The sequence below is a fragment of the Sipha flava genome, unplaced genomic scaffold (assembly GCF_003268045.1).
Source record: "Sipha flava isolate LNK unplaced genomic scaffold, YSA_version1 258_pilon_pilon, whole genome shotgun sequence".
Taxonomy (NCBI): Eukaryota; Metazoa; Arthropoda; class Insecta; order Hemiptera; family Aphididae; genus Sipha; species Sipha flava.
In genome coordinates this window covers 1,322,659-1,466,837 of record NW_020272917.1, presented here as the reverse complement: position 1 = coordinate 1,466,837, position 144,179 = coordinate 1,322,659, and the positions used below count along the sequence as shown (strand labels likewise).

Below are 144,179 nucleotides of genomic sequence, written 5' to 3'. Positions count from 1 at the left end.
TAGCCTATGAAATAATTTTAACTAGAATAATTTGGCCATAAGTCTTAGTTTTTTAAATTCTTTGCATTTAAAAAAAAAAACGTGAATAATTTTAATTATATGCACTTAAATTGCAATTTATGTAATTTTATACATAAATTTATATGTAAAAAGATATACTTATTACATTTAATATCACAAAAATATATGAGTAAAATATTTCCACATTCAATGGAGAAATAACATTTTTCAATATACCGTAATTTACACAAATATAAATGCGTCATTCAAGAAGGTATCTGAGAATCGACCTTTCCAGTTGTAGATTGAGATTCTTGATAATAATGAAAGTCTTTAGGCCTATAGTAGCATTGCGTGGTTGATGGTAAAATAGTGTAAATAGGTCGAAATCGAGACATTAGTCACGAAACACAATGCCCTACTTAAAGGGGTTGAAAATTAGCATTTGTGCGTGTTTCAGTTGTTAACGTATTTTTAACGTAGGTGCCTATGAATAAAAGTATTGGCATTAATAAATTGGGTCAAAGTAAAAAAATTTAAATTAAATAAAACTGTGTTTATTTATTGTTTACTTTTTATTATGATATAACGCAGACGATATAAAATGTAACTACTTTGTGTAAGGTCCAAGTGGATCAATATAATTAGTTTTTTTTAACAGCCATTGAGTCATATAATGCATAATTTTAGGTGGATGGTAAATTACTATTGACCATGCTAGAATCTATATAAACGTGACAGGAAATCTATAAACACCGTTTTGATCAAAGGTGAATAACCTCAAAATGTATTACTAATATATTTTTTATGTATATTATTTGTAATTTTTACATTTAAAACCAATGATATTTATAAATTGTCCATATTTAATGTTGACACTATAATTATAAATTGTATTCTCAGACGGAATTTCGTCGTATTGGTAATAATTTTTATCACAAACAAACAATCAATCAAGTGCGTCCAAACACCTTACCACCATTGCGACAGCCAAGTATTTATGCTATAAGTTTTCACATTTTTACATGTGTTTATATTTATCTACAACTTTTCAGATTTCAAACAATTTTCAAGCGTTCAAATAGGGCCGTGTTTAGGCACATATTTTAGAAGTAAAGTGGTGGATAGGTATGTTTGGTGGACTTTTTAAATCTATTGTTTGTACTTTGTGGTTATACAAATTTTTTTTTTAGAATATCATTTAATAAGGGATTTTTTTCCCCACATGCTATACTTTGTACTGAGAGGACCAACGGTTCATTTGATGTTAGTATGCTACTTTTATTTTAATTAATTTGAAATATTTCTAATTTTATATTATCTGTCCATCATTTATATTTATAATTGGGATTTGTACTTATTCATTATATATAATAGGTAGGTATTCGTAATTCAAAAAAGCGCAATATTTTTCTTTGGGAGCAAATTTAAATGCAGATGGTAGATAGGATTTTGTTTTTGACTAAGAAATCGTTTTGAAAATTGAAAATCAAAGGATTGGGATTTCACCTGTAGCTAAATATTTACATGTTATTTAAGTTATATCGATGTAGGTAATGTGCATCGGACTGATTTTTTAATAATAGATTATTTTATTCTTAAACATTTCAAGTATACATGTAGGTAGGTTAGAAACCTTCACTTTTTAATGATAAATATATATTTTACCATAATAACGTAATTAAAATTAGGCTTGGATGGAAGGGGGAAAGAAATAATAAATATTTACAGAAATAATTCACTGAACAATACCAATTTTTGGTACATCATTTCAATTCTTTCCATCTATTTATACATCAAACACATGGCAGTATTGTAAGCTAATTTTTATATATTTAATATCTACATGTCACGGTCGGTAAAATTTAGGATAGAAACGTTGATGGCGGGATACATTTGAAATTTACATATTTATAAACCCCTACCTAATATTGTAAAAATTATACATAAATACATTTTTAACTCAAGCAAAGAAGATTTAATCTCCCCCCCCCCATAGTAAGAACTCAGTAATAATCCAAAATGACCTAAATACGAACACGATCTTAACTTTTTTAAAATCTAAAAATAATACTTTCTAGTTAGTTATTTAATATCTATTTTAAGTCTTATAGTAAAAATATTTAAGTTCTGGTATTTTAATACTTTTATACTTTTCATAGTATCAAATTTAAATAGGTACTAACTTAAGTTCTTGTATGTTAATAAAGTAAGTACCTAAGTAATTTTTTGAACATCAGAAATTTTATCAACATAATTGATTTTTATTTTTCAATATCTATTAATATTAATATTTTAAAATCTGAAACGGATCTGAAATTTATTGGTTTCACCATAACGTTTTTATATTTTCTTATACTTCTTATATCTGTTAACTAAATTAGGACCAGAAAGACTTTAAGAATATATAAGTGGATATAAATTTTAATATTTGTTTCTTTATTGGCTTATATTTTAAGTTCTAACAAACAGACGCAATTTCTTTTTTTTTTTTTTTAGTATTTTAAATACATTTCAAAAGTATATTTTACAACGCTGCACTCAGAACATATCTGAAAAGGTTAAAACCATCAGGTTGTTAGTGAAATATAGAAATCTTCAATTTCACCAATTACATTTTATCTGCACTTAGCTTAAATATTTTTATTACACACAAATAATTAAATGTAAGGTTTAATTAAAAAAATATTAAGTTAAAGTATTATATAATTAGTTTAATTATGAAATACATTTTTAAATATTATTTTTTTCTTACAATCTTCTTATAGTACTTATTTGAAATGTATGATTGTTTTTCATACTTTTAATTATAAATTTTTGTTGATTTTAGAGAAATTATAAGATAACAAAAAATAAGAAAATGGACAAATCAGATAAAGAGTAAGTACAATATGAAACATTCTTATTATTTTGAAAATTATAAAATATTTAAACATATTTTAGTAAAAATGAAATTGACAATAATGTTCAAGTCATAAATTCCAAAAGAATAAATTCACAAAATAAATTAAAAATTATTGATATGTAATAAGAAAAAAAAAGAAAAATAATAAGAATATTTATTTTTAGTCTATAGATAAAATAAAATGTATTATAATACATTTTATTCTTAAAATAGAATCACACATATTAACATTTTCATCTATTCTAAAATTTTATTAGCTATTATGCAAACATACATTTTATTAAAAATATATACATAAATAAAAATATTTATAATTTTGTTTTAAGTAAAAATTTAAGAAGACAATCCTTCATCAAGATATTTGACCCTCATTCCATATTTTTGTTTAAGTTCATACCATTGCACAATTATTAAATCTGCAAAGAAATACATTATTTTCCCAGTTAAAGATAAAGTATTTACCCGACAGATACTTTCTACAAATATAATTGATGTATCTACATAATGAAATAATTTCACTAAGAATGCAACAAAACATACTGGAACACAAGTGCCTGGACCATTGCATAGTACTAAATCGGGTTTGAATGATATAACTACAGGCACAGTCATAAAAATAGAATAAATAGTAGAAAAAATTGACGTTAAATATGATTGATTTACATATCTGGATCGTGGTATTTTGACTATAGACCAGTCTATGCCACATTCTTCATTTTCCACTCTGATTTGGCTTGTTGTATCTGTATTAGCTAATAAATACAAACGTGGTGTAAACTTTTTCTTGTTCATTTTATTCATTAAACGCAACATTTCAGCTGTATGTCCACCTGAACCAATGACAATTAGTGTACGAGCAGGATGTCTTAATGTTTTGAGTGAACGATTACCAATAAGACATTGCATAATCAAATATATAAGACGAGCAGAAAAGTAGGCTGAAAATATAGTTGGAATCAGCAACCACAAGATAAAAAACAACATATCAATTGATACAATTTTAAAATTACTGAAGTACACTTTAATTTTATGTACGATTGATTACACCATAAGAAGAAGCATTTGATATCAGTAAATAAATAAAAATTAAAATAACTAAAATAATATAAAACATGTACGAGCTTAGAAATATTTTTTTTAAACATATAGATGTTATCTTCAAGAAAATAATTTTCACATTTCACACTCCACGAGTATTTGATAAAATATATGATAATAAATTTTAACGATAATGTTTCTATGGTTACCGCATATCAATATTTTTATATAGTTATACAAAACAAAATTAAGATGTTTTAAATTTGAAGTAACGTTCATTTCTAGAAAACCAGATTTTAGTTACGATAGAAAGATTAAAAAAAAATGAGTCACTTATCATTGTTCGACTATAAAAGTATAGAGTTTTATATGAGGTATATTTTTAATATACATATAAAACTGTATAAGTTGTATGGTTGACACACTGATAAAGTAATTTTCAAATAATACTTTTCCCTTATTTTTTTTATTTTAAGCACACTTTTCAGCTGTACGCTAAAGATGTCAACTGTTAAACTATGATATTTTTGATATTTATGAGTGTGCTATGATTTTTCAAAAAATTTTAACCATTCATTTTATCTTTACATATAATTATGTAGGTAGCAATTTATTAACGACGTACCAACCTACTTATTAAAACTTGATAATATTTTTAAAGCGCGCCCATAGGATAAAATCCTACCCAAGGCAAGATTAAAATTCTAAAGCCAAATCAAAAAGGTTATTTTATATTTTAATATATTTCTGGTATCTTCGTTCTAAAATAGCATAACCTACATAGAAAAAAAACATTACGTTATCACATATGTGTAGGTTTACAATACAAGATTAATAGTTTTTTAATATATGTTAATGTAGATGTTACAAATTAATTATAGTTATATTAAATATAAAATAAAATTTCTATGCCTCTTGGTTGCATACAAAATAATTGTATAACATCTTCAATCATTTTTTTTTAAATTTTTTTTCATAACTACAGTAAATATTCTAAACTAATAAATATGTACAAGATTATCTAAAAATATAAAAAAAATTTACTTAACTTCATAAATGGATCTCAATAAAATTATGTTTTGATTAATATGCGTGGCATATAATTTATCAATAGTTTTGAAAAGTTCACAGTAGGAGAAAAGACCCCTTTGTCCCCCCTCCTGCGGGCACCCTTGATCTTATGATGCAAATTTATTACAATACCTATTTCTAATATTTAATTTCTAACTAAAAATTTCAAATTAGTAAATAGGTGTACCATAGGAGTACAGAATTATTTTTGTGAACACAAAATTAAATTATCAAAACGCAGTTAATAAATCATTATCATTGTATCAGACTAGTCTAACATTGGTGGTATACTGTTAATAGCTATGGTCTGCACTTTTTATAAATTAAATTATCAATTACACATGATTACAGTAATCATCAATCACCCACATTGGTGCACATACACAGAGGCGCATTTAAGAAGGGGGACGAAGGGGGCAATTGTTCCCGGCGCCAACATTTTAGAGACGCGTCAAAATTTGTTTTTGTTTTCATGCCTAGTTATATAGTAAAAACAGTACTTAAATTTAAATTGTTGAGTCAGTTCTGAGTTCTGATACACTTAATAGTACTTATGTTAATGGGGAAAAATAATATAGAACGACCAATTTTTCATTTGATATCCTTGATTTATTCTGCGTAGAATAATAATGACCTAGTCTGGTTGTTGAGCTGCGGACTCAATTCAAAATTTAAACTTGTAATCTGTCAGATTGTGATTTCGACTAAGTAATTAAAAATAAGTTATATTTTAATTTATTGTAATTGTTTATTGATTTATTTGGGGGGAGGGGGGGTCGCAAGTAATATATTTGCCCCTGAGCGACTAAAAGCTCTTTTTTATAGTTTGTACGAACTTTTTTTATTTTTGTTTTGATGTAATCAACTGACCAGAAAATTCAAAGCAAAGCGTATACTTTCATACGCTTTTTCTCGTGTTCATTGGTTTTTATAACTGTCACTACTTATATTCCATAAACACTCATGTTATCTATATTGATCCAAAAATAGTTCAGTATAATCATCACTAACCACTTAAAAACCATTTTAACAATTTACTTCGGTCATAGGCGCAAATAAGGGGGGGGCTTGGGTAGGCTTAGCCCACCCAGTTTTTGAACGTAATATCTAATTCCCGAATCCCATTAGTTATGTGTATTGTGTAACGGTTTATTGTCTTTAGAAGTTTAAATGTATCAATAATATGAATATTATCATTATATTATTATCAAACATTTTATTATTTACGGTTAATTATCAAAAATCCAGGTTCATTTTATGAACATTTTATCGCTAATCACGGACGAAGAGTATATAACTAGCCCGTGTCGTTAATATTGTACATAAACAATAAACGTATTGACGGTCTTAGAATAAGATAAGAAAAGTGAAAACCGTAGTCCGTGATATTTGTTTAGCAGGCTGCGTTGAGAGTTTTGATTATAATTAATTTTAGTTTATAAACTATAACGTGTTTTTAATTTGTATTATATCGTAGTAAAGTGTAAACGATTTCAATTTGAATGATGTAAAAGAAGTTGTTGAAAAACAAACATATCCGAACCTTTTTAAATTGTTACAAGTGGCTTTATCTATTCCCATAAGTTCAGCTACTTGTGAAAGATCATTTTCTTCAATGAGACGAATACAAAATTGGCTAAGATCCTCCATGGCACAAGATCGCTTTACATTTTTATCTATTTTGAATATAGAAAGAGATATAACTAACAAAGTAAATGTGGATGATATTTTAAACAAATTTGCAGAAAAGGACAGAAAAATAATTTTAATTTAATTTTGTAATAAATATTTAATAGCCAGAACTGTATATTTTATCAATTACATATTTTTATCCTTTTTTATTCAAATTCATTTAGGTAGCTAGTCTGTAAGTGAAAAAATTCTTCTTTGAAAGTAATTATTAACCATTACAGGTAAGGACTTCTCAGTAATATAAATATAAATATATTAGTGTTGATAATCAATAATGGGGGTATGGGGGTGAAGCCCCCACGAGTCGGTGATAGCATTAAAATGTAGCCCACCCAGAAATAGAGCTCTAGTTGCGCCTATGATTTTGGGTTGGTATAATAAAAACGTAATAATTTGAATAGGCACTGAAATTAAAAAATATTTAATTCAAAATCAAGTTCACATCTTACATGACGCGATACTGATCACTAGAAATGACGTAAAATAAAAACAGTTTCTGAATGACTGATAATCAATTTTGAAGATTCAGTCATGCTGAAACAAATGTTCACACGTTCATAATTTGTTCAGTTGGGTGTTCACCAATTGCGCTTGAAATGACCTTTTCATATAAGTATCAATTGTGCTCATAACATTTTACAATACACAAGGAAAACTTATTAGTTAGTTATAATTAGTGCGCGGATTTTTATGTAATTACATATATTTATTGAATGTGAATTTCTCAATTCTAATTAAAAATAAGCACGTTTCATAATACCCTGAATAATATGAGACCTTCTTTATTTTACATATTTTCACATATTTTGATGTAAATACATATTTTTAAATATTTCATCGATATTTACATATTTTGTAAATATTTCACATTTTCATATCATTTTAATAGTTTTAATTTAATTTACAATTATTATATTGGATTTAAAATGAAAGAAGATATTTCAAATCTTGATTCAGATATTACAATCGCTTTACTTCTGGTACTATATAAAATAATGACTTGCAAAATAATTTAGCATATATTTCCAAAATTATTTTTCTTGGTTAAAATAATAAAATATTAAAAACATTCAATCTAACAATAATTGAAAGTCTCGTGAAAGTGGAAAATGCAAAAATTCAATGAAATTAAGTTTAAGGAGAATCCGAAGTTATAATAAAAATTAATTAAATTACGTACTGGATAATAAACTGGTTTAAAAAAAAAAAATAATTTATTAGATATAATCTTATTAATACAAATGAAAATATGTCAAATTATATTGAAGTAACACCATCCGACATATGAAGTATGAAATATGCCCCATTAACCTCGGTCGACGTTGAATGCACCCTCAGTCGCTACGAGTTGACTTTGAAATTTAACTGCCGTACATAAAAATTAGAAAATCTTTAAATGTACGTCTTATTCAATTGTTATGCAGAAGACAATAATGAAGATGATTAAATAATTAATTATTAATTAATAATTAAAAATTAATGTAAAATACCGATTTTTTTTGTTAAATATTTTACGTTTTTTAATACATATTTTAGTAAAAATAATAACATAAATATTTACATATTTTTACTTTTTTATTACAAAAAAATCCACGCCCTAGTTATAAATATATAATAAATGAATAACCGATTTTTATTTGATTATAAATACATAATATAAATTAATTAATAATTTTTTTTCACATTTAACAAGTTATTTTTTGATCGTCAATTATTCAAAAATAATTATTATAAATATAATAAAAATAAATAATTCACTGACTGATTTCTTTTGCTACTATTTATACACAATATAATATAAATAAATAGATTCAAATTTAAAGTTATACCAGTTACATTATTGTTCACATTAAAATTTTTTACAATAATAAATCAACAACTTTTTCATATCTGAAGCAAATTTGAATAGCGCAATTGGTACATTGACCCTAAATAAAAAATTCTTTTTTAGTCACAATTTCATTGAACAATTTCAATTTTGATGAATCAGACATAGTGAACGTTTTAACTGACACGTGTGAACCGACGGCGCGGTGACACGGAAATTATTGTCGTGAATTCAGTTTCAATAGCCTCTATAATACGCAACTTATTCTCCCCGGCTCCCTCCGTCCAACAAGCCAAACCATTGTATTGGTAGTACACATTCGTCGAGACAGTCTCGGCATGACTTTCGATAAGAATTTAGATCAGGCGAGGAAGCGCGAGTGCACACAGTATATTCTCGCTTCTCGGCTTCGGCTAAAGTGACTAGTCACTTTGGTTATTGACTTGGAAATATCATTTGCACCGGCTCCTGATCTGAATGAAGCTTTTTTTTTTTAACGCAAATGACTTCTAAATGTAGCCATGAGCGAGTCTTATTTTTTTTTTTTTAATTCGGTTACTGAACATTTCAATTGTCCACTTAATCGAATCGATGTATCGTTGATTTGTTTCCTGTCTTTGCAGTACAAATTCATCGGGTTCTATATAACGGGTTCATTTTGGTTCAAAAACTTTAACGTAAATTCATTGAACCAGTCACACTTGATAAAAAGCACAACAAAAAAAAAAGCGACGAATATGCGATAACGCACGAGTATGAACTAGGTGCTCTTGTGTTCGCGTCTCGAATGGCCCGGGTCCTTTGACTCAGGCACAAAAAACCGCCTTCTGACTGAGCGCCGTCGAGGAGAGGCGAGACAAAGCGACAAAAGAGCACGTCTAGTTCACTCTCGCGCTCGATTGTTCTCGTGATACCTCGGCGAATGTGTACTGCCGGCATTACGATTGAGCTTGTCGGCGTCGGTTTCATTGAAACGGCGACCGTCGTCAAAATAAATAAAATAGTATTTCCATCGAAATAAGTATTTATAGGTCTTAGATTTTGCGGTCATCAATATATAATAATAAATAAAGAAAACGATATAATATATTTTTAATTTCAAGAAAAATATTTCTCTACTATTTTATTTTTAAATAATTATTATTTACAATTAGCTGTTTTTTTTTTTAAAGGAGACGCAGTCTCAAAGTCTCCCCTGCTGATTTGCATTTTATCAGTTGTAACTAAATTTAGGAGTATATTTTTTCCGATAAAGAGCCGGCATGGGTAGAGATTTCTCGGGCCGAATTTATATCTCAATCCGTCCATGATTACGAATAAAACCGTTAAAAATAAGTAGATTTCAAATTAACTTTACTGACCTCCTCACTTTATTAGGTCAAATCGTTGTGCGTGTGAAAACATCAACAAGTCAATAACTCGTAGTCATCCCTTCGACGTGTGTGTGTGTGTGTGTCGTTCCCTCGGTTGACCTTTATAAGTCTAATCAATCGCGTGTCCAGCTAAATGTCATACATCATGTATGTATGTTATATGTATTACGTATTTTATAATGCCCATTCCTTGCGTGACATACCTTCAATACTCGCACCTGACACTATGTGCAGTGCAGTACACATGACAATATATCATCACTGTTTATAGCTGTTCCATCCGCGTTCGACGATCATTAAACGCCGCACGTGAAACGCCCAATCGAACGGTAAAGACGTAAACGTGGCTAGTGCGATTTTTTTATTTTCGTTTAAAGTCATACGGAGACTGGACAGAAAATTAACCAAACTCCTATAATATTTAAAGCCTTATGTTTCGTTTCTGTTTCTGTTGCTGTCCCGCTTTCGCCCGTAGTTTCGCAAAAATATCGTCGTTTTCCGCGCGCCGGCGACAACACACATCGCCTTCACGCGAAGACACGAATGATATCGCACCGGCTGCCGACAACGGGCCTCCGACTAAACGCAATTATAGATTTCACAATTCCGTCTTACGGAACAAGTCGTGGGGCAAAAACCGTGGTAGGAAAATATCTTTGAGCCACACTATGTTCGTGGTGCCCAAAAACGTACCACCATCGTGTGCACCATCGATTATCAAGTAAGATAATGAACATGGAACCTATTCCATTTGTATTTTAGAACTTGACGGTGTCGCACATTAATTTGTACAAATATATATTACCAACTTTCCCACTCGTAATAACAATGCAACTTCTACCAAAAACCATAAAGCAAAACAATAAAAATCAAGAATACAGAGTCTCCCTCTATCCCATTTCCATAAAATTATAATTTTTAGTAACAGCACTTTTTTAATTAATGAAATTGCACATTATAATTAGGTTATTATTACTGTTATTATTACATATTATTATTATTTATTGTGTTCTTATGTCTAATATAAATCTGAAAACAATTTACAAATTATTTATTTTAATGTGGGATTTATAATTTAAATATACTAGATGTATTTAAGTCCTTATAAACTGGCTTCCTGAAAAATACCTTCATAGTAGTCTTATTTATTAGGTACACACTTCTCGAATCCGTAGTGTGCATTTCTAATTTTGGACTACATACTTTACGTCGCAATTTGCTAAAAATAGGGGCTGCAATGTTGCATCCACAACGCCAAAAAGCGATAATCTAATTATCTTTCCTTTCACTACTTTACACCCTTAGACTCAGTGACGGTGCTAGAGTTTGCGAGAGCTTGGGCAAAATAAATGTTGGGTCTTATAATTTCTATTAATAAAATATTTTAAGTTTAGTTAAATAAGAACCGCAGGGCCTTAATTATAATTTAAGGCGCGAGGCACTGGGATACTGCTCATATTGCCCCCTCCCTCGCGTCGTCCCTGCTTGGACTTTTTGGGATTAATCACTCAGATGCCTGTATCTGTTAAACATAGAATAATGTCCTTTACTACAATGTACACAGTTACGGATAAAAACTTTTTATATATAATGTCAATATCTGAGCGTTTTTCAACGCGCTTTGTCAAACCAGATGCTATTTCTTAATCTTGTCATTCACCATACCGAACGCTGGTAATTTACATAAAATATGTTGACAGACACTCGACACCATTGCAATTTTGAAACTATATTTTGGTAATTAAAAGTAACTTTCTTCTGTCTATAAGTAGTATAATTTAAGATAATTTTTTTTTCAATTTATTTCAACCGAAAAAATACCACCATAGATTATGATTAAGAAATGTTAATTATTAAATCATAACACTAAAGCATAATATTATAGATACCCAATAATAATTATCAAAACCTCCGTAGTCAAAATGTAATGTTACTGAGTATTATTATTTATTTTATACAGTTCTATAGAACAACATTAGTAAGTATAGTGACCTGTTGCGTGCCGTCGTTCAATCGTAACGATAGTTAAGTTTTTTAGGATAATACTCCAAATAAAAATACTCAAATATAATTTAACTGTTTATTTAAGAATTTTTCTAAGTACAAAAACATTAATTAAGAAATGATCTGGCGTGAAGGTGATTGCGACTGTACATGTAAACCACATCTGAATATTGGTCTATTCGGGACTCCCTTATATACCCCGTTTCTCTTAGTTGACCCGGACCTAGTGAATGCTAAATCACTTGTCCTATGCGATTCACCTTGGCATTTAGATTGATGCCGTTCTATAATATTTTAATTATTATGTACTAATTGTCTTCTGTACCATATAATTAGTAAGGACCCACATCTCCGTAATATATCATACTAATGTCTTTCTGTAATAGTTATTTTTAATGTCACACTTTGAAATGTAGCCACACGATTCATATATAATATGTGCTTGTGTCACCCTCTAATTAAATTAAAATTCCTTTCTATTCATACGAATACGAATATTATATTAATAATAATCATTTTCCGATTTCTATTATTTATGATCTACGTGGTCCTATCCATGTCTTATGAGTCGTAAGGACCTACATTTGTGTATGTCCGCAACAGACCTTAATTCCCTAAAATAGTATTAGTATTGAACAGTGGCAAAATTAGGAATTTGGTTTGGGGGGGATTATAGGTCTTAGTAAAATCTGTACACCTTATACAGTAACCCCCCGACAACACTAGAACAAAATTTTTAAAAATTTTAATTTTAATAATAATAATAATAATAATAATAATAGTAATCGTAATAATAATAATAATGATAATAATCATATTATCACAATATAATAAATAAAAAAAAAGTTTTGGTGGATCCATCCTCCTAATTACGCCCCTGATATTGAACATAGTATTTTATAGGTGGGAAGATGTAGCTGAAAGGTGGGAAGATGTAGCTGAAGCCTCAAAATTAATATTTCGGTGGCGGTGCATGAAATATAAATATGTGTCCACCCACTTTCAAATTTATAAGATGAATAATGACATAAATTTCATAAAAATGCATTCTTATATAGATGTCAGAGAAAATCGCTGATATTAATTTAAATTTTTTTTTTTTTGTATACTTCAGTGTATCTGTTGCGTAATTCGTATCCATTAGCGGGAAAATACTAAATTTTATTACCTAAATGTCCCAAGACCTGAGTGCCTTAATCTATGACGAAATACTAAAGTGGTGTATAAGTTACTGGGTATATGAGCATGTATTTTGGGCATATATTTTACAATGAAAGTTCTATTTAGGTAACACTGTAGGGGTAGTTATTTTATTTGGAATTCATCTCTCAATAAAAATGTAACTTAAAAATATTGTAGACTCAATATACTATAATTAGAATCTAAAATATCGTAAATAAAGATTAGATAAGTACATCATATCTACATAAAAAAAATTGAGGAGTTTAGATTTAAATTAACACAATTGATATCGAGATGATTAACTTTAAGATGGCAAGGTTTGTTTTTATTATTGCCGAGTCGTATTATATTTAATTATTTCACGCGGGTCTATATTTAGAGGGGGGGTAAGAACATACCAGGGGGCGTCAAGTCTCAGGGGCGGCAAAATATTTTAGCAAAATCAATTTTAAAAATGATGTACCTAATGAAAATAAAATAAAATGGTATGTTTTATTATGTTATAATTTGTTAATTAAAAAAAGTATTAAACAATTTTAATTTATAAGTTATATTTTAATATTAAAGAATCTTGATTATGGACGAAATAATAAGTGCTATATTATTATTATTTATTTTTTTTTTTTGGGGGGGGGGCATAAATTATATGTCCGGGGGTGCTAAATTTTTAAATATGGGCATGATTTCATGGCTAGATTTAAGGTTGGAAAAACCGAGGAAACCAATTTTAAGTCATCAGAAACGTTGTCAGAGATGGGCTCAGAGGCATTGAAGAGAATGATATTGCATTTACGGTGATCTCTTTCGAGTACTTCGTTGAAGAAATCTGTTTTATAATTAAAAACTTTTTCTTCAAGAATGGTAAATTTTTTTAAAATATTATTTTCCGACAACATTATTCAATAATTGTAGGATCTTATCTAGCTTTTTTGAGATATTAGATTCTTACTTAGAACATTTTTGTTCTAATAATTTTACTAACTTGATCAGTTTATCCAGTCTTGAATTACCAGATTTTTTTGAAGCAGACGAAGTCATGTTGTTAAGACAGTTTAAATACTTCCACACTATGAAATTAATTAACAGATTTATATAATTTTTAAAAACACAGTTTTTATCCCTTATCCCCTTCTAATTGTATTAGCGTTTTTTACATAATTTAATAAATAAATGTAGCTGTACTAGGTGCGTTTCTTATAATAGAAAGTACCAAAAAACATAGGTATATAAAATATAAAAAATAAATACAATTACTCCGAAAACATCAATTATTAACAATTTAAATATATACATATTAATGACAATCAATGGATAGTACCTACTCTATGTTTTAAACAAGGCCGTATATGAGGGGGTCCAGAGTGTCTGGATCCCCCCAAAATTTCTTCAATATTTTACGAATGTTTAAAATAATTATTTATTTTTAATACCAACATAAATATTTTCAAGTCAAAAATGTCTTAAGCTTCAATTAATCATTGATCGCTTTTAGTTTTATATCATAATATCATATAAAAATATGATATTAATTTTAATAAAAGAAGATTAAATCTTTTTCTGTCCTATTTTTAACCAAATATCAAAAGTTAAAATCTAAATTCAATAAAATTACAATATACATGCTTTGGACCCCTCCCAAAAAAAATTTCTAAATTTGGTTTTAAGTCTGGTAAGATATTAAATTATTACTAAGAAGCCCATACCTAGTTAATTTATAGAACTTTGTTAAGGAATTTATGAAATATAATAAAAATAATAAAAAATAAAAGTTAACAAAGAAAAATAAATAACAAAAATTAAAAAATCTATCTCTTGAAGCTTATTTTAGAATAACTATGCACTATAAAACATGTTTATGTTCTTTTAAAATTATAATTTTATTCTAATTCCGAACCTTAATAATAATTAATATAAATTCATATAGGAACAAAAGGCGATTGTAAACTCCGCTAAAATACCGGTTAAGATAAAAAGATGATAAAAGGTCTAATGTAAACGCCGCCAGTTTTTTTTTTTTGTGTTTTGCCTGTAAATCCTTTCATAGTCATCTGAGAAATTAATTTTATAAAAGTTAACCATATGTTCATATTTTTAGTAAAGTTCTTACCGAATTTCAAACCCATACTTACCTGTATATAAAACTAAATGGCATATCTCAAGTAAATAAGCTAAAAAATTCGAAATAAAAAAAAAATGATAATGTTACAGGGTGCTATAAATAGGTACGCTAATGGAGTAATAATACATGACTTAGAATATTTACAAATTGTATCAAATAATTTTAGTTTACATACATGACATAACTGTATATTTTTGGATTATAGGGTATAACCATTATTTATTATGGTTTTTTTACTATGATTTAAATATTTAATGTGAACGATATGATATATCATATTAATATTATACTTCTGCTTGATTTTCTTCACTGGCGGAGTTTACATGAACTCAAATTTACCTGATTTTTTTCAGTAACGGAGTTAACACGAACCCAATTTTTACCTGTTTTTTTTCTGGCAGAGTTTACAGTAAAAAAAGGTACTTGTGGCGGAGTTTACATGCACCCGAACAAAATGTCACTTAGACTCGCGTTTTAGATTTCACATATTATGAAGTGTCTTTTATATCCTAGATTTATGTTTTTGTTATAAAATGATCACACTGAAGTATCAGTTATATATTTTGATACACATAAATCTCCTCTAACTAATAATAACTAAAATTTTACTTAGCTCCTTTTGTTGTGGAGCAATCGATATTAAATATAGTAAAAAGTTGGTTATGATTGATAGTTAATGTACACCATATACATAAGACCATTACATTATAAATAAAAATCAATGTGTCGAATCAAAGACGTAGGTACTTGAACGAGACAATCGATAAGCACAGCCGATGCGTATGACGGCTACTACTATCTTAAATACATGGATAAATAATATAAAAAGACCAATATTTTCCCCAAAGTAGATCTTTTCATAATTTACCAAACCTTTGTAAAAACGTTAATGGGGTACTTATTTCTCTTGCAAAACACTAGATCGCATAAAGCATTCATTACGATGCTTTACGATACAATTTTAAACGAGTAATTAAATAATATTATAATTTTAGTATAGAATCATCAATAAGAACGACGTTGTCAATGACCGTGGTTCCAGAAATCAGACCAGAACAGAAGCTGAAGTCACCAATTGCCATCGAAGTAATAACTAAAGAACACTACGACTCGAATACATCTCAACAGTATTCAAACAGTTCAAATTCAAATAACAGTCACCATGATAGTTTATCCGAGTCTTCTTTAAATATTCCGTTAGAAAAATTGGACGGTTCTGCGATATTAGAAACGCTACATTTCGATCAGTCTAAAGGGAACGACAGTAATAAGTCTTCAGCTAACGGTATTATTAATCACAATAACAACGTCCCATTAAACTCTATAAATGGGATTTCATCTAAAAACGAGTAAGTTTATTACACCACATATAGCGGCCACCATAAGCAATAAATAACTTATATTTTTCGTCAACGCAGCAAACCTATAGCTCAAGTTAAACCCACGACATCTACTGTGCAGAAACTAAAGCCGCCCAAGGAAAGGAGAAAATCAATCAGTAGAAAGCATCAGAAAAAACAAGAAAAAAGATCCGATGAAATGGGACCGAATTTTACTCCATTCAACGAACCTCAAAAAGCTTTACAGTTGGCTGCCACTCAAATCAATTGCTCGGAATGGTAGGATGTTTTATTATATATTTGATTTGTAAATTGCATATATTACCGAGTTTATTGTAATCGATTTCGTTCAATTTATTAATCTCGTAGGGAAGCAGCAGTCACGGGTCTACAGAATATTTCAAGACTATCTATGTTTCACGGAAAAGAACTACGTCCTAACTCTTTGCAGCCATTCGTTCGAACTGTAGCTAAACACATAAAAAGTCTCAGATCTCAAGTTTCTCGAGCAGCGTGCACAGCTGTACAGAAAATGTTTACATACGTGCCTAAGTCGGTGGAGCCAGTATGTTACCACTGATGTTATTATTAAAATACTTAGATCACATTTTAAATTAAATGATTTCATTTAGGACATTGAAGTTATCGCATCAGCTTTGTTTCCACGTACAGCTGATACAAATAGATTTCTTCGAGTACAAAGCACAGATGCTCTCAACGCGATGGTCGATAATGTAAACCCTAATAAATGTGTGCATGTGATCACATCTAAAGGAATTAAGTAAATTGATTGTTGTTGAATAGGACACTAGGTATTATGATTACAATAATATTTTAAACAAATGTTTTTACTTTTTAAATTCTAAGGCACGGTAATCGTTTGGTTCGTGCAGAAGCATGTCGTCTTTTAGCCAGGGTAGTTGATAAGCTTGGAGTAGGTGGAACACTTCATTTACCGGTAGATGCTAGAGATTCTGTAATAACTGCTGCTACAAACATGGTATTAGACAATACGCCTACTTCTCGGTAAGTTAAAATATAAATCAATCGTGCATGAATGATATAAAATAATTGTTTATAGACAAGCTGCTCAACACATATTATCAAAATTGAGTGAAGATCCAAGAGGTATGGCACTTATATCATCAGCAGCTTCACCAAACGTGAAAGTTACATTAAATAAATCGTTGTCAAGAATATTTCTTAAATGAAATATTTTTTTGATCAATGAATTATTACTATTATTAATTTAACAATTAATAAAATATATAATATTTTATACAATATTTATTAGTTTTATTAAGAATAGATTATTTATGTTTTTTATTTACATATTATTAAACACTTAAATTTTTTTGTATGAATAATATTAAAACAACAAAGAATTAAGGAATATGGATGATATATAACTAAGCCATGATAACAAAAAGGTTATTCAATTAATCGAATAATAGGACAAAATTAACAAATTTAAAATAATAAGTATATAGTATTAACGAAACAATGAAAAAAAAATACTATACTTGGTTTACATTATGAAGCAAAAGTGACATAAACTACAGTATTGTTTAAGAACATTAATTTAAAGTGTTTATTGCAATTTTGAACGTTCAATAGCAGTATTATGATCATCCTGAAAGAATAAAATAAAATAATAATAATGGATCTAGATTTTATATTATAGCAATGAAAAATAAATTTAATATTACCTCACTATAATCCAAAATTGGTACAGTCCTAGATAATAGATTTCAGTAATACAGTTAATATTAATTTCATACAAAATTAATTGCAAAATTAAATGCTAACAACTTACGTTTCATATAAAGAACCGGGTATGTTTTCTTCTACCCATTTTAAATCATCATCCTAAAAAAAAAAAATTTATAACAATATTTTTTTAAAAATATTTTTGATAATATATACAAGTTGTGTTTGACTTTTTGTGCTACTATTTGAAGCAGGATAGTCTTTGTAGGGTGTCACATTGAAATTATTATTGGATGTATTAGTTGTAGTTCTCATCTTTACATCTACACAAAAAATAGTATTTCAATAATAAATAATTTTTTTAAGTTTCATAATTATGATTATATAACCATTATAAGTTTCTTTAATGAATAGTTCTGTTTCATCTCTATCATCATCAGGAGCATCCAGCAATGGAGTAAAAGCATATCTAAATAAATATATTATACAGATGATAAGTAAAATAAAAAATGGGGGAAACTTCTAGGTTCTGGGATAAAAGATTCTAAGTGAAAGAGGTTGAGAAAATCAGTTCATTGTTCTAATGATGGTAATCGATATAAAAATAGAACCAATTATCATAAGGTAGGTTGAAATTTAAATGTTCTTACTTTCAAAAAAAAAAAAAACCAAGAAAACATTATATACTTAAATATTTACAATAAGCTTAAAAAAAAAAGTCTAAATCTTTTATAGCAAATAGTGATTTAGTCATTTAATGAAATTTTAAACTTTAAACAGTTTTTTTTTTTTTGATCTGTAACAACGTTAAACATTGGTATGCTGTCAATTTTGCAATTTTTCTTGTAATTTTATGTCAGTTCTCACATTTACTAAGAAAACAATAGAAAAATTCATAAAAAATTAGATAATATTTTTTATCTGAAACCTCATATGCGTGTGAAGACTACAGCAATTTTTCTGTTGAATATATTCAATATAGCCCTATTCATGGTAAAACTAATACATTCCTCATTTCACTCTAATCTAAAAAAACTAAATTATTAAACATTATTGAGTTTAAGAAAAAAGGCTTATAAATATTAAAAAATACCTTTGGTTATTATTAGTTGGCCTCCAAAGTATCATAATAACAAGTAAAATTATGGAAAACTCGATATGCCAAAAGGCATCGTCTAACCATTGTTCTTTCCAGTTCTAGCAGTGATAAAAATATTGTTTTATTTATTATTTCATATAAAATAATAAAAATTGTTATTACTTACTCCACCACAATTTGATAAACGTTGAGTCTTTATAAAATATAACATAAATACAGATGAGGTCACAACAGTAAAACCAAGAACATTAGTAAAATGTGTATATAATTGAAGTTTTACTGCATTCCTAAAATAAAATAGTTCAAGTATGTAAAAAAAAAATTTACAATATTATATGTACATCATAGGCAAGCATAGACATTATTGACGGGGGGTGCATTTCTTATTTTTCAACATTTTTTCTTTACCTTTTAAAAAATAGAAAAAATTCGGTAATTATTTTTTAGGAGACTTACTTTCATACATTTTGTTTTCACAATTCAATACTTCCCACTTGCGCAACTAGTTTCAAAATAATCATTTATTGAGAGGACTGCAAAAGCTGGAGGGCTCTAATTATATTTTTCACAATAATAAATAGTTAGGCATGTTTTTGTAGAAAACAGTAATGGTGTTGATCATTATCGCAGTTCAACGGTGGACATGAATAACATGTCTTCAATAACTATAATGTATACACCTAATACTGTTTAATTTATATATTATGTCTTAAACAGAACAACTTCCATAATATAATATAGCGTAATATAAGAATATTATGAGATCAATATTAAATATTTTAAATCTACCGAGTGCTAACTATTTGTATCCTATTATTATGGAAGTATAAAACTAAGGGCTTTCAGGAGACCTCTAAAAATTGGACGCAGATATTTTGTATTATTTTCCAAAATAAACTTGAAGCCATAGGTGGTATGTGCATACTCTATACCACCCATGTGCATGCCTATGACACACATATAACATTATATTTTATATATACAACCTTCGAAGTCTTAAAGCTCTAGTAGTCTGAGTTAAGGCAGAAAATATCCAACAAACAATTCCGGAATCCAGAGCAGCCAATGGTAATTCAACTAATAATATCCCATTGTTCATAGTACTTGATAAACGAAAATAAGATTCCATTAATGACATTATTAGATATAAGGAACTAACTCCTAATACCTTAGGTAAGAGTGGACCTAATCTGGGTCTAATTAATAAAAAAAAAAAAAATTTAAGAATATTAATTATTGAATATCAATATTTTAAAGAATACATACTTGACAATACCAAATCCTAAGCTTACTATAATAACCAATATTCGTGCGAGAGTTCGTTTTAAACAATAAATCACTTCAGCTATCGTCATTACTCCATAAATATTATCTAACTGTCCAGTAAGATTCAATTCATAATATTCAGCATAAAAGGCTGCTTTTTCAATCATTCCTAGAATTGACAAATCAAAAAATATTTTTTTAAAAGTGTTCATAGTTTCAACTATTAATTATTTATTAAAATTATTATTTACCTAATAGAATGACAGCTCCAATCCAAAATTGGATTTGAAGTAAATCCCTCCATTGCATAAATAATAAGATCAACCATGTTAAGCCAAAACAAATGTACACAAAACACATAAACTCGTAGAACTAAAATCCAATAAATTATTAAAAATAATACCAATATAATAAATAAATAAATAAATAAATAAGTAAAATTAATTACATGCAATAATGGCCAATTCGCAGCAGATAAAAATCCATGTGGACCTTTCATTATAACTTCTAAAGTGCCAATAAATTTATTTTCATCATTATCAAATTCAGGGACATCATTGGCAATAGGTGTGATCGTAACAGTAAGAAAGTACACTCCATCTTTAAGAATAGTGAAAACTGGATGTTTAGAAGATCTCTGATAAAAAAAAATATTTATATGTTACCAGTGATATGGATAATCCAGTATTTTGTAAAATACATAATTATATAAAATGCCAAAAATCACTCAATAATATACATAACACGAGCTTTGCATAGGTATTATGTATAATACCAAATATGGAGAAGGCAATATGATGAAAATCAACAAAATTGAGCATATTACCAACAACTTAACTTATCATTTATCAAAAATGCGTAAATGTGCGTATCGTGTGTCTACATTTTGGTGCAATACAGATTAAGATTCTATCCTACTATAATAATAATTCTGAGGTACAATATTGTACATATATATTTATATATATATAATTTTAATGCATTATCATCATCATTGTGTCTTGTCGCGGTGTTGCATCTATGGATACAATTGAAGTCAAATTTATATAACTGCATAAAAATCATAAAAATTTGGCCAATAACACTAGTTTTTTTTTAATCTAATGAACGATATAATGTGTTGATAGAAATTATTTTAGAAGTTAAAGCTAGAAATAAGAAAAAACAACCTAAGGATTTCCGTTTAATCAAAAGGTAAGTAATTCATATTGGTTTAGGCCCTAAAGGTTCAGAAGTTATTCATTTGCATGTTTTTTTTATTGACTCTTCAACTGTAATGCTAAGCTATAAATGCATTTAATTAATTAACAAGCAAAATAAAATAAATTTATAATTATTAACTTGAATTTATTAAAGAAAAGAAAATTTATAAATGATTTTTGTAAAATTTTTATAAAAAATATTTTATTTAGATTTATATATATAATGTTATAAATATTTATAAAAAAAAACAAGCTGAATTTTAAGTTAGATTAACACTCCATGATTGGCTAAGATAAGGAATGGTTAGGTAAATAGTATCATCTTTTTGGTTTTTTCATTTTTTTTTAAACTTGAAACCAATGTACCAACACTCTTGAAAAAAAACTATTTTAAGTAAAAGAGGACTAGTGGATTAGTTTATATTTTTAAAAATAGTTGATATTGTAGTGGAACCAAACTTTTTATAAGGATGGTTGAATTAATGTTAATGACAAAAAAAAGTATCTAGGGGGAAAAGTAAATGAAATTAAAAAATTTCAATTGTATTATCAAACCATCAAATTATTACCAATTAAAATTTGGGAAATAATCAAACATTTCAAATACATATTAACAACACAAATTATACTAAAATATTTTTAAAATGCTTATACACATATTCAAAAACATTTTTGAATGAATACAATTAATATTTATGGAATAATAACTAAATAACTAATATCTTATAAAAATTTGTTAAAATATCCAATTTCATTTTCATAAATTTTTTTATGACATATAATATTATTATATATTTTTTTTTTGGGCTACAATGAAAATCTTTCCAAGCTTTAAATATTAAAAGTAAAAGTTTTATGAATTTTTAACTATAAAAATATGGAGGAATTTTGTGATTTTTATATTTTTTTCAAAATTTAATAATTTACAATTTTGTTTTTTTTTACAATCAAAAAAAAGTATCATGAACTATAAATTAGATTTTCAAGACTTTTTGTCAAACTTTATAATTTTATTGACATTTTATGAAATAATCAATATATATATTTTTATACATAATATTTAAGATATATTTTTTAAACATAAATAGAGATATTTTTAATTAAAACTTAAATTAATTATTATACATAAAACTTACTTGGTGCAATGGACCAATATTAGTTGTGTTAGTTTCATATGATGATAAATCATCCTGTGAGAAAAAATAAAAATTATACATACAAATCCAAGTGTATTACTACTTTCAATAAGTATACATACTAAATCTATCCCATAAGCACAAGAGTAAGTATGATCTTCAAATTTCATGTTATAATTTGTATATGAATTATTACTCTGGAAATCTCGACTTATTTCTTGTAGCTGAAGGTCTTTGATAAGCTATAAGAATGTTTTTTTAGTTTTTTTTTTCAGAATCATAAAAAAATATATTTTAAAAATCTTACACCACTGCCAAGTTGTAAATAGTAATAATTCCAACATTCTGGTTCTGTCAAAATCCAACTAACAGTGACATTGTATAAATGATTACAGTTTACTAGAACAAAATTCATAAAAAAAAAAATGTTTTTTAAATTATGATAAAAAAAAATGTATTTACTTTTAATATATATTTTTGATCCTTTAAATAGACTGTTGGGGAAACTATATGGTTTCTCGAATACCTGAAATATAACAATATTTAATTAATTAATTAATTTCGAGAGCAAATTCGTAATAAAATACTTACATTTTCAATATATGTTGACCACGATCCTTCTTCACGTCTGACGGCATGGCACTTAAATGCTAAAAAAGTACATAACAAAAAATAAATTGGGACATTTGAAAACATTTGAAGTAAATATAACCAATGTTTGTAACAATAATACGTAATATTTTGTTTAAAGATTTGTCAAGATTTGTATGCAATTAATCCATAAGTTAAGTAACTCTATTTATTGTTTACGTTTTCAACAGTCACCAATATTCCAACGATTAAAACAACATTTCCAACAATCCGTCGGCAATTGATAATAAACGGTGTTGATAATAAGTCCAGTGTGAACCTATAAAGAAACAAAAATTCTACCTGCGATTATAAGCAAAGTATAATTGCCACTGACATGTTACGTTACAGAATACTATCATTGCCAATCTTGGTACATTATTATTTTTTTAAAACAAAACCATATATCTTATACCTACTTGCAGTGGCGCCGAACTCTATATTAAGGTCGGGCCTTGGCCCGACATCTTTTGAAAATTTAGGATGGGGCCGCTTCATATTAGGCCGATGTTTGGCTGTCAGACCGTGTGAAAGTTCATTACAAAATTAAAGCCTACTCTTCTAACGTTTTTAACTACAGTATTTTGTTTATCTATTGTGTGCACTAAAATAGTTAATATAGGTACCTACAAGGTACTTAAAGACTTTTAACCAGCTATATCTACTTGAATGGTTATTGGTTAGTGCGTAAGAATAATTAGGTATTTATATTAATTAATACATATAAATATATAATAATAAATATTAATTAGTTTTTACACAGAAATAAGTTTTCATACCTAACCATCAAAAATATTACTATACTATTAAGTTTAATAATAATTATCCGAATCATCAAATACTACAGGTCAATCACTTTTTGAACTTTTTAAATCAGTTATGGAAGAAATTGGATTAGATTGGAGTCAAAATTTAATTGGACAGTCATATGATGGTGCAACAAACATGAGAAGATCATATAGTGGACTTCAATCATATATTTTCAAAGAAAACCCGAAAGCTCTTTATGTTTGGTGCCATGCACATAGATTCAATTTAATAGTGTTATCTGCTGTTAACTGCTGTAAAGAAGCAGTAGATTTATTTGGTAACATGGAAAAACTATATTCTTTTATTGTGGGTAGTAAAAATAGATCGAATATTTACAGAAAAAATCAAAGTGAATTGTATCTAAAGAAACAATTAAAGGCAATCAAAAGAGTCGGAACTACTAGATGGATGTCCAACTCATTTGCTCTATCTACTGTTCTTGAAATATTAGAAACAATTTTAGACATGCTTGAGCAAGTAAAAAATGTTGAAGGCCCAGTTGATTTTAAAACTGGTAGTGAGTGTAATGGGTTACAATCATATTTTCAGTCATCACGTTTTATATTAACTGCGTTTATATTTAAACATATATTTAAAGTCATGGAACCTTAAGTAAAATACTTCAATTCCGTGTTTGGACTTAATTGACAACAGTTGATTATTTAAAAAAGGTAGAACGAAAAATAACAATGGTGCGTACTGATGAATAATTTAATAATATTTTTGAAGCAAATCAGTTTTCTGAAGAACATTTTGGTGATTTTAATATGAATAATTTAACGTCATTTAGAAATCGAAAAAGAAATGTAGTTCGGCGTTCAAGTGAACTCTGCTTAGATGAATCCATTGGAAGTCCTAAACAATACTATAAGATATCAGTTTTTTTTTTTAGTAATTGATATTATTCTACAACAACTTAGCGATAGATTTGATAAAAATACCATATTTGTAATGAAAGATATAGGCATAGATATAGGATCTCTTTTCTATGGATATAGGTTTATTATCCCTAAAGTGTATAAATGAAGTTGGTCCTGTGCCCCAGTAAAATGTGTGATGTCTATGTAATTAATCAAGAGTCTGTAAGAAATGATTACATACTATTGAAAAGTGTTATCAAAGATTTAGATCTCAATTTATTGAAAAAATTACCAGCTAAATTACATGATGAATATGAAAAATATATAAACGGTTCAGATGAAAGTAATAAAGAAGATGAAGAAGAACGGCAAGATTTAAACAATTTTGGAAGCTTAAAAAATATTTTTGAAATAATTAATACTTTGAATATTATATTTGTACACAATAATTAAAATAAGTTTAATATTGCCTACTTCTAGTTGTACTGTAGAAAGAAGTTTTTCCAAATTAAAAATCATTAAATCAAGGCTGCGTTCCACTATGGATCAACACAGATTAGAAAATTTAATGATTATTTCTTGCGAACAGGATACAAATATAGATGTTTCAAAGGTAAATATGATAGAACATTTGTATTGTTCTTTACTCAATTATTAAGTATAACAATTAATAACACTATTAATAAATTATAAACCTATGACCTATCTACCTATATAATTTTGTTTATTTTAGGTTACAGATATATTTGCAAGAAAGACACCAGTATTGACTAAGTTATTAACATTTTAATGTTAATATTTGTGATTGTGTACCACCATGATTCTTTGCAAAAAAAAAAAAAATGTTTACCATACATTTTGTTATTTCATTTTTATATTTTATTTAAATAATTTCAAAGTATATGCATGTAGAATAATCGATTTCTTATGAATACTGATGTCACGTCGTGTTGTTTATCTGCTCAAGATCTTTTCAATTTATTACAAAAAACCACAGTATTTTTTTCTAATTCTTATAAAAGAACTGGTATTTGGAAAAATTTTCTTTCGAAAGATCAAACTGGAAATGATAAATTGAGAAAAATTCAAAAATTGGGTACTACTAGGTGGAATAGTAAGGACGCTGCATTGAAAAATATTTTTGGTCCTTGGTCAGAGTCTAGTGAAACTAGTGATCGATATGACGTTTTATTGGAATCTTTATATTTTCTTGGTTCAGATAAATCGATTGATTCAAATACATCATCTGATGCAAGGTTTTTAATAGAAAAATGGACATCTTTTGAAACTATCATAATTTCATTTATATTTCTTGAAATTTTTCATTACACTACTGCTGTTTCAAAATATCTTCAATCTAAAGAATTGGATTTCATTACTGTTATAAATCTAGTTAAGTCTTTACTAAGTGATATTAGAAAAGGATCATCGAATTATGACAAAGTTGAGGAAAAAGCTATTAATTTTATTTCGAGTAAAAACAATTCTGATAAAATTAAAAAACTTGAAAATATATTCATAGAACAAACATTTACTAATAAACGAAGGCCAAAAATTAAAAAAAATGTCCGGTGAGAAAGCTTCGGATGATAACAGAAATATTTCAAGATCAATACCCATCGAAGAATTTACGATGTTTTAATAAATGTGTTTGAAAAAAATGAAAAAATATATGAAGTATTAGGTACATTTAATACACAACGTTTTAAAGAATTCGCCAAAAATCCTCATTTAATTAATGACGATAATTTAAGATATGTTGCTTGAACTAGGATATATTATGTTGGACATTTTTGTAGAAAATTCTGGGGTTAATTCAGATAGAATTTCATCACTATTATTGGAAGACTTTTCAATAGCACGTGGAAGATTTGAAATTTCAGTTACATTTTCGTGTTGATTTTTTTTAAATGAAGTCACAGTAAAATTTAGCTTTCGTTGTTTACTATCCGACCCAGCTGCAGACAATAATGCCGCCTGCTTTTTTAATTTTTTTTCAAACCCACTTTTTTGTTTTTTATTCTTATTTTTATCTTCCATTTCCATTGTAAAACCAGAAACCACTATTTAAAAAAAAATATTATTGTGATTAATGTTGATAAAATTTAATATAGAGGGTGTAACAGAAAGAACCGAATACTTCCATGTATAGCTAAAAATGCCTAGTATAGTAATAACTACTTTTATTATAATTATAAATTTAAATTTCAAGCTTTTCGCCTTTACTTAAAAAGTTACGATTATGAACATAAAAAAAAAAAAAAATATAAAATATAAAATATAATAAATTTAGTATTTACCTGTATGTTTTTAAGTTTTAACTAGAGTATTAACTATAAACCATTGATTATAGATAATATAGATAGCTCACTGGATCAGTAGTGTAGATACAATTCTTTTCTGGGGGGGGGGGGGGGGTGTTTAAGAGTAAGTTTTTAAGTGTTCGTAGTATATCTTAAAACGAGATCATATATAATAATATTACATTTAAAATAGTGTTATTATGTCCCGTATTAATGAAAATTATTTTGTTATTCAATTTTTAATATATACCTAATCATAGTAAAATCAAAATATTTTACTATAATATATAAATATTAATAAATAATAATCAAATATCATTAAAAAAAAAATCTGTGGGGGGGTGGAAACCCCTTACACCCTCCCCGTAACTACACCACTGCACTGGATGGTTTTTCGATGGCGTAGAATATAATTGCCGGTAGATAGCGATAAAAGAAATAAATTTATTTAAATTGATATTTATAAAATAATCCCGTATAGCTCCGTATCGAACCAATGTTGGTGTGCGTCGGGTGGGAGAAACAGATAATTTTCTATTACTTATTAGATAAGAATATTATATCCCATGCGCGACGGGCGAAGACAACTAGGCCGAGCTGTTTCCGTACCATCGCATCGTAATCATTGTTTATTATATATTTTGTATTATAATTTATTTATTTTAATAGAAATAAGTAATTATAGTATTTATAAAGTATATGCTCGGTACTTACCTCCGTCTTATTGTAATACTTATTATTCTTTGTTATATTTAATTTAATTGATTACTGATAATTACAATTTTTAAAGTGAATTTTTTTTGTATTATTGTATTCTAAAATCTCTTATTAGTCAGTTTAAGAACATATTTTTTCGTAAACTTGAATTTCATATAATTTTACATCTTGTGTACATAAGTAAATGTGATCTAAATAAAAACAAATTAAGCATGACTTCAATTAACTTATTGTTATACAAAAATTATTGATTTACAATTTTTAAAATATTTTAGAAAATAATTATATTATTAAATCAATGTAGAAAATCAAAACATACAATATTGGTAATTTTAACATAGATATTTATTTACTGATGTTCAAATATTCTTAATTTTGGTATTCTTTTAGTTGAGTATTGTAAATGATTTTTTTGCCATTTGCATTCTTTAAACACGCGAATAGTTAATAAAAGATTTATCATGTAGACTAAATGCTGCTGACACTGATCATTTTTCATTTTAATTGTATTTTTGTCTAGTTTAGCCATAATTAATTTTGTCATTATTGACACAATTCCAATTTGACTACATATGGTTTGAAAATGTTTTTCAAATATTTTCGAACTGATATGACAAATATTTATTTGCCAATTAGATGGTTTTTTTTAAACCACCGGTGCTCGGTGGGTCAATATTTTCAAAAGTTTTGTAAAATATTAACATTTTATTTTATTCAGTTACACACTAAACACATTAATCGTATATAATCATATATATTCTAAATATAAAGGAAAGTGTACTTTTAAATATATGGCAAAACAACGTTTGCCGGGTCAGCTAGTATATAATACACAACAATATCCATAATCAATGCTATAAACAATAAGCTAATAAACCAAACAACTCGTCATGAATTGGAATTCCGAATAGTAATAATATATGTATATTTTATATTCATTATTTATATTGGTCCGTGGTCGAACTATTATAGAAATTTTGTCAATCAAACATAGATAAGAATAAGATTTCACGATACGTATATCGTTACTTAATTAATTCCAAAAATGAATCTAATAATAACTTTCATAGCCACTGCGGCAGCAGTCGGACTATCCCAGTTTTATTATTGTATATTGTATTGTTTTCTTCGTTTTCAGCCTTGATTATATAATATAATAATATATAATATCTATTATATAATCAATGGTTTTCAGCTATCGGTAATGATTACGGCGTGGCGTTAAAATAACAAAATATAGCTTGAGGCCCAAACACAACATTTTTAGAGGGCCTGGATGGGTATGGCCACCTACCCGCCCTGTCAGTCCGCCCCTGGGACGGACGCCCGTGGGGTGGGAAATATAAAGCTAATAATACTAATAATAAACATAATACAAAATGTATAAACAGAGGAGCCGTATCGGCAATAATACAATAATATTTTTTAATACAACAATAATAAAAAGGAAAAGAAACCTGTCCGCGACGGATACAACTGGACTGGAATCGGAAGCACGTCCAAAGCGACGATAAAGAAAAGAACGATGACGCCCACGCAGCTTGACTCGTCCAGCCGTGACAATACCCAGCAGTAACACGCACACCGGCAAGACAAAGATGCACGGTCTTCGATGGACATAACCAATGCGCTGGTACAACACACGAACGTGCGAGAGGTCCGTACCGCACGGGAGCACTCACACGACGGCAAAAACGGCCTTTTTGTACCGGTATTTGTCACACGAACTAGTCAAGAGCCGGGAGGGGGAAGAATATTCCCGCACAGGGCCTCGCGGTGGCTAAAGCCGCCACTGGATAATGGACTGTTTCCAAACGACAGGGAAAATTACAGCTTTAACATAGAATTAAACATAAAAATTAGCAATATAATTATTTCTTTGGGGAGATGTTTCAACATTTTGTTAGTTATTAAGTCGTGACCAGGAGATTTGTTGGGCTTTAATCTTTGAATCATATTTACAATTTCGTTTGGAGAGACATGTTTGATAGGAATAGACATAGCTAGGTAGAGGAGTAACAAGAAAGTTGTTAATTTTGACTAAGTATAAGGTACTAGGAATAATATCGAATTGAGGCGTGAAAATGTACGAGAGGTGTTCTTCAAAAATATTGACTTTATCTGACTTTATCTAGATCTGATAGGACGAGCGATCCGTCGGGTTTTTTAATGGGACAGGAAATTTTTTTTAATTTGAGCATGTTTTTAGTGGATTTTCATAATCATCCATCATGAACATTAATTATAAATAGTAGTATAGGTACTAGTATACTATTATAAATTTATTATAAATAGTATACTATTTATAATCAATGATCATGAGTATTTAGCAATTTAAATTTTGTATTAAAAAGAACATTTTTATACTTTTGAATTCATTTTTTGATGGTATTGGATGTATTATTGAAAGTTGATTTGTTGGAAGGTAGTCTTGATCTTTGTCAGCGGGAACGGGATTCTAATTGAAAGAAAATAGGCGCGTTTTGGGGGGGGACTTAGGTTTGCTTAGCACCACTATTTTCGAAATTAACACCCCGAAATGTGTTCATGTTAATTTACATTTAAATACTCATCATTTATTATGTATAGAAAAATAGAGTTTTTATTGTATAAATATATAAATTTATTACTTAAATAATGGTGGTGGAAGTTCGTCCTTCGTTTCTTCGGTCCTCAAACTGGATAATAGTAATAGGTAGGGTTGCCAGATTTTGAAATCCCTTAACCGAGACATCATATTGAATGACTCATTTTTTATTTTAATGTGAAAACAAAATAAATATATAATTTTATAATTTAAATATTTATTGGTTAATATAAAAATACATTATTATTGTATATAACCATACCGATTAAATTACTATAATATAATGATATAATGTACAATATTATTCTATATTTTATTAATAAATAATATAATATTAAATGTTATTTTTTCTCAGCTTCTATTAACCGGGATAAACTCCGGAACACCGGGACGAGTGGCAAGCCTAATAGTAAATATACTGAGTTTTAAAGAAATGATAAGTCATTTCTTTATTAAAACGGTTGTGAGCAAAGGTTCAGTATAAGAATCAACTGTTTATAAGTATATTTTACCATTTTTAGTCCAATTATCGATAGGTTCTTTTTTTTATTAACCTGTTCAACATTTTATTGTTTGACGAACATTTTTTTTTTTTAATCAAATATTTATCTGTATTCAAAATTTCACTGTGGACCAAATTTTTTTAATAAACATTTAATGTTAAAAATTGATGTAAAAACAGTAAATTCCGTAAAAATCGTAGGTTGGGGTTGCTATACATTTATAAGGCGAAACCGGGACAACACAAGCACATTATTGAGTAATATACTTTTTATATAACTTTTAATATATTGAGAGGATCAGTGGCGTATACAGGGGGGAATGTGAGTGTTAGATCCCCTTTAGGCCTTTTTTTAAATTTTATAAAATAATGTTCCTTGTGTGAGGGCGTTAGAAACGTAAAAAAAAAAATAATAATGATAAAATAAAAATAATGATTTGTTTGCAAATGATTTCTCCCAAACAAAAGTTATGTATACGCCACTGAAAAGGATCATTAATGGCCAACAATAAAATATTTAAAAATATTTTGTAAAACAAAATATATAATATAGGTGTAAACAATTATATATTGTTAATCAATTACGATTAAAAATTTACTTTGAGATAAAATGGTCGAAATTAAAAATTAAATAATACTACATTTCCTCTAAATGTCTAAGTCGGGACATATATACATCCCGAAAACATTTTTCGGGACACCGGGACACGAAGTCTAAAACTGGTAACAATCCCGGTTTTCCGGGATGTATGGCAACCCTAGTTTAACCTATTCTGTGGGTTAATCTCGGCATTGATATATAATATTCTAAATATATGATACACCGCTAGATGGCAGTGTCATGAATTTAATAGGTTATGTTATAAATATGATAAAAATTTATCAATTGTTTATTGTTTGGCTGTAACCCAATGAAAATTGTACTCAAATATTTAATATTATTTCATAATCTCAATCATGTTTTATATGTCTTAATTAACTTGCGTATATTATTAAAGGTTTATGCTTATTTTTCTCGTGAATTTTGAACTAAAATTATTGACGTTTTAATTTATTGGTAGATACTTAACCGAAATGGCCGCAGTTGAATCACTTGTTAAAGTCGAAGAAAAACCAGTAAACAGAGAAAAAGTTTGTAAATATGCATGATTGGAATAATATTGAATTAATATCATATGAATTTGTACATTACAGACTTGCCCATTATTATTAAGAGTTTTTTGTGCAATGGGACACCATAATAATCTGTCTGAGTACTACCGTGGTGCTGTACCTGGAAATGAACTCCAAATATATACATGGTAAGTCAAGAATACTCTGTTTTAAATATTTTTGGAAGTGGGTTACCAATAAACACTAATATAAATGTTACAATAAATATGTATTCAAAAATGTCTGGATAAATGTAAACATTTTTAATCTTACAAATATGCATACTAACTACAGAATAGAGATAGTATTTGTTTGTTATTATCTTGCCACAATTAGTACAAATCATAATTATGTATCTCTCCAATTTAAACCAATTTAAATATAATAAAATATACTTATAAGACGTTGATAAATATATATATATATCATTTGGTGAATCACAACTAATCTAAGAATCCTTACTCATAAACGTGGGCTCATACAAATCGATAATAATTGTAAGTTGTTTTTTCCTTTCATATTGTAGTCTTAGTACAATTTTTAGAATCATGTATGGCTGATAAAGTAACTATATAAATTAAAGCTTGCTGATTTATATAATAGTATTTATTTTGCATATTTAACTAAAGTATTTAAAATGTTAAAATTTATTAAATAAATTTATGATTAAAATTAATTTATATCTAACACATAAATTTTGTATTTAAGACAAGAGTATTATTATTGGTTATAATATATAATAAGTAGTTATAATCAATTATTTTACCTTATTACTAATATTAATTGTATGGTATATTATGAGTGATGGGATGATTAAGTTTGTACATTTATATATAGTTTAAATTAGTAAAAAATTTTTTTTTTTAGGATGGATGCAACATTGCGTGAGTTAACTGGTTTGATTAAAGAAGTAAACATTGAGTCCCGAGTTCGTGGAACAACATTTGATTTTGTTCTAGTTTCACCAGAATATAATTCTCCTAGATTTAATGCCTTTGAAATTGGCACTACTATTGCTGGAAATAGATCTCCTGATGACTCAAAAACATTAGGAAATACAAGGTATTTTGAAGCAAATTGATTACTTATGATTTGCATTCTTAATGCTTACAAATGTTTAAATACTCATTAACTATCAACTTTTTAAACACATTTCATAAAATTTTAAGTATTGCAATTATTTAAACATACATATAACAAAACTTATCTCTACATTTTAATCTTTTAACTTATCTTACAAGCAGTTATGTTTATAATGAACAAGCTACATTATTTTTAAATAATAATCATTTAAGTTGTAAGTATTATTTAACTTTTAAGAAATAATGGTTATAACATTGATTACATAATGTTGTATTTTTACTATAATTAATAGCTTTATCATGTTTTAATTTATAATGAAAATAATCATTTGCAGATTTTCAATTGGTGATTATCTAGATGTTTGCATTACTCCTCCAGATCGTTTTTTAAGAAGACCTGCTCCAATGCGTTACCGTAATTAATTAAACATTTTTGTAATATTTTAATGCACTATAAATAATAAAACATTTTTGGACTTTTGAATGAATTCATTAATTGTTACATATTTGGTTCTTAATTTTTAACATGATTTGCAATTTAATATTTCAATGAATTTTTTAAGTTATTGTTTTGTGGATGTACACATAAAAATACTTGTAAGTGTAACAAAATATTGTATTCTATAAGTATTGAAATATCATTAAATAAAATCTGTAAGATGAATTGTTGTTATTTTTATATTTTTAAATTGCACAATTTGTTGTTAATTTTATGTAATAAGTACCAACATGGAAATACATTCAGAATTTTTGGGGGAAATTCATGATTTATGTATATCATACTTATAGTACTATATTTAACTTATAGTGACATTTAAATATATTATTTTTTTTTTTTTAATAAATAATATTTAAATATTAAAAATAAATCACCTATTAGACCTAGTTTCAGTTTTCATCTTTCTGTAAAAACCTAATCAGAAAACTGATGATTCGATTTTAAATTGTATTGTTCTTAAAGTTCCTGGTAATAAATTACAATGTTTTCAGTAGACCAACCGTTTATGCACATGTAATTTAAAATTGAAAAATATAAAAGTTCTATTTCAATTAAAAACATAGATAATTTTAATGAAAATCTTTGTCTAGTATTTATTTCTACAGATACATCATTATTTATATTACAAAATCCAACTCATTAAACTTTTCTTGAAAGTTATACTAGTTTACACAGCAAATATAAGATGAGCAAATGGAAAAATCATCAAGGCAGTGACAACTTGAAATTGACAACTTTTATTCAAATATAAATTCAATACAGGTACATAATTTCAGGATTTTAATAATTGACACTATATGGTATATACTGTACAAAAATATATGGCCAAATAACATTGCCAGTATATTAAAAATATAATGAACAGGTCATATTCATTATTTAATTTTAGAGCCATTTCGTAAACCATACCATAGCATAATATAACTAACTAAAATTATGTGTCCTAGTATTTGAAAAATTAAGATTTTACTAGTCATAAGTGACACTGCTCCTCATAGGTTAAATGTAAACTTATTAAATTGTTTTATTTTAAATTAATTTCTGTTACAATGATTACACAGAAATGCAAAAGAAATTAATTTTAAATTTCCTAACATCCATGAACTTATTTCTAATTCTAAAAAAATTTTCTTTTAAGCATTATTACATAATATAAATTTTCACAATATTGTACCTAATGTAGTATTTCCATTATAATGTAATACTTATATTAATTATATTGAAGTGTAAATTTGTATGCAGATTTTCATTATTGTAACAATTTGAACTTCATTAGAGAAATATTTTTCAGTTTCTTAAAAGCTTAAGATTTGATAACTGATTCAAATTAAAAGGTTAATTAAATTTACATAAAATAAAATTTTTAAATTATAAACCAAAGACAATACAAATATTTGAAAAGATAGGTTGCATACTTATTAGAAATTTTGAAAAAATTAAGGATTGTATATCACAAAACCATATTAGAGTATTATAAATGGTAAACTTACCATAGAAGATACTAAAAAAAAATCTGGTTTCTAAATAAGGAGGACAGTTACAGTTTCAAAGATTTTGGATGAAGGAAAAGTGAACATCAACAAAAAACTCTTGAAAGAATTAATGCCAATGATACAGTAAATTCAGTATGAAACATTGCAGTGATATAACATTATATAATTCTTATTATTTTTTAAATTGTGGCTGGAGTAGAGAATGTATTAAATTTAAGTACAAAAGTTTTCCTTATTTCTTACCTATGTCTTAATTTTTTACTATACAATTAAGTTCAACCGATCCAATAATAAAATGATTGGGTAATTGTATTTAATTAGTAATGTAAACTATCTTTAGATATTAAACTGATCCACCTCTCCTTTTCTCAAAATTGTTTTTCAAAAACATTGGTAAATTATTATGATTCAGTTTATTTTTAATTTAATTTTCAATAATAGTTTTATCTAAATACTAACATATTAAGATGTAAATTGGTATTAAAAAAATTAAATGGCAAACACAGTTACTATTTATTTTTAATTTACATATATTTATATGAATTTGTAATAAATAAGATTACATGCTAAAGGGTATTTTAAAAATTATAGAAATGTATTTATACAATACAATATGGTTACTTATTTAAAATAAATTTACAGTTATACAATTTTCACTTCAATAATTAAATACAGCTAATGCAGAGTATTATTATTTGCTAATATAGCATTATTTATATAAATTGTGAGAAATAAAAAAAAATAATCATAAAATATCACTGATATAAAATGAATCTCTTAAATAGCAATAATTAAACATAAAAAATGAACAAATCTCATGTTTTAGTTATCATAGGACAAGTAAATATGACCAAAGAAAATTAAATTGTACTATTTTTATAAGTTTAATAGATACTATTAAAATGTTATTATTAAATTATTTGTTTATATGATTTCAATAATATAAAATACTCATTTATTTCAGTCTTCTTGTTTTAAAATGAGTAAATCTTATATTATTAATATTTCTCAAAGAAAATGTACTTTTGCATTAAAATTTTAATTTTGTTTAAACAATTTAAATGATAAAATGTAATAATATGTTTTATATAAACAAAATTAAATTAAATCAGTCAAAAGGAGAAAAACTATATAATTTGTCAATAGTGTAGAATATAATCAGTATAGAAATAAAATAGTAAAAAAATTTGGATCAATATTATTATAAAAAAAATCTATATTAAATACAACAAAATATAATATTTAAGAAGTAGCTAATTGAACTGTACCTTATTAATTTTTTTTTTGCAAATAAATAATTCAAGTTACATAAATAGTTAAAATTAATTAATGCAGTTATAAAACACTTGATCAAGAATATCAAATTAAAAATTGATATAAACTATAGAATGGTCACCAAAATATAAAATAATAAAATAGGACTTCATCAATAAAGAAAAATCATAATGAGATACCTTCACAAATTTTATATCTCACTGTTATTTTTCAATATATCTATGACCCAAGATAAAGTCTATGATAATCATTAGCTCCAAATGTTGCGTTACATTTTGGGCATTTTCTTTGTCTTGTTTCATAACGAGTACGTAAACAATCCCAACAAAAGACATGGAAACATTTAGTTAACACAGCATCTTTCCGTTTAACTTTGCATGATGGACATGTAAGTGTTTCCTTATACTCTCTAATTTCTTCCATCATTACTTCATCCAATGTTCCAGCTTGTTCAATTTTTTTCATGCGTTCAGTTTTTCGTCTTAATTGAACAATTTCTTCCTGTAATATTTTTTATTTTGTTAAAATATAAAAAAAAAAATAAGTTAACTGAATCTATTCAATTTTAAATAAAGTAGGAAAATAATACCAGTGAAAACTATCAAGAAAAGAATAATTATAGCTAAAATTACAACAAAAATTACAGAATATGCAAGTCCTTACATATTTTAAAATGTAAAAGGTGAAGTTTAAAATAAATATGAAGTATATAAAAATGAAGTAAAGTTTATATATTTTTAATATTAAATACTCATGTAAGAATCAATAAATTATCAAAATATTATGTAAAAATATAATCTTTATATTTGATTGTAATATCCAAAATTAATAGTCATTGCTAGAGTAAAAATTTTGAACATTGGAATTTACATTTTTTTTTAATCTGTTTAGAACAAAACTTTTGATGTTAAGAGATGATTTGTATGTATAATTGATACTTTGGAATTAGATAAAACTGGAACATTTTTACTAAACTCAAGGTATTAGAAAAAGCTTACCATTTCATTATAGGAAAATTGTTTGACAGATTTCTTATTAAATAATGGGCTGAAGCGGTTAACTTAAAGACCAGCACAAATACAAATGTTTTGGGGTTCAAACTCTAAACCAGACTAACTAATAAAATTACTTAAAAACAATTATAATTAATTTAACATGGATGCAATTTACCTGGAGCCTTTTGGTTTTGTATGCTTCAGCTTCAAGGGCACTGGTTTTCTCAGTTACTACTTGTTGTGCTTCTTTCATTTGTGCATGATATTTATCTATAAATAATAATATTAAATAAAGTATTGTTTTTCAATATATTAATATTTAAATGAAGTAATGTACTACCAAGATGTAGCTTTAAATCCGCAGCAGACTGAGCACTTTCAATTGCTTTTCGTTTATGCATTTCCATAGCTTGTTGTCTAATAGAACACTCTTTTTCAACTGTTGCTAATGAATTTTGCAGTATACGCTCTTTTTCTTCCAATTTACGAACCACTGAATTGGTCATTTCTACTTGATTAGTTAAAGTTTTAATCTAAAATATAAATTATAAAAGTAAAACACATATGTAAATAATATAGTACATTTTAACTAACTAATTCTTTAAGAGTATCAGTTTCTTCACGTGCTAACTTATGTAACTGATTAGATTTTATACGTTCAGTCATTAATTTAAAATTAGCATCATCTTTTTCACGTAATTGTTGAATTAATCTAGAGTTTTGTTCTTGCATATCTTCAAAAGCTTGACCAGTCACTTCCATTTCACTTAACATAGCTTCTTCTTCCTTTTGAAAAATAAACATACTTTAAAAAATGTGACAACACGATAAAAAAACTTTAACGTACTTGCTTATGAGTAGCAACTTGTTTTTGAAGTTGAACAATATGCTCTTCCAATTGTTTAATTTTTCGTAAGGCATCTTCATCAGCTAGCTTTTTGCGTTCTTCGCGTTTACCTTCCTGAAGTAAAAATTTAATTTGTTGTTACATTACAGTATCTTGCAATCAATTTCACTTAAATAAAGCAGTAATTTTTAAAGATTATGAGTAGGAGAAAATTTTGTGTTAATACATATTTTGTTGTCTATATACAAATTAAACGGTGATTAATGAATAATTATAATAAAAGGAACAATTATATAAGCACAGATTATTGATCAAATCATCAAAATTATTTTTGTAATAGTATCACCAGGGCAAGCAGATAATACTTAAATCAAACCCATACTATTAAAAACCATTTAAAGATAATAAAATAAATCTTGAATAAAATAATAATTTTTTTAGAGCAACAATCTAAAATAAAATGGAGTACTCAGTATTTTTTCGAGGCTTGTTTTATATATTTTAAGCAAAGCATGTATTTTTTTATTTAATTAAATTAAAATGGCTAAAATATAAATTGCATTTTTTTAAATACACAACAATAAATATATAATAAATAATAACTAATTTTTAAATTATAATTTAATAATAATAATAATAATAATAATCATACTGAATTTAAGAATTTTAAAACAATATATAGTTACAATTAAAATTAATTGTGCTATTTGTCTTCTCTATGTAATAAATATATATTATTCATTCCTTATTTTAACAATTTTGTGAAAAATTTGTTGCTTCTAATCCTATATCAATGAAATGGTTTGAATAATTACTTGTATTTTTTTTAATGCTTGTTTTGCTTCTTCAAGCTCTGCTCTAAGTTTTTTTTCTGCTGCCATTAATTGAACTTTATCTCTTTGGTCTTTACTTACTCCTTTATACATATCTAATAATAACTTCATTTCTTTTTGATCATTAACAGCTTTTCTATAATATAAAGAAAAACTTATTAAACAGTATATTGAAAGCAGATATACTTTTAAAAATGAATAATGAAGTAAAATGCATTTTTTAACTAGAAATGTAGAGATCAAATTTCTTAAAAATTAAAATACTATTAATGAAATTTTAGTTAACCAAAGTAAAATATGAAAATAATCACACATGGAAACTCTATCATGTGTTGTAATTTGTAAATATTACAGAGTTTTGTTAACCCTTTCAAAGAAGATCAGCATAGACCAGCGGTTCCCAAACCGTGCACCGCGAGCACTTCCTAAGGGCACCGTTGCCTACGGTTCATAACAAATAGTTTAAAATGTATAGAATATTTTTTCCTTATTATTTTCGTAAAAAACGTTATAGTGAATAATGTAATATTTTCTATTGTATATTCGGACATTTTCATTTCAACCTCATAATATTTTTATTTAATAATTATGATCTTAAAAATAATTTTTATTTATTTATTTTTTAAGTTTAAAAATCCATTCATTTATAATTTAGCTAAATTTTAATAAAATTAATAAAATTGGTTATCTGTGAGTATTTTTGTTTTGTTCTGTCTTTCACGTTATTCATAGCATTGCACCGTGGCTAAATTGGTCCAAAAAAAGGCATTGTGGAAAAAAAAGTTTGGGAACTGCTGGTGTGGACTATTAAGATTAATACATATTTGATAGGTAAAGCCAGTGTTTTTCAATGTCTGTATTATGTATTAATACTATTTCATATCTTACAAAACAGAACAAATATATATTGTAAAAAGTCAAACAAAAATCTTATATAATATAAATGTATATTAATATTTTTTTGAATTATAAATAAATAATAAAAATTGGGATTCTTAAATTTATAATATTAAACAACTTAATGTACTTTATTATATCAAATACTAATTTACATTTTGTGTAATTTCGTATATCTTACAATACTTTTGGACTTATACCACTATAACACAGTGCGAAGCGATAAAGCAGTTGAAAAACACTGGGTTGAGTACATGGTGATCAGGGCATATTTATGCAAGGACAAATGGGAAATTTGCACTGGGTCCATCAACTTCAGCCATATAAAATTAATTATATACCGTTTTATCATATTATGGGAAAACATAATTTTACTTGTATATTTTGGTGGGTATAAAGTAGAATGAGGATTTTGCGTAAAAATGACAGCTTTATTCAACATTGACAATAACAAAATCTATTTTTCGTTATTATTGTCGTAATATTATATAATAACAGACTTGGGTAAAATACTTTTAAAAAGTATTTAGAATAAATACTCGAATACTTACAAAAAATAGTATTTTGAATATGTATTCAAATACTTTATACAAATTGTATTCCGAATACTTTTAAAATACTTTTAGTTTTCATTCTATAAAAATAATAAATGTCCACTCAACAGAAATATTTGAAATTGTATACTAAATATATGTTATTTTATTGTATTTTTATATTACATAACTGTTATAGTTTATGGTTTACAATAATAATAAATACCTGATATTAGCTTATACAAGATACGATGGAGAAGTAATAAAATCATTTAAAAAATAAATGATTTGACGGTATACGAAATACAGTATTCAGGATACTCGTTATAAGTATTGAAAATACTTTATTGAATACTTTCAAAAAAAGTATTTAAAAAGTATTCAAAATACTTAAAAAGTATTCTGAATACAGTATTCCGAATATTGTATTTGGAACACTACCCCAGTCTGTATAATAATAATATATTATTAATATTTGTAGTATAAGTTATATATAATACTATAGACGTTGTCTTGCGTAGTTGCATGGTGCATTCAGTCTCGCGATTTACGTCAATCGTATTTATTGTATATTTATTAGTCATTTGTTAATTATTATTAATAATTTAAAATGGTCAAAAAAATATTTAAGTGGATTAACGAATAGAAAATTAAAGGATTACAAACACGGTATTCCGCAAATGTTGATGCAACTAAAACATTACGACAAAATTATGTTCATATTATAACTATTTTGTTAGAATTATCTCAAGATAAAAATGAAAACGGCAGTACTCGATTTGAAGCAACAAACATTTTGAAAAAATTAAAAAAAAAAAACGGAAACCGCTATATTAACTATTGTAAAGGATGTTATACTACAATGAATAAATATAACATCAAAATATCTTCAGAGTTCAACAGAAAATTTTTTTTCAATAGTAACCATATACAACTTAACTCCTTAATAGATTTCATACAGTATGTTCGTGAACACTTTGATGATTATGAAAGCAAATCTATAAGACTTTTAAATAAGGATATTGAATAACAGAGTTTAAGAAAAAAAAAAAGACACCAAAAAGTAAACATTTAGATGATACTGATTCTGAAGAAAGACAATTAGATTCAAGAGCAAAGTTTATGAGTGATATTCACTATATTATTTGTGATAAATTTATAGCTGAATTGAATAAACGAAAAATGGCTTACATTGAAGTAGAAAAAAAATTTGGATTTTTATTGAATACAAATCCTGATAGAATGAAATTAACAACCAAATAAATAATTTACAATCAATGTATACAAATGAACTAGATTTAGATCCTGATAATTTTGCAGATGAATGGCTGCAATTTCATAATTTAATTTCTTCTCATCAAATATCAAGAAATCCCGCTGCCCAACTTAAATTCATTAAAGGTATGCAAATATCACATGCATTTCAAAATGTGGAAACGTGTCTTCAAATTTTTCTTACAATGTCTGTTACAAATTACTCCAATGAACGATTATTTTCTTCATTAAAAATAATTAAAAATAAATTACGATCTACATTGAGTCAAGAAAATAAGACGCTCTGGGAATATTATCTATTGAAAGTGATATCACAGCAAACCTGAGTTTTGATGATGTTATTGACCACTTTTCAAAGAAGAAAGCAAGGAAATAGTTGAGAAAACTGAAATAAAATTAGATTTAAAACATTAAATGTAAAAATATTAATTTAAAAAAAGGTTTGTTTTTTTATGTGTTAATTGTTTTACTTGAATAAATATTAAACGTAATAATCATATTTATAACAATACAATTTTATTCTATGATCCAACTGCATATATACTAATTATATACAGTATTAATTTAAAAATATGTTATGTGTACATTTTTATTTTAGCATTGAAGAAAATAGAGATGGACAATTTGGAGCCCAAAATTGTAAATTATACTGGGCCCACAAATTGGTAAATCAGGATTTGATGGTGATAACTTACATAGATTGGGAAGTTATGAGGGAAGATCTCCTACAGTTAGGGGAATATGCTTATAAATTATTGGTATTAAATACCAGAAAAAGTACTTTCAAATTTTAATAACAATTTAAAAAAAAACCTGTACATAAAAAAATTGTTTTTAATTAATTAGGGCATTTATTATAATTAACTAAATATTCAATATGTACTGGGAATCAGATACAATTTGTAGAAAATAATTGATACAATTAGTAATGTAAATATAATATGTATTAGTTACCTATTATTATATAACTTATCATTTGAAAATCATCAGATTTTTATTGTGTAATTATTGTGACTGATATTTTTTTACAACAATCTTATACTTGACTACTGGGATGTAAGTAGGTTTTAAAGGTAATATTGTGTAACATGCCCAAATAAAAGAGCAGCAAATTAGATGAACTCTTATGCTAAAACAGCATATTTTTTGTCATAGAATAGATGACTCTAATACAGTCGAATCCGCTTATTAATAGGGATAAATAGGCATTGTCCCGAACAAATGTATTCGTTTTAAGCAATTTAACATCTTTTATTAGGGACAAAATATCTGTTATAAAGAACATATTATAATATTTATTATTATATATATTATTATAATCTATAAATACCTACTTTTTTATGGAAACTGTAATTGTTTAATTGTCTTTAACAGATTTAATATAATTTATCTTATGTTTAAATTATAATAATTATTTACATATTTTACTTTTACTAATCATTTCTTTATCTCCTACAACCACATATTCCATGAAGATAATTAAGTTGAATAGCATTCAAAATTAGTCAATAAGCAAAGTTTTAATAAATTACAACAAAAAGAATGAATAAAGGATAATTTTTTCAGCCCAACAAAGAATGAATTATGTATATATTTTTTTTATAAAAAATATTAGGTTAATCAATTAATTTAAAATAAATATGTACATATAATATAATTTACGATATCATAATATGTATTACAAATAATATTTGTTAAACAAAGCTCAAATTAAGTATGTATATTTTTTATAATAAAGTTATAATAATGCACTTTAATAGTTTTTTAATTTGTTTTTTTTAAAAAAAAAATTAGTTTATTGGGACAGATAGATAGCTCTGTGTGTCTCTATTAAGCGGATTCAACTGTATATAATAGAAAGCTATCTATTTCAAAGTGATAATAGAGTAACAATGATTGTAAAAAATGCATTATGATAGCTGAAAATGAATAATTATTGTACATAATATTTACTCACTTAAGTTGTGTTTTCAGATCTCTAAGAATTTCACTTTCCCAATTTCTAGCAACATCTTTTTGATTAACAGTTTTTTGGTCTGGAGTAGTTGTAGGCCCAGTTGTTGTTTTATTAGGAGTTTGTTGTCCATCTTTAATATGCTCTTTTTTTAAGTTTTTAATATCAATTTTTTCATCAACTTGGGTATTATCATCGACCAATTGAGAAATACCCTTAAAAAAAAAATAAAAAAAATATGATAGTTTAAATTATTAAACATAAATTTACCAATTTATTACTTCTAAATCATCTTCCTTTTTCATAATAACTTGAGAGAGTGAAAACTCTTCTTTAATAGTTTCATTTACCCCACATTCATCTTCCTTACATGATTCTATTAATCCTTCTTTTGAATCTTGGACAGAAGCTGTAATTTGTTGGCCCAACTTTAATTTAAAATCTTCTAATTCTTTTTTTAACTATAAAAATATATAAGAAAACCAATTCGTTTTTAAAATAGAATCAATATTAGTATATAACTTTAACTTAGGTACTTCTGCATTGGCATCTTTATATTTCCGTTTATATCTATGTAATTCGCCTTTAAGCTGATTATTGTGATTTTGTAAAGACGACAATAAATGTCTCATTTCTCGATTAATAGGTCCTGTTTGTTCATTAGCAGCCAAATTTTGTTCAAATTCGATTCGTAACATTTCATACTCTTTACGTAACTGAGCATTAACATCTTCAGAATTCATCAATTCTGACCTTAACTTTTTCTGAGCTGATAACTCATCGCTCTATAAACAATAACATTTATTTTATTTTGAAATACATGAAATAAATCAGAAATAAATTGAATAACTTATTTATAATTAGTTTAACAATGATTTTCATTTTATTAAGTTGAGAACATTTACCATCAAAATAAATCTTAATATACCATTGATTTGATTATTAGTTTTAAATTAAACTAAAATCATGAAGCTATAAAAGTTACAAATATTTTTCTAATTCAAAAAGTACTTTTAAAATATTAAATTTATGGATTAGTAGTTAAACTGAAATATAATATTTTCATAATATGTTAAAATTAAATTGAGAAATACAATGATATCAATAGTGATTTTGGGGAAGAGATAAGTAAAGAACCATATCTTAAAACATTTACAAAAATTTTATATTATATTTTCAAATAATGTATTGATTAGAAAAAGGTTACAATATTTGATGAATTAAATGTAATATTAAACATTAGACAATAATTGGGTACATAATAATATATAACTAACCTCCATTGCTTCCATTTGACGTAAATGAGTATTTTTACTACTTTGAAGCATTCCAGCTTGTTCAATTAGTTGACTTCTCATAACCATAAATTCATTATACAATACAGAAAAATGGGATTGTAAACATTTATACTCTGTTGTTTCAACAATTACACTATCAGGAAGTTGCCTTAGCTAAAATTTGAACAAAAATTAACTATAAGAAATTAAATATGAAGTATAGACATAAATACATACATCCATTTTAAGTTTTTCCACTTCCATTAAAGCTTCTCTATGTTGTTGATGTAATTTTTCAAGTTCTTGTAGACGATTATTATTTAACTCTCTAAGTTCTTCAATTTCTTTTTGTAATTCTTCAACCTAAATCAAAAGTAATAGTACTCTAAAATAAATTCACTTATTTTTAATAGTGTTATTACAATGATGAAAAATAATAAATTAATATTTGATGATACATAATATTTAAATTAAATTAATTTCTTAAATAAATATTATGATGTGTACTAATAACACGAGAATTAAAATGCTAGCTTTAAAATTCTAAGAATCCTTAAGTATTCCTACAAATATATTTCTGTGTATTCAAAATGTTTTTGGTAATGTAGCAATCCCAACATTTTAGAGCTCTGAGATGGTTGAAAAAAATAGTTGTATTAATCTTTTAAAATTGAATCCAGTGTACCATTGTTCTCCAAAAAAAAGATTCTGAGTGAAAGAGGTCAGGTAGATCAGTTTATAATTCTAAAGATGGTTAATATTATAGTGGAACCAAATTTTTTATAATAAGGGTGGTTAAACTTTAATGTTATTGCAAATAAAATAAAAAAATTATCCCGAAAGTAAGTAAATAACATTAAAATGATTTTTTGTCCCTATGGGTAATCAAACAAAAATCAAAAAAATTTGGGAAAATCGAAAATTATGAAATGCCTTTAAAATGTTAAAAATTAGTATTTGTTTCAAGTCCCAACTACCAACAATTTTAGAATAACAAGCGAATAATTAAAATATCCAACATTTGTTGAAATACCTTCATTAAAATTTAATTTAATTTAAATAATTAAGTATTAAATAATTAGAAACTTTCTGATAACAATTATTTTTGCTTAAAAAATTACTTATGAAAATCTTGTGTCCAATTTTCAAGCTTAAGTTTTAACCTTTTTATAAATTTAACTTTAAGTATGATGGATTTTTGTGATTTTTGTCCTTTTGTTAAAGTTCAATAATGTATCGCTCATAAATTTTTTTTTATTAACCTGTAAGAAAAATGTATGAGGACCTTTATAATAAATTTTCAAGACTTTTTGTCAAAAAAAAATAATTTTAAGGCATTTTACAGAAAAAATTATTAAAACATGAAATATTTTAATACCTATAAATAGTTAGAAAACTGTTCGGAAGCTTGTAAAATTATCACCCAAAAGTACCAACTAGATAACATTTCCTTCCTGAAATCTCCCAAATTTTTTTGACCAGAGTTATCTATTGGGTCAAAATTGTGTACAGGTGTACACACACATAAAATAAAAATACATCATCATAAAACCAGTAAATTCCTTGTTTCACTCGGAATCATAAACAAAATAAAATGTTATCTAACAAATATCAATTCAATTTAAATATTACTATAAACTGTAATAAAATTATGTAAATGTATGTAAATATTTATAACATATACCTTTTGTAGTGATAAACTTGATTGTGTAATGGATGTATCTTGTCTTGGAATAATTTTATCATCAATTTGTATTGCTTCTAATCCTTTCAATTTGTCCCTTGCTTCTGCTAGATGTGTTTCTAGTTTATAATTTCTATCCAAAATTTTTTGGTATTCATATTGTAACTCTTCAATTTGGTTTCGCATTTCAGCCACTTCTGTTTCTTTACAATTCACATTGTCTTGTAAGCCAGCCAACTAAGATAAAAATAATCAGGATATAAGAATGAATTATTTTTATAATTAAAGTTAATTTTTTTTACTCTATAAACATTATTTTTAAACAAATTTTTAAATAATAAAATTATAGAACTAAAATAATTACCTTCAATGACATTGTATGATATTTTTTATGTAATGAAGTGTTCAAGGATTGTAATTTTTGATTTTCAGTTTGAAGTTCACTGTTAGCTTGTCGGATTGTTTCGTCCATATTAGGAGCTTCATCTGTTCAAATTGGCATATAAAAGATATGAGTATATAGATTTATGTTTACATTTTAGATTTTGAGGGAAAATAAGAATTAATTTATTTAACTGTGTGTTATTTTTTTAACTGGATACACAATTTTGGTTAAGATTACTTCAATCACAATCATGAGAATTAAAAGATAGAAAATTATGTTTAATTGGTACTTTAAGGGGGTCGTCTATTATTTTCTCATAATTTTTTTAAATTATTGAGAAAAACTAAAAAAATTAACAAAAAACAACAACTAAGATTAAGATACAAATTTAACACCGTCTAGTAATTGTCACGCATTTTTTTTTTTTGTCTATGTATAAAATTTTGACCAGAAGGATTGCTTCAATCATCAATATTATGAGAGATATAGTTAGTATTACCATTGATTTTAAATACTAGTAATTATAATCAATGGTATTAAAAATTGGTAATTTTAAGTATAATGAACCAAAATATCATATAGCATTATAACACTTCATATTATTGAAATACATAATATATTAAAAGTCATATCATCATAAATTATAATTAATACTTACCACCTTCAAATTCGCCTTTAAGAGCAAGTGTAATTTTTTCATTTCTTTGCATTAGTCTATCAAAAGCCTGTATAACTTTTGCTACTGCTCGTTTAGACACTTGGACTCGATTAGCTAATTTCTCATCTAATTCTTCTTTATCCCATGTCGACAATTGTACTAAAAATGATGTTGTTACTTCACTCTCATCTAAAAAAAAAATATATATATATATATATATATATATAAAGTTAAGAAATATTTAAATAAACATTGAACATCATATGAATATATTTAGTATGAAAACTAAAAACACATAAATAATTACTTTTGCTTTCTAATTCATCAGCTGTTTCAGCATCAAATCTTTGTAATAATATTCGGATGTCTTCATTTAATTGATTCCAATAACGATTTACAACATTTAAAACAGAATCATCTTGTGTTTGTCGTTTTTCTAGCTGTTCAATTCTGTTTCTTAATTCCCCTTCTAATCGATTTCTTTGTTCTAACCTCTGAAAGATCAATAAATTATAAGAAACTCTATAATTTTATTTAAATATTGTATTTTATTGAATAATAAACCTGCGCTAATTTTTTGTTTTGATACTGTAGTACTTTCATATCTAAATCTTCCATTGTAGATATAGGGCCAAGTCTAACTGGTTCAAATTGTACTTTTTTTACAGGAGGTTCTTCAGAGCCTCCTTCCTCATTATTTCTTTTCGACATGATCAATTTTAAATTTTATTAATTAAAATAAAAAATTGTTTTGTGATCATTTCTGAAAAAAAAAAAAAATATATATATTACTAATAATACAGTATGGAGTATAGAGGAAAATATGTGAACCTGTCATTGATGAAACAACGGGAAATTGGCAGAGGAGATACAACAGAGAGCTATGCGCTAATTTGAAACTAGCACCAGTAACAAGCTTCATTAATAGCCTAAGAATATAATGGTTAGGTCACATAGTGAGAAGACGAGAGAACGAAGTAGTTAGAGTAGCATTGGAATGGAAACCACAAGGTAAAAGACCAAGAAAAAGATAGATTCACATGGTGGAAAAAGACTTAAAAATCTTTGGAGTTGAAGATTGGAGAGAGACAGCCCAAAATAGAGAGAGGTGGCAATAATTCTTAGAAAGTGGAAATGCCAGAAGAAGAATAATAATAAACAATTCAATACATAAATTAAATATAATTTAATATAAATTCATAATAGACCAATATATTCTCATATCAAATATTAATAATTTTAGTCAAAATAGTTGATAGAAATAATAATTTTTTAAAAACATTTTAGAAATTATTATAACATATTTTATATTATTATAATTAATTTTAATCTTGAGCTATAGTAAATATCCTATAGATTGAAAATTTACATCAAATATAATTTTTCACTATCTTTGCCAACTTATTAATGAAGAATACATTTTAAAAATATAATCTATTTGCAAAAAAAAAAATGCTATAGAACCTGTTACAAATAAATAAAAAGTTGGAAAGTTTGTAATTGTTGATTAAGAGTTTATTATTTAAATATAATTAAATACAACAATTTTTTCTAAATATCATATTTATTATTTTTACAACAAATTAAAAAAAAAAAAATGTTTTACGTATAAGGAATTTAAATGTTTTGTATAGTGTTTTATACATTTAATTTTTATTACACATTATAAACTATAAATATGTACCTAAAATTATCTAATATGTTTAAACACTATCTTTAATATTTTTTAAAAAGTATTTACCTAATGTCAGGTACATAATGAGAATAACATGGACTTCCATCTTACAACATTTTCTAAACTTTTCTTTATATTAAAAACAATAATTCAATGGTTTTTGAAGTTTAATCGTATATTACTTTTTTAGCAATATTTTATTTTATATTTTGTGCATTATTAAATCGACCAATTAATAAAATAAAAATGGCTTTATTAAACAATGTGAAACACAAAATGGTCACTCCAATTTAACATTGGGTAATATTTTCCATAATATAGTATTATTAGTAGTCACTAATAAGTCTATAAAGGAGTCAAATAAAAAAACTTCTAATGTGGTGTAGGAAGTAAATTACCATTTCATAAAAATGTCAATTTTTCATGAAATGTTGAATTTCATATATATATATATATACTAAATATATAATAACTAGGGAACGGATTTTTATGTAATAAAAATACATAAATATGTAGGAAAAAAATTTAGTTAAAAAAAAAAAAAAATTATAATTATTAAATATTAAATATCGCCTATTAGATCTGAAAATATTTTTAAAACGGCTAAATGATCGTTCCACATCAACCTACATCGGTTGATTTAAGCATATTTGAAGGGCATAATATTAGAAGGCGATAATTCCAAATTTTTAGAAGGGTGTCTGCCATTCTATGTCATTGATTGATTTAAAATCAATATGGCCTGAAATTTTTTTCTGTAACATGAATTTTCTTTTTTACAACTTCGCCTATTGGTCCGTTTACAAGTTTTCATTTTGCAATCGCTGATTCGACAATTTGCATACTTTCATTCAAGGACATATTTTTCTTTCTAATTTTGTAAATATATGTGCAATAAAACTAAAATTCACTGAGATGAAAATTAAATTAGTTTTCAATGTTTCATTTTGCATAATATTTTGAGCTTTTCTAATAGTGATAGAAGTTCTGGATCTAAATTTGAAATAATTTCTTGTATTTTTGTACGAAGAAGATGTATGAATGATGAAATAATAAAATATGTTTAAAAATATTTACAAATTAGTGAAATATGTAAAAATATGTAAAATAAAAGTAGCATCATATTAATAGGAATGATTTAAATCATGAACATTTCTTATCAAATTTTAAATATCTCGTTTTAATAAAAATATGTATTTACATATAAATCTGTTCCCTTAATAATAATTAAAGATCAATAAACCTCAAATTATTTTATTATTGTCTTTGACTTTTTTTTATAAGTAATTATACTAGTTATGTTTTTTTTATTACTTCAAATACTCAAATAAAGTAATTTTATACATAAGTAGAAATCAATGTAATGAAATACATTTTAAATTAAATTATATTGCATAAAATATTAATTATATCAAAATTATTAGAATAATTTACTGTATGAAAAAATTGCAAAGGAAAGTTGTAAATATTTGTAAATTAGATTTAATATAAACTAATGAGCTAAAATAGAATCCAAAAAATAATAAAAAAAATTATAATTTCGTTATGTATTAAGATTATATGCAGTATGTATCCCATCCTTCTTTAACCTAAATTCTCTCCATAGACTTAAATTTCTATTTGAAAACAGACTGGAAAATTTAGCAATTCAAATGGTTATCCCTTATGTTCTTAAAGTAACCAGGCCATTTAAAATATCCCTGATCATGGTTTTCTACTTTATTATTCACATTATAATATTGACGTTTATATAGTTAATATAGAATAATTCTAAATAATATATTCAATTATAATAATTGTGTAGTAAACGGTAAAGTGCCTTCAATTCGGGGATTTTCCATTCTTTCATTATTACCTCATATTACACCCACCATTATATGGAACCCAGTTCAACTTCAATAATTTTTTCTTTCACTGGCCTTCCTTTTATTTAATCAGATTTTCTTTATTTTCCTAACTTTGGTTTCTTTTTTATCATAAGTTATCAAATTATTTCTTAATTCTCTATTTTGTGAATATACCTGTTATATACTTCATTATTTTTACATCACTTGTGATGACATCTAGATAAAAATGTATGTAATTGGCCTCCCATCTCACCAACTCTATTATTAGTCAATAAGCAAAACAAGAAGGTAAAAGTACTGTTATACACTTAGAAAAGTATCATTGACTTTCTACCTAGATAAATTTCTGTTAAAAATGGTAAATTGAACGATGAGCATGTTCACAGAAATCCATATTTTTAATACAATATAAGTCTTATTAATTATACAATGTTCCAAAAACCAATCGAATATAGGAGTTTTCAATTATTAAATTTTTGTAATAAAACAGCATAAGATTTATATTAGTAGCTAATTTATGAGTTAAAAAATAATATCAGTTTAGCCAATTCAATTAAAGTTAAATAGTCTAAGCAGATATTAAAAATTGTATTCAAGGGACGCTGATAATAATATAAAAAGACAAAACAAAAATCCCTTAAAATATACTAACTAAATACTTACCAATATTCCATTACATTTTGTACAGGTAACAATTAAAAATATTTTATGAAAAACAGAGATAAATGTTGTTGATGTACTACGGTTTGTTTGTTAATAATGAAATTATTGGTGTTGTGATAAAATGTTAAATGTTTATTACTAGCTATTTAATACACTACAAGATAGCGCTAGATCGAGGTGCCGTGGAATTATGTTATCTACTTATCAATACAAACACACAATAAAAGAAATTTAAGATACAAGCCCTAAAAAATAGAATTGTAGAATATAATTTGTATTTGTAATTTTGTAATTTACTTCATAATTATTGTTTAGTGGATTACCAATTGTATTCAAATTAATTTCGTAGATAACTGAAAATGAAGGATGCATTTCTTCTATTGTGTGTAAGTTTTTATTCCATATTCATGTTTGTCATTTCAAATAAGTTTTTAAGTTATACAGTTTATTCAAAATAGCTATTCAACATCGGACCATCCTCTTTTACAGTTTTATATTGTAAAAATATTTGAGAAGTTTGAATTTTAATCCTCAATTAAATTATTAAATATGAAATATAAGTTATATATAAATATATATATATATATATATATATATGTATAATTGTATTTATAGAAAAAGTTTCATAAGTAATTTATAATCGTGTGTTTTTAGAAATCATCAGAACCTTCAACCTTAACTATTTTTTACTATGGAAAAAGATGATACGACCTGAAAAATGGCAAGATGTACTATTACCTGTCCGTGTTGTTTGCGTTTCAAGTTTAGCGCTGATGAAATGGAACAACGATATAAAAGTAAAGAGATTGATAAACTTATAGATAAAGATAAACATCTGTTACGTCGACAAGTCAAATTACTTCTGTTGGGAGCTGGTGAGAGTGGCAAATCAACATTTCTCAAGCAAATGCGCATTATACATGGTATACATTTTGAACCTGAACTTGTCATTGAATACCAACATATAATTTATCAAAATATATTAAGAGGTAAAGAAAATTTATTACACTAATTTAATATAAAATTTGAAATATATTTATTATTTAAAATAGGAATGAAAGTATTAGCAGATGCTAGACAAAAGTTGGATATACCATGGGAAAATCCAGATAATAATGAGCGTGCTGAATATATTTTGAATTTTGACAATCGTACTACTTTGGATACACGATTATTCCTAGCATATGCTCCATCAATGTACTGTTTATGGAAAGATTCAGCCATTAAAAGGGCATTTGAACGGAGGAGAGAGTTTCAACTTAGTGACTCCGTTCAATACTTTCTGGATAACATTGAAAATATTGCCAGAAGTGTAAGATATTTTATTAATTGACAATTTAAAAATTGTATTTGTATTAATTTAATGTTCAATTTAAAGAAGAAAAATTAGTTATATATATATATTAAATTTTAGGACTATTTACCTACGAATAAAGATATTTTACATGCTCGGAGAGCTACTAAAGGCATCTATGAATTTACTATTCCAATAAACAATATTCCATTTCGATTTGTTGATGTTGGCGGACAAAGATCCCAAAGGCAAAAATGGTTTCAGTGTTTTGACTCTGTAACATCGATATTATTTTTAGTATCTTCTTCAGAATTCGATCAAGTTCTTGTTGAAGACAGGTATGTTATTAATTTGAAATATTTTTATTTTTTTTATCAGTTCTTAAGTCTCAGTTATACACTTATTTATTTTTGAGTGTTTGTATTTAACAAAATGTTTACCATCTGTATATAATATAATAAATGGTGTATATATGTAATGATTAACAATGTATGATAGGATACAAAATCTGTTAACATCACTTTTATTAACAGAATAAATTAAAATTAAATATTTTTTTTATAATTTTAATAGCTTTAGTAGAAATTTATAATATAAAATATAATATTATTTTTATTAGCTTAATCTGAATATTTAGAATATAATAATATGAACATATGTGTTATATATTTACATAAAATATTAAAAATAATTAACAAATTCATCTTTAATTTGAATACAAAAATATTTTATCATTTTTACTATAAATAAAGTAATTTAAGTAATTTTATAATTTTTTATTATTTATTTTAATCTAATTAACATTAAAATCAAAATAGTAATAAACCTTTCTTATCCTACTCTGAATCAACCAATATGAAGAAATGTTTTATTTTGTAAGGATTATTTCTTCAATTTCTTTTTAATCTAAATATGTAAGTACATATATCATACAGTTTCTTAGTTAATAATAATTACCATAACAAGGTCACTTGTTCTCATCATTCAGTGTGCTTATTTTTATGATAAGAATATATCAAAGTTAAATTTATAAGATTACAGTTATTCAATGATTATGTGTCAACCTTTGGTGCATGTATAACGTTAGTATTTTTAAGATTATGTTAAATTAGACACATGCTTATTTACTGCCATTGTAATTGTAATTGCTTTTAGATAAATTGCATAATTAAGAAGGCGATTGCTGATATTTAGCACTGGTAAAAAGTGTTTTTGATAAAATATAACCATTCAAATATATTTATATATATTGTAAATTATAGTTATAAGTTGATTAAAATATTTAATATATTGTATTTAAATATAACTATAAAATGTTATTAATATATACTTAAACTAAGAATTTAATAATTTTGTATTATGTGAAAATTGTATATTTATTGCATTAACTTAGTAATGATAAAAAATATACCTGTGGCTTGTTATACTCGTATTTTAATTTTAGCACTGCCAATTTTTAGAGCTAATTCTTTCATGATTTTCATATTCAATTTTTAACAGAATATATAATTTATTTAATCTTATGAAGTACTTTTTTTTAATGATTTAATTTTTACTTTTTGTTTTTAATTTAATTTAATTTTAACTATTTAGGTTAATAATAAATATTTTTACTTATTGTTATAACAGGGGTCGGCAACCTATTCATCTATGTAATCCATATTTTTTTATTTTTCTTTGAAGGCCACATTAAAAATTAAAACATTATTGTAGATACGAATTGAATACCTAATATCCTAAAAATATAATAGCTATTAATTTAAAGTATAAAATTAATACTTAATAATAATTACAATTTGTAAAAAGTATGAAATTAGAGTTTTAAATACCATAATCAAAATTTGTAGGCTGAAATAAAAAGTTATGTGGGTCATCAATTGCTGGTGCCTGTATTATGATAAAAATAATATATTGTTTATAAAAAAATAACATTTAATTTTATTCAATCAGTGGCATAATTGCACATCACCTTCCGTGAAATAAATCTCCCATGTGAAAAATTACCAAATTGAGGTTTTTGGTATCATTAAATTTAGAAAAAAAATATATCTTCAATATGAACAAAACTCTTATGTAATATCTTTCTTCTATGTTTAATGAAATGTAAATTAAATAATCTCTCTTATGTAGGGCTAATCATAAACATTTCTGAAATACCTCCTGTGAATAAAAATATTAGCAATCACATTGGAGGTATCGTTGTTTGCGTTTAAGTAAGTGTCGTATAGGGATATATAGATAAGTAACTGTTTTGTTTCTACTGAAAAGTAGGGTTTTTTTTACATAGAAGATTTATTCTCGCTGACGATATGTAATTGATATATCATATATATTACTACTATATAAATTTAATCAAAATATATGTTTGATTATAATAACTTTTTTTTTTCAGAAAAACAAATAGATTAGAAGAATCAAAGAATATATTTGATTCTATTGTAAATAATGTAATATTCCGACGAGTTTCTATAATTCTTTTTATGAACAAAACTGACTTATTGGCTGACAAATTAGAAAGAAGAGAAACAAATATTAAGCACTATTTTTCAAATTTTACAGGTAATTAATTATACACATAAAAATTTAGGCTAGGTATTAGTCTAACTAATAATTTAAATAATTTAATAATACATGTAAATTTATATTTCAAGCTTGCCTAGTATTTGGTGTGAGTTGTGTATTACAATAATTGCTGAAATTATTTTTTATAATAAAAAATTATATCTTAATAATTGTCTTATGTTATAGGAGATCCTCATAGTTTACCTGATGTACAAGCATTTTTATTGGATTTTTTTCGCCAAGCAAAACGTGATCCCAGAAAATCTTTGTTTCATCATTTCACTACTGCTGTGGATACAGAAAATATTAAAGTTGTATTCAATGCAGTTAAAGATACAATTTTACATAGGAATTTAGAATCTTTAATGCTTCAGTAAAATTAATTATTTACAGGTATTTGTTAAATGTTCACTTGACCAAATTAGATGTAAACAAAATTTTATTTTGAAAATAGTCATATATCTTTCATTGTAATCTCATTTATTTTCAGTAATCTTCCTTTGCACAAGATATATTCTGATATCTATTCCTACATCTTCCTACATCAAATTTAAGAGTTTAGTAGTAAAACTATTTTTATTAAAAATGCTAGATGTCCAAAAATAAAAAATTAATATGCCATCATTTTTGTAAGATATAAATGTCAGATTTAAATTTCATACTATTATTTGTTTTTTCATTCCTAATTCTTTTACAAATAAAAAATTATCTCTGAATTGTTTACATGTTAAGCAAACTAATTCATATGCATTTATTTTTCAATTCTGTATAATATTATTGCTTATTGTTAAATGTTAAGTTAATATTTATAATTTATACATATTATATTTTTACTACTCCATTTATGTACAAAATTACTACTGATATATCAGTATACATTATATAGTTTATTATATTTATTTATTTCTTTTTTATTAGAATAGGTTGTATATTATATACTATATTGATTAGTTGTTTAGAATTTGTTTATTAATTAAACAAAAACAAAATTAATGATATTATGGTTTATGCACAATTTAATTTTTATTAAAATATGGATTTTTATTTATTAACTTTTTCCACTAAAATAAACTTAGTATTTATTAGATATATCATTTGTTTTTGTTAAACTTGAAAATTTTTAAAACCAATATTGAACAAGACTTGTGATTTTTTTACAATTTGTTTGTTTGTTTTTTTTTAAGTACAATTTTTAACTGTTTAAATTAGATTGATAATTTTTAAGATATCTAAAAAATAAATATATAATACAATTGTTATTAAAATACAAGTTTTATTTATATGTGTTGGTGCAATTAAAATAAAATAACCAATGTTATAAAAAAAAAAATAAAAAAAATACTGGTAATATAAAAATTATTAATAATCACATTTTAATACCTATGTTGTTTGTACATCATTTATCAATAATAGTGATTGATTATTGATTTGATGATGTATAACATACATTTTGTATGTTTAAATATTTTTAAAATACATTTTACATTTAACTTTTTTTAAATCTCTAGGTGAAATCATTAATCAGGATATATATTTTGGCAATTATCAAGATATATCTTCTGATGCAATCCAGTTATTATTATCACCAGTTACAACAACAAATAACTGATTATCATTTATATGTAGTTGGTATCTAAAGTAATTAAGAAGATCTTCTTCCTACAACAAAATACATATATCTTATTAAATTTACAATAAATTAAGAATTGAGTATGAACATACATTTCCTATTTGAGATGGACTAGGTAATTTGGAATCTAGATTATAATAAATTCCATTAATATTTTTGATAGAAATCCAATGTCTTCGTTTTAATGGTAGCCATACAAAACCTAAACGACATTCACTTGGTATGTTCATCACAAAACCAAATATTTGATCCAATCTTAACATTTTTGGGTCCCTATAATATTAAAATATTTTTTTTATACATTTAATATTTAAATAATAGTTATTTTATCCAAAATCATTATAAAATAATCAAATAACTAAATAAATTTATAAATTAAAAGTTATTTATGATATTAGGATACTAACTTTCTTTTATCAAACCAAAAGGCACTGTAGCCTTTATTTTGTAATGCAGCAATCAAAACATTAACATCATAGTTTCCAAGACCTAAAATTGATCTATGTGGATTTATATAATTGTTTGGTGATAGTGAGAAGCATATAGCATCAAGTTCAATTTGTTTGAATGCTTCTTTTGATTGAAACAAATTGTTAAGAGCGTGTAAGGCACATAATTCCTTTGACTAAATATTCATAAAAGCAAAATAAATATTGTAGACAAAATATAATTTTGGATCTTAAATAAATATGTCTTGTTATTACTTGTTTTTCATGATATATTGAAGAGCTTTCTGGTAACATGATTCATTTAAACGTTACTTATTACTCTTAACTCTTCCAATAGTTAAGATTTTACTATATAAAAAAAATTAAATACGTGACAAAACAGCATAACACAGTTTCATAGTATTGGTAAACATATTATTGAAATGTTTACCTACGTGTTGTCTAATAATAATATAGTAGTATAGCTAACAATACAATTGTAGTAGGAGTTGTAGTTAAATAATAATGATAAGATAAGATAAGTTATCACTTATGACATATGTGTTTATCTGATAAGTTATGTTTAATCACGGTTTAAGATATACTTAAGTATATCCATAGGCGCAATTAGAGTAAAAAAATAGGGCTGGCTTCAGCCCTTCACATAAATTTTTCAATCACTGGCTCTCAGAAGCTTTTTTTCCATCCTTTACCCTCTGTAAAAAATGTGCTCATTGGAAGGCAAGTATAATTTAAAAATAAACAATAAAACAATAATTCGCTTTTAAGTATAAATAACAGATTTAATATAGTTTTTTACATTTTATATTCTTATTTTTCTATATTTTTCAGCAAATGTATTTAAAATTATTTCTGTGTCAACAATAATATCTCTCTCATTATTAAGTATTGCAAATTTCGAAAACCGTTCCTGTAACATAGTTGACCTGAGATAATTATTAATTTTTCTTATTGTAGAAAATGACCGTTCGCAAGTAGCCGAACTAACTGAAAGAGTGATAGCCAATTAAATAATTTTAAAAAAATTTGGAAACGTATCTTTAAATATATTTTCTTTGATGGTTAAATAGTTAGGAACTCCTTTTATCATATTTTTCAAAGCATTATTATTTTCTGCTGTGCACTATATTAAGCACGGTCTAGACTCTAGAAATAATAGACATATTATTTAAGACCATGATTATAATATTGTTACTAAAAAAAGAATAACAAAAATGTATTTTATTCGTTTTTTCAGTAGTAATCACATATTTTTTTTTATTTATCAATATAATAATATAAAGTTCTGTATGGTTTTTAGGGGAGCTTTGGATGTTTTTGAAGGGACTTAGCCCCTCCATCCCTCCCTAATTTCGCCTATGAGTATATCTTAAATCGTGTTATAATATAACATGTAAACCTTAGATATAGGTTTAAGGATATCTTATATTTTTATGATGTAAACCCTCAGACTTGTATACTATCTAGATAAGTAACTTAGGACATTTATCATTGATAATGATGAAACCTGATGGGAGTGCTCTTATCATGCGTCCCTTATTTTCGATCAGCAAAAAACATATCAAATACTTGCTGGGTTCTATTCTTACTATTTCTTCAATAACACAAATTCAAATAAATTAGAAGACATAAAAGATAAATACAATAAAGGAAAAAAAATAATAAGAACATAAAGTACATATCACATATTATTAACCCATTTATTATCAGCTTTTCTTTTAGAGTTTTTTTTTTTTTTAAAAATCCTTAATAACTAAATTTAAATACCCTAAAGAAATCAAAAAATGCATTTATGACTTAAAAAACTAAAAAAATCCCCTCTCAAAAAATTAATTTAATCATAAATATACATTAAATAATTTTATTTTTGTACTAATTAAATTAATATTAAAATTCAGAAAAAAAATGTTTGTTTAACATGTGAAATTATTAAAATTTATATGAAATTATATGTAAAATATAAAAAATTTAATTTGACAAATCGTATATGTTGATGCTTTGTTAATGCTAATTAATGAATGTTAATACTATGTTTATATTTCAATGAAGTCAATTTGTTTAGTATATAATACGAGAAATAAGTTGAAGATGTCAAAAAATTAAAAAATGCATTTTAAACGTCAAAAATGTCCCAACAAGTATAAAATCCGTTTAAAATTCAAGAAATGCCCCCCCAAAAAAAAAAAAATGTAGTTACAACATGTAATACTTGAATCATATTTGTAGCTTGGAAAGCATCGTTTAAAACATTCCAAGAAAAATGCAAATTCATTGAAATCCGAGCTCAATTAATAACGATTAAAGAAGAATATTAAGGTTAGATATAAACTATTTTCGTTTATGTTTATGGGATAAATTATTACAAAACGATTTTAGTTCACCAGTGATTTTTTGTCTTATTATGTCGTAATTTTCAAAGTAAATAAACTAATTTATTTCTGTCCGTAATATGTATGAATTTCAATATAAAATGCTGATTAGTGTTTACCTAATATATTACATGTATCACAAAACACTTTAATTCCATAACTAAACTAGGAATATATAGGTTGTTAATTATTTTCAATTTTTAAAAATTTTTGAAAAACTAATTAGTTTATACTATTATTATTTATATAAGAAACCAACTGTATACGAAGTTTCTGCATTGTTGGAAGAAGGAGATATTTTAAACAGTGTAAAAGAAATATTTATGGAGCCACCTGAAAATGCAAATAATAAAATTACTGATTTAATGAAATTTTAGACTTTGGTCATAAATGGGTTAAGTAACATTTATTTGGTTAATTGACTTCGTTTACTAACAATATTTGAAGTTTTTGTTTTAGCAATATGATGTAGTCATATCTTAAAATATTTTTTACACATTACTGTAACTAAATCTAATCTCCGATTTTTTAAAAATGAATTATTGGAACACATCATAATTTGTAAAATATTGTAATAATAATCATAATTTTTGTTTAAAATTATTATTTTCCAGATAAACCAGATATAATAGAAGTAAAATAGAAAGTTAGTTTGAGTAACCAATTTTCAATATATTTAACTAATTTGATAACACTATTTGAGTTTTATTTTTTACATAATATATGGATAGGGTCATTTATAGGGAGTGAAATCTAGTCAAGACGAATTAAGGGGGGGGTCTGGCCGGGGTGGCTGCCTCGGGGCCCAAACAATTTTAAGCCGATACACATTTTTAATCATACTAAAATTAATAGTTTTGTAGACATACATTTTATATACCTACCTATTAATTTTATCATTTTATAATGCAATTGAAAATTTGTGAAATAGTTAAAAAAAATGTATATTTTTGCGAGCGGCTTTGTAAAGCATGTTTTATCAAAAGGCCCATATAAAATTTCAGCCTCAAGGCCCAATAGGTACTTAATCCGGCCTTGAATCTAGTAGTATAGGATGGAACTCGAAAAGAAATTGAAGTGAGTAGATCAGGATGGATCCAAAACTGAAGCGGGTGTAGGTGCATTTGTATACTCCACTAATATAATAAAAATGTTGAAATTACCTGACTTCTTCTCTATATACACAGCAGAAGCCTATGCGATCTCTCAAGCACTCAAAATAATTAAACAACTTAAAATAAACAAAGCACTTATACTAAGTGACTCTCTAAGTTCTATAAACAGCATCTGTAATATAAACCAACCCATCTTATCCAGAATAATACAAAATCAGATTTTTATACTAACAGTCATAATCAATATGTCAAGCTTGTATGGATTCCTAGCCATGTTGGAATCCATTGCAACGAGATAGCAGAAACCTATGCCAAAAGAGCCATAAACTCTTCCGAAGCAATTTAAACTCAAATTTGTTTTCTGAGTGCCATCAAGCGAGCCATACAATCTCTGATACTGTAACAGTGACAACACTGTTGGTCGTTGCCACAAACTAAACGAAATGAAACCTTCTATTAATCCTTGGACAACCCTCACAACTAAAAGGCACCTCGACGTCGTAATCAACAGACTTAGAATAGGCCATACTTGGTTTACCCATGGTTTCCTCATGAGACTCGAGAAACCAGACCAATGTATTAACTATGGGGAATCATTTACAGTTAAACATATCATCCTATACTCAGTGCTCTAATTGGGGGGGGAGTGCACAAGGGGAAGGAGCTCCACTACTATTTTTTTTTTTTTTTTGCGTACCCCAACTATATTTTTTCACTGGAACGGGGGGACGTCACGTTCATCCTAATTAATGTCCAAAATAATATTTATGTGAATTTCAATTTATGTCAATTGGAAAATGAATTTTACGATTTATAATAACAAAACTATTTTTATAATTTAAGATTATATGGTGGTTATGATAAGGGACATCGTCGTTATTTCTGGAAAAATATAAATAATAATTTCTGCGAATTTGGTGTATTATACTTTATATATTGTACGGTTTGTTATTAATATTGGCGATCGACAATATCGTCATTTCGGAAAAAAATAAATGCCCTCACCACGACTTTAGACTAATCTTCTAAGGCCGTGGCTCGCACTAAAGAGTAAAAATAGATAAAAACAAATATTAAATATGTGATTATATCATTCGATTCGTGAGACTGCCTGATCGCTTACAATTACTTATGTTAATTATTATTTTATTTTTATTTTCTATTGTCACATATAGGATATTGGTATTGCTATTAAAATATATTATATTTGGAATTTAAATATTTGTTTAGCTGAAAAATGGTATTCAAAATATATTTAAGGTTGGTGGAAGGAGGAAGAGGGACGAAGCCCCCCATGGGTCTGTGTCAAATAATTGCGCACGTGGAATGCAGTTTTCAAATCGTTGGACTGAGCTCCTTTACTTAATTTTTCCCAATTCGAGCACTGCCTATATTGTCACAATTATGCTGACACTAGAACAGCTCTGAATATACCGGCTCACCTATATAAAGCACTAGGACCTGATGAAGTTCAAACTTCAACAAAATCATCACGTTCTTAAAAATTATCAAACTGTACACCCTTATCTAATTTTATCTTATTCTATTTTGTTCTGTTTTCTCTTATTGTACCTTATAAATTATCTAAGCTAAATTTTTTGTTATAATTTTTAATTGTATATAATGTACAATGTATAATGTAATATTAATATGGTAAACAATGTAAGCCAATAACCTTTGTCGTTGAGGCTTTTTATTAATAAAAAAAAAAAATAATAACAATTATGTACTGATGTTTAAAGATATAATTAAGATACAATAATGGTACATTTTATGACATTTTACCATACTCAAATGAAGTCCATAAATTTGAAACACGATGTGGAGAAGTTTATATTTTCTCGTACACCTTCTCTACATCGTAAGTTGAAGATATACCTATTTTTATTTTTATTTTTTTTATTACCCTTTTATTATTCCGTAGATTGGTAACCTACATAATCATACATACAGTACTGATGAAGTACGTATGTAAGTACGTAAGTACGTATGTATATAGATACTATATTTCTTTACATACATTTCATTACCTTACTGAAGAATCGTTTTAACAGTGATTTACGAATTTCACAAGATTTCGCAATTCTTTGCTCTATCAATTATTATAATTATGTGCATAATGATTGTTAAATCGTTTTATCTTTAAACATATTATTGGTATATGAGTTAATTGAATGTTATGTTGAATAGCCAGCAGAAATGTAAAAACTACTTTAATTTAAAATAGGTATATGGTTTGATTAATAATTAATTAAATAATTTAAACAATTAATATAATGATTGCATTTGATAGTTTAATTTATGAATTATTTAATTAATCATGATTAAATGGATTATTTAATATAAAAATAACATTTTTTATATTTTATATTCAACAAGAAAAAACTATCAATTCATATATTTGGTGTCGTGCCATTTAGACGCGGAAATTTCGACGAAATACAATTTTATGTGTGTAATATTGTGTACGTAGATATCATTATTTTGACAAATGTTAATCTGACGCGTTTTATTATATTTATCTAATAACAATAAATAAACAAAGATATTAAAAACATTAGGTATTTTATTGTTAAAATAATTGAATTTTAAAATTGTTTGTAAAAATGTAAAAATTAATATTGAGTGAGAAAATTATTATTATTTATACCTACAATTTTAAATTGTAAGCAATACCTGTTTATATATTATATTTAATGTTTATAACCTAACCTGTTTATATTTAATCAGTGGAAAATTTTTCAAAATTATTGATCATTTTTAATATTCTTTTTAACGAATCTGTATACTACTTTTTTTTTTTTGTATCACATATCCGGCTAGTAATTCTTCGTTTAACATTTTAGTTAAGTTGTGAAGTCTTTTTAAAGTATCTATGAATTTCAGTGTGATCGGTTTTGTACTATTCATAAGGGTCGAAAATGAGGGGATCAGTACATTTTTCCGACATTCAATTGCCCGACACCATTTGCCCGAAACTACACTTGCCCGACAATCTCAAATTTAACATTTATTTTTAATTATAAATGAATATGTGTCAAAATATTTAAAGTGTTAAAAATTATTCAAAATATGAATAAAATATTATATTATATTATATTGCGTTATTTACAAATTATTGTTAAATTTAAAATTATACTAATAATAACACACTTGACCTTATTATAGGTATTACTTTATACTTTCACATAGAACGATAATATCTATGATAAAATATTCGTCTGATTTAGTTTTTTTTTGAATTATTGTATATTAATATTGCATATTTATAAATAATAATAATAAAATAATGGAATAGTAATAAAATATTGTATATCAGTATGACGTACAGTAAAAATATATAAAATATGGTGTCGGGCAAATTAAGTTGGGCAATTGAAGTGACATTCGAGTGTCGGGCAAACATATCAGATCCGAAAATGAGTTATGCCATCTCTTTATATTGTAGTTGGTCCTAGGAAATTATCTTAAATTCGATTAAAACTGTTTTAGACTTCAATTGAGAATAATGGAGCTCGACGTCTTCTTCTTCTAACTAAATTTCCTATCCGAAAACCAATTCGATATCCTCAATATGTTTTGTTGATAACCCATGATTTTGTATTTATTTCCAAATTCCCTGACTGAAGTGGAAAAAGCAATAATGTATTTCTGTTTGAAATATTCAATCGAAATAGCATTCGTCACTGTTTTTTCAAAGTAGGTTGTATATGTTTTACGGCATACATGGGAATTAAGAGATTTAATTATTTAAAATATTTTTATATAAGTTATTTTTATTTATTGGGAAACAACAAGTATACCATTGGTATTATTTCACATGAGTATACTACATGTATTGTATAAGAATATTATAATAAGTATTGTTATAATATTACAATAAGTATTATAATAAGTATTGACAAGATGAAAATTATTGAATTCGATTAAATTTCCAAATTTTTTTCTGTAGAAATATATAATAAAACGCGTCAAAACTGTCTTACATTGATTACATACAACTTTTATTGAAGTATTTTCTTATCGAGCGATGCTATGATTGTATCATAAAATGCATCGAATTGATCGTCGAAATGATGATACGTTGAAATTGAACACGTCGAAATGTATGCGTCCAAGTGTCATGGTGTTAAATTGACCGCGTCCATTTGACGCGCGTCCAAATTGCCGCATCGAAATGACGTACACTCCATATCTTTCACATTTCATACTTAATTGACAGTTTGACAAATAAACTATATAACTTTTAGTCACATTCTTCTTACAGAGTTGTAAATAAATTTGTAGGTGTTTTTTTTTTTTTTTTTTTTTTTTTTGTACACTTTCGTTCTCTCGATGAAAATCGAACAAATATAAATCTAAATATTTTGAAAAATTGAAATAAGTGTTGTATATAACCACATACACGAATTTATTTACATGAAATAACATCAAAATCTGATTTATTTAATGTGCTTTATTTAACTATGAACATGTATTAATTCTTCCGTATACACAAGTTTACTGCAAACGAGTGTCTTCAAAAATAAACATTTTGAAAACATAACTCAAGTCGTCTATCTGTCGAGAAAATCTTGAACTACTAATGTCATTATGTATAAAAAATAATTTAGTTAAATTTATAAAGAAAATATGAAATAATTGATTAATTAGCACCATCTAGTTCATAATTACGCAAATTATTAATTTAATTTATAACATAACGAACTTATATTATTTTAAGTAAATTTAATCAGTTTTATTGCTTTAAATTAGTTGATTGTTTATACAAATTACTTAAAAAAATTAATAAAGTTGACAAAAAAATATTATGTATTAATTAACATTTTGCTGAGATAGACTTGGTAAAATAATTTATTATGATAATATTTGTACATTTTAAACTAAATTGACTCGATGGATATGATTTAATTGAGGATGGGTGTAATTTACACCTCGTCCAGCATTTTATATTAAATAAACACATGATTAAAATATGTTTGGGTCCTCTACAGGACAAAATAACAAATACAAAACAATATAACCTATGAACGTATAAACAGAAATAATATTATTAAAATGTGTAGAAGAATTTGAGCGTAGTAACAATAAATTTTTTAGTAGATAGTTATTAAATCTTACCCCAATATGTATGTTTTCACCAAAAGGGACGTCATATGAAAGAAAAAAAACCCTAATATAATGTCTTTTAGGAGGCCATTAATTTTTAAGGGCCAATCATAAACCAGACGGAAATTGTCATATGAACAGCCATATAGGTGTTATTGAAACTCAAATAAAGAAATCATTCTAAAGTCCACATGGTTGAAACTTAAAATATGTTTTTTTCATATTCACTATTGAAACAAAACTCTTTACATTATTGTGTGTAGAGAGTAACCAATTTTTTTAAAAGTCTCATGTTTCATTTAGTTTTATAAATTAGTTTGAAATAATATTTATTTTTAAATTATTTCAACACAAGTAGCTCCGGTCAAAGTATCAAACGTTGGTTTAATTCATAGACATTATGTATTAAATTATTATGAAACAAACAATACATAATACTGAATTATTCACAGTCACAAATTATATCTCACTATACAATAAATTGGTAATACACTAACGAATATGATAAAACTGATAGTTGTTATAAATAAAGTCAATTATACTGTGTAATCTGAATACGCAAACCCAAAAAAAACATGGCCTCCATCGTCTTTTCAAATTAACATAAAAACAATGATATTTAAAATACACAAATACTTAACATAATAATTACCTATGATGATTATTTCATATTTATATTTATCGCTCAATATTTTAAATATTGAACTTTTTAAAAAATAAATGTTAAAATTTTAAATTACAGAACTATGCTCTTTCAGAGTTTTTTTTTTACATTTTTAACGTTTTTATAAAACTAAAAACCATTTTTTAATTTTTCATTGGAAAATTTTTTTTGAATAAACGTATATTGAATTCCTTAAATTAAAATTAATATTAATAAATAAAAAATGTAAATTTATATCTCTAAAATATACATTTTAAAAAATATTTTACACAAAAACAACTGAAGTTAAAATAAATGATTACAAAGCGGTTTTATTTTATGACTTGTAACTTTCTAGTGGTATATCTTTTTCTTTCGACAATTTTTTTGAACGACCAAAACATCCAGTTGAGAAACATGTGTCACCTTTTCCGAATTCTTCACCCTCTTCCATGGTTTGGGGCATTGTTGTATCAAGTGTCTCGGGAAGTAGAGTACTCAAAATACCACTTAAAAGTGTAACTAAAGCAAATGTTATTGTCGGAGCTTTTGAATCAAAGGAATCCTAAAAAAAAACAATAAACATTAATTTTATTTTAAATATGTTAAAGTGTTAATTTCAAAGGCTAGAATTTGAGTAATTAAATTTGCTGTTAGCATCCTTTATTTAAAATGATGTTCTTCTTTCATTTTGTTGAAAGAAGTATATTAATTTCAAAACTATTAAAAGTAAAATTCATTTATTTATAACTTCTTCAGGAAAATCTGCTTCAAGTTTTGCTATTGGTTATATGGTTTAAACGATATTCTTACTCTATATTATTTAACTTTAATCAAATACATATTCAGTTCTCCCACAAAATCAAGAGTTACCAGTTAAAACAATATATATAATCAGGGTCGTGCCTAGGGGGGTGCGAGAGGTGCGAGTACACCAAGCTCTATTAACACTGGTGCGCCAAAAGCTTTTTCGTAATCTAAGTAAAATGACTAAAAGTTAACCATATTATTTAATTCAAAATATTTAATACGTTTAAAGCCATGATCTTAACGCGTAGTCAACATCATTAACATTATCTTGATCGGCGGTGTTGCTAATTTATTTTTAGTATTGGTATATATTTTTGCCTCGAAATCGACGAGATGACAAATTAACAATAATATACCATTTATAAAACTATTAAAATAATAAAAGATTGTAAAGAGAAATCAGCCTCGTGAATGAAGAAAATAATTAGAATGAAAGCAGATTTTGAAATTTAGAATGCTGAAAGTATTGAATGGATTATAGAAAGACTAATTAGGATATTGAGCTTGGTAGGTAAGGAAGGGCAGTCAAAGAAAATATAAGATAGAATATAGATTTTTTTTTTTAAATGGAGTGTGCAAAGAAGGGAATAGTGGCGCATCTTGATGATAATTTATACTAGGCATGGTACTGTATATAATATATTGTATATATTTTGTTATAATTAATTTTTAAAATTATAAATTTATAATACAGAGATTTTTTGTAACTCTTAAGCAGTATAGTGTGGGATTATCGAATTAGAATATTATTTTTATAAACAATTATTTAGTTCATTTTTCTGAAAATTTTGATATATGATAGTCAACAGTTAAATCTGAACATTTGAAGTTATTCAAATGTTATAAATAAGAACTTATTATGTAAGAAAGATTGGGTAAAATTTCCTTTTTCTTAGAATCATTGATTATGAATATTAAATATACTAGTATTATTGTTATATACATATAGTATTTATAATTAATAGTACAATGTTCAAGAACTATTATCGTAATCACCGTAATTTTCACTATCATACATTTGATACACAAATTGAAGGTGTAATTCGCAATGTTTGGCGGGGGAATGAGAATAAGCAAAAACTAACCTATGACCGGTATTTATCAACACTATTTTTATCTATAACTTGTATCGATTTGTACCAAGTTACGCATAATATTATATTTGTGTAATCTTGGAGTTATAACGACAAAATAAAAACATTCTAATTATTGTACACTTTTCATAAACAACTATAAATTTGAATAATTCTGTAATAATCCAAATGTTGATTATGCTAACAATCATCAACAATTACAGAAAAGTTTGCTTAGTAATATTTTTGGATAAAAAATAAAATAATATTCTTTTTTGAAATTAAAGTTTTTATTGAAATATGATATTTCGTGAGAGATACGCTTAATTTATGTATAAGGATATATGATGTCTAGATATCTAAATATATAGTTTCTAAAATTAGAACTTAAAAATTTATAATTTAAGCACATAAATGGGAGATACTTAAAAATCACTCTGTATGGAGGATACATGACGTTTGTATACATCACAGAAATATAGTAAAATTGACAATTTTATGAAAAGGAGACCATTTCATGAAATGTAAACGTTTTTTCACACTTTGTGAAGTAAGAAAATATTTCACAATATCCAATATTTTTGGTCATTTTTTCATAAAATGGTCAATTCAATTAAACATTTCTTAATTTTTTAAGCTGTGATAATTTATATTATGGTCATTACTACATGCGCTACTTAAGACGTTTTATATTTATTTCAGTTAAATACTCTACTGAATTTTATTAGCAGCTATTAAGTAATACAATTAGATGTATACGATTACATGAAAATCTAACATTTTTTGATTTTTATAGTTTTGACATAATGTCATATCAGCATTTTTTTGATACATTATATTCAATAATTAAGTATAAAGTTGCTTTAAGAAACATTATATTGTAAACTTACACACACAATTTTCACATTAAATAAAACAGTCCAGTACTTTTTTATTGAAATAAATAAGTAGATGGAAGAGTAACTTAATATAAATAGCATATAAAACATCTTGTGTGGAACACGAATTGATGTATCACATTGTAAAAAAATTAGTTACACGGTGCAGAGTTGGAGTAACGATTTCATGAAATGATCAATTTTATTAAGTGGCTACAACAACATACAAAATAAATAATAATGAAAACAGGAAATCTTACACATTAATGGTATGTTTTAACCAGAGTTTAAAAATAAATACTTTGATTGGAATTGAAAAATTTATATTCTAATACTTCCATTTTTATGTATAAAAAAATTAATTAATTAATTAATTTTGTAATAATAATTGACATTTTTTTAAAACATACATTTTGTTATTTAATTGACCATTTTGTAGAAAAGTTAAAGTAACAAAAATTCCAATATTTTTTACATCTCACAAGACTAATTATTTCCACTTTGGTTGTACTTTCTTATTTCATAATTAATTTGATAATCAAGTGTCTACCATATAAATACACTTAGATACAATTTTAAGTTAATTTAAAATATATCTGTAATATAATATCGTTAATCTCCTTTAAATTGTTACTTATAAAATTTTTTACTCACCAATAGTGTAACCAAAGGAGTAAAACCTCCTGCTAAACGAGCAAACATGCTTCCTAGTCCAATGGCAGTATTTCGAACCACAGTAGGATAGAGTTCTACTGTATAATTATATATGATAGCAAATGCTCCGGCAATGCAAAACTTTCCAATAAACGCAGCACTAATAGATATTGATTCTGATACTATATATTAAATTGAAAGAAATTGTTAGTATTTAATATACACAAAGAAATTAATGAACTTTGTTTACTCATAGGAAGGAAAGCAGAAGCTAATAAAGCGGTTCCTCCAATAATCATCATAGAGCTGTTGAGAAATCGTCTTCCTAAACGATCCATTGCTAATGTTACAAATATATAACTTGGCATTTCAACTCCGGCCATCACAAATAACATCAAATATGGATCACCTTTTAATTTTCCAGTTTGGAATGAAATACCATAGTACCCAAAACTAGCAGCAAACCTAAAACGGATATTTAATAACGATAATAATAATATTGGTGCATGTAAGATGTAAATATAAATCATAATATTATATAATACAATTATAAAAAAAATAAATTAAATAAAAAATAAAAATTGGTAAATGATTAATATTCGTTAATTTTTTGATTTTTTCCAAGACAAAAATATTGAGTATTGAGGTATCAATTATAATAATAATTATAATAATAATAATTATAATTATAATTAACATAATAGTCGATATGAACTAGTATTGAACTATAATAAATTCCAAAACAAATATAAATCATCACTTTCAAGAATAATTCTGAGCAGAAATACAATTTATGTTTTATATAAATATTCTAAGAATCTAAATTCTCTCATATTGAAGCTAACCAAAACTTAATTAAGTTCTTTTTGAAAAAATCCCACGAATATTTGTTCTTCTTACATGTTTTAGAATTTATTTCCCTAGAAACTGCTAGTAATATTCAAATATTCAACTGTATACTCAAAGTTATGGTTATGTAAAAAATATGATAACATAAGAATAAAAATATCGATCTTATAAAGAGTTGAAATCGTTTCTAATTAATAATGGTTACTTGTATGGTTTTTACCAAAATAAGCAAATGTTCATTGTATTCTTTCTCAGGTTTGGAGTTTTGAACAAATCTAATATTGAAAACGATTGGACGTCTTGGTGATTTTTTATTTCGCTGCCATCCTTGTCTAGTACAACTTGTTCTTTTTCTAACGGTAATGCCAGTGTCTTATTATTAGTTTTCAGTGCTTTTTGTATTATATTAAATGCTTCTTCTTTTCTTCCTTGTCCCCACAACCATCGTGGAGACTCGTCGATTAACCTGTTTATAGTGTTTGAGTACATAATATAATAATATGTATCGTATCAGTATGATAACATTTTTCAACAAAATCAATTAAAATTACTTACCAGTAATGAGGAATTAATAATAAGCTATGTAAGCCGTATATAATTTGAAGTAAAAATATGTCTTTGATAAAATATCCCCATACGGATACGCCCATAATACCAAGAGCAAATGTCGCTTGGAATAAAATCCCACAAACAGAACGCTTTGAGGGTCCTACTAACTCCGTAGCTAAGAAATTAATATTAATAGGTACAGTTAAATAATAAGCTTCAACATATTTTTACCATAACATACTCAAAACAAATCCTGATATATAAGATCCAGACGAACCAAAAATCCCATACACAAATGTGGTTGCTATAAATATCCAATATTCATGAAGAAATGCAACCCCAATTCCAAGAATCAGTTGTGCTACAGCTGAAATGCAGAAAATTGTCTTACGGCCAAATCTGTTTAAATAAATAGCTTATGTTAATTCAACTCTACATAGAGACTAATTAATTTAAAAAGGAAATTATGTATAATAACTAAGAAGTCAAGTAAAACTTAATGTATAATTACAATAATATGATTCAATCTATTTCATATTGATTATATTTATAATTAATATACATTTTTAATTATTAAATATAAAAACATAAAATAGTAAAAACATTTATTGCCAATTCAGTCTTAATTTCTCAATATTTTGATTCTTTATATTTTTATGTTGACATAGGTATATCTTTTATAATAATGTATTTAATATTTTAAAACTGACTATATATTTATATATAATATGCTCATTAATTTGATAAAATAATTATTTAACTTATTTAAATGATCTTAATAATATTCAATGTACGTTTTTGAAAAAATATCTCAAGGTTCGGCAAGTTAATGATATTTTTTAACTTAGATAAATTGAGTTAATTGATTTCATGTTCAATTAAGTTAATAATTAAGTTAATGCACATGAGAATTACATCAGTAAAGTTAAAAATTAAGTAATTAAAAAATAATTTAACTTAATTTCAATTAATAAGTTAAGTTAATTACTAAAATAAAAAATAAAAATATTTACATTAAGCGCTGATATAAGTGATATATATATTAACAATTTACAACTAATCTTATTTAACATTAACGATAACGAAAATGCAAAAAAATCTTATTAGACTCTAACTAGAGTAGAAAAGTATACATTTCTTCATTGGGATTGTTTTTAAGCACTTAAATGTCAATTTTATGGTAATTTATGTATGGTTTGTTTTTATTAATTTTTCATACAATTCACATATGATAAATATAATTTAAAAAAAGTATTCTTTTTGATGTTCAATAACAGTATGAAAATTAAAAATAATTACTGCAGCTGAAAGTGTAACTATAAAATTATACAGGCAATAAATGTATGTATTAGATACAAAATATTAAAATAAATATATAATGTTATTTAATTGTATTAAAATTTAAACAAATAAAACAATACAATGGATAGGTTAATGAAAATACCTATTGAATCTCAGAACAATATTCGTCTCAAAATGTTAATCAGATATTAAATTTCTTCTCTAATTCAATAATATTTAATAATATTAATCTTATTTAATAATATCATAGATTATGAAATATTTCTAATAATAATTGAGTACAATAATTGTTTAGTCATTGATAATGGTAATGTAATTCATGGGTGACATGTCTATTTTTACTCAATAGTCTTAAGACGGGTGAGTACCCTTCCCGAGACCGGCGGGACCCCTATTAAAAGTTAATACCATAATAAATATTATAGTCTTATCTAAAAGTTCTTCAATTTTTTTATTTTTATAATTTTCTAAATTCTATAAACTTGCTATTGAATGTGGCATTTTACAAAAATATTTTTCTGGTCTTGAAAATGAAAATGAACTTAATTTAGATGAATGAAATAATACGTTAATTTCAAGTTAATTTGTAAGGAATTAGTTAAGTTAATAAATCAATTTAATTTATCAGTAATGAAATAAGTTCAATTAATAAGTTGAATTAACTTAACTTTTAACTTATTAACTCGTTAATGCCCAGGCTAGGTTATATAACTCATTGTCCTATTGCTAAAGACACTTTTTTTTTGCTTTATAATTTCATAGCCTATAAAATGATTCTCTTCCCATTATAATTTATCGGATATATTCCTAATATTCGATATTTTACATGGTTACATTCAAAGCTCAGAAATATTAAGTTTAATTGGATTCAGAATCCCTAGATATAATTATACTAAATTTCGAACAATATTTTTAGGGCCTGTTACATTTTATAAACAAAAGTAAAATTATAAATACTATGTATTTTTACAAAAAATATATAAATTTAATTTTCAGATTGAAACTTGATTATGTTTATTATTTGTGAAATAAATTGTGTTCAATATGTTTAATATGAAAATAGCACGTACAAATAAATACATACGTTTTACATTTATATTACGATTTATTATGCTCAAAAATATTTATTGATTTATGCAATAAAATTCAATTAAAAAAGTAGGATTGACAAGGCATAGAATGATGTGATATATTAATAAACCACGATCGTCTTTCGGTGATGTATTACATATAGAACATGTATCATATCTATCATTATTAGTTTTTGGATGGGTGACCCGAGAATTTAGCAATGAAACCATGTTATTTTGCACATGTGTTCCATCTCACCAATAAACTAGCAAAAAAAAAAAAACTATATTATTCTCAATACACCAAAACATGGTCAAAGAAACCACGATTCAAATTAAATCATAATTATTTATTCGTTCTAGTGTACAAATGAAGTATACCTATGTAATTAAAACACAAAGATTTAATTATTATTACTTGTATCGAAATTCAGTAAAAATAAATCTATATATTTATGTAAGGTTATCAAGAGTATGAACGATTATTTAAGGTTAATTAACTAAATTGTGCATATGAAATTTAATATTTTATTCATCTAACATCATAACGTATATATTGTTAAATATATCAGCATACTTATCAGCCAGACTGCCAAGTACAACTGAACCGGTAAACACTCCAAGCATATAACTCATCCGTGCAAGAGATCCCATCCATCGGTTATCGCAAATCATCATCCACTATATAAAATGCAAAAAACACTCATAATTTTTACATAAATAAATATTTTTATTTTTTATTTGTATAAAGTGAAACATAAAGAATAATAAATGCCTTACAAGTTTAAGAAAGCATCTAAAGTAGGGTTTTGCATAACGTACTTTTGTAAATCAATTTGTGTTACGATTGATTACATTTACGTTATTTGTTTAAATTAATTATTTCTATTAATTGTAGTCGATAATTCTATATTATATATAATTGCTTAAAATGAAATATTCTTAATTAATCGTATAGTTGATTTTACCTCTGTAGTTCTAGTATCTTCGTAGTATGTTCTATCAAATATCCATTTTTCACAAGCCACAGTTTCGTTGAAATCATTCATTACTTTACACGAATCATTAAATATCTCAGGTGTCGCAAACCAATTTGTCATATTTGATTCAGGCTGTATCGTATTAGCACAACTTTAAACATAAATATATTTAAGTTTAATTTTTGTTATTAATAAGTTATCTTAAAAAAAGATTACTTAAAAAATGTATTAGTCCTATTATACTGCTATAGTGCTTCAATTACAATAAAACTCTTATAATGTAATGTATATATATTATATTTTTTAATTACATATACACATGATTAGCATATCGATTTCATATGAAACACTAAATAGTTTTCATTGCAAATATTTATTTACGAAATTCTATTTTTTTTTTAAAAATTGCATTAGAAAATAATGAAATGTGTTTTAATAACTAAATACTGAGTATTATAAATGGACCAATTTTAAATCAAAATAAATTTTTTTAAAAGGAAATTAAATTTTTAAATATAAATATAGATATTATAATATTATGCAAATATTTATAAATTATATTTGTTACATATAGCCTTTATTATATTTAGAACTGTTAAATATAAATATTATTAAATAATATATAGTGAATATTTTTTATAAATACATATATTGAGGTTCTGCAGCAACGGTAGCTAAAGTCATCATGTGTAGTCCAGCAGTGAATGCTGACAGTAGATGTAGTAAAAATTGTCTACATTGATAGGTTCCGAAATCTCCTAAAATCATATACAAACACGTTTTAAAAGAATTCATTAACAAAAAAATATATATATATATATAAAACATATTTGGCATATTTTAAGTAGATATGTTCGGATATAATTATAAATTACACGTTGTACATGTATATTTATAGGTAGGTTCTATTATAACAAGACAAATATATCTTCTCATAACGGCTTTGAGGAAAAAAATATTCAATGAACAATAAGTTTTTAATAAATATATGTTAACATTTTTGATCAGAATAATAAAATGTTGGTAGCCATAAAAATAAGACGGTTTATAATCCCTAAAAGAATTTCTATTTATCTACTGTAAAGGTACATCATGTGTTTCCATTTTTTCTATAGTGTGATTTATTTTTATAATTCGAGTTTCATAGTTATATAATAGAATGAGAGCAAGGACCTTATTCTGGTTCTGTACAGGGAAAAGACAATCTAAAATTGATAAAAATAATATTTTATTTTTATTTTATTAAGAAAGATGTTCATTGGTTCAAAACATGTTCTAAACGTTTGTTTTGTACATGTCATTCTTTGAACAATTTTAAATAGGTATTCATTTAAGTATTTTTTGATAAATAATGAATTCTGACTAACTTATAGATAGTAGCTAAATGTAAATATATTTTGCTATAAATATTACGTTATTAAAATTATATTTTAACATAGATACAATTTATTTTATGTTATAATACTTAATAATATTTGTTTGTATATATCAATCTATAATAATATGTATAGATTATATTAAGTTCTAAACTTCTAATTATATTTTGAGATATAATAAGTACCTAATGATAATAACATAATCTTTTTAACAGTAAAAATTTAAATCATGATTATATTTATTTATTGATAAAATTATAGTAAACATTCAATAGTATTAGAAACTTCAAATAAAAACGTTAGATAATGAAAATCACATCATATTAATTAATATTTAATACATTTTAAATCCCAAATCCATGAATTATTATAATATTATTATTCTTTGTTTTATTAGATTTGTATTATTTCATCTTAATAATTATTTATAAAAATTATATAACTCATAAATGAAATACGTACTATAATTTCGTAGTTAATATATCAATATGTAAATCAACGAAATATTTTTCAATGTATTTCAGATATATAAATTTGAAAAATGTTCAATATATTCGATTTTTTCATTATTTTATATTATTTACTAAATTACGATTTTTAATTGTATGTTAAAAATATTTCTGTATTAAAAAAAAAAAAAAAAAAAAAAAAAAAACTACGGGTAAAAGTATTAATAGTAGGTATTAACACATATCTTGTACATTTTCGTATATACTTTTAACATTATTTTTCGTTGAATATAAATGCTTGTTCATAAATTTAAAATTAATAAATAAATATAAATTATTCATTAGTAACACAAAAAAGAATATATACATCTATTTTGCAAATGTACAAAATAACCAAATCAATTATTATTATTAAAAATTACAATTTTATAAGGCAATTTTTTATAAAATATTTCTTTTTATAATCTGAATGAAACGAGAAATTCATTGATTTTACCATAATGTTCTTTTATTTTAACTTTGTATACATATATTTACCAGTTTTTGACAAAAGTTAATTAATTTTTTCCTCGCAACTCAAAAAATAATTATTATAAAGTTAACATTTTGATTTAATGCTTATTTTAACGTTCGTATATGGTATATTTTCAAAAGATTTCAATTTGTTTTGAACAGTTTAGATTTTTTTGAAAATTTCATTTCATTGTATGAAATTTTAACAAAACGATAAAATCACAAAAATTCTTTACTTTTTTATAGTTAAAATTCATAAGACTTTCCATTTTTATGATAAAAGTTTAATATTGGATAAAAGATTTTTCATTAGATTTCACTTGTAGCAAAAAAATAAATAAATTACCAGAAAGTGTTAGAACCAACATAAACAATAATTATTATTGGAAATACAACCAGATCCATTTTAATTTTTTCATTCAGATTTTTTTTTTTCGAAAGCAATGGTATATTAGTTTCAAGATTACAAAATACCGAATATTGGAATATCATTTACCTATTTTTGTATTCAGTAGTGTATTTTCATATTTTTTTTTTTTTTGTTTTGAAGGAGGGTTCAACATTTTCTAAAAGTTGAATAATCTTTTAATTAAACATTGGTTTATTATAAAATAGTGGTAACACGTAAAATCCTATATGTAGCAAGTTATTGATAACTTATGAACCTAATATCTAAATATTTTTTTTACTAGAATCTAGTAAATGTAAATATTTTATTATTATAAATTATAATACATTTCAATTCCACCGTAAGTATAGATTTAATTTTTATTTTTTTGATCCTGTGGAAAGTTAGCTCGAATCCTTCCAAAATACACCACTGTTTTTATATGCATACATTTTTTTTTAACTATATTTTTTGATAATGAATAATTCACTTTTAAATTTAAATTACAACTCTATAAGTATGAATGAGTGGGCTGTTGTTGTTCATTAGTACAATTCATATTCCAAGTTTTTACTAATAATTTATGAAGAGTTATAATGTATCATACACACATAAATATATTTTTACTTCACGTTATGTTTATGTTAGATACTTAAATATATCATGTCACTAAAATTTTAAAGTGATTAACAAGTAGAGTAGTACGTCCCTGATCACTGTTATAAAAATAAATATACCTTCATTTTTCATAAATAAGTGGAAACAGCTTACTTATACATTAATATTTATATTGATTAAAATTATGATATCTTAGACTTATGTGCTTAAGTCCATGACTACTATATTGTAAATTTACTTGGCACTCAAACATTTATTTTTAAAAGCCTATTTTAAATATTATTATATTTTAAAATAATTTTTGATAACATTAACAATTAATCTCATGTAGTCAATATTATAATATTTTAGAAAAATATATTAAAAAGACGTCATCTATATTTTTGTCTTCTCCGTCTTATATTAGAGTTTGTAAATATAATAATTTTGCATTCAATAAAATAGAAAATTTTTTAACACGAATAAATAATGTTAATAAACATACCCAGAGTATTCCGAGATGCAGGCACGCGTCAGTATTTTGGCATGGGTATGTATACATGATTTACATATGTATATTACTCTCTTAGTGCCATTGACCTTCACAGAATAATATTTGTTTTATAAAATTTGCGAGAAAGTTTTTAATTTCCAAATGTTTTCATGATAACTATTACGAAATATTTAAAAGGATTGATGCATGACTTTTTCAAAAGAGTCGTCATTTCTAAAACGCCTTTATCATGTACCAACCATATAGCCGGGACAACCGATAATTATATTTATTTATGAGTATACGAGCCTCAAATCATCCATTACCTTTAACTATTACATTGATTCACAAATTTTTCTAACAAAGTTATAAATTATAATTTATATTTATATCTATAGACTAATAAATTAACTGTCTTTTGATTAAAAACACCGGTTATCTAGTAAAATTTAAGCAACTTCAAAGTGATTAAGTTTATGTCAAATATTTTAGCTTAAAGTAGCGAAAAACATATATTTAATAAATAAATAAATATATATATATAATATTATCTTGAAACTAATAATGGAAGAATAAAGAAATTTTAGTAATCGTTATAATTGTGTAAACGAGATTCAAAAAATATTTAAACAAATAGTTTATCAATGATATACTAAACTCAATAATATAGTTTTATATATCTATAATATGTTGTTATATTTAAATTAAAAAAAATTAAAAATTATAGGTAGGTGATTAACTAATCTTTGAACGTTTTAACTTATAACGGTAAACAAACCTTAATAAAGGGGCTTTCTCATAAGAAAACAGAACTAACCCAATACTTCGTAACAATGGTCTATTGCAAAACGTCAACAGATGTATTTCGAATTATTGTTTGTTGGGGCATATTTGGCTTCACACCATATATATGGGATGAATATATTATGCTATATTCAACGATCAGAAATACATTAAAATGTTAAAATTATTATTAGTTAAATTTAACTAAAAATAATAGAATACTATAATAAAATAAATTATTTGATTTCAATGAAAATAATATTTCAAGTAGATTCCAATTATAAATATTTACCTACATGATTTCCTTATACACTCAAATTAAACCAACAAAATTTAATTTAAAATTTATATTGATTTTTAAAAAAATTCTTTAAATTAAAACCTATATACAAGTATATTTTGGATTTTTATAAAATTGTAACAGCTTAATAACCTTCGATTCTGTTACGAAATCTAAATTTGCTTAAATCTATTTGTTATGTAGTAAAATTAATAAAAAAACTATGGATAACTATTATCATTTGATAATACTTTTACAAAGGTATCCAATGTAGATAAGGTTTCCTTTATACATATATTCAATATGGTATAGAAGCCATCAGTTTTTATTTGTAATCATTGGTCATATATTACAAAACAGGTTAAATTATAAATTGTTGTATATATATTATGTATATTTTATCATTTTACGATGTACCTAACACAATGTATACCATATGAAATAAATGTATCATTATAGTGGCGAAGCCTTACTACAAAATTAATTATTTTCTATTCTTCTTTAGATGTAACAAAACATTGATTTAAATTTGATTAATGTAATTTTTGTGTATTTATATTAAGAACACGTGTTCTAGCAATTAAAAATTAAATTTAAATATATTATGTAGATTATAAACAGAAATAACTTATCATTCAAATTAAGGTCATTAATACGTGTTATACATTATTTTTTTTATATTTAACACATAATTCGATTAATCATAAATGTATAAGGTACGTGTAAAGATTAAAATATAGTAATATTGTAAAATTCATACAAAATTAATCGAATAAAATGTGAAAGAATACATATGTATTATTAACCTACAAGACCTTAATAAATATTTTTAACACATTTAATGTTTTACATTAATAATTAATTAGGTTATTCCTACTTACTGGTTAATTTTTGAATTTCCTATTTGAAATTAATATTGAGTTTTCAATTTTTACAGCTACGTTTTATTGATCAGTTATTAGATTTTACAGCAATATATAAAATAAATAAAATCTTTTTAATCCAGCTACATGTTATAATAACTTAAATATCCAATTAAGTTTGAACAATTTATTTTATGACACGATAAGATTTAATAAAATAATTTATAAAAAAATAATATAAATATGAATTGCTTTAAAATAAAAAAAATTTGAATTAAAGATTTATACATGTTAATATTATAAAATGCGTATTATACATACATCTTTTTGGTAAATTTAAATATTAAAACTATTTAATTGTTATCGATATTTATAAACGTTCATTTAAATTAAACTGAAATTCTTAAAATGAAAAATTAAGAGTAAATCTTATTTTTTTTTTTATTTAATTTAATTTATAAACTATTAACATTTAAGTAGTTAGCCATTTTTTCTTACCTAATTTATCCATAAGCATATCAATGTTTACACTTTTTTCCATTTTTAATGCACTATTTTTACTACGTTTAAAAACTTAACCTTAACTAAATTAATAAAAAAATAACAATATAAAATAATTAGAAATCATAAACACACAAAAAAATTCATTTTTAAATATTACAGGGGAGAGCGCGTTAAGGGAAGTTGTTTTGAGCGTAACAATAAAATAGAAACTAAAATAAAGCGCGAAATACTAAGTCTGCACTGCTGCCATGCCGTACTACTTAAGAGAACACATGGTCTTGAAATATTTACCACCATACATTAAGCCAACTGTGAACTGATACATACAGTATGATAACAGTTTGTATATACAGAGTGATTCATATAAACCAAGGCAGTGACAATATTGGAATATCAGTTTAATTTTTTTTTTATACAAACTGCTTTAGGTTATGATTTAAAAAATAATTTTACACTCCATTTTGTTTCTAATTAATTAGTTAATTATTTAGTTAAGTACATTATTTCCTTATTGATTCTAATTTTTAATTTAAAATACTTAAATAAATAATTATCTACATAAGTACTATTATTTGTAATATTGTATATAAATGTAACATCGGACTATTAGGTTTACTGATTAGTAATTACATAATAAGTCTTGATTAGAGGAATAAGGAGGGAAATAAAAATATTATCTATTTATACTTTTCAGAAAACTCAGCTTCTATACTCCATTAATTTAAATTTTAAATTATTTATTAATTTATAAAACATTAAGCCAATACCCATTATTAATATTAATAACATATATCAATATTTTTTGAGGAATATTGTATTTTAGAATATACAATTATTGTTGTATTCTGTATTTTCGAAAGAGTTATTATGGCTTTAACTCAAATATGGTTTGACATTTTTAACATTATTTTTGCAAATAAGAATAAAAAATAATTTAGCCACATTTAAATTAGATAGAATTAATATTAAATATCTTCTAAAATAATCAATTTCATGTAGTCAGTGATTATTCATTATTTTTTCTTATGTATATCGTATATATATATATATATATATATATATTAGACAAACGTAAGAATCTTAAAATTAATATTTTTATTTACTAAGACATTATATCTCTAGTGAACTTAAATCTGCGTTAAATCATTTTTTGAAAGTAATCTAATAATAATTTATCATGGTATTTAAAATTTCGTAAAATGTTTACTTCAGTGATCCAGCCTAGTTATATTAAACGATTTCCCATGTCTTATATTTCTTAAATGAATTATAATAATTTTATATCATTAAAATTTCAATAATTTAACTCATTTAATATTTTATAAAGTATTTAGTAATGAAAAAGCTTAAAAATTAACTTTAGGTATCTGATACAATTAGGATGTTTACTAAACAATATTACTTGTAGCTCAAAAGATTTGATTCACATATACATTTTTTTTTTTTATTTTATTTAATTTTTTTTTAATGTTTCAGTATTATATGTTATTACAATTTTATAATTATAATTGTATAATTATAATAATTAATTAAATATGAGACCATTGAAAGAACCAATAAAGGCCCACCACTAGCCGGCTTGGGAAGCTAGAATAGTGGAAGGGACCTAACCCCGGGTTGACCCATCGACGTCAACTAAAAACCCAGTCGGTACCACGGGAGAGGGAGCCCCACCGCACGCCGGACCGGCCTAGCCGCTCCGGACCCGGTGCCCCCAAGGTTGAGAAGCCTAACTCGGCTGAAACGTGGTGGCAGTGGCACAGCGCAAGATAGTAACAAAACCACAACACCCAGTGTAAATCGCGGGTCCCAACACGGTTCTCGTGTCCGCGGTTTGAAAGGGTACGGGCGAAAGCTCGGTGCTGGTGGTCCTTGCGACGACCCGGGCTCCTTGGTCATACCTCGGGGTTCGTTCGACCGCGCTTCTTGAGTAACGCCTCGCGTTAATAGAAGGTGTGCGGGCGAAAAGGATCTTGCGAAAGAACCAATAGCATAATAATCATAACAATAGTATTATTGTTTGTAACTATATTTTTTTAAACATACAATATGTAAGTGTAAGCTGGTATAAACGTATTGAAATGATTAATAAAAGAAGCCATCTACTAAGCGGCACGTTTTACAGATCATTTTAAGTTTGATTTTTTGAATAATTATATATAATATAATTTTATGAATAATTATCTAAAAAGTTAATTATTTAAATCTCTACAGTATTTTCACTTATTTTAAGAGCCTGGAATGCGAATATTTTAAGTCAAAGGATTTTAATGATTTAATAGTTTAAAGTGAAAATATTTGTACATTATTTAAAATTTTTATAATGATCAAAAAGTCTTATTTTACTTTTTATTTGAAGTAATTTTTATATTAATATTTGAGAAAAGCATATAACGTATCGTTTTAATATAACCAAGATTTCAAATATTTAGTTTTGAAATCGGATTCATTATTTATATATTAGGCAGTACGCGCTAACGAAAATTTAATGTTTCTTAAAAAAGTTGTATCTTGCGAATTTGGGTTTGATACTTTAATTCAGTCAGATAGTATGGGTGTAAACCTAATATTCAGTATTAGTTTTAAAAAATTAATTATTTTTGGTTATAATTTGATTATTTTGCTTAAAAATTATAATCACAGTAGTTGTATCATAAATGAAAATAACTTTATTAAAAATAAATAAATGAAGCTGATGAAATAAAATTATATATACTCATAATAATATAATACATATTTAATTTATTTGTATGTACGTATTTAATTACTTTATGATCTGAAACTCTTAGAAACGGAGAACAATAGTATACACAATTTCTTTTTTTGTATTGTACAAAATTAAAAGTTATGGTTTTTTAAAAGTACTTAAAATGTTATTTTAACTATATAAGATAAAATAATTAGCTGTTGAAAACGTAGTGCTAATAATAATTTAAATACGTGATGATATACGAATAACTACAGTAGTTTCTTTGTTTTTAAGAAATGTATTTTTAATTTTTAATAATCTGTAAAACATGAAATACAAATATTTGTGATAACTTACGAACGTACCATGCGTATCTAAGGCTATTTGAATATCATAAAATATTTACAAGTCAATAAATTATAATCATGTACGTCTTCTTTCAGTTTCAATTTTTAATTTCACCTTTAGATCTTTCAACCTGATTTTGCTTTATTCATAACTATTCAGCTACTCAAAAAAATACGTTTACATTCTTATTTATAAGGTCTAGAAGATTAATTTATAAATTTAAATATTTATTTATTTAGTGATTAAAAATATAATTTAGTATGATATTTATTACAAGTGGCATATATAATAAACAATTGAACAACTATAAATTAACAATAAGTTAATCTGAAAAATTATAACTATGAACTATTACTTCGTATGAGTATTAAATAGTAATTTACTGTTTAAGCTATTTTTCAATTCTTTCATTACGTTACTTTACAATACAATATTTTTTATAAATGTAAACTATACGAGTAGATGCAGTGTTCAGAAGGTTTACTAGGAAATTAAATTGATTCACGTTCAGTGCGTAAAAAGAGAACTCATTCTCGTTTATATTCATTTTTTTTAAAGTGAACACGTTCACGTTCATGTTTTATTTGAAAAAAGTGAGTGACGTTCGCGTTTCGTTCTCAAAATATAAAAGTGGACGCGTGAACGACGATCTTTCCAAACACAGTATAGATATATAATAAACGAAGCAGAATGGACTGCCGCATTCTGTAGCCATAAGAGTATTTAAAAATTAAAATCTAATTAATTAATTAATTAATCTTTATTTTAATTAATCTAATTAAAGATATTTTAACTGTAAATATAAGTGTATAAGATATAGTTCAATAATAGTAATTTCAGAAGTGCTAAAAGATGCAATTGGACCCTTTTGCGTAAGTATTGATGGAAACACAAAAGTAAATATAAGATTTTTCTAAAATTGCAAAAAATTTGTACATATTCGATTAATTTTAATACCGTTGGAAAATGGTTGTATCAATGTTATTGTATCTGAATTTATTATGGATTTATGTCTGTGCCATGAGAGTCTAAACTCATGTTCATGACAGATAAGATTAGCCAATAAAATTAATTTAATATAAATTAATTTTCATAATATGTTATGTATAAATGTATTATAGACACGGAAAAGCTGGGAGGACATGTCCTTCCTTTGTCTTCCCCTCAACCTATGGACTCCCTTATATTGATTATAACATACGAGTAACTTCAATATATATTCAATTGATTAATATACAATTATTGTTAAATTTTAATCTTAAATTTATTTTGCATAACTTATAATTATTATATTGCATATCTTCTTAATTTTCTAATTTTTATGAAGTTACAAATAATACATCTTTTTTTGTTCTTTCTTAGCGTTGTTTCTTTTCTTTAATACAATTTAAAAATAAATATATGGTACACAGTATGTATTTCCTGGTTTATTTAAATAATATTTTTACATTTTACATGTAAATTTAATTTTAAAATTCTCTTTTAGCATTCAAATGCTCCATATTAATTAAATAATAAAAGTCCGTTTCCTTTAAAGTAAACTAAAATAAAATAAAATGTAATCAATTCTAATAATAACCAATAATTGTAGATCTATACAGTAACTATACATTTGAATATCAAATACCAAGGTACGAGTATCGTTTTACTAAATTGCTGTGATGAATTTATATGAAAATTATTAAAATCTAAACATTTCAGATAGCTAGGTAGTATTGCGTGAATACAATTTTCTTATTTTACAGTCCATAGAGGAGTTGACTAAAATAAGTATTAAGTATCTTGTTTGGTACACGAATTGAATAACCATTTTGTGAAATATTTTTGTAATTCACCAAGTGTGAAAAATCCTATTCCTTTTCATAAAATGTTCATTTTCAATAAGTAGCTACGATATTTAAATATATGTACAATATTCAACCTATAGTGTGTCGCTTGATAGATTTTTTTGATGAATTCAGGTTTAAATACTAGCTATAATATCAATAGAAAATTTAACACTAATGTTAAATAGAATAAGTATAATAATATTCGTTGCACGCACCATATAAATTAGTAGGTAACAATGAATTCTGATAATAAAAATGAAGAATGCCTGAAAATTCACATATAGGCAATTCAGTAATATGATATGCATAGATTTAGTTTATAATATATTTAAAGAATTATATGATTTTTCTTCCAAATTATCTAATAATTTTCTTTTCTTTTACACTTCTTCTGGTACATACGAGCTAAAACTCGTATGAAGCTGCCTTTATGTAGATATCATAATATAAAGGTTATAATGGTTTAACTTACATTACGTGTCCGGAGGTAGCAGGATTAAAAAAAAAATATATTCTGTATGACGTACCATTTAACTATTTTAAGACTTATTCATTATTTGATAGTTTTCTACCTTAAATTACATTTTTGCTGGGCTGCGAGTTTCTTTATAATTTACTTCATTTTTAAAAATATCATGATAAAGCAGTGAATATTTCATGGAATTTTCTCTGGACGAAAAAAAAAATGACCAATCATATAATCGAAATCGATAAAATCAACATTACAAAAATTTGAGAAACCTATAAAAAAAAAAAAAACCAGTGTTAGAAACCAGTGTTAAAAAGTTTTTCAAATCTTAGAAACTAATAATATTATTCAAACTCGTAATACTATATATAATATAATGGTTTTTATCAGTTTTCCATTGAATATATTCAGATAATATAAATAATTTTAATAATAATATTCAATAATAATAATATGATAATATTAATATTCAATAATAATAATATTAACATAATAAATTTAAATCGTCAAACGAAATAATAAACATATAACAAAATTAAGTATAATAAATTACTATTCAATAAAATTATATATAAAATTACTTGTCCTAAGTGATTCATTATCACCTAGCCGGAATTGCTGAAGCTATGAGGATAAAATTTAATCAGTGAGTTAATTTTATGTTGCAAAAAACACCTAAGAAAGGATATTTCAAAATTCAACTTCTACAGAGTTAAAAGGGGAAAAAATGAAAAAAATCCTTATATTTATAAAAGAATAGGTCTTTTTTATGTTCCAATTTAACATTTTTCTAATTTATTTTTCAAAAAATTGTTCCATATACATTCTCGAGTGTCATCACGTGACTCAATTTTTCATTTTTTTTGTTGGAAGGGAAAGAGCGAGAGGGATTGTATTTAAGGGTTACGGTTGTTTAGTGTATTATTTAAATAATTCAACGGTTTTTTTGTCACATGGTTGTACTAAATACTTCTACAGTGATCTATTATTCACAATTTAATTGTCTTCCTCATTTCAATAATTATCATGATGAATTACTTTTCAGTGTATACAGTTATTGATAGTAAAGAGTTGGTACATTTTCCAACAGAGTTCTTAAATTTACGAACATTTTGGTGTGTTTCTTCATAATATATCACTGAAGGTGAGAGCAGGCGTGGATCTAAAAATGAAAAATGCGGGCTAGTAAAGTGAGTTACTGCTCATGTCGATTTGTACAAAGTCTTTTTAACGTATAATTTTTTAAATATTTTATGTACTTACGTTCGATATGGTTCTACCTAATGTCTAAGAGGGAGCTTCAGCCCCCATAGCCACCCTTGTATCCACTGGTAGGAGTTCCAATCATATTATGAGAATTTTGAATTCTCTTAAATTGTTATAGGTCTAGGTTAGGATCACCCCTTTAAAAAAAAATGTAATTAATTAACATAACAATTGAAATTGATATTTTTATTGGATGTGCTAAGGGAAAAAAAATATTTTTACTGAAATTACCATCATACCACAACGATTTTCCAGTTTTGTAAAGAAGAGTTCCGTTTCCAATAAAAGTTTGTTTTACAATGATAATAAACAATGCGCAAGAATAAATTATTGTAGTGTATATATGGAAAACAACTGTTTCTCACATTGAAAATTTTATGTAGAATTTTCCAGACTTAGGAGACTTGCCGATATATACGTTTATACACTTTAAAAAAAAACACTAAATGTGGTATACTCGTACTAAGAGGTTTTAATTTAAATCATTTTAGAAATGAATAATTCGGAATAGAATCAGTTGTAAATATTCATAAATAAAGTTAAATTATACAAATTATAATCATAGAATCATTTATAAATATTATTATTATTATTATTATTTGTAATTCATATTTTAGCTACTACTACTGTTTAGCACATGATCAAATTAAGTAAATTAAAACAATTAAAAATTTAATTTAGTGAAAGCAAAAACTACACACGGTAATTCAGCTAGTACAATTATAAAATAATTACAACTATCTTCATTTTTGCCAAAACATCATTGTCGCCCAGTAATTAAAGATATCATCTTCTAGACGACAAAAAATATTTACTATAGTAAATACTTATAAGTGACAATTATGTCGCCCAGTATATTAATTAAAATATGCACTGTGATAAAGTCATTCATTTTTGTAATTTGTAGTTTAGTTATGCAAACGAAAAACCAAATGTTAATGTTGTACAAAATGAGGTATCTAAGTAACGGACATATAAAATATACATACAATCAAATACGATTTGTAATATTATTATTAAACTATGTTAATATTTTGAAAAACAATAATAATAATCATATAATATGGATGTAGAGGTTGTTGGATGTATATTATCCAAATCATTTCATACAGCTAAATTTATATTACTGGTAAGTTCCTTTTTTAATGTTTAAAATTGAACCATTAAAATAGTTGTGATCATTTTAGAACTCAGTAAAACACCGGCCCGATATAATAAATAAATATATTATTAAAGGCGTTATGGATATTGAATGGGCAAGATGTTTATCAAAATTAAATCAAGTATGTATATATATATATATATAAATAAATAATAAATTAAATATCAATTTGGACATTTTTTAAGGAAGTGATATTATTTAATGAACTTGTGTAGAGCTTCAGTGGTAGAAAGAAACAAGATATGGTAGCAATATTTGTCAATAAAAAGTATATAGGAACTTACGTGGAGTTCCAAGAATATTTAATCACTCATTACGATTTCACCATTGACTTTTGTTTCTTGAATTATAAGCAACTTATAGTGACTGATGTTCAAAATTATTATACAAATGAGAAAGTAAATTTCAAAAAAAAATGTCCTAATGTATTTCATATATATGTATGTATAATATATGTTATATTTATATCGTTAACATAACAATTTGCTAAATTGTGCATAATGTTAAGATACTTGTATCCATCAGTTATCACAGTTTTAAAGTTTTAAATATGTACTTTTAAATATACCACTTTCGTATAGTTTTCTTATATAAATTATGATTTGTGATTTACACATTTTTGTCGGCAAATGATGACATGAGACATATTTCTCATCAAAATGTATTAAGAGGGCGTGATATATCAGTAATTTAAGCGTAAAATATGTAGGTATGTCTTACGCAGAACAAAACCATTTAGTATAAATTCGTTGTAGAGGTTCAATTTTTTGTTTCTTTGTTTCTTCTTTTTCTTTCTTTTGTTTCTCGGGGTACACTTTTAAGTATCGCGATCTCAAATCTTAACAATGATTGTACCTTAAGTATCTTATACTTGAAACTACCGGTGATAAACCATGTAAATTATAATATACAACTATTTAATAATAGTAGTTGGATTGGTTAATTACGTAGTAATGCAGTTAACATGCTACTATAAGTAATAATAAATTGAGTCCTCTACAGTTTATTAAATAATAATAATTTTATAATCTATTATTGGCCTTATTATTATCTATAAAATATGAAAAACAGGTGTGCGTACGGGGGGGGGGGGGGTGTTGGTTGTGCCCGGCACCCCTGAAATGTTATAAGTGGAGCCCTATAATTAAAGTCTAAGTGCAAAGAGCCCGTATTTTAACTGATGCTACCTAAATTAAATGTAATTTATTCTAAAATATTTGGTAAAAAAAAAATAATGATTCGTAAGAGAAAAATTAAATCTAAATTTTGTAAATTTTTGTGTAAACATTTTTTATGTTAATACAACAGCTAAAATTGACTAAAAATGTACAAATCATAACCAAATCATAAGAACCCCCGAAATACAGGTCTACTCACACCGATGATTACTACATAGAAATGTATTTTATACTAATATTAAAATAACTTAAATTTACTCACTATGACTTGGTCGCTGACAACCTGTTCTTGTCCACAAAAGACTGAAAATCCATAAGCATTTACTATGTACGAACAATTTTCATGTATAGTCCATAATACATTTCAAACTTTTTCTAGATGACGTTTGTGCGTATAGTCTTAAACGTTAACAACTGGAAAATTGGTCATATTGTTATAGCGGTTAGTATATTTTTGCAATTATAAATACCAATATTACTTGAAACTTAATATTGAAACATAATGTTCATGACATATATTATTATATCGTATATTTTATAATACTTTTAAATAACTATTGAATATATATAAAATAAATTTTGATTATAAATATTATTGTATCTAGTTAATAAATATTTAAAGTTAATCTTATAAAAAATGTATTAATCCGTCGATAATATTAGTAATTAAAACTTATATAAATTAAGCACTGTAGTATAATATTTATATTATTAAATTTTAATTGAAACAATATGAATAATACTTCAACTTCTATATTTTGATTATTAAATACATTTTTGTATCTTAGGCGTAAGCGATATGATGTATATATAAAATGAAATACTAAATTGTTAAACAATAAGCTAAAATAGCTAATATATGAATATAGGATTTGTATTTTTATTTGAAAAATTTCTTAAATATGAAATATACCAATTTAGAAATCAAAACTTTAATATTCTTATAGGTACTCGAAGAAAAACATTTTTTATGTATACGATCCACTAAACAAAATTTGTTTCGCTAGATTCAAACAAAAAATAGTTATGTATTATGAGTAGTCTACACTATGTAGAACATTGAAAACGTATTAAAAAAAGTGTAATGTTTAAAACTTTTTTTTCTTTGCATTTTCACTATCAAATTCTGATTATGTTTTAGTTTATTTCTGTTTTTGATTTACCTATTTAAAAATTATGTACACTATTATCATTACCTTAAGTATTTAACTTAAATAATTCACGATTATTAATTAAAATATAAAATACTATAACAGTTTATTTTTTTGAAGACTACGAAGATCACGTTTGTGATATATCAATCATCCAATTGTTTATCTATACACTCTTAAAAAATTCGAAATTCGTGTATTTTATATTATTACAAATTTTAATTTTAATTATACATGAATACTATATTGTATTAAAACTGTATTTTTACATATAAAATAAAACCTATACTGTATGTACTTGTATCATAATTTTTAAGTTAATGACATTTTAAAATATGATAAAATTACTAAGTAATAAATTATAATTATTAAATTTTAGCTATTAGAAAAGTTGGCTCCGAAAACTTGTGAATATTTTAAAAAATTATGCCTGGATAAATCCGAAGGATATTCTAACAGTACTATTCACAGAATAGATACAAATAATGGTTTTATTCAAGCTGGACGTCAGTACTCACATTATTAAAATTGTTATATTGATTTTTAAGAATATATAGTCAGTTTATTTAATATAATTTGTTTTAAGGTATTTTAAATCAAAAGCAATATTTAAAAAAAGAAAATTACTTAGTAAGCCATGACAGAAGAGGAGTGCTGTCATTAAGTAGTCGACATACACATTTTAATGGTCCAAATTTTATCATAAGTTTAAGAGCTAATTCCTGGATGAATAATAAATATGTAGCGTTTGGGTAAGTGGAATTAAATAATTTATAAAACAAATACACAATTAAATTTTTTTTTGACAGACACGTAGTTGAAGGCGAAAGAACTTTAAAACTGATTGAAACATTTTCTAATTCACATAGAATATTTGACCAAAATATACGTATAATTTCATGTGACATATTTCCTAATTATACCGTTCCGATAACTAAAACAAAATTAGAGACAGCTTTACATTCTATTATCCACAAAAGCGTTTTGAAAACGTTGTACATAGATACATACGGTAAACTCGGACCACTACAAATATCTCTTATCACAGATTTTCAGTACATGAAATCAATCGTAAGGACTATAGTAAGTAAAGTTTTGTACAAAATCAAGTACATAAATCAAGACACAAAAAAACAAGAAAATGATCCTGAAAACCTAAAACATAGTGATTCATTATCAATTTCTAAAATGCTAACTAGTTGGGATGCAACAAAAAATAAATTTATGGCATCAAAGTTAAAACTATATTCTAATGTAGAATTAAACAATGGTCTTAGTAAAACTACGAGTCCGATTCTCAGAGCTGACCGAACAATAATACTAAAATCAAAAAATTCGGATACCTATAAAACGTCAAGCAAAGCTTATGGTATTCACTTACCAATAAATCACAAGGACTATTGGAAGTATAAACAAATATATGAAAGTATTAATAAATAATAAAAATAAAATACAGTGCGATTCCTTTTAAAGACAACACTAAATAATTCTGTACAGTGACATTGGATTGAAATGGGGTGTTTTCAAATAGTAAGGAACTATTGCAGTATGCAATTTTCAATTTTTTTTATTCTTTTATTGTGCGCTTCACAAAACAACTTGAATTTTTCTAAATAGCAGCAGCTTTACATAAATTATTCAAAATTTAGCCCGTCATTTACCATGCATTATTAAAATCAATATATTACTTTTATTTGAATGGCTGCTAATATCGGTTTTTTTTAAGTTCTATACAATAAGGGCGTATTTGAGTTAAGGCCGAGGAGGGGGGAGAAACTAATTTTTCTTCAATACAAACTTAAAAATAATTTACAGTTCATTGCAATCAAAATGTAATGGCGTGAGATCTGGAGATCTTGGTGGCCAAGCTACTGCTCCATATAAATTTTAGTTTGTCAGTCCAACAAATAAATCGTAAAAAATCGAGTTCATCATGTAATTGAACCATAAACCGTGCAATAAATATAAGTCTTAAATTAAAATCATCTGGTACCAACTTTTATACTAAATTAAGCTTATACGGGTATAATTATTTTTTTTTTAAAAATTGTATTAATTTAATAATTATATTGGTTGTTGAAATTGGTTGTGATATTGGCGATGTGTGGACGAACGTTATCCTGATGCAAATGTACTCCTCTCGTCAACATTCCTTCCTCTTGTCTTGGATCGCATGGTGAAGCTTCCGTTACTTCTGATAATTACGGTTGCCATTGATAAATACCGATAGGCGAGAATACAAAGTCCAAGAATCATTAGTAGTATTATCGTACTATTCACATATTGATACGACCCAAACGTACAAAATACAAATTTATATCAGATTATGATTCCAGAATTATATTATATTGCCGCATTGATCTCGAACCCCCTCCCCTCTGGATGAAAAAAAGTTCAAAAATCATAAATGACTTGCTACAAAGTTACAGAGACAGAAAACACTAATTTATATCGTGTGGATTGTATAAAAAGATTTGTATAATAATATAATTTATTCATACCTTATAGTTTTATATTAATATTTTAAAACTCCCTTCTCTACAAAAAAATTGAAAATTCGCCACTGATTATGATCACTCTACTCCCGCTTGGATTAAGCATCGATGAAAACATTAAAGATGATAAACACCCTCTATTTCTTGTAACTGAAATAAGTTAGTTCATCAAAGGAAAAAATACGTAACTTTTCGCTCCAGTCAGAAGTCAATGTCGAGGTTTGCGAAGCTTTATTTACTCTAGAAAATAATTATAATAAAAATACAAATTTTTTTCCATTACTTAGTATTTCGAATTTTTTTTGCTCTCTTGATATTTCAAACTGTATAGCAATTTAAACTTTCGGTAATTCGAAATTATTTTTCAATAAGTTCTACCAAATTCAAACTATTGAAAAATTTACTGTAATAATTGAAATACTATATAAATAACTTCGCACTGAATATAATAATTAGGGACTTAGAGTTTATGCGAGGCACAGATAGTGACAATACGCTACGTGTGATGTAAGACGCTCAAAGAGGCAGTTCACACGACGCGAAACAAATGTGCGAATTTCCTTTCACGCGCGTCCTTCAAATACCGAAAAACCGTTCGCCACGAGGCATCCTCACTTGACTCGCTTATTACCCGAGGCAAGTTCAGACGGGGTGAAACATGTCGAATCTTAACTCGCGCATCAAGCCTCGCGCATTAGATTCGCGTCGTGTAAACCCGGCTTAACAGTTTAATCGCTATATACTCAAAATCCAACCAACGTCACAAGCTTATTAAAGGAGAAACCTTCAGAGCCGGTATAAAAGTAAAACAAATTCGTTAAGACTCCCAGGAATACCAGGAAACAAAAAATCAACTAAGAAGAATTAAATTTCATCTACAACTATAAATATATCCACATACCTACTCAAGACGTTAAAAACAAAATTAATTTCAACATAAATAATAAATGGAACTTCCACTGGCTAAATTTTAATACCAAACCACAAAATAAAAACAATAGGTACCAGCCAATGAAAAAATCTCGAACTTAATAGAAAAGAAAAAAGCTTGATTAACAGACTCCGATTGTGTGACGGACATACTCAAATAACATACAGTTTTTAATGACTCAAAATGAACATCATCATGTGACACCTGTGACATTCATCAACTTCATGATCAACTGTATCCAATACTGGCGCTATGATTATTCTGTGTAAATTTTAAACGCGAGACCCTGGATCCAGGCACGTAACCAGACATATTTCTATAAGGGGTCCAACATTTTTCGACCCCTTTCTGTAGTTGTGTTTATCAAATGTGCGTTCGATATCCGTATTTGGAATTTTTAGTTTTCAATCTATTAATACACGTACTATTGTCTTATCTCAAATTGTCACATGACGAATATTTATAAAATAGAATCTCAGAATTTAATTTTTGTTATACGATCGTTAATTATATGGTATATTAACTCCGCCACAAGTATTTTTTTTTACTGTTAATTCCGCCAGAAAAATAAACCGGTAAAATTGGGTTCATGTAAATTCCGCCATTAAAAAAAATCAAGTAAAATTAAATACATGTAAACCCCACCATTAAAGTAAATCTAGTAGTAGTATAAAATTAATATGATACATTATTAAATGTAATACGCAATAAGTAATAATAAGTGAATATTATTATTATAGTATTATATAATATCATACCTCCATTTTATTTTATTAGACGCATATTTTATATTTTGGCTATACAGTACGTGACAAAAAGATAAAAGCACCCGAATATATTTAGTTATAATATACTATATACCACAAAAGTGTGTACAAATTATGTTATTATTATGGTAATTATAATTAAATGATTTAATCAGTACTTTCTCATATATTATTTTAATTTTATTATACATTTTAAAGTTCTATGTCACTATAATAATATTAATAAAAAAATTTTAATAGGATATTTTCGCGACAAAATTATAAAAGCAAATATATATATATTAACAAACTAATCGATAAAACAACATTTATTATATTTATTAATATTTATATGTATAATTTTAATATATTAATATTTAGTGAAACCTCCATTAGCACGAATAGTGTCAAAAATTCTATTTGGAATTGTGTCATACAGCTTTTTTATAACATCATGGGAAATTAGTGTCCAAGCTTCTAAAATTGATTTTTTTAAACTCACAGACTGAAGAATATTGTTTGGCATCTTTATAAACTTCTTTGTTAAGTAATCCCCAAACATTTTCAATGATATTTAGATCTGAAGATCGTGCAGGCTAATCTAATATTGGTATAGAATTTGTTTCAAAGCATAATTTTATGATTCGAGCCATATGAATTAGCGCATTATCCTGTTGAAATATACAATTTCTTCCTAATACTCGTATTTTCCTAAAACATGACTTTTGGGTGTTAAGGAGATCTTTATACTTCATAGCATTTATTCTACCAGCTAAAAAAAAATTAACTTCGTCCTTTATAATCAATTGCACACCAAATCATTACAGATCCTCCTCCCATTTGACGTCTTGACGTCATTATACGTTCATCTTTTCTTAAATCATGATAGTAATACAAAACTCCATCAGGTCCATCCAAACTAAATTTTTTTTCATCTGAAAAAATTACTTGTCTCCATTTTTTTGACCAATTAATTTTGTTTCTTGAAAAGTTCAATCTTACATTTTTATTAAGTTTGTTTAATGGTGTTTTTCGTAATAATTTTTTTCGAATGAGTGTAGGTGTGCGTTTTATTAGTCTATGTACGTTACGAATATCAGTTTTCACACTACATTGATCAAGAATACCACGTGCAGATAAAGCAGAATTTGATGCAACTCTTAAAATTGCTCTTTTCTTACGATTAGTTAATACTTGAGGTCGACCTGTAGACTTCTTGGAATTATAATTTTGACCAAGTTTTACAAAATTATCTATAACCGTGGAACTCCTATTTAGTCTACGCGATATTTTACAATTTGAAAGACCGCATTCCTTAAATGCTGTAATTTTTCCTCGTTCTTCATTTGATAATGGTTTTGCTCTTCCCATGGTAAATTATTTAATAATTAATTACAATACTATACAAATTATGCTAATACAGTATATAATGTTAGCAGAATAAGTATAGCAGAAGTATAAAATAAGGATAATTTGATCATATAATTGCTAAATACGTAACGAAACTAACTGCCTTTATAATTTTGTCGCAACAAAATCTAATGAATTCATCAATAAATTTTTTTTTATTAGCTTATAATTAAAAAAATAAGATTAAATTACTATCATTTTGGTTTTTTTCGAAATTTATCAGTACATAGAATATATTAATTATCTTTGTATAATAATAACTAGTTTCACTCCATAATGTATACAATTCTATTTGGTTAAATGTTGTGCCTTTATCTTTTTGTCGCGCACTGTATTTGTAGTTGTTAAATATTACCAATAAATTGCCTCGTTGACCAGTAATTAATTTTATATTATTACTATGTTGTGACATATTTCATTCAATATAAAATATACACGGAGACACGCACAGGGTTGGACTAACTTTATAGCTCGATCCGGGCAAAATAATTTCGAGTGGCCTCAATGGAACTTTATAAGTAGGTAGGTACCTAATCAAATTATTGTTTTACCGAAAATGTATTTTCGTAACTCAAAAAACAATATTCACACAAGTACATTTGAATATTTTCAGATTTAATGTTATACCTTAAATAAACCTAGTTTACACATAATATATCTTATCTATAATATTGATATAATGATCTACCTATTAAGATACATTTTACACCATAAAAAATGATTTGATTTAAATATGTTTATACATTTAATTTTAATTGAGTTAGAACAGTGGGGTCGGCAACTAATGTCTCTTTTATGCGGCCCACAGTAAATTTCAAAACTAGCAAATGTCATTGAATATCATATACATTTTTTATATTGTCTGGCTCTAGAACCATTTTTAATTTGTGAATGTGGCCTAAAGGTCCATTAAGGTTGGAAACTAGCAACAGACTTGTTATTGACTGAACGTCAAAACTATTAAAATGTTTTTAAATAAAAGTCTAATAAATCTTATAAAAATGATTATTATCGAAAAACAATTTCGTTATTGCATATCTTGCACGACAATGTCTACCCATACCATGGTCTTAGAAAATTAATCTTCTAAGACCGTAACCCATACCAACATTTTTTTTTTAATAAAATGCGAACGGTACTTCGTATGATTAATATATTGTACACACCTTTTGTCTTCAAATTTCCTACAATTTTTTTATTTATAAATATTCTGATGAAATCATTGTTATCAATTGGCCTATCGCGACATTAAATATGTTAAATTTTCAAACTCCGAGTTACTTAATCCTGTGTCACCACATCCATTAGTAATGTCATGTTACAAGACGATATTTTTTATTTTATTTTAAGAATAGAAGATAGACGCATTAAATTAAAAACAAAAAAATCTAAGTAATTTTATTTAACCAAAATTACAGCAGCCCACTGAGGCATGCCCCGGTGGCCTAGTCCAACCCTGGACACGCAGACTACGAATTATTATGTTCGTCAAAGTATACTTTACGTATACCTCACCTACTGCCGATATTATCATTGGAAATATTAATTTCAGATAATATGAAGATAAAATTATTAATAAACGAATCAATGTGGATATATATTCACCATGAAATGAATCGAACCATGACAATAGTTTTATCAATTTCGACATACATCATCGCAATATATGTCAACGTATTTAATATGAGAAGGCACGTGGAAATATGAGCACTGAGCAGGTAAACAAAAGAAAAAAGACTAGCAGAGAGTTTACACTAGACCTTTTATTATAATTTTAACTAACCGATATTATTGCCCATATAGAATATACATTCAGGATTTAGCCGGTTTGGGACAACTAAACACCATAATATATAAAAATCAAAATCAAGGGAGCCAGTTCGGGGCCATTGATTTTTCTTAGGAGGCCAGGCCTCCTAAGGCCCCCCCCTTGACGACGTGCCTGCCCGGATCTGAATATACTACAAAATAGAAATGGGAGGCCCAATAACCGATCCAAAAGTGCGAGGCCCTGTGCGATTACACTTTCTGCACACCCCTCGAGCCAACACTGACTACATCAACACTGAATGTCAAAAATTCAAACATTACCGCCATAAATTTCACTTCTCAAAACAAATTTGTCAAGCCCTAGAACCAAACTCATAAGATATAAGGAACTTAATTTTATTTCTTAAAAATCTGAACTATTTAATTTAGTATAAGGTAATGTAAATAATATAAATAAATAAATGGGGCACCTTTTCCTTTGTGCTCACCACTATTTAAATAAAATTTTAAGCACTTCGATTTTAAAATAATGAAAACCAATCAAGTAAAATGATATTAAGCTTGATGGACATTTCAATTTCATAAGTTATTCATTTAATTTAGAAGTGTAAAAAAATACGGCTGGTGCAAAATAATAGTTTCTAACGAAAACGATAAAATGTATGTCCATTTCGTAGAAGCTACGATTATATTATGCAATAGAATGCGGAGAGAATTAGCAATAGCAATATAGATAAAATCTACGTCGTTGACGGGATGGCAAGTCGACATATCTTGTTTGTTGTGGGATACAGACATTACGCACCTACAACTGATGCTAAACATACATGAGAACAATACGGAATAGCGGCGTTTAGCACTGCGAATGCGATTTCATCAGTAAAACCTCGATAACACTGGTCAAATTTACATGTTGCGTGGGAGCGACCAAAATCGTGCGTGTGTCGACCTCTGTCCGGTTGATTACATAGAGCGATCAAAATCGCTCGCTCGCTTAGTCGCGCACACACATTCATCATAGTTATTACATGAGACAAGAAGTTGTTATTGATACGTAAATAGTTAAATCATTCAATAATTTAATTATTAATGTTAATAATTAATTTTTTTTTTTTAAATTTTAAATTTTAAAATTATGAAGTGGAATTGCAATAATATTGATTATTTGTTAATATACAAACAATATCCATTACTTAAGAATATAAAACATAAGGATTATTTGAACATAAAATTAAAAAATTAAATGTTAGAAACGTTATACGCAGACTTCGAGAATGAAGGATTAATGCAAATTGATAAAAAGAAACTCAAGGCAAAAATTAAAAATTTAAAGTTTGTTTATAGAAACGAACTTTCAAAAATCGTAAGAAAAAAAATTTCCAACACCCGCGCGACAGGAGCGCCACTTCAATTTTTTTTAAAGGGATGCAAGTAATTAGAGAGGTCAATTTTTTCCCACCACCAGGCCAACATTTATGATTAGCAATGATTACTGATTAGCCACAGAGCATGCATAACATTAAAGATTGGAAAATTGAAGGCCAAAGTGGCAAGGCCATGTATCAGTGACGCCTATGCCAATAATTGAAGATGAAAAAAAATCAAGGTGTGCGATCGCATAGCCTGCTCCCCCCAAATGACGCCCCTGCCGCGTGAACTACAGCTTCCGACATCTTGACCAGTCATTACAACCGATTTTGCCAACTAGGGCGATTACATAAAGCGATTTTACTCACTGGAGAGTAAAATAGTCAGCCAGTAGCAAATTAAGTAGCCCTAAAATAGTCTTCTACTTGATTCGTTAGCAAACAGTGTGTTCAACACGCGGCGATTAAGCGAGTAGGTCTATTAAACCCCTATTACACGAGGCGACTACTGCCAGCGAATAATTTTGCTCCGCCTTACAGCATATTCGCAGCGAGTAGCTAGTCGCAGCTAGAAATGGTCGTGGCGATTAAAATTGAACATGTTCAATTCTAGTCGCTAGAAACGTGCGAATACGGTGGTCACGTAACCTACTCGCTGGTCGCTACTAGCTACCTACCCAAGGCCGCAACTGGAAAAAAATTTCGGGGGGGGGGGGGGTCCGGACCCCTGGACCCCACAGTTACGGCCTTATACCTGCTTATTGTTTATCAATTTTAATTTTATTATCAACCTTATTATTTTTATTTTATTAATATTACTTTATTTCATTAATCAATACACTTCATGAGTAAACTTTTTTATATTTGTCAATTTTTCGTCGACTTATTTTTTTGTTTATCATGAATAACAATCAAGAACTGACCTTAAAATGGTCATCTGATGATATGAGTAGATAGTAGTTAAAAGTAGTTTTACTTATAATGTAGATAGTAGTTAAAAATAGTTTTACTTATAAACAGAAAATAAGCAGAAGGAACCTCTTCAACCAATTTTTTCAAAAGTAAGACGGATGCTTCAAATTATTCTCTCTTACGAATCTAATTACGAACCAACTTCCTATTTCGAATATTTTGTATATCAAAAATTAATCATTCTGCTAATTATCGATTGACGACATTTTACGACTGACTACTACTCACTACCTCGTATAACCCTGTGTGTGACCACCTAGTCATAGAGACTTGATGTAGCGAGAAGTCGCTGCAAATAGACGTGGCGAGTAAATTTGCCCAGTACAATAGAAGCTTAAACAGGAACATGTATAAAGGGGGAGGGTCGAAAACCTTCCCCGAAATTTTGATGTAATTTTACGTTTTTGTATAGGTATATACTTCACATTCAATACCTAATTATTTGTTGTCCACGTTACATAGGTAGTCCTAACCAGGGGCGTATTTAGGGGGGGGGTGATATGGGTGTTAGAACACCCCCCCCCCCATCGACCATATTCTATGGTATTTCATCAAATTGCAAACTTACAGTATAATTTGAATAAACGTTGTATACAACTTGTCGATTTTACATAAAGTGTCTTAATATAATCATTTTCATTAGTATAATTTATATAAATACATGGTATTTATTTATGTAATATAGCAGGGAGCAGAGCATCCCACTTACCCTAAGTCTATTAAATTTTAAAACAACCCCATTAAATGAATCCTGGATACGCCACTGGTCCTAACGAATCTAATTAAGTGATATTTAAAAGTTGTAAATAGGACCCAAAAAAGTGTATAGTAAAACACCAGTTTTTCGTTTTACATTTATTGTAATAATTATCACCTTTTGGTCCTCACCGGACAATTATTTTAGTTCACACCAATCTACATAGGAATGAGTATAAATTTAGTATATTACACTTATAACCCACAACAATTTAAAGGTATTTATATTTAATTTTAAATTAAACACTAATATTTTAACTTACCTTAAACAAGATTGACGTTTCTGTTGGACTATGCTTGACTTGCAATATTTTGAATTTGTATTTTATATCTAACGTGCACGCATTAAAAGTAATATACGTTAGTTAAAGTCGTAACGATATAGTATTATAATTTTTAATAATATTAATTTATTTATTTATGTTTTTATATTTTATAATAAAACATAATATGCATTATTTATTATATACCTAATTATTAAAATAAACAATACATAGATATAGAAAAATACAAAGGTATTAATTAAAAATTAAAAAGGAAAATAACAAATGAAACAAAGGGATGTAATTTTTAGAATAAAATTATTATACGAGTTCCTAAATATTTTTTTTAAATTATATTTATTTTCCAATATTTAAGCTTGTTTTTATGCCCCGAGATTATCAACATTTTATAGTAAAAAATATTTAATGAATATTAAGAAAGTAGGAAATAGTTGTTCAGAATTTCAGAAATATCAGATGAAGTTTTATAAATTGAAGGATTATAAAACCGGTTGTCAGACTCGTCAAATGGTGGCGACTTTTCATAATTCCTTAAAGTTGGTTACACGCCCTCACGCTGTTTGGCAATAGCATAGATATCGAAAAATATAGATTGCTATTAGTATCTTAACCCTCAGGTGCGTGCTCTTGGATATTCATTCTACAAAACCACATACATTTATTACTCGCACGTGCCTTATACTTTCTAATATCTCCCACGCACAATACATCGTTTAAAAGCAGCTTCTTATGTCCCACTTTTACTTTTTACTGTTTAAATAATATGTTTTTCACCTTCATATTATTACTTACAGATTGCATTACGCAAATTAGGACAAGGCCTAGCTAATGAATAAAATAATACAAAATTACATATACATTTATATATTTTTTATCTCCTCTTCATCAATATTTAAAATTCTACTTAGGACAGAATATAAAAAAAAGTATTTACAAAATACAAATACAATATATAATTATATATATTTAAAAATACTATGTATATAAGTACACTAATTTGGATGATCACAATAAGTAAATAACAACATGATAAAGGTCGACTATACATACATATATATATATTTTTTTAGTAAACATTCCTATTAATATTATTCTATTAATGAAATTTAATTTTGTCTGCAAACTCAGAGAAATTTTTTAATTTTTCAACTCAAAGGAACATGATTTAAATGCAAATTGAAACTAGGGCAAGAAGCAATTATATTAAATAATGTCATACAATCCGAATAATAATTGATACTCAAGTTTATTTGAACAATTGAAATAAAATGAACAAAAGAAAAATGAACAGGTATTAATTAATATGATGATTATGTTACAGAATATTAATACATTTTATTCAATTAAAAATTTTAATTTTTAATTAAAATATAATTGAAGACAATGATTATATTAATCGTTAATCACATTAAGTAGAACTAATGAGTTATTTAGTGTCTTAACAAGTTAGTAAATATTTTAAACCATATCAAAATTGTCTAAACCTTTCAAAAATCTTACAACTATTAATACAGTTTATAATTTGACTCATTTATAGATCATCAAAAATTCATAACAAGAGTACCAATACATGTTTATTCATGAAGTATAATTAATCCGGGGGACGGATATCATTGTGTTTGACAATAATAAATAATTTTAAAAATATGAATGTTATAAAACTGTCATTAAATAGATATAGACATTTTGTAAGTACCTATAAAAAAAAAAAAAAATGGCACAGACATGTTAGTAAAAAAATAAAGAAGCAAGACTATTTTTTTTAGGATTAAATAACCATGTTAAGTATAGGCCAAATGTGTTGTCCAATTTAGATTTCATTATGTTTAGAACTTATGTTAAGAGTGTCAACTCTAAACAATAATCCATAAAATATCATACTTTTGGCCCCTAAGAAATAAAGCAGTCTTTGAAAAAAAAAATATAATAGGTAATAAGAAACGAAAATGTTATACAATGGAATGTTGTTTAAGCTAAAGGAACACATTAAATTTAAACAGAAAAAATATTACATAAATATTCTATGTACAAAAATAAAAAAATTAAAAATAATAGTCAACTTATTTAGGGTCTATTAATTAAGTACAACAGTTGTCCCTGTGATGATGAATTTTGATCGGATACATGTGATCTTCTGGATTACGTTCATCGGCTAGTGATCGAAATCTAACAAATCCATTCTCAGCGACTAACATGGACGGTGAAGGTTGTATGGCTGCTCTTTCAGCATATGCGTACATACTTCTTGAGTCATCATCCATTCGTTTCAATGATCTCCTTTCAGTAGTGTGAGCAAAAAGCTGATGGTTTGCCAATGGTGGACCGCCCATTGAATATGTGTCATCATATATATGTTTACCTGTACGCAATGTATAATTGTGTACAGCTTGATTGGCACTACAGATGGCTGGATAAATGTCATCTGATGGTGGATCATTCCGGGAAACAGTACCACGGCAAGGAAACAATGTTAAGCCAGATTGATTTTGAGCTTCTTTTTCACTGGTATATCTCAAAGGCTGAATTGATGCCCAAAATATCAAAAAGCACGATGATATCTCAATCACACGTACAGAAAACTGATAACCCCACCATAACCATGGATTTGGTTGATCTTTCCCCAACATTTCATAACCACCAACCATTCCATATAGTTGAACTGAAGCCATCAGAAGACTCAGCATACTAGTGGCTAATGTCACACGTACTGAATGAGCCAAAGTTGGGCGATGTTCATGGAAACTAGCTCCAAATATAGTTCCTTGTTTTCTTAAGGAAGCATTAGTCATAGATCTATACAGGCATACATATGTTATTCCAAGTATCACACATAACAAAATGTAAATGCATTTAGATATCAATGAAAGAATATGAGCTTCAGAATAAAACAATACAATGATACAAAAACCCATATAACAGCCAATGAATATAGCTAACAATGATGATTTTTGTAGATTATAAAAAATAGTTTTTACATCAGTGGCTCGTAACAGAAACAAAAATAAAATTGAATATACAGTTAACAAAAGTGGGAATACTATATTCAGAGCCAAGCCAGACATCTCATTTGATAATACTTTATTTACATTATATGGATCATATAACAAATAAGCACTCCTGACACAGCCTATAATTATTAATAACCCATGTATAGTCACAAAATAGCCACATGTTAATAATTTTTTAAATGCTCTTATCCTTGCTATACTAATCACTGAACAGAATACTAATATCAGGAAAAGTGTGGCAATTAGATAAACATGAACATCCCAAAAAACTCCAAGAAGGTATCTTGCTCTGAGTTCAGGACGATCTGGCACAGAAACTATTTCTGGTCGTGATTCAGGTATAATATCATTTTTTGAATCTGTTACTTGTTGCTCCTTAAATATTGTTGGTTCATTTTCAGTTATTTCTTCTGATGATGTTTCAAATATTTGTGATGAAGATGTAGTTTCAATTGGCTGAGAAGTTCGTGGTATGGGTTTAAGAACTTCTTGTTTAAAAGTTCGAGATGGCTTAAGATCTTGATCAAAATTCGGCTTGATATTACTTAATAATCCATCCATCTTCTTACCAGTATCATCAGATAAAATTCGAAAAACAATTGGACTTGATAAATTTTGAACTTGCTGTACCACAATACTATAAGTATCATTAAGTCCCTTAAATCCATTAGCTGCTGTAGTACTAGTTGGTTCAGAATATGTAGATTCTGGTACTCTTGACTTATTTAAACTAGGTGTGTTAATAGTCTTCTTTTTGGTATCAGCAACTGGTACATCTACAGGTCTAATAGGAATGAATTCTTTTTCAAATTTTGTCTGTACAATTCCGGGTCTTCGAGGTGGCAATGACTTTTCCGAATTACTACCCCTTAATGTAGGTTTATCAGCAAATGGATTAAATCGTTCTGGAGGTAATGGAGGAGTAAAGGTATGCCTATCAGGTGGATTATATGCAGGTATCAAACGGTTTGTTGGACTCGTTACATGTTGCTGTTGTTGCGATGAATTTGTTCGAGAACCACGAGAACCGGATCCTGGTTTTGACGCTAGGGTTTTGTTAAATACCTCATAGTCCACACCATCGGTTAATACCCGTCGGTCTAATACACCCATGTCATGATCGAACTTTTGCGCATTGCTGTCAGACACCAGGAGCCAAAGCATTGCCGTAAGCAATACTTGTAGCATGACTGGTCGCATTTGCGCGATATCAGATACGGAATCCTTTCATTATAATATTGTTGTTCTGGTTTTATTTTTCAATAAACACTAACTAGGCCGTGGACTTAGATATAACATATCAACTTACGATAATACCCTGATCATTATAAGACGGCCGAGTTCACAGGTGTCGGCGGCGCACAGGATACCAATGCAATCCTTTGTCATGATACGACCACGGTACCACTAAGTATGTCAGCACATTTTCACATTACAACTCACACACACTATTTCGCACACTACCCGAACGGTCACGGCGAATGAGTGTTTACATACGGATTAATCGAAAAACAAAAAAACTGCACTTACGAACAGCAAAAATACGCCCGGAAACAATAAACATTCCCTAATAAACCATTACGTCTGGTGCGCCAGCCATTTGCATTTTGTTATAATGAATTTCCCAAAGACTATATAACAATCATATGATTCATGGACCTTGTAAACAGACATGTCACCAAAATAATTTAAATATTTCCACTATTAAAAAAGTAAAAAATATTCTTATTAACAAAAAATAGTTTATTTGATATTTTTTATATAGTAGGTTAGTATTAATAATTATTAACACAAATTTATTTATTTATTAATATATTTTTATTTAGGTTAGTTCAATATGATAATTGAATTAATAAATTGATAAAACCCATGACCAAGTTAAATATTAAAAAAGTGATTGCTGATAAGTAATATCAATTTTAAACATTTATTTGTTCAAATTATGTACTGTTTGAAATATGTATATTTTTGTTTATATTTAAAAAAAAAAAAAAAATTAATCAAAAATATTCTTAAAAAATTATGAGTAAAAGGCCTAGAACAGAACCACCTCACGGCCCAGAAGACATTTGGGGTGACGATTTTACTTGCGATGAAGTTAACTCTATTGTTAATATTGAAACATTAGCGTCTCAATCATATTTTCCTGGTGAGTAACCTGTTTAATATACTGGGTCCATCTATAAATTAAAAAATTTAAACTTTGTATTTTTCGAAAAAATCAAAACATTTTTAAAACAATTGTGTTTTATCCAATAAATTGTTCTTGTTTTTTATAAATAAAGTTGTAACTGTAAACTACAAAAGGTTTTTGTTTTTTTGTTATTTTGCTGAACAATGTCGAACGTATATGTACAATGTATTGAAAATAACTAAAATGCAATAGTTTTCTGGATTTCACGAGTAGTACCTACCAAGATAATAATTTAAAAAAATATTTTTATTTATAAATAAATAATCTAATACCTAATTTATTTAAATAAATAAATAAATACTTTGCCTGTAATATTATTATATCTGTAAAGTACAACTAGTTTCGAATTAAAAATTCATCATCAAATATGTACAAAGTCAATAAAATTGCTACTTGAGTATTAACCATTTATTAATTTTAATTTATTTTTTGTTATTGCAAATTTGTTGTCTGCCATTTAATACCCGTTGGTCAGATTTTTATTCTATACTGTTGATGTACATAACATGTGTTTGTTTGATTTAAATTTTTAAAGTTAAAGAATTTATTTTTATTTAAATTTAATTTTGCTAATTAAAGAAAAAATTTCAACAAAATGTTTGAATTTTGATAATTTTTTTATATACTTTTTACCCAATTCAATATGGTCAAATTGTGTAAAAAAAAAAAACCATGTTGTGTTTTATTTTATTTCTATGTAGACTCTGTGTGGTTCCAGCATTATGTTATATTTGTAATTTATATAAGTTAAACCAATTGGTTAATGCTGTTTGAGTTTTTGTAGATAGTTCTGTTTAATAAATGTTTTAATAAAAATATAATTTAACATTTTTTTTTTATCTTATATCATTTTTTTTACTGAATACATTTTTATTTTTATGATTGTATCATGAAAATCTTTTGAATAATTTTAATTCCTATTTTATCTAAATGTCACTGAATACTTACAAAACATAAATTATAATGAATTAGGTTGGAGTATAATATTTTATTTTAAATTATTTGAATATCTCAATAAATGATAAACTATTTTTAATATTAAACTTATCAAACATCTTCACATTTTAGTTCAACCTGCAGATCAAGTGAAGCAAACGAATAATCAAATTAGAGAAGGTGAAATAAAAAATTTGAAAATGAAAATAAATCAATTAGAAATTCAATTAAGTAATACAAAACAAGAAAAAGATGATAAATTTAAAACCATGAAAAAAATGATCGATTGTAAAGACACTGAACTTAAATTCCAGGTAAGTAATGAATAATAACTAATTATTATTTGAAACCCTTATTAATTTATTATTTTTAATAGAAACAAGAATTGACAGCTCTTAAAAATAAAATAAAAGAAATGAATATTAATGTGAGCAAAATTATTCCTCAAAAAAATGTATCATTTAGTTGTATGAAAACTGGAAGCAATTCTAAATTATTGTAAGTTAAATATTTAAAACACTATAAAAAAAGTCTTCATTTAAAAAATATTTAGACATAATGCTTCAGAACACAACATAAAAAGAAATGTATCGACTCAAACTTTACAAACTATTAATAATGAATATCATACAATTCTAAGAAGTAACTATCCAGAAGTAAATAAACCATATGAAAAATTGAAAAAATGTTTGTACCCAGACTTATTTGATGACCAACAAAATGTAAAAGGTTGTACAAATATATATGTTTTAATGTAAAATAATATATTTATCATGTTACTAATAAATAATAATTATTATATTCTAGGTTTAAAAAATGTAAGTACAATACAAGAATGTCATTTAATTTTAGCCAAATTGATGGTATTAGAAACTATTGATGAATGTCAATCTTATTCATTAATTAAACTGGTAAATCAATATCAACATTTATAACAAATTTTATTGATTTGTTAATCTCTATTAATTTATTTACTCAATTTTTTCAGTTATTTGAAAATTGTAAATTTATTATAGAATCTACAATTCAAACAATTCAGAATACAATAGATAATACCGATTTTGTTAAAAGGGAAAAATTACTAGTTTACAGCTATTTAAATTTAAATAAGCAATGTCCTTCAACGTAAGATAACATTTAGTTACAGTTATTATAATTATTAGTTTTATTTATACATCATTGGTACATTTTTCTAGGTTTGATTTACAATTTTCCCATTTATTGGAATGTATATCAGAACTAACTACTATTTCTAACATTGTTCCAAAAATTGTTCTGGACGAAATTAACATATTTCAAACATTTGTACAATTTTTACAAATAATTGGTTCACAAGTAATTTGTATTTTTAAAATTATTGATATTTATTTATTATTGATATTTATTTTATTTTTTAGAGCCGAACTCTAGAATATGTTTCTGTAATTAAAACATTAATAAAATTTTTAACAAATATTTGTAATTGTAATTGGGAAATACCTAAACAAAGGTAAGTTATAATAGTTTTAAATTCTTAATGTTTGATTCAGAATTTTTTTATGTTATTATTATTATTAACTGCTTTAGGCAATTAGAAATTTTTGATACTATAAAAGAAGTAGTATTCAGTCGCCCTTGTATTGAAATTGTACAAGAACTAATAAATTTGTTAAGTAAAGTTTCAATATACCCTATGATAACAGACAGCTTATGTCAAGTATCTTGTAAGTAAAAATAAAATTATAAGATTTAAGTTTAAATCAAAAATTATATAACTATATTATATTATACTAAATAATTTATTTACAAATACTTAAATTTCCATGTTAAGTTATAGCTTCAAAATAAAATACTAATAAGTACTTAAAATGTATTTTTTATTTTTCTCAAATATTAATGTATTACCATAAAAAATTATCTGGTTTGTATATAACACCATCAAATTGTTTATAGGTCCAAAGACATTTATTTTATCAGAAAGAGTTGGTACATTTACAACAGGTAGACATTTTTCATATATCATTATTTATTTTAAAAATAATTTTAATTTTACTTTAGATACATGTGTTTTACGAATCTTATGTCTTCAACTAGAACTCCTTAATAAACACAGCTATCATCTTATTACAAACTATTTATACTTTGTGAATACACTTTTAAACAGTACACATATACCCAGATGGATGTGTAAAATGCCAAATAAAACATGTGACTGTACTTCATCTTTTATAGAGTTGACAATAGATTTTTTATACGTGGTATTCAATATTTATGAAAAAGGTAAATTTTACTATGCTTAAATACATAAATACATAAAATATAGTTTAAATATTATGTATTAGAAAAAGAATCTTTCAATACTGATCTTTTGAGGTCAACTGAAGAAATCATTAAAAATAGTTACTCTATATTATATCGTTTGGGAAAGTTGGATGAAGAATTTCGTAGTCACATTAGTAAATGTAAAGGACGTTATGATGTCATTGTTTGGAAAATTCAAAAACTTGAATTTGACAAATCCAACAGTTAAGAATATTAATATTTTACTATTAAATTGTTTTTATTTATTTAATTATTATTTCTATAGAATTTTTAATGAAAGAATTGAAGAAATTTGAATTCAAGTCATTAACTCATAGTCAATATTGTTCTTCCACAAATTATGAAGTATTTCCAATTGATGTACCAATGTTCACAGAAAAATCACAATGCCAATTTGACGAACCTAATAAACAAATTTGTGAAATTAGTCATACTAAATGATTTATAAGATCATAAAGAACTGTACATTATGTGAGGTGTGTAAAAAAAATACATTTAACTAAATTATTATGTTAAGAATTACATTTTTAAGTTATTAATCCGTGAGTTCCTCTTCATCACTGAAATATGAATTTTTACGATATATTTTTTTATGCTGAACATGAACTTTTTGAACATCAACATTTTTTTCTTGCTAAAATAGAAAAAATAATTACCAACATGTACATTATATGTTTATACCTAGTTCATATTGTTTACTTCTTCTTGTATTACTGCACTTAATGTTTCTATTTCAGATATACTGGATTTTTCTTCATCACTGTATAATTGCATAAGATTTTTTTCTTTCTTGTTATAAAATATTGTATCTTCATCTGAACTTAGATATGATTCTTGATTCTATGTAATTAAAAAAATTAGTATTAAATTTATAATATATAATAAAATGTAACTACTCTTACTTTGCTTTCTAAACTTTTCTTTTTTTTCTTTTTAGGTGGTGGTTGTCGTTCACCCAAACAATTTTCTGGACATTTATAGCTAAGATGGCCTTCTTTGCCACATTCATAACAAGAAGTTTTGTCAATATATTGACGTTTTCGAATAAATTCCGTACTACGACCATTATCTATAGCAATAGAACTTTTTATTGTTCGTCCAAACATCTAAATCATAAATTTTTTTAATTGTTTTTTCAAAAAAAAGACTGAATATTTTACATTACTTGTACTTTATTTGTCGATTTTACGCAAAAATTAGCTTCATCTCGATTAAGAAACAATACAAATGCCACTCCTTTACTTTGACGAGATATTTTATCCTTTACTATAGTAACTCTAATATAATAAAATTATACTAAATTTAAATAGTGCAACATTTTTAACAAATGTTCTAAGATTGTTGTTTTTATTCATTATTGTATTTTGTATATTATAGTTTATATTTTTAAAGTTTTATCTTATGTTGTATAATTTGTTGATTTTTTTATAAATAAAACAAGTATGTGTATATAAATATGAGTATCAATGTATGATTCATTTGTATTGATATGAGAAAAACTTGCTTATTCGAGCAAAAGGTTGGAAATCTTATTATGTGGCGGTGGCTAACCTCATTTAGTTTTGAGTTAGAAGCAAGAAGTGGTTTGTTTTGAAGAAGATGCAATTTATTAAATATAATTTTAATTTCTGTTATTATTTTTTATTAAAAAAGAGTTATTCAAATATATATAATTTTAAAAATAATGAAGAGTTTACAAAAGAAAAAAAAAATTGTAATTAGTTTTGCTTAGAACTTAACATAGTGTATTGTTAACCTAAAATATATATGTATATATATCATACATCATACATATGATAGTGAACATCTGTTAATAACTTACAAATTATTTATAATAGATGTATCCTTAATTCTTAGTATACCTAGTAATTATAAGACGGTTCTTTTATCATTGGTCAAAAAAAGTAAACTGTTATTCAAGGAATGTTCACTTAAGATTTTGGATAACATTTAATTTTATTATATTATTAATACACCAAATAAAAGATAAAACATTTTTTTCATTTATTATTTGGTGAAAAAAATATACAAAACTTTTAAATATTACAACTGTATAAAAGTTATCTTTTTCATTATCATAAACCTGAACATTACTGGACACCTTGTTATTGCATTTAACTTCGTGTTTATGTGTTTCTAAATTCTTCATTTATGTCATAATTAGAGAATTAAATTAAATAATTATTACATCTAAATTAAGAAAAAAAAATTTTATTTATCAAGACTTATATATATAAAAAAAAAAGGAATGCACCACATTGTTATTATAAATATCCAAATTACCAAATTAATATCACTAATTTTATAATAGATCAGTATTATATTTTCTTCTATTAATATACATTTATTGAAAGTCAAATTATTATAATTTTCTTAATAAAATATAATACTGTAATAACTCAAATGGCCAAATATAAATAATAATGACTGATTTTAATATTAATATAACTTAAGTGGATAAAGAATTTATTTTTTTAAAGTCAACTTACACAAAATAATATGAACTTCTCAGATTAGAAACTTATTATTTACATAATAATTGTTTTTTATGTTTATATTATATGTTCATTACATTATAGTTTATAATTAATGAAATAAAACTATTATTCTCATAACAAATACAATAACAAAAAAGATATAAACATATTATGAAATTAATACCTACTTAACAACTTTTCCATATTTTTCAAATATTTTATGTAAATCATTATTTGTCAAATTAAAGGGAAGATTTGAAACATAAACTGTACACTTGCTCGGGGCTAATTTACTCATATTAGATTTTAATGTTGATAAATTAAAAATGTATTAACAAGTCAATAAACCATTAACTACTAAATAATAGATTTTTTGATCACATTTGATTAATGTATTTTTATCATATAAATAAAAGATGTATATATTTGCATTGATAAGAATCAAATGATAAGTTTTATCATTATATTGTTTTGTGTCATTCGGATTTTCATTGAAGTTTTACTTATATTAATATAGGTATTTGTGCTTTGTTATTTTCGGGTATTTTCATTTATAACTCTCAATTTTATTTATCTTTCAAAAGTGGTTTACTTTACAACGTTATAATTAAAATTAAAATTTTATTAATATTTTTTTTAATTTTAGTAATGATTTCTAAACTATGATCATCAATTGAAATTACTATGTTATACACTATGTTTGAAAAATGTGAAGACGTGGCTATTAAAAAACTAAAAACCATGTCCCAGTGTGTTAAAAATAATGTATGATTTAAAAATTATGATATTCTTATTCATTTGTATAATCTATCTTTATTTTAGACATAAAATATGTCTCATAAAATGAGCCATACCCGTTTAGTGGTACTATGTTCCATTGCCAATTTTATAAATGCTGCAGACAGAGTTATTATGCCTATTGCAATAATACCAATGACTAGTTATTTCAAATGGACTATGCATTGGCAAGGATGGATATTGTCAGCATTTGCATTTGGTTATTTAAGTAGTCAAGTAATTAAAAATAAATAAATATACTGTCTATTTATAAAGTAAATGAAGTTAAAAAACAAATAATAAACAGTATCCTTGTTATTATTCATTCAGATAATAGGAGCTTGTGCTGCTCAAAAATTTGGTGGCAAAGTGATTTTATTATTGTCCGTCTTTTTATGGTCAATATCAACTGTTGCAACACCCTGGGTTTCCCATAATACATTTGCTCTAATGCTATGTCGAGTATTATCTGGATTCGGTGAAGGATTAGGTTTGATATTTTACCAATTAAATGTTAAATATATTTGTAAAATCATTCAAAGTTGAATAAATTTTTTGTATTTAGGTTTACCAACAATATTTCATATTTTTGCCAACAATATAGCAATTACTGAGCGTTCAAGTGCATTTGGTTACTTAGTGGCTGCAGGTTCTGTTGGCCAAACAGTGGCATCTGTGGTAAATAGTATTAGTTTAATAAGCAATATAGATTTTAAATATTTCTATAAATAAAAAAACTATTGTCTAGATATGTCCACATTTAATGTGGCAAACTAGCTTCTATTTATTTGGTTCAATTGGAATTTTTTGGTCACTTATTTGGATTTCATTATATTCAGAAAAAGATTATGGAAAAAATGATGAACTTCCATTAATTGTTATTCCACAAGTAAGTTTATTATTTTAAATAATTAAGTAGGTAATTTAAACTAAATTTTATAAATTATATTATCTTATGTGAAATATTGTTTTTAATTTAGAGTTCCAGTATAAGATTACACTGGAGAAAATTCTTTATACATTGGCCCTTATGGGCAATATATATAGCTCATTTTGCAATGAATTGGTCTAATTACATAATAATGCATTGGCTACCTACTTATTTGCGTTATCTAGATGTTAATTTACAAAGTATTAGTTTAACAGCTGTACCATATTTATTCAACTCAGTATTTGGAATTGGTGAGTTAAAATTATTATGATAATAAGAAATTCTGGAGAATGTAAAGTAACATTCAAGATTTCTATATTGATTGCATATAAATTGGTAATAAAGAATTCAATAAAAACTAACAAACTATTATTTAAATTAGTTGCAGGAAATTATGCTGACAAATTAATTGATAACAGATGGTCAGTATTGTCTGTTCGGCGACTTATGACTACTATAGGTTTAGTGGGACCAGCTGTATTTTTACTTTTGTTTTGTACAGTTAATAGTTTAGCTCCAGCAATAATGTATGACATCAATATTTACAAAAAACTCACTTTAGAAACTATATTTAAATATAGTAATAATATTTTTATGTAATAGATTCATATCAATATCAATGGGATTATGTGCATGTAATTCAGCTGGACATTTAAGTAATCATGCAGAAGTAGCTCCTAATCATGCTGGCATTACATTCTCAATATCAAATACTCTGGTAAATTATATTTATAAATAAATTTGACTCTAAAAAAGTTTCAAATGATTGTGATTGTTAATTTTTATTTTTTTATTTTATGTTTTGTATTAATATAATATGCAAATCATACATTTTTTAATAATATTATATTAAAAAAAATAAATATTGTTAATCATTTCAGTGGATTAATACATTTGTGAAATATTACCAATAGGTAACTATTGGTAACTCTATTAAGTGGTTTATGCTATGAATTGTATACTAATAATTGTTATCCTAATGACTTATGGTACAAAGTTGTGTGATTATTTCTTCTGTAAATAATAATTAAAAAAATTAAATAATAATAATATGTTTAACCATAAATTTATAGTACAATAAATTGTATATGATAGACTAGTTCTAGGCTCTAAAATGTATTAAGCTTTGATATCACATAATTCTAAAATATGTACATTTTAGGGATACTTCCAAGTATATTTTGTAGGACTGATTTCGATGACTGACAATTTGATTTAAAAATTTAAAATATGTATCCTTTGTTTATACAATTTATGTTAAATGTTATTTTATTTAACTAAAATTTATTTTTAGGCTACTATACCAGGAATACTCTCTGGTCCTTTGACTGCAGAACTTGTGACCACATCACATGGCCGCTGGTTTCCAGTCTTCATTTTAGCAGCTGCTTTAAATTTCACTGGCTCAATTATTTACTGTAGTCAAAGTTCAACGTCACAAATTTTATAATTAACAAATTTGTAAAAAGAATGCAGAGTAATTATTTTTGTTAACTAATTTTAGAGTTACCAATCATTATATTTGTTGTTTATATATTATATATATAAAATCTATACATTTTTATTTTTACTGATATTTTATTTAAATTATATTTGTAATAATAGATAATATTTAATCATTGATATATATTGAGACTTCTAAATTTTTTATAAAAAATTTTAATTAATATTATTTTTAAATTTGATAGCAATAATAAATTATAATTTTCAATAATCAAAACAATCATGTTAACAACATTTGTAAGTGGTTAAGGCTTGTCCTTGGAAAATAGCTTAGGTATAATTAAAATGTATTTAAATTTAAAGCGAAAATAAAATGTATTTCTATTTTAAGTTTCATATTTTTTCAATATTTAATTTTTTTAAGAAACCAGAAAAAAAACATTTAAATTTAAATTTGTAAAAAACTAATCAAATGAAGGAGTATAATATAGTAATTATTAAATTAAATAATTAAAAGTAAACATATTTATTACTTTACTTAAAATCTAATAATTATATTATTATAAATTTATATTAAGAAATAACAGTAAACAGTTAACTTAATTTTACTTACTTTAATTTAATAATTTTAAAATTTATAAATTTGTAAAGAACTTTCTATTTTCCAATACAGATATTAATTAATTTTTAGAGATGGGTCCTATAACAATTAGTTTAAGTTACATTAAAATTCTACGTTGTATGTACTTAATTAAAATAAAAATTCTTCTCATTAACAAAGTTTGCTCTTTTGGATATGAAAATAATTGATAATAATCATATTGTAAATGTGGTTACTAAGGAAACAAACAAATAATTACTATCAGTTATGAATGGTGTTTTGTAATTTTTTTAAGAAAAACGAATAAGTAACTTAATTTTAAATTGGTTGATTTTGGAGTTCAAATTGTTTTAAACAACTATTTAATGACTTTTAAGGTAATATTTTAATAAATTATTGTTTTGATATTTAATTAATATTAAATATGTAAGTGGTTTTTTAAGGTTATTTTTTTTAATATTTATTAAATTATTTGTATTCTTTAGGTCAGCGTTTTTCACTTTTTTCTGCTGGACCCCTTAGTGATAATAAAACTTAAAAAACAATAATAAATAAAAATATATATATATTAATACTTAATACTTAATAATACTTTGTATAATTTAAATTTACGTGCTGACCACAGTTTTGGAAATGCTGCTTTAGGTAAAATATAGATACTTAATAAACTTAAATTTGCAAATCTTAATAATTAATAATTCATGTTTAAGATTTAGAAATAAAGAGTATTTACAATAATAGGAAATAATAGGACAAAAATATACGATAATAATTAAAATTTGTTGGTTTCTTATTTTTTTTTTCAGAAATAGAAAATAATACTACCAATATTTTGTTAAATTATTTTTTAATAAAATTTAAATATTTCTATCCAATTTGTTTAGCTGATATGATTTTATATTTATAGTTAATTTTGGAAATATCAAATGTTGATCGTAATTCAGCTCAATTAGAATGGAACAAGCCAGAAGAAAACATAGATCCTTTGTTCGAATTGAATATGAATGAAAATGATCAACAATGGGTCGTTATTTATAGGTATAAATCAGTAATATTAAAATATAATTTATATTTAGTTCAAAACCATACAGTAAATAAACTTCTACAACTATAAACCTGAACCAGGTGTCTTGATCAAAATTATTTTAAGGTTAAGTCACAAAGTAGATGTAAATATATTTTCTATTAAAAATCATATTAAAGTAAATAACACTTATTCAATAAATGATTTTTATAACATCTGTGTAATTATGTGTTTTCACATTTCAAATATGCACTAAATGCTTCAAGGAAACAATAAAATGTTTGAGATATTAAGTTTTATTTACTATACAGTGCATGGGCGGCTCGCCGAGTGTGCCTTGGCACACCCTAATGTGAATAATGTAAATAAAAAAATTTAATAATATCAATTGAGAATATATGTGCATACACATTAATTAAATTTTAGTTTTTTGTAAGTAATACTTCAAGTGTTCAGAATAAGTCTGAAATAATAATTACGTGTATTTTTACCAATCGTTATTTTACATCATTAACGAAGCCTTTATTTTTAGAATTTAAATCATAACACAGTCTACATGTACGTGTTTATAGCCTCCCCTTTATATTTTGAAAAAATAATCAAAAAATGACAGGGCACACTCAAATGTAAAACTCTGGGTCCGCCTATGATACAGTGTAAGAAGAGTTTCAATAATAAATCTTATACTTGTTGAAATATTATTGGATTGTATATTTAAAATGCTGAACATTACTGAACAATTGATGAAATAAAAAATAAAGGCCTAAATATTTTGTTTGTATATTTTCTAAAATTTCGATATAAATTAAAGTTACAAATTGCCTTTAAAAAAAAATATAATTTTTAGGTATAAGTATTTAAAATGTTGTCACGAAAACTATGAGAAATGGATGTAGCTGTAATGTTTTATTCTTACATACAGAATGAATCAATTATTTTCTCGTTATTTTGTGTTTCTTAACACAAAATAATGAAAGTTTGGATTTCAAAATATTGAAACACGACAGGATTAAATGTTTAGAAATATATAAATAATACCTACGTATTTATAATATGTTTTTAATTTTAGAGGGTATCGTAAATATTACCGTGTTAAAAATTTGTCTGATGGCCGTTTCTATAAATTTAAACTGCAAATGGAATTAAATGATATTACGAAAAAAATTGATGGGTCAATGTCTAATACAGCAATCGCTAGTTTTACTACAAAAAGTAAGATATATTAATTATGACTAAAATAAAAAATGTATGGAAATCAAGTTTTTCATACAACTTTATTCTATAAATTTTTAATCATTATGGTTTTATGCAGTAACTTATTGAACTTATTTTAAGTGAGAAGTAGATATATATATCCGCGATGTACCCACCCATCCACCAACCATCCTAATGGCATTTCCACCATAATAAAATGTTTTACATTTTTAGTAGGGCTAGCTACTCTCCCCGTTAGCCCGTATTATATATAATTTTTTTTTTTTTTGGGGGTTTATTAGATTGTCTCACAATATTTCTATTCTTGCTCTGTCAAACACTAGATTTTTCTTATCGGAATACCATACTTCCTACCTGTTCCACATATTTTTTATGACAATATATACACTACATTAGTAGAAAAAATTAAAAAATTTTCAATAAAAGCTATTAATTTATTTTTAAAGTGCAAAAGGAAATAAATATTTAATTTTTAGTATGATTTTTGTGGTTTGAAATTTTCACGCTTAATCGTTTATATCCGTTTTCATATTGGTCGTTGATATTTATGAAACCTGCATTGAAGTGTTCGTCGTTTAATTGCGAAGAATATTTATTTTTTCAAAATATAATTATTGAAAATGTTTGCTCACAAATATAAAAACTACCGGGAGCAGTAATCATTTTTTTAGTAAAAGTTTTAATACGTCTAAAATTTATTTCAGAAATACGAATAAAATATCTAGTTTATTACTTTCTTTAAAAGCAATTTTAAGAACGTCATTGTTTTGTAATACTATGGCTTCTTTCTTTCCAGTAGCGTACTGTAAAATGAGGTAAAGTGGATTAGTTTTTGGTATATTTCTTAAGATTCCGAAGAATCTATTTGATCAAAATTATTGAAACTTGGAATATATAATACAATAAATTCCCGTTACAACGAACTCCAAGGGACAGCATTTTTTTTTTTCGTTATAACGGAAATTTCGTTGTAGCGAAATTTTGAAAATTCGAATAAAAACAAATTTAAAAACATTATATGATTCAAATACAAATATGTAAATATGTAACAAATAAATAATTCAAATGTAAATAATTCGCGGAAAAAATGAATAACTTTATTATCTATAAATAATTGACAGTTTTAATAAAAGTAAATAATTTGTGAAAGTAAATCACTTTATTATAGATAATCAACAATTTTCTTTTAAACAAGGTTTGCTGTTAGAAAGTAAATAATTTTATAGTTGATGAATGTTTATAAAGATGAAGTTTGGTACATCACTCTGTGATGTATTGAATGTTCATATTACTTCTAAACTTGATAAGGCTTCTGATGAAGTGAAATTGCGCACAGCTTCTTCGTCTTTGTCTCCACTACTTTTATCGGTGGTCTCTTCTTTGCTGTCTTTAATGGATTGCATGATGTCTACGTCGGTTAGTTCATAAAATGTTGAAACGTTGTCATTTGCACAAGTGCTTGAATTGGGGGGGGGGACGCGGGCGGACGGAGTTCGCTTTAATTTTTCCATAGATTTCAGCGTCCCCTTTCATTTAATTAAGCGAGGAACGCTAAAAACGAGTCCCCCTAAGGATGTTTACTTTTGAACGGTGTATTTGGATTTTGTTTTCGTTTATTTCAATTTTCTATAGCTAACTGCAAAGTAATGGTTATTTTTCCCAGAAAACAGTTACCGTTGACGATAATCACGGACTAGGATAATAATCATGGCTGAATAACTATATAATTTTGAAGTGATTTCGGTTGTATAGTCGTATAGGTTATTTCTAATTTTGATAACCTTTTAAGAACTTTTTGTTTAATTTTCCACCAATTGACAAGATGGACCAACACAACAAAATGGATTGAATCGTGGGCTAAGAAAGGCAAACGAACAGGAGAGGAAGAAAATTGCCCTAAAAAGATAAAAATAACTGAAGAAAATGCATACAAGTCATTGTGGAATTTAATTAAAGAATAATATTTATTTCTGTAATTAATATTATTATTTCGTTATAAAATAATAGTAATAAGCAAATAAATATTATATAATAATACTACCTTTATAATGCGATATTATATTTTCAGGGGCGCAGGGGACGAAGTCCACAACGAGTTACTTTACAATTTATCAGCTATGGAACGGTGTTTTTTGAACTAAAACCAGCGTCAGTCCTCGATTTTTTTCCAATTCGAGCACTGATTTGTACCGAGATAATCTACTAAATTCACGTCGTCAGGAAGCGACATTTTCTTTTTCGCAGTGATCTAAATTTGCTTTAACTCAGATTGTTGGATGTCGTGCGTGTTTGATTCATCATATTCAGCCAATTCTGAAACAGAATTAGCGTCTTTGGTTGTGGTTGCATGTTTCCAACAGTTAGTTATTGTTGACTAACTAATATCATCCCAAGCTTCGCATATGAATTCGATAGCTTCCTTCACATTGCATTTTCTTTGGATATTTTTCTCCAAATTGCATGGAATTTGACGTAACAAAAAAGTTCTGTAGCGTGATTTTACAGTACTGATGATACCTTGGTCAAAAGGTTGAATTACAGCTGTGCAGTTAGGTGGGAAATATTCCACTCGAATGTTATCCAATTTTGGTGGTTCATTATGTGGAATACAGTTGTCGATAAGAAGAAGAATTTTCCTCTTCTTTTTTTTCATTTCTCTATCAAAATCTATCAACCAATCATTAAAAATTATTTGAGTCATCCATGTTTTTTTATTAAATTTATAGATGCATGGCAATGATTTACAGTTTTTAAAACAACGAAGTTTTGCAGATTTGCCAATGATGAGGATTTTTCGTTACTCCGTTCCCGATTTGTTACAACAAAAAAGAGCGGTGATGGGTTTTTTGAAAGCTTTACCCCTACACACATGTCTCCTTTTTAGGCTAATGTCATTTTTGGTTCAAGCTGAAAAAACACTCCAGCTTCATCCGTATTAAAGACTTATAATACAAGGCATATTCGAAAAGTAAGGACCGTTCGCTTATATTTTAAAATCGACAAGTCATAACGCGTTAAAATTTGTGCATATCTGTACGTGCACTACTCGTGTAATTATTTCAGGCGTTGTTTTGATTTAGTAGTAATTTTCCAAGTTGTGCTTACAGTAGACAATGTCCGCGATAATCGTTGCTCCCGCCAGCTGTGAAGTTCGCGCTGTAATAAGATTTTTGTGTGCAAAAGGATCTTCAGCTTCTGAAATTCAACGAGAGTTATGTCTAGTTTATGGACCTACTGTAATGAGTGAAGGAAAAATTAGACAATGGTATCGTGATTTCAAAAATGAACGAACAAATGTTCTTGACGAAGAGCGGAGTGGTAGGCCCAGTAGGCAAACTGATGAAATTGTTTCTCTGGTGGACCAAAAACTGCGATCTGATCGTCGGTTGACGATTAGTGCCCTGAGTGATGAATTTCTTAACCTTCGACGCACTATTGTCTACAAAATTGTCACAGAAAAACTTAGACACCACAAATTGTGTGCAAGATGGGTAGCAAAAATGCTCACCGACCAGCACAAAAAGCAAAGAATGTCCAGTGGACGAGAGTTTTTGAACCGTTACCGACAAGATAGAGACTATTTGTTTTCTCACATTGTTACCGGTGATGAGACGTGGGTATCCTATATCAATCCAGAAACAAAACAGCAATTAATGTAATGGCGCCACTCAACTTCACCAAAACCAAAAAAATTTAAACAAACTCAGTACACGAGTCGAACAATGATGGCTACCGTTTTTTGGGATGAAAAAGGTGTTCTTTTGGTTAATTTTATGGAACGTGGGACAATAATAATTATTGTTGTAATTATTACAGCTGACGTATATTATGAAATGCTCAATAAACTAAGACATGCAATCCAAAATCGACGACGTGGTAAGCTGTCATCCGGTATAATCCTCCTTCACGACAATGCGCGTCCTTACACTGCAGCCAAGACCCAAGAGAAAATTTAAGATTTTCGTTGGGAACTTTTTAACCACCCACCGTACAGTCCCGACCTTGCACCTAGTGACTACTTCCTTTTCTTAAATTTCAAAAAAATGTCTCGGTGGATAACGCTTTGAAAATGACATGGAATTTCAGAACGCCATTGAAAACTTGTTCAACTCGCAGGCGGTGAGCTTCTATGCAGATGGGTTAATAAAGCTGGTGAAGCGGTATGAAAAATGCTTAGAAGTAAACGGCGATTATGTGGAAAAGTAAAAATGATTAGTAGGAAACTAATTGTGCTAATGAAACTTATTTCATATGGTTATAATTTTTTTTATAATAAAACGGTCCTTATTTTTCGAATATGACTCGTATAACCCTCCCCGAAAATAAATTTTTGTTGCGCCACTGCAGATAATTGATGCATTTATTCTTTAACAGGGAGATATAATACGATTTATATAAATCTTAAAAAAAAAAAATTGATTTGGTGAACTTAAGCTGAATAAACGAATTGGTATCCTAAACTTTTTAATCTTCTGATGGGGTTCTTTGTATTCTTTTTCTTGGAAGCTATTGACTATTAGGACCATTCCGTAATACTTTCAATTTTTCCTGTCCCCTAAATACTTTTATTATCCAGTCTCATTCTCCATCTAAAGATTCGACGTCTTTTCTCATCACATCTATCCATCATAAATGAGGACGGGCATCCAACAAGTTTTTTCTTCTCGGTTTTCAGGTTTTCCACCATTACCATACAAATAAGTAGATTCTCTTTGCTAAGTATAACCAGCCCATTGTATTAATCATCTATTCTAGATTTATGTGATTTTTCTTTTATGCAATTAGGTGTATATAGGGGCTTCTGGGTGTCCTCCCCCTTAAAAAGTTCTCTCTAGCAACCCGCAATACACTAATAATTTTCCCCTTAGAATGCAACCCTCAACACAGACAAACTGAACAAAAAATATGACTTTGGCACTTTAGATTATCTTCCGTACCAGGGTACGTGATACAAGTGGGCTTCTATATAATGCATTTGCTCACTAGCCACTGGAAGTCACTTTTAATACAGAGTTAATGAAGGCACTAGACTGTGTTATTGTTAATACTAGTCGTGACCGACTTGATTCCTGTACAGTTTAACTTTATATCTATCTACATAATTACAGTGTGTTTGTCTAAATGAATGAACCCAGTCATCTAAACTTGTCATGATATATTCTTCAAAGTGTTGTTTTCTTCTACTTCATCACTACCCGTCGTAATTCTCTTTGGGTGCACGACAGTGGCGTGTGATTTGAAAGCACTGTTTAATGGCGGGGGAGGGGGTTATAGTTATGACTGTCTGTGTTATGTAAGGGTAAGATCATGATTTTCACTCGGATTTTATGTATTGCAGATTACGTATAAAGGGAAGGTATTGGTTTTCGTTAGGTTTGTCTTTGTTGGATAAGGGTAATGTTGTGTTTCGTCAGTGAAAATAATAGTATTTTAAGGGGAGGGTCATGGTTTTTATTAGGTTTGTATGTGTTGAGGGTTGTATTCTAAGGATGAGGTAATTGTTTTCGTTAGGTTTGTCTGTGTTCGGTATGGGGCAGGTAAATGTTTTGTCATCAAAAATAATATTAATTTAAGGGAGGGTCATATTTTTTGTTCGGTTTGTCTGTGTTGAGGGTTGCATTCTAAGAGAAAAATTATTAGTGTATTGCGGGTTGCTAGAGAGGACTTTTTAAGGAAGAGGACATCCAGAAGCCCCTATATATACCTACTTATGCCAAATAAATTGTACCCATACAGCTTCTCCAAAAGCACTGATATTTTTTGTTGATATTTTCCATTAGTAGTTGCATTGTTTTTGGATACTTAAAACTTGTTAAAAAATACAACGTACGTCTCTAGATCATAACCCAAGCATTACCGCCTTTCATCACAGTGCCTATCAAAATTTGCCGTTGCTTTTTCGAGAGTTTTTGATCACAAGACCTAAAGACATCAACGTGTACAACGAATTTGGCGAAAGCGTTTTGTCCAAAGCATGCACAGCTGGACACAACGACATCGTACTCACTCTTATACAGCATGGGGCGGATGTGAATTCATCCAACATGTTCACAAAAATCACACCGTTAATGACTGCGGCTTATTATGGCCATTGTGACATAATAAGAATACTAGCTCACAATGACGCTGATGCTGCTATGAAAGACATGTTCGTAATTGAAATTACTATTTCTTTTTTAAGGATGGAACACTTATTTTTTTTTCTAACTTTTTCTAACTAATTTTTTTAGAAACTCAAAAACAGCCCTCCATTATGCAGTAGACGGATCCCAAAATAATGCGGTCAAAATGCTTTTGGCAGAAAAATGGAGTGATGTCAACTCAGTGGACTCTAAAGGATGGACTCCATTGATGAGAGCAGGTAAATAGTTGAGTGGTAGTAATATGCAAAACAGTTCCCACCCGGTCCTAGTTTTAAAAACGGGAAAAAAAGGTAAATAGTAAAAACATTTTCATTAAGTTTGAATGTCATTATTTATATAGATATGCTAAATATACAAATTTTATTTGGGTATGTGCCTAAAACAGATTATGAAAAAACTATTAAGACAAAACTATAAATATAAAACTATCAAATAAAAATAAATAAATAATGTACTAATATTATTGGTATAATTATCAAATTAAACAACTGGAATGCAATTGAAGGGCTTGGAATAACAACCAGGTAAATCCACTTATTGAAATTGTTCAGGGCTGATAAAAAAACCGTTTTATTCCATGATTAATTAATATATATTATATTATATATTATACTAAAGCTAATTAAACTTTTTTATTACTAACACGATAAAAAATAATACTATAAGCTCTGCATGGTCCGATTATTTCAAGCTCAGCCTGGTTCATATCTGATATGAAAAATTCGGCCTATTAGAGCCTCTACTCTTGTAATTTATAAAACCAAAGCTCTCCTAAAGTTAAAATTATATAATGAAGCCCACACAGCCCTGACCATTCTAATACAATTCCCAGCCCAGTCCGGCCAGTGAAAGCTCAACCAGGCTCGGTGAAGGCCCTTATATATAATAATTATTTATAAAGTATTAAACTTTTAAAAATTTATTATTTAGCAAATAAAAATATTAATATTATATTGTATACAATATACGTAGATCATAGAATAATAATTTGTACCTACATTTGTTAATGTTATTTATTATACTTATATAATTTTGTATTCGTTAGATGTTCGATCGTCAAACGACTAATGAGTAAAATTATAAACTATATTATTATAGTAATATTTTAATATAAAATTGTTATTATTCTTCAGAATTATACAACGATAATGATATGACATATAGCTATTAGGTAATGATATTTATAGTTTATTGCTAAAAATAATTTATTATCCTTATATTACGATTACAAAGACTATTTCCAATAACGATCGAATATATTTATAGTGTTTATACTTAATAACTATTAGTTTGTACTACATGTACTAAATTAATGGATTTAAAAATAATCCAAATAATATAATTAAGTTCACCATTCGAGCCTTCCATTTTTCATTTTTAGTTGTCCAAAAATACAAATATTAAAATAATTTACAGAATACAGGCCCAACCCAGCCCGTACCTGATATAAAGTGTCCGGTCCATTAAAGCCCAACACTATTCTAGTTTTTGAAACCCGAGTCCATCTAAACTTAACTATCTAACTTAAACTAATCCAACCTAACTTAAGCAAAGCCCACTCAGACCCGTACACTTAAAAGAAATATGTAGCTCTGTCCGGCCTAGTGTACCAACGGACCGAGCCGGGCTGGGCTAGCTTAGCCTATGTTGGGCTCTACTATGGACTAAAAATTTAGTTAACTTTTTTATTCTTTAAACAAAAGTTGTCCAAAGCTATCAAATCCATGAATTTATTTGGTTTTGCGCCAAACATATTGTATTTTTGAAGGCATACTAATAATTTTAAAAAAGTTTGTCTAACAATTTAAAATGATAATTTTACTATTTTGAAATATAATAAAACAGTTTAAAATTTAATTATATCAAAACAAGTGGTATTCAAATTAGTTATATAAACAACAAAAAAACAAAATATTTTTTCTCAATAGTTATAATAATATCACAGGATTTCTTTTCATTTTTTTTCTTTGCTTAAAAGTTACATAAAAATATTAATTAAAAATAATGTTATCAATATTCATTATCAGATAGATCAGGATTATTATTATGTACATTGTCTTCGAACTGTCTATAGAACCACATATGTTCAAGTGGTACATATTTTACAGCTAGTTCCTGAACGTCTTTTAACTTTGCTGCTTTAATTTCAAGTGCTCTATGATTCAGCATTGAAATATTTTCAAATGGGCTTTAACTGTCAATTTTATGAAATATGTAATGCTCTTCACAAGTAGAATTTACTGTAATACTGCAAAATAATCCTTCTTTTAAATAATATATTTGTCGATAAGATATGGTTTATTTTACTATTGTTGCAAAATTACTCTTTCAATTTTTCGTTTATTTTTTTTTTTTTTTTGTTCAATTACCCCAAAACAATGATCTCACAGTAGGAAACTGTGTCCTGGTTCAGGATATTCTTATGTTAGTTTCTAAACCAAACGCTTTATATTGTATTACAGAGTAAAGGTATTGAATTATTGCATTATTTTTATTTAATGTGGATATCATGTGGTAAATACAGTATGACCACATTGAAGCAATAACCAGATAAATCCCATTCCATTATAAACTATGTTTATATTTATTGGATTTAACTGGTTGTTATGTCCAATCATCTGTATTTTTTTCCTATACAATAATTCACGAAAAACTGCATTTACCTTGTTATTGTTCCAAGCCCTTCAATTGATTTTACAAATGAAAATTACTATAATTATGTAGTTAATTACTTAGTTAACATTAAAAACATTATTTTTTTTAGTATTGATGTTTACTCATTTGGAAGTGATCAAGACTCTAGTTGACTGTGATTCTGATCTAAGCATAAAAGATAAAAATGGTCAAGATGTTTGGCAACTAGCTCATTTATCAAATAATTGGAAAGCTTTAAAAATATTACCAGATTAAATTGTTAAGTCAAACTTTATTCAAATGAAAAATAATATTAATTGTAATTGTTTATTTATCAAGTGTGAATTGAATTACCAATTTGTATCAATTTTTACATATTTAAATACTTTAAAACAACAAAATGTAATAAGAAGAATCTTAATATATTTATCAGAGTAGCAATTAAAAAAAAATTAATAAAAAATGATAAAAAATAAATATATTTCAGGTAAAATTGTACATTAACTTACTTAGAAAATGTACCTAAAATTAATTATTTAGATTTGGAAAAAATCTTGAAGCATGGTAGCTCTTCTTTTCTCAGCAATATCCATCTGATTCTCTAGATCACCTCTATCAGTTGTTTCAGCTCTTTCTATTTTCCACGACAAATTTTCAATTTCAGCTTCTAGTTTAGCTTGTTGATATTCAAAAAGTTCCTTCTTTGGGCCATTTTCCATATAATATGCATATGGATATGTATACTGAAGAGTGTACCTACATTTAGCCAATAGTGTAGCTGAATCTAATAAATATTGCCAATCAATCCATGTGCCTTTACTAGTCATTACTTTACTGTTTATTCTTTCTTTAATTTTATCTAGAGTTTGTTTTTCTAATTGCAAACTTTTAGAATGGTTTTCCCAGCGCTCATAGTAGTGAAGATATTTTTTTAAAGCTTCACGAGCTTTAGCTGATTCTGAACCATTCTGAGGATTTTCCCTATATTTGGAACAATCATAGTACTCAGTACCATGTGCTTTCCAATCTCCCAAACACATCCAGCAAAAATCAAATTTACAACTTAAACATTGCATGTGATTGCAGCCACCATTTTTTTCAATACATATATTACATTTTGGACAATCCTTAGTATTAGCTGTTATGTAATTTGCTGTTTCACTATCATCTGCACATTTTGTAATCCACTTTTTTATGGTAGCACAATCTGTTGGGGCATGATAGTCATTTCCACATTTGAAACAAAATGAAGTTTCACATTCAGTACATATAGCTTTTTTGGCCAGAGATTCTTTAGATTTTATAATTGCATTACAGTTAGCTCCAGGACAAAAACGTAATAAAGGATGTGATTTTATGTATTCACGGAATGCAAAATGTTGATATTGTTTCCTTAAAATTGGTTTATTAACTGTAGATAAAACTATTTCTTCTGGTACAAGTAATTCACAGTTTAACGCCATACAAGAAAGTTCAGTACTCATACCTTGTTTTATTTTATTTTCAAAATGAGACCGCCAACAATTATCACAATAACAATGTCCACAAGCCAAACTAGTGATTCCCAATTCTTCGGTTACTGGTGCAACACAGACAGGACATATAAATTTATCTTTTTTTATTTTATTTGTAAGTGGTTGTAATGTTTTCATTTTTGATGCAACAAAAAGTTTATCTGCATCTTCATTATACTTCCATAATACTTCTTGAACAGCCCATTTATTTTCATAAAGTAAGACTTTTGACATTGATGGTGTTACAAGTATGCTAGTACACACTTGTTCGACAAGTTCGTTTAAAAATTTTTCAACTTCATCGACTGAAAGGCATTGAACAGGAAAATATTCAGGATCAGGATTGTGAGGTGGACTCATTACATCACGTTCTGCATTATAATAATCTTCATAGTCATTCTGATAGTCATCCTGATCTGAATATTCCATGTCCTCATCATCATACTCAGACATGATTTTTCCTCAAAAATTATTTGATTTAAGAATTCTAAACTCACCAATGGATATCTGTAAAACATCAAAATACAGTTTGCTTTAAAAATGAACATATATCCATGTAAATAACCATTAAATACTAATCTAAGCAGAAATGATTACAGATTATATTTGAATTTATATTTTATTATAGTGATATTCATCAAATATTTTAAAGGAGGGGATTTAAAAAATATTTTTACAAAATAAGCATTATACATTATTTGTGTCGGACCAAAGATGGCTTAGTCAATTGCCCTAATCATAACTGTAATATTAAAATATTATAATACAAATATCCTCAATTTATATCATTATTGTTATATTCTTGCTAAAACTATGATTAATATTATTTATATTCACTACATCAATTTTTCTTTTCATTTTTTTTAAAAAAAAATTTGAAGATCTACAATTCCATTTCCAGAGGGAACGTTTATTTTTCTATTAGTATATCTGATTGCCTAGCCAAAATGAAGCTAAGAAAAAATGCATGACACTAATAGCGAAGGGGGGTTACTAAAAACTTAACCAAAGTTTATGATTTTACTCTACCCTGAAAATATATTTTATCTTAAAATATTTTGAGGAATTGGGATTCTCTATTTAATTAGTATTTTAATTTGTTGTTTTCTACTTAAGCAGGATTAGATTAGGTACTTAGATACATATACAAATAATGTTTTGTTATCATTGCTATTTATTGTTTCTTATAGTATTGTTCAATCTCATTTAAATATAGTATATTTGTTATTTAAAGTTTATTTTTTTGTCAAACTGTAATAAATTTTTAATAAATAAAGAAAAATATATGTATTATAAATATATTATTGGTTATGTCAAGAAATACAGCTCAAAAATATGACTCAAATTTAATTTTTTTTTCACATTTTACATTTTAGGTGTTTATAATTATTTTTATTTATTCATTATTTTAATTTCTATGATAATTAAAATATTATTATTATCCTGTAATGATATATGATAACAAATTCAGGAAAATTCAGTAAATTGCTACTTATACATACTACATACACAAGATCTTATGTATCCTTTTTATCAGAATAATTGGTAAATTACTTATAGAAATGGTTCTTAAAATGTATAACATATAGACTAAAAGTAATATTTTAAATCCAGAGCGTAAAAGTAAAAAGATATTTAATTTAAGCAAAACCTCAGTTTTTCATACATTTTAATAACAGCCACGTAATTTGTTTAGGGATATGACTTGGCTTGAGATAAGTTACGATTTGGAGAGACATTCCTTATTTTTATTAAACTTCTAATTCAATTCTTAGAGGTATGTATGTGTCAAATTAACCAAATCTGACTTTACAATAGAGTGAGACTTCAATATTTCAATTTTTTTTTTACAATATGAAATTTCAAAAAGTTATGTGTCCTGCAAATTAAAAAAATATAATCCCAACTCTAGTTATGACTAAGATAATAGTGTCGAGAACCTGCAACTTGAATGCTTAGGACCACAAGTTAAGAATTGCTAACCAAAAGTTTTGTAAAATCAGCTTTCTTATACTTTCACAACTTCTTCAAAATAAATATTCCGTTAAGTAAAGATTAGTTTAAATTAGTTCAAATTTTTTCAAATGAATAAATAAGGCTTAATCAAAAAATATACCAGGGTAATTATAGTTATCTAATAATGTTTTATTTTTCAATTATAAATTATAATCTAATGATAGTCTAGTTTTTTTACAGTCTTTATCCTAATAATCTTAAATTTTATATATATGTGCATACATAATATATAATAAGCCAATTAACTGTTTTCTATCTTTTTTGGAAATCATAGAGTATAAGGAAGAATTGCAGTATGCATACAAAATTATTCGACTTTAATATTAACATATATATATTTTAAATAGTATTAGGATACTATTGACTTTCAAAAATACACCATTTTACTTTCTAAAGAGATAAGAAAAATATGGATATTTAATATAAATTCTATACATCAGAGATAACTAATTTCAAATATAACAAATAATTTATTACAATGTAAATTACTTACTTATGATCTTGACATGTATAAAAGTAATGATGAGAATCGGATACAATGATGTACACGAAACAAAATCAAAATGAATTAAAGAGTTGCCACGAAAGTTGAAACTGTATCAATGAAATAGCAATTGGAATTTGAGACATTACATTGATCTGTAATAAAACGAACTATAAATAAGTATTAATAATGTTAAAATAAACTAATAGTAACAAATCGTTTGTTACTAACAAAAACTCAATAGTGGAATATGTTGATTGTACAGTATACGACAACATATATCACATTACTCGGTATTATGGTATTACACAGACACGGTAACAGATTACTAATGCATTGTATACTATTTTAAGTGATAAGAAGAACTTCAGGCTTGTGACATACAACTTGACGGGAAAAAAGGTCATATCTATGGATTCAGTTCAATTGTTTATTATCCTGGCCCCTGTTTATAAAATTTGTGACACTGACTTAAGCCTATGCGACGTTCTGACGCCAGAAGCGAAACAATACAATAGATATTCCGATGTGCAATCACGGTTTAAAATTTAAATATATTATTCAAATATCACTCATTCACACATTGATTCGTGTACAGCCAAGATTAGCATACCGGTTAATACGAAATATTAGAGGAATATACTTTTACTATATATATATATGTGCATTAAGGAAGAAATTGTTATTGTTAAAAATCTCATTTTGGAACTACTTCACCGGGCACCTCTTTTTTTGGCAATTTTTTTGGTTTAAAAAAATGTTGGTGAAACCCGAATTTGACACACGAATTCTATTTCGAAGTCGTAGATAATGGAAGTTTTCGATTTATACCAAAATCTTTAAATAATTGTTAATAATAATGCTTCATTTTTTCAAATTGCGCAGTGGTGACTTCATTTGTAACACGTCTCAGTATACAAGTTCGATAAATTACTGTCGGCTGTTATTCTTTTGCACTTCTTTTTAGAAAACGATGATTTCATCAATACTAGTTTAGCTTAATTTTTCATTTATTTTTTTTATATATTATGTTTCAATGCATTTTTTCTAAGGATTATATTTAATTTTACCTCGCTGTCCTCGTTAGTCAATTAAAATCGAAAATACCCTTCAACTTGTTGTGTAAAACCACCTTGAGTAGGTCTCGTATACTCGGTAGTAAATTACAATAATATAATTTATACAACTCATATTATCATACTATTGTTAACGTAACAAAAAAAATTTAAAAAGGTTTGTTGTTATTTAGCGTTTTGAATCTATTATCCTCTTTATATACATGGTTATGTCGCATTATCCATGACAAAAATTGAAGGAATGAAACAACATAGGCTATTTAAATAACACTATAAACTTTAAATGGTTGTAACTACAAAACTAATGATCTAATTTCTGTTGAAAAACACACAGGACCGGAAACTCTTACGAATAAGATCCGTAAACGGAAATTTTCATTTCTACGTGAATTTTCACATGATCTTAAAAAAACCGTATTCTGAAAACTTTTCCGTGTACGAATATAATTATGTCATGTGAAAGATATTCACTCGACTTTTCGGATAGATTTCCGTGTACGGAAATAAGATTTGCTATGACCCATAGCTCTATCTAACAGGGGAAGCTCACTTTTTTTGGGTCTAATGCCAATTTTCTTCGGATGGAAAAATTAAATTAAATTAAATTAAATTTACCTAAAATACCTAGGTATACCTATTTAATTAGGTAAGTAATATTATTTGTAAAATAATATATTATAAATGAAAAGTAATTTGAAAAATTAGTCAAGGAAAATAATACTCATTTTTATGTTTACCGTAATATATATCGATAAATTTGTTGATAAGATATATATTTTTTGACGATATCAGACATTTTTTATATATTTTATATTATTTGATTTAGGTATCTAAATAAATCGAAATTGGATTTATACTAGAATTATAGTATCAATCTAGTGCAATAAAATATTATAAAATATAACCTAAGTATTTTATTAAAATATTTATCATTATTAATTAATTAATTAATGTGATTTTAACATGTTTTTTCAATTTATTTCTCTGTTTACCTAAAATAAATAACCTAATCAGGGCTCAAAATATCTTAATGCGGCTCTGGGTTTTATTATTAGAAAGAAAATATATAGGTACTGCATAAATCTAGTAGGTATATTTCAAATGCAAACAAGTAGACTTGAATTAAGTAGGTATTTATCATTGGAAATTGGAATTATATAAATTTAACTTAATGTTAATGTCTATATTATTTATAAATTTAAAATTGTATTCCAGTATATTTTCGTGGGAAACCAATAATTTGTAATGTTGCTGCTGTTCGTCATGTGAATGTCATTCCCATACTGAAAATGTAGAGAACGCGAATTCGTATAAAAATATATAGGTTTTATGAATACCATTTTTTATTCTGTTATGAACCCCTGTTGGTTCACCCTTATAATTTATGCTATACACTTAGTGACAGCAGCTATCTGATTATAAAATTTGTTAAATGTCATCATTAATGGGTATTAAATATATTTTAAGACAATGTAAAAATGTATCCAGGTTTTTAATTATTTATTCAAATACAATTTTCATTATTTTTACTAATTCATTTAATTGTGTTAATACTTAAGTCAATATTAGTGTATAATACTGAAAGTATTTATCATTTGCCAAATGCCTAAATTCTTCACAATCGTTAGTAATTAAAGTGGTAAATATAAATCCAGTATTTCTCCTTACATCACGTAGCATATATGTAATATTAAAAATATATCTATTTAAGTACTGAAATACTGAATTACGAATTATTTATCAAAACTATAAACAAAATTATTGTTGATCTGTATCCCATATTTTCACTAAAGCATAGCATCATTTGTAATAGTTTTCGTTATATTTTGAGTGAGTATTACAATATATTTAAAAACAAAAACAAAAAATTAGGAACATTAAAAACAAAAAGAAAAATTCTATATTCTATAATTTTAAAATTAAGGAATTTCTATAGATTTAATGTTTTGTATTTATAGGTACTGGTAAAAAATGTGTAGCATGTTGTCCCTTTCTAGTTTCTGTGCCCGATTTGATTTTACCATTTTTTTTTATAGCAACATACCATTTTTTTTTTTGATACTTAAAAGATAAATATGCACTGTACGGACCTTCTGATTGTTCAATAAAAATTGTGGATTTTTTGGTAGGATCAGGCTAAAACAAGAGTGAAAAATTAAAAGATAGAAAATATAAAAAAATTGTATAAAATTGTTTACCTCTCCATAAAGATGTCCAGTTTTGTCCATAGCCAAAAATAAATTTGCTTCAACTCCTTTAATACGAACATGTCCAGGAGCCATTGATGTAAATTCTAAAATACAATGTTTGTCTATGTCATCATCAGATGTGTCCACGGTTCCATTATCAAAAATTAAAATATTATAGCCATGCCTACAATTCAACTTCATCCTTCGACCATAATGTTTTATCACGCCTGATTTTGTAATTGGTTTAAGACTTTTCTTAGAAAAATTACTAGTTGACTCAGAAGTATCAGTCATCAAATTATTGCAATGTCTATAATCAATACAAGGTAAGAACAATTTTTAGATTTAACTTTAAAAAAAATAATAACCTCTCAAGTAGCTCTGAAGCAACATTTTTTATATCCTCGAATGGAGTATGTACAGCTTCTTGTTGATCCATGGACATCTTTTCACTTATTACAGTTATAAGAGTAGTATCCAACTTCTTAGAAAGTTAAACATTAATATTATGTACATTATACAGGAAGCGTGAAAATGTGTGGGGGTATTCGTGGGCAGAACACCAACAATCTAATTTAAGAATATACTAAATATGTTTAGTGTTTACTCCCCCCTCCACACATAATCTTAATTCTATCAGCTTATACGTTGTAAGTATTAAATATAATTTCATTGATCAATACTTGGAATGATTATATGTAGCAACATGTGCACATGTAGGTGGGTGGTACACATTAAAAAATATAAAATAAAAAAAAATAATAGTATAGGTATAATAATATATATATATACTATATATATAGGCTAATATAAAATTATTATTATTATTTATAATCTATGTATATACTTACATAAATATAGAATAGTTTTAATTGTTTGAAGCATTTCCTAACCATCTAATGTCCCAACCATCTGGAGCTTCCTAATCTAAACACATAATATTCAGGTATTTATTGTAACTTGTGACTCATTATTTTGGTGATTTTTTTAATAATTTAAAATTAAAATTACAAATACTATTTATTTCAAATGTTTGAGCTAGAAAACGTATGTTAGTTCTATATTTGAGGTATAGCGTGTTCCTAGATTTTAATGACTAAAGTGACCATATTTTTCTAGTCGAAGCGAGACAAAAAAAAATCTTCATGAATTAATTACTCTCATTAATAAGTTTTTTATTATAAATAACTTTTTTTTATTTAAGAAAAAGAAAATTTTCTAGGAAGAATCTGACTATGTTATTATTAATACTAGTTGTATCCAACTTGATTCCTGTACTCTTCCCTTTATAACTTACATCATATTTACAGTGTGTTGATTCATATTAATATACAAAGTTACTATACTTGTTAAACTAAATAAGTCTACGTGTTGTCAATTTTTTACCTTCACTAGCCGTTGTAAACCCGTTGGGTGCACGACAATATCTAACTTAGAATACAGAGCTTCGATCATACAATTAATAATAAACCATTTTTTTTCTTTCAGCCATTAAAAATTGAGTCAAATTTAATAGTCGGTTAAGACCGAGTCTAGCAACCCTATCCTGTAGATGTACAGGGTGCGGCAGAGCCGACTGACGAGTTTTGAAGGGTTATAAAAAACGAACAGTAAAACTTAGAGAAAAAAACTTTTTTTTATTAAAATAAGTACTGAATCCCATTTTTAAAAATTATTGTTTGAAAATTATATCTCGAAGATGGCGGCCGTCAGCATCAATACACTGTTGTAGACGATCTCTGAAGCTCTCATATGATTTTCGGCACGTTTCGACTGGTATGGCTTCGATTTCCTCGGTGATTTTCTGTTTAAGGTCTTCTATGGTATGTGGGCGATGTCTGAAAACCTTATCCTTAAGGTAGCCCCAGAGGAAAAAATCACACATGCTTAAATCTGGAGACCGTGGTGGCCAGCCTATGTCTCCTCTTAGAGAGACTAACCGCCCAGGGAACATTTGTTGCAAGACACCAAGTGAAATTCGAGCTGTGTGTGCTGTAGCCCCGTCTTGTTGAAACCATACATTCTCTAAATCATGGTCTTCAGCCATTTCCTCCAACCTATGCTGCAGATAAGTTTCCAACATCACAACATAACGAGCGGAAGTGACAGTGACGGTTCTGTTCTCGTCTTCAAAAAAGTACGGGCCGATCACCCCAAATTGGGACACACCACACCACACTGTCACTTTAGGAGAGTGTAGTGGTCTTTCGTGGAGCTGTCGTGGGTTATTTGCAGCCCAGTATCGAAAATTTTGTTTATTTACAGTTCCAGAAAGATGAAAATGGGCCTCATCGCTACAGAAAAAAGTTGATGTCGGAGGGATTCGCAAAAGAATTTGCTGACAGAGATTTTTGCGATTGTCGTAGTCAGTAGCATGTAACTCTTGGACAAGCATTAATTTATAGGGATGGAATGATAAATCTTCGTGAAGAATTCTCAAAGAACGGTCTGAGATTCCCAAAGCTACCGCGTGTTTCCGGGCAGAGCGTCTTGGTGACTGCTCAATTGATTCTCTAACCAACTGCACATTTTCGGGGGTTCTTACCGTTCTGGGTGCTCCGTGTCCAAGTCCACTTAGGGTACTTCCAGTTTCTTCCAATTGCCGTATCCAAAATTTAATAGTGTTAGCAGAAGGAATAGATTCGGTACTTGGAATGCCGAAGTGTATACGAAAAGCCCTCTGTGTAGCGATCACAGAATGATTATTTTCGTAATACGCACGCACGACGAAACCACGATGTACACCTGTCCAGACCATGATTACGACTAAAAATGGCATTATCGTACAATTCAAAATATACCACTAATTAAGGCCTGCTCTTATCTTATCTCCGGTTAATGAGCTCCTTAAACTCGTCAGTCGGCTCTGCCGCACCCTGTATGTTGAGTTGTATCCTTTTTATTATGATGTGTTGTGCTCAATTAAGGCATTTATTCTGTTGCTCTTCTATGTATTTTATTGTATTTTATATTAAGATATTATCACTCAAAATAATTGTGAGATTTAAATTAGGTAAAATAAAGATATCTGATTAAACACCAGTGGCGTAACAGAGGGGCCCACAGACTCCGACTTGCAGGGGGGCCCACGGTAATTTGGGGCTTTTGTTTAAGGTACATTTAATTCCCGTGAAAAAAAAATTGAATAATTATTTTTTTTTAATTAAATTAGTGTTAATATATGTTTATAATAATCTGTTATGATTATTAAATATGTTCGTAATCGTATAGTAATCTGTAATACGTATAATCTTATCATGTAAAAATACCTACAATAAGTAATAACAATACTAACGATAAAGCGTTTTATTACTCCATGTCACTATCCTGCCCTGGGTAATCTTAAGGACACTAAAATGTACTTATGAGATTCAAAATTATATTATAATAAATAATTTTCTCGAAATAAAAAATAAAATGTGAATTTTTCCGGCTGCCTAGTCAGGACCGCACAGTGGGAGGAATCATACTTTTACCGCGACAAAAATAAAATTTGAACTATTAAAATGTTGATAAAAATGCAGTACAAAATCCTGCATTATAAGTTGTCAATCTTGAAATGCTTATTTTATCTTTATTGCGTTTTATCAATAGCATTAGAAGTTCAATTAGCGTGATATTTTCATTTCACAGCGACTTTCTTCGACAGTACGCACGTTCACAATAAATATTTGTTATAAGTATTATAGAAAGTTATATTATTTAGTTTTTTTTGATAATTTACTTTGTATTACGGAAACTTCTAAACGAGGTATGTAATAATTATTAATAGTTTAATTTACTCTCCAATCAACAATAAATTGTTGAAACTTTAATAACAAAATAATAAAAATATATGATAATTTAACAATTATAGTGATCTGAAAAAAAAAGTACATAACAGAGCCCCGATTTTTATTAAAATATTTTAATAAACATACTATTTAGTAAAGTCTAAAATATGGTCTGTTCAAAGTTGCCCATTTAATTTCTATGGTTTTTTTTTTTTTTGAAGATAATATTACACACTGTGATTTATTGGATTTAATTGGAGAAATTTCCAACGACAATTAAATCCGTGATCTGTGATACCCGTTTATTTTTATATAATTATATTTCCAAAAAAAATAAATCATTCTATTAATAAGAAATATGAAAATTAATTGAAATGTAAAATTTCAGGATTTATAACTATGTTAAATCACAAGTGGTCAGCCATAAATCGTACTGCAACTACATTTATTTCTAAAAACGAGGGGTGGTTTGGTACCGAATTTATTTTGCCACAATATGAAAATAAAACAATTGATAAACGTGGTCGTCCATCAAAATTATTTTTATGATGTATCTGAAAGATCTAAAATATGAAAAGTAAAATTGTTAGTGGACACAATATCACCAGAAAGATTATTACGGGCGACAAGAGTATCACTTTTTAAAGAAGGTAAACATGCAGCAGCTGATTTATTAAAACAGTCAACAGAATATTCTCCTAGTTGTCCTGTAAATATTAGGAAATTTTTTCGTGAAACGTTGAAGGGGAAAAATATAACACCATATACTGTAGATAAAGCTCTAGCTCATATGGTAAATTGTGGCATGACAAAAAATGTTTATCATCAAACTCGATTAGGTTCAAAAGAGCATGGAGTCAATGTGTATCCTTCATATAACCGCATACGAGAAGTAAAGAAACTATGTTATCCCGAAGGTTTAAAAATATATGAATATGGTACATTTATTCCTCTCCAAAATGTAATGGATCACACAGTTAGAAGAACTTTTCTAACTTTTGATTTAACTGAAAATTTTCATTTTTTCGAAAAATATGTTAAGGCTGAGTTTATTTTTAATAAATGGGGGTATGATGGTAGTTCGGGTCAAACTGAATACCACCAAGGATTTACCCAAAATACTCACTTGATACAAAATGATCAAAATTTAAATAGTGATCATGATGATGACTTAGAAGAATTTGATGAACAAAAAATAGAATATACTGATGCAAATATGTTTTTATTTTCTTTGGTTCCTTTGCGGTTGACCTTTACAGCGTCTGATTCCATTGATGATATACTTTGAAAAAATCAAACACCACCTACAACACGTTACTGTAGACCAATTAAATTTTTATGCAAAAAAGAAACAAAAAATAATACTCGTGAAGAAGTAAAGGCAATTGAAGAAGAAATAAAATCATTAATCCCAATTGAAATTGTGATAAATAATATTTCTGTACCTATCAATTGTATATTGGTAATGACTATGGTAGACGGTAAAGTGATAAATAATTTAACTCATGCTTCCAGTCAAAGATATTTTATTTGTAACTGTGGACCAAAAAATATGAACGATTTGAAAAATATACAGAAATTCACAATTAGAGAGGATAATCTAAAATACGGGCATTCAACGTTGCACGCGTGGATTAATTTTTTGAGATGTATTTTAAATATTTCATACAAATTAAATATTCACCAGTCAACTTCTCGCATGAAAAATGAACAAAAAAACAAATTAATATAGCAAAAGAAAAATATTCAACGTGCACTTTGGAATGAAACGGGATTAAAAATTGATCAAATAGTGCAAGGTCGAGGTACTTCTAATACAGGGAATGTGACAAGAAGATTCTTTAAAAATGCAGAAAAATTGGCAAAAATAACGAGGGTAAAAATTCTGATAGAGGGTGATTCAAAACTAATAATAATAAAATCTTATTTAATTTTGATTATATTATAATCAATGGTAAAATTAAATAAATATTGTTATTTTTTATCATATCATAAGAAAATTGTAATTAAAATAAGTGATATACCTATATCAGATTAATTTTTTTAAACTAATATACCTACTTAAATAATATTTAGGGGTCCATTATTAATTTTTGCGGGGGGGGGGGGGCATATTTTTTTGTTACGCCACTGTCAAACACGTTCATAAATAATGAACAGTTACTCATTAAAGCCGGACTCACACGTCAACACTTTTATAACGAAATAACTGTAGGACGGTAAACTGTCAATGGATGAACGATTGTTTACATTTCTGTCGTACATTTATCTAATTTACGTTACACGAGTCTCATGAAAATTCTTGTGCCAGTCTTATTATTATTATTTCGTATGAAATTCAAGATCTTAAGCGCTACACGATCAACAATTAATACAATATAATTTAGGTAAAGGGATAAGAAGATAAAAAGATAAAATAAAAATAAATCAATAGAACCATAAAACAGTTAAAATTGGTAGAAAAATAAACAACTATATATATACTATGTTATTGATTATGTCAGGTAACTTTTGATTCATAATGTGACGTCGAGTTTACTTATCCATTGAATCGCTATATCTGTGGCTTTGAAGAAGTCTTCCATCTCTCCTGGGTATCGTTGAGCAGGACAGTCTTTTATAATGTGGTCCATTGATTGCACCTCTCCACAGTCACAGTTTGGGTTGTTTTTTAACTTCCATTTGTTTAAGAGTTGGTTGCAACGTCCTTATTTTGTACGGATTCGATTGAGGCGGACCCATATTTTACGCGGGAGTTCCATTCTAGGCTGTGGCATTGAGGGCAGCTAATTAGTTCCTCGTTTGGCGGAAGGTTTTTGTGCCATTCGGTTTGCAGTGCGTTCGGGTTGTTGGTGTGGTAGCTTATAAATTCTTCTGCTCTGTAGAGAAGAGGTTTGCGGGACTTTAGGCGGGGTGTTTTAATTCCATATTGATGGATTGGAAGTTCGACGTCTTTATTAATCCGTGTCACTAGCTTTAGGAGAGCGAATTCTCTTCGGATATGAGGAGGTACTATATGCGACAACACTGGTAACCACGGAAGTGGGGTCGGCATGGCACTCCCTGTTATTAAGCATATGACTTTCCTAAGTTGGGTATCCACCAGCTTACAGTGGCTGCTGTTTCCCCATACCGGAGCGCAATATTCTTAGCCTAACCTGCTAGTCTAGATATTAGTGATACTCTAGTTTTTAGTTTAGCTGCCAGTTTCTGCAGATGGTATTTGAAAGTAAGCGTGCGGTCTAAGTTTACGCCTAGGTACGTAGGATTTGGTTCATTCTTTATTAGTTGACCACAGAAATCCGCATTTAATTGCCACTGGGATTCACTGTTATTCAAATTGAACGACGATATTACCGTTTTTAGTGGATTAGGTTTAAGCCTCTGAACTTTATGCCAGTCTGAACATGTCCGAAATAAGCGTCGACAGTGTGATTAATAGATAAGATGACTCGTATTAAACGGGATAGTCCTATTTATCATGTCTTTGTCCCGTTGTCCACCGTGGAATCTTCAGGATATTAAAAAGTACCGTTTTCAGAAAATAGTAAAAAATAATGATGGTCCATTTTAATTTATTGATGTATTATTATTTTTATTATATGTATTTTTATTAACTAATATGTGTGCATGCGATGTGTATACACAGTATTACTACATGTTATAGAGAAACTATGACTGCATGGTGAACGGTGACGACAGCGAATGACAGAAGCTGTGTGTGGTGTATCGGGATTTCATAAAGACAATAAATGTATTACAAAAAAAAATAAATATGCTAAATTTTATTAAAATTTAAATATAAAATTATTTATATATATAGAATACATAATGTTACAAATTAAATTAATTAGTTTTGGTTTGACCGACCCAGCCCAATGAATAATATTACGGGTTGGTTATATGTGGGATCGTAATATTATTCATTGGGCCGGATCGGTCAAACCAAAACTAATTAATTTAATTTGTAGCATTATTTATTCTATATCTATAAATAATTTTATATTTAAATTTTAATAAAATGTAGCATATTTTTTTTTTTTTTGTAGTACATTTATTGTCTTTATGAAATGTTTTTGTTTGCTAAGTTAATACTGAAAGGAAATACAGTTGATGTATATTTTTATTTACAAACAGGCATGGTTGGGTTGGACTTTGAAAAAAAAAAAATATGGACCGGGCCTGGACGACGACAATTTATAATTTTAAGTTTTGGGCAGGATCGGGCCGAAAAAAAACAGAACGTGCTGATCTCTAGTGGCAACGCACGTTAACGGCGGCCAGCGTTTTAGCAGGTTTAGTGATGGGAATGCGCGATAACGAACGAGTTTTGGTCGCCACCTAGTAGCGCTCTCTCAGTGGCCGTACTATAGTATACTATAGTATAGTGTACTATAGGCATTGATTAAATACATTATAATATATATTAAATATATATTTAATCAATGGTATAGGTTAGTATACCTATAGGTTTGAATATATTGTAGATCATGGTTATAATCATACAGTATAAATTATAAATAAATCGTTTTCAATTTGACGTATTATTTGTACTCAGTGTGCACCGAGTGCAATAGGCAATAACGTAAATTTGATCAAAACTGAATTGATGTAATGTTTTACACTTGGTAATCGAAATG

General features: G+C 26.4%; 17 protein-coding genes and 2 pseudogenes across 27 annotated transcripts in view; 10 read left to right on the top strand and 9 right to left on the bottom strand.

Annotated features, from left to right (window-relative positions):
* The window catches only part of LOC112684829, a 31,412-nt gene extending 13,649 nt beyond the window's left edge, over positions 1-17,763 (top strand). The window contains exons 6-12 of the mRNA XM_025556527.1: positions 2,831-2,880; positions 16,208-16,561; positions 16,631-16,831; positions 16,922-17,117; positions 17,185-17,333; positions 17,420-17,578; positions 17,634-17,763. Of these exons, the coding sequence (XP_025412312.1) occupies positions 2,831-2,880; positions 16,208-16,561; positions 16,631-16,831; positions 16,922-17,117; positions 17,185-17,333; positions 17,420-17,578; positions 17,634-17,763 (1,239 nt within the window). The remainder of the gene's footprint in view (positions 1-2,830; positions 2,881-16,207; positions 16,562-16,630; positions 16,832-16,921; positions 17,118-17,184; positions 17,334-17,419; positions 17,579-17,633) is intronic.
* Positions 3,177-4,045, bottom strand: LOC112684832 (UDP-N-acetylglucosamine transferase subunit ALG14 homolog). 2 transcript variants are annotated; one of them, XM_025556532.1, is made up of 2 exons: positions 3,902-4,045; positions 3,177-3,843 (listed from the first exon to the last, which is right to left on the bottom strand). In XM_025556532.1, the coding sequence occupies exon 2, from the start codon at positions 3,809-3,811 to the stop codon at positions 3,239-3,241; it is 573 nt and encodes a 190-aa protein (XP_025412317.1). In that variant the 5' UTR covers positions 3,812-3,843; positions 3,902-4,045; the 3' UTR covers positions 3,177-3,238. The 2 variants fall into 2 exon arrangements, with proteins under 2 accessions (XP_025412317.1, XP_025412315.1); XM_025556530.1 differs by having other exon boundaries at positions 3,177-4,045.
* A 209-nt stretch (positions 17,764-17,972) lies between the features above and the next one.
* Positions 17,973-23,833, bottom strand: LOC112684895 (transmembrane protein 87A). The gene is made up of 16 exons (XM_025556617.1): positions 23,557-23,833; positions 23,428-23,491; positions 23,273-23,364; positions 23,088-23,207; positions 22,966-23,019; positions 21,076-21,264; positions 20,879-20,999; positions 20,628-20,796; positions 20,348-20,557; positions 19,528-19,648; positions 19,356-19,459; positions 18,652-18,731; positions 18,479-18,585; positions 18,369-18,421; positions 18,262-18,289; positions 17,973-18,185 (listed from the first exon to the last, which is right to left on the bottom strand). Exons 1-16 carry the CDS (start codon positions 23,659-23,661, stop codon positions 18,144-18,146), a joined length of 1,659 nt encoding a protein of 552 aa, XP_025412402.1. The 5' UTR covers positions 23,662-23,833; the 3' UTR covers positions 17,973-18,143.
* A 1,621-nt stretch (positions 23,834-25,454) lies between these two features.
* Positions 25,455-26,055, top strand: LOC112684927 (annotated as a pseudogene).
* Positions 26,056-32,280: 6,225 nt separating this feature from the next.
* On the top strand, positions 32,281-34,096 carry LOC112684854 (histone deacetylase complex subunit SAP18). Its single transcript, XM_025556560.1, has 4 exons — positions 32,281-32,505; positions 32,569-32,675; positions 33,394-33,588; positions 33,944-34,096. Exons 1-4 carry the CDS (start codon positions 32,449-32,451, stop codon positions 34,029-34,031), a joined length of 447 nt encoding a protein of 148 aa, XP_025412345.1. The 5' UTR covers positions 32,281-32,448; the 3' UTR covers positions 34,032-34,096.
* Positions 34,097-36,858: 2,762 nt separating this feature from the next.
* LOC112684860 (E3 ubiquitin-protein ligase Bre1) lies at positions 36,859-52,487 on the bottom strand. Its single transcript, XM_025556569.1, is given in 16 exon segments — positions 36,859-37,376; positions 38,046-38,140; positions 38,211-38,403; positions 38,465-38,656; positions 38,718-38,831; positions 39,533-39,686; positions 44,213-44,424; positions 44,491-44,994; positions 45,487-45,660; positions 45,724-45,849; positions 47,171-47,407; positions 47,535-47,656; positions 48,214-48,402; positions 48,521-48,707; positions 48,778-48,976; positions 52,399-52,487. Coding segments are annotated over 15 exon segments (2,928 nt in total). The 5' UTR covers positions 48,925-48,976; positions 52,399-52,487; the 3' UTR covers positions 36,859-37,094.
* A 141-nt stretch (positions 52,488-52,628) lies between these two features.
* LOC112684828 (guanine nucleotide-binding protein subunit alpha homolog) lies at positions 52,629-56,888 on the top strand. Of its 4 annotated transcripts, XM_025556526.1 has the most exons (8): positions 52,629-52,784; positions 53,053-53,387; positions 53,451-53,710; positions 53,813-54,030; positions 56,085-56,251; positions 56,344-56,360; positions 56,441-56,647; positions 56,745-56,888. In XM_025556526.1, exons 2-7 carry the CDS (start codon positions 53,117-53,119, stop codon positions 56,609-56,611), a joined length of 1,104 nt encoding a protein of 367 aa, XP_025412311.1. In that variant the 5' UTR covers positions 52,629-52,784; positions 53,053-53,116; the 3' UTR covers positions 56,612-56,647; positions 56,745-56,888. The 4 variants fall into 4 exon arrangements, with proteins under 4 accessions (XP_025412311.1, XP_025412309.1, XP_025412310.1 ...); XM_025556524.1 differs by lacking the exon at positions 56,344-56,360 and having other exon boundaries at positions 56,745-56,885; XM_025556525.1 differs by lacking the exon at positions 56,745-56,888 and having other exon boundaries at positions 56,441-56,707.
* Positions 56,889-57,618: 730 nt separating this feature from the next.
* Positions 57,619-58,797, bottom strand: LOC112684857 (josephin-like protein). Its single transcript, XM_025556565.1, has 4 exons — positions 58,589-58,797; positions 58,292-58,509; positions 57,977-58,157; positions 57,619-57,913 (listed from the first exon to the last, which is right to left on the bottom strand). The coding sequence occupies exons 1-4, from the start codon at positions 58,625-58,627 to the stop codon at positions 57,800-57,802; spliced, it is 552 nt and encodes a 183-aa protein (XP_025412350.1). The 5' UTR covers positions 58,628-58,797; the 3' UTR covers positions 57,619-57,799.
* A 2,876-nt stretch (positions 58,798-61,673) lies between these two features.
* Positions 61,674-63,391, top strand: LOC112684926 (annotated as a pseudogene).
* Positions 63,392-67,875: 4,484 nt separating this feature from the next.
* On the bottom strand, positions 67,876-82,258 carry LOC112684884 (organic cation transporter protein). The gene is made up of 10 exons (XM_025556605.1): positions 81,975-82,258; positions 76,381-76,492; positions 75,723-75,885; positions 75,332-75,435; positions 72,624-72,781; positions 72,389-72,557; positions 72,054-72,299; positions 71,235-71,449; positions 70,985-71,166; positions 67,876-68,134 (listed from the first exon to the last, which is right to left on the bottom strand). The coding sequence occupies exons 1-10, from the start codon at positions 82,015-82,017 to the stop codon at positions 67,907-67,909; spliced, it is 1,620 nt and encodes a 539-aa protein (XP_025412390.1). The 5' UTR covers positions 82,018-82,258; the 3' UTR covers positions 67,876-67,906.
* A 7,369-nt stretch (positions 82,259-89,627) lies between these two features.
* Positions 89,628-96,753, top strand: LOC112684925 (problable inactive peptidyl-prolyl cis-trans isomerase-like 6). Its single transcript, XM_025556657.1, has 8 exons — positions 89,628-89,710; positions 89,769-89,864; positions 89,959-90,141; positions 91,301-91,363; positions 92,452-92,578; positions 92,659-92,824; positions 92,882-93,498; positions 96,626-96,753. The coding sequence occupies exons 1-8, from the start codon at positions 89,645-89,647 to the stop codon at positions 96,751-96,753; spliced, it is 1,446 nt and encodes a 481-aa protein (XP_025412442.1). The 5' UTR covers positions 89,628-89,644.
* Positions 96,754-104,521: 7,768 nt separating this feature from the next.
* LOC112684856 lies at positions 104,522-107,421 on the bottom strand. Its single transcript, XM_025556564.1, has one exon. The coding sequence runs from the start codon at positions 107,009-107,011 to the stop codon at positions 104,882-104,884; it is 2,130 nt and encodes a 709-aa protein (XP_025412349.1). The 5' UTR covers positions 107,012-107,421; the 3' UTR covers positions 104,522-104,881.
* A 345-nt stretch (positions 107,422-107,766) lies between these two features.
* On the top strand, positions 107,767-112,267 carry LOC112684893. Of its 2 annotated transcripts, XM_025556615.1 has the most exons (14): positions 107,767-107,960; positions 109,074-109,255; positions 109,318-109,439; positions 109,495-109,670; positions 109,749-109,852; positions 109,930-110,066; positions 110,138-110,276; positions 110,339-110,430; positions 110,508-110,644; positions 110,874-110,921; positions 110,979-111,200; positions 111,263-111,445; positions 111,508-111,718; positions 112,180-112,267. In XM_025556615.1, the coding sequence occupies exons 1-13, from the start codon at positions 107,834-107,836 to the stop codon at positions 111,681-111,683; spliced, it is 1,845 nt and encodes a 614-aa protein (XP_025412400.1). In that variant the 5' UTR covers positions 107,767-107,833; the 3' UTR covers positions 111,684-111,718; positions 112,180-112,267. The 2 variants fall into 2 exon arrangements, with proteins under 2 accessions (XP_025412400.1, XP_025412399.1); XM_025556614.1 differs by having other exon boundaries at positions 110,874-111,200.
* Positions 111,555-114,106, bottom strand: LOC112684894 (zinc finger CCHC-type and RNA-binding motif-containing protein 1-like). Its single transcript, XM_025556616.1, has 6 exons — positions 113,908-114,106; positions 112,408-112,519; positions 112,145-112,348; positions 111,942-112,082; positions 111,766-111,876; positions 111,555-111,645 (listed from the first exon to the last, which is right to left on the bottom strand). The coding sequence occupies exons 1-5, from the start codon at positions 114,015-114,017 to the stop codon at positions 111,778-111,780; spliced, it is 666 nt and encodes a 221-aa protein (XP_025412401.1). The 5' UTR covers positions 114,018-114,106; the 3' UTR covers positions 111,555-111,645; positions 111,766-111,777.
* Positions 114,107-114,221: 115 nt separating this feature from the next.
* LOC112684800 (ascorbate transporter, chloroplastic-like) lies at positions 114,222-118,567 on the top strand. Of its 3 annotated transcripts, XM_025556470.1 has the most exons (11): positions 114,222-114,236; positions 114,366-114,484; positions 114,542-114,733; positions 114,827-114,986; positions 115,062-115,174; positions 115,245-115,385; positions 115,477-115,678; positions 115,810-115,954; positions 116,031-116,145; positions 116,722-116,904; positions 118,379-118,566. In XM_025556470.1, the coding sequence occupies exons 3-10, from the start codon at positions 114,551-114,553 to the stop codon at positions 116,875-116,877; spliced, it is 1,215 nt and encodes a 404-aa protein (XP_025412255.1). In that variant the 5' UTR covers positions 114,222-114,236; positions 114,366-114,484; positions 114,542-114,550; the 3' UTR covers positions 116,878-116,904; positions 118,379-118,566. The 3 variants fall into 3 exon arrangements, with proteins under 3 accessions (XP_025412255.1, XP_025412256.1, XP_025412254.1); XM_025556471.1 differs by lacking the exon at positions 114,222-114,236 and having other exon boundaries at positions 114,264-114,468; positions 118,379-118,567; XM_025556469.1 differs by lacking the exon at positions 114,222-114,236 and having other exon boundaries at positions 114,265-114,484.
* A 4,256-nt stretch (positions 118,568-122,823) lies between these two features.
* LOC112684924 (protein GVQW3-like) lies at positions 122,824-123,369 on the top strand. Its single transcript, XM_025556656.1, has one exon. It carries the CDS (start codon positions 122,824-122,826, stop codon positions 123,367-123,369), a length of 546 nt encoding a protein of 181 aa, XP_025412441.1.
* A 14-nt stretch (positions 123,370-123,383) lies between these two features.
* LOC112684802 (fibronectin type 3 and ankyrin repeat domains protein 1-like) lies at positions 123,384-128,898 on the top strand. 4 transcript variants are annotated; one of them, XM_025556473.1, is made up of 5 exons: positions 123,384-123,463; positions 123,527-123,586; positions 125,549-125,858; positions 125,941-126,071; positions 128,618-128,898. In XM_025556473.1, the coding sequence occupies exons 1-5, from the start codon at positions 123,433-123,435 to the stop codon at positions 128,761-128,763; spliced, it is 678 nt and encodes a 225-aa protein (XP_025412258.1). In that variant the 5' UTR covers positions 123,384-123,432; the 3' UTR covers positions 128,764-128,898. The 4 variants fall into 4 exon arrangements, with proteins under 4 accessions (XP_025412258.1, XP_025412257.1, XP_025412259.1 ...); XM_025556474.1 differs by having other exon boundaries at positions 123,425-123,463; positions 123,527-123,912; XM_025556476.1 differs by lacking the exon at positions 123,384-123,463 and adding an exon at positions 123,797-123,912 and having other exon boundaries at positions 123,534-123,586.
* A 45-nt stretch (positions 128,899-128,943) lies between these two features.
* Positions 128,944-134,137, bottom strand: LOC112684799 (potential E3 ubiquitin-protein ligase ariadne-2). The gene is made up of 3 exons (XM_025556468.1): positions 132,733-134,137; positions 132,511-132,656; positions 128,944-130,508 (listed from the first exon to the last, which is right to left on the bottom strand). Exon 3 carries the CDS (start codon positions 130,452-130,454, stop codon positions 129,024-129,026), a length of 1,431 nt encoding a protein of 476 aa, XP_025412253.1. The 5' UTR covers positions 130,455-130,508; positions 132,511-132,656; positions 132,733-134,137; the 3' UTR covers positions 128,944-129,023.
* A 913-nt stretch (positions 134,138-135,050) lies between these two features.
* LOC112684816 (fibroblast growth factor 1-like) overlaps positions 135,051-144,179 on the bottom strand; it is a 9,885-nt gene continuing 756 nt past the window's right edge. The window contains exons 2-5 of the mRNA XM_025556510.1: positions 136,618-136,693; positions 136,135-136,250; positions 135,776-136,076; positions 135,051-135,713 (exon numbers count right to left, since the gene is read on the bottom strand). Coding sequence (XP_025412295.1) covers positions 135,516-135,713; positions 135,776-136,076; positions 136,135-136,250; positions 136,618-136,662 — 660 coding nt within the window. The 5' untranslated portion in view covers positions 136,663-136,693 and the 3' untranslated portion in view covers positions 135,051-135,515. The remainder of the gene's footprint in view (positions 135,714-135,775; positions 136,077-136,134; positions 136,251-136,617; positions 136,694-144,179) is intronic.

Bases quoted from the DNA above. Each gene is read 5' to 3' on its own strand.
- LOC112684799 (XM_025556468.1), bottom strand. From the start codon at position 130,454: ATGTCTGAGTATGATGATGAGGACATGGAATATTCAGATCAGGATGAC.
- LOC112684894 (XM_025556616.1), bottom strand. From the start codon at position 114,017: ATGAGTAAATTAGCCCCGAGCAAGTGTACAGTTTATGTTTCAAATCTT. The intron at 112,083-112,144 runs GTAAGAGTAGTT...TTAATTACATAG, and splicing joins AGAAAAGTTTAGAAAGCAAA to AATCAAGAATCATATCTAAG. The intron at 111,877-111,941 runs GTAAACAATATG...TTTCTATTTTAG, and splicing joins GTGCAGTAATACAAGAAGAA to CAAGAAAAAAATGTTGATGT.
- LOC112684802 (XM_025556472.1), top strand. From the start codon at position 123,433: ATGATGGCTACCGTTTTTTGGGATGAAAAAGGTGTTCTTTTGGTTAAT. The intron at 123,587-125,548 runs GTAAGCTGTCAT...GTACGTCTCTAG, and splicing joins AATCCAAAATCGACGACGTG to ATCATAACCCAAGCATTACC. The intron at 126,072-128,617 runs GTAAATAGTTGA...TATTTTTTTTAG, and splicing joins GACTCCATTGATGAGAGCAG to TATTGATGTTTACTCATTTG.
- LOC112684857 (XM_025556565.1), bottom strand. From the start codon at position 58,627: ATGTTACCAGAAAGCTCTTCAATATATCATGAAAAACAA. The intron at 58,510-58,588 runs GTAATAACAAGA...ATGAATATTTAG, and splicing joins CAATATATCATGAAAAACAA to TCAAAGGAATTATGTGCCTT. The intron at 58,158-58,291 runs GTTAGTATCCTA...TTAATATTATAG, and splicing joins TTTTGGTTTGATAAAAGAAA to GGACCCAAAAATGTTAAGAT.
- LOC112684832 (XM_025556530.1), bottom strand. From the start codon at position 3,889: ATGTTGTTTTTTATCTTGTGGTTGCTGATTCCAACTATATTTTCAGCC.
- LOC112684925 (XM_025556657.1), top strand. From the start codon at position 89,645: ATGGATGTAGAGGTTGTTGGATGTATATTATCCAAATCATTTCATACA. The intron at 89,711-89,768 runs GTAAGTTCCTTT...TGATCATTTTAG, and splicing joins CAGCTAAATTTATATTACTG to AACTCAGTAAAACACCGGCC. The intron at 90,142-91,300 runs GTAAATTTCAAA...AACTTTTTCTAG, and splicing joins ATTATTATACAAATGAGAAA to ATGACGTTTGTGCGTATAGT.
- LOC112684884 (XM_025556605.1), bottom strand. From the start codon at position 82,017: ATGGAAAAAAGTGTAAACATTGATATGCTTATGGATAAATTAG. The intron at 75,886-76,380 runs GTATTTATAAAA...TTATGTTTAAAG, and splicing joins GCTGCAGAACCTCAATATAT to TTGTGCTAATACGATACAGC. The intron at 72,300-72,388 runs GTAAGTAATTTT...CACTATAAACAG, and splicing joins TTATTAATTCCTCATTACTG to GTTAATCGACGAGTCTCCAC.
- LOC112684854 (XM_025556560.1), top strand. From the start codon at position 32,449: ATGGCCGCAGTTGAATCACTTGTTAAAGTCGAAGAAAAACCAGTAAAC. The intron at 32,676-33,393 runs GTAAGTCAAGAA...TTTTTTTTTTAG, and splicing joins GAACTCCAAATATATACATG to GATGGATGCAACATTGCGTG. The intron at 33,589-33,943 runs GTATTTTGAAGC...AATCATTTGCAG, and splicing joins AAAACATTAGGAAATACAAG to ATTTTCAATTGGTGATTATC.
- LOC112684828 (XM_025556524.1), top strand. From the start codon at position 53,117: ATGGCAAGATGTACTATTACCTGTCCGTGTTGTTTGCGTTTCAAGTTT. The intron at 53,388-53,450 runs GTAAAGAAAATT...TATTTAAAATAG, and splicing joins TTATCAAAATATATTAAGAG to GAATGAAAGTATTAGCAGAT. The intron at 56,252-56,440 runs GTAATTAATTAT...CTTATGTTATAG, and splicing joins CTATTTTTCAAATTTTACAG to GAGATCCTCATAGTTTACCT.
- LOC112684893 (XM_025556614.1), top strand. From the start codon at position 107,834: ATGAGTAAAAGGCCTAGAACAGAACCACCTCACGGCCCAGAAGACATT. The intron at 110,277-110,338 runs GTAATTTGTATT...TTTATTTTTTAG, and splicing joins TACAAATAATTGGTTCACAA to AGCCGAACTCTAGAATATGT. The intron at 111,201-111,262 runs GTAAATTTTACT...ATTATGTATTAG, and splicing joins ATTCAATATTTATGAAAAAG to AAAAAGAATCTTTCAATACT.
- LOC112684895 (XM_025556617.1), bottom strand. From the start codon at position 23,661: ATGTTTTCAAATGTCCCAATTTATTTTTTGTTATGTACTTTTTTAGCA. The intron at 23,492-23,556 runs GTAAGTATTTTA...GTTATATTTCAG, and splicing joins GGTCAACATATATTGAAAAT to GTATTCGAGAAACCATATAG. The intron at 19,649-20,347 runs GTTGTATATATA...ATTTTATTTTAG, and splicing joins AGAGCTTTAAGACTTCGAAG to GAATGCAGTAAAACTTCAAT.
- LOC112684800 (XM_025556471.1), top strand. From the start codon at position 114,551: ATGTCTCATAAAATGAGCCATACCCGTTTAGTGGTACTATGTTCCATT. The intron at 115,679-115,809 runs GTGAGTTAAAAT...TATTTAAATTAG, and splicing joins CAACTCAGTATTTGGAATTG to TTGCAGGAAATTATGCTGAC. The intron at 116,146-116,721 runs GTAAATTATATT...ATTTATTTTTAG, and splicing joins TCTCAATATCAAATACTCTG to GCTACTATACCAGGAATACT.
- LOC112684856 (XM_025556564.1), bottom strand. From the start codon at position 107,011: ATGCGACCAGTCATGCTACAAGTATTGCTTACGGCAATGCTTTGGCTC.
- LOC112684924 (XM_025556656.1), top strand. From the start codon at position 122,824: ATGTCCGCGATAATCGTTGCTCCCGCCAGCTGTGAAGTTCGCGCTGTA.